Source organism: Netta rufina, assembly GCF_964035555.1.
Source record: "Netta rufina genome assembly, chromosome: 15".
NCBI lineage: Eukaryota > Metazoa > Chordata > Aves > Anseriformes > Anatidae > Netta > Netta rufina.
This window is the reverse complement of record NC_140138.1, coordinates 10,451,682-10,566,718: the sequence shown is the minus strand read 5'-3', so window position 1 is coordinate 10,566,718 and position 115,037 is coordinate 10,451,682. Positions and strand designations below refer to the sequence as shown.

Genomic DNA, 115,037 nt, shown 5'->3' with positions numbered 1-115,037 from the left:
GCCTACCTACCACAAGCTCCCAGTGCTTGAAGGAGACAGGTCAGGTAAAACCTTATATGGGTTTGTCTGTTGCTTCCAGTGGACCTATTCCATGCTGCCTACGGGGTGGATGTAACACTGCCAGAACATATCCTTCTGAAAACAGGGGCCCATGTTCTTGTTCTTCCTCTCCTTCTCCACTCCCTAATAAGTTCATAGGTTTTCAAATTCTGGAAAACAAAACATGAAGATGTTCTTTAAAACTGCTTTGAAATGTCAAGAATGGAAAGCAAAAGCTAAGCAATCGAGGAGAAAGAGGGCACCAGGAGAGGCGACATCCTTCTTATAAAGTGTCTCATAACTTAATTTGTTCAACTGTTCTTGGGAACCACCTACTTATTGCCTTGTCTGAGTTGCTGCAATACACCAAACAGTTGAAAGTGTGTTGACAATTTCTCAGCTCTAGTTCAGCTGCTATTACGTTTCTGTCTGCCTTATGTACCCTGTTAAGCTTGTGTATAGCTGTCCTTCAGTTGCAGTATTAAGACTTCATTCATATTGTGGGAATTTCTCAAAAACATGTTGCATTCTTTAAAATTATTTAAAAATGGGAATCTGAATGTTGTGAATATTTTTCTAAGCAAATAAATAAGCCAGTCAAGCTACGTGTGTAACTAGTAATTCTACCTATCTGTGCCAATCAGGAAACTGCAGATGGCACCTGCACTATCTAGTCTTGCAATCTTTCCATGATAGCTCAGACAGAGTTCCCATTACATTTGCACTAAAAAAAAAATAATAAAATGCACTTAAAGGAAAAGGATAGGTGTGTCTGGGATAGAAAACCAGAGGCAACTACGTGGTTTCTATTTCTTTCCTTGGGGTGATTTGTCAGGGTTCTAAAAAAGGTGTTTGAGGGATGAAAGACAGGAAAGCTTTTCTTCTGCCATTAGGTTAACTATATTGTTACTGTTTCCCTAATAGTTAGGTCCTCATCTAGAGACCTGCTGCTGGAAAGGAGTACCCTTAAAAGAGAAAGCTGTAATGCTGTTAGTCACAAGCCCTTTCCTGCTGACACTGCTCACCACTTCAGGGGAAGGGGATCCACGCCTGTGAGACCAGCAGTTATATAACAGCAACTTAGAATTTCTGGTTAAATAGATGACCCTTAGTAGTTTAATGGTGTTTTCTAACAGAACACATTCTATATACTTTTGCAGCCTTTAAAAATATTCAACATGTTCTTAAATTTCCAGGTAACTATTTGATTCTTCTGTAGTATAACTTGCCCTTGCCCACCTGTGCCACTGTTAAAGTGTATCACAGTACAGCCAGTGTTTAACACATTTATTCTGTAATAAACTCCAAGGTTGTCTTCTTTTGTAACTTCACTCATACTAGGGCTTCCCCAGGGAGAGGCTTTATATACACAACTGTAGGTTACTGCTACAGCAACAAGGTCATACTAGGTAAGTGTCAAGATGTGGATGCACACGGACAAAGGCTGCAAAAGCTGGCTGAACTTAAGTGCTGCCAAGTTGTATTTAAGTAGCTAATAAACTATGCTAGCATATGAACTCAGGTAGTTTTAGCAGTTTAAAAGTGTTTTCCACAGAAGTGTGAAATGCTGTAACTATGCCAAATGTTAAGCTTGGGCCAATCTTCTTTGGCTTAACTACCTTAATCTGTTTATTTTTGTCAACAACTGAGTCTTTTCTGAGCATAAGTAGATGAAGCTAATAGAATCTACCCGAACTTCTCATGTGATAGAAATTATGGTGAACAAAAATCAGTAAAAAGTAACACTGCTCTAAAACTCTTCCAGTAGGGTACTTTTTTTCATACTGCAGTTAGGCTTAAATGATAAACCTAGAACAGAAAAAAAACTCAGTTACTGTACCTTGTGCACCTGTGTACCTTGTGCAACAGGCTTTCATCTTGACAGCCACCTCTAAGTACCCCCTAAAGAACATGATGCAAGCAGAATAATGTAAAGCAAGTTAAGACATAGTTTACTATCTACCTGTAAGGTTTATTAAAACCATTCCTGACCTTTCTTTCCACTGTAAGCCTTTGGTCTCTAAAAGGAGCAGGGATAGTTTCCATTTCTTCCTGGACAAACAAGGCAGGGTACAGCAATATGCCACAGCTGACCTTCAAGATAAAATTTTATTTTTAAAAAAATTACACAAAATAGAGGTTTTACATTGTTGCCAAGTGTGATAACTACAGCTGGATGCCTTCTATGTGGTGCACTTACCTTGCTGTATTTGCACATAATGCAAAAAATCCCTCCAACAAAACCCCCATCAATACACAAAATCCAGTAGTTGTTCCACATCTGTTTCAAGTGTAAATTCTTTTGCCAGTTCATTTCACAGACAACAGGTGACAACAATTGCTATGTAGTACAGAGTTTAGAGACAGTGATTTTGTCACCCACCCCCCGGCCCTGACCTTTCCATGAACATCACTATCTCCTCTTCACAAAGAGAGCTGCAAGGGCTATGATAATGCTCAGACTAATGTCTGAGCATCTAGATATTTAACAAAAAATGGGATGTTTGTAAACAATTTTATTGGCATTACTTACAAAATAAAATATTAGACCATGATTTTTCCATCATGTCTGTGTCAGCATATGGTTTTATTTTATTATAATGAAAGAGAAGGAGAAGCAAAATACATTAGAAATTCCAGATTAATCAAACTGCAGACAGGGTCCCATGTTGTCTTTCTAGTTGCTCTCTGCGCCTAGGTGGCCATGCAAACATATGTGTGAGTATGTTGTGATGTCAGTGACTGTCTTTCTGCAATGCCCACGTGCCCCAAAGTAGGTCAGATCCTGCCCCACACTCCCAAGGCCATGGCATTACTGTCTGTGCCGCCCACCGCAGGTTTCCTCTTTCATCCTGGAGAACATCTGAAGTAACAGAACTGCTGACACCGCTGTCAAGACTGCACAGTCCCTTTAAGATACCACATTCCGCCGTAGCTCACACAGCAGTCCTGGGGAGGAAAGGGAAAGTCCATCAGCACCCACAGCACTAAGCTATGCTGCTCAGGGACTACCACAGTTAAGTTGTACCCTGCCTGTTTTGGGAACCATTACTGGCTTTGTGATGGTAAATGTGATCAGTAAGTCCTTTCAGAGCACAAATGAGACCATGAATGCAGAGCTGCAGGTTATCTCTGCCCTGAGGATCATATAACTTAAATTAAGATGACAGACACAGAGGGGGGAAGGCTGAAAGGGCACAGGCAGGATAAACAACGTGATGGCAGCAAGAAGCCATGCTTTTTGGGGGGAGGAAATGGAGGGAATCATGCAGAAGCCAGCTTAAGAAAGGCTGAGGAGAGAGGAACCGAGGGGTTGGCACAGACTGAAGCTCAGGTGAAGACACAGAAGCAGAGGGAAGGGCTGGAGTGCACAGGGAGCACCAAAGCTGGAGCCTTACAAGAAGCAATGTTCTATGATAATGAAGTGTCAAACCTCAGAACCGTACTTTGGTATTCTGACCACGTCTGCTATGCTTACAGCTGGTAAGCACCACAGCAAAGGAGCTCAGTAAGTGGGTTTTCTTGTGGTTCATTTTCTTATTTCTATTAAATGAACACCAAGTCTCCTGAGTTCTAAGCTAATAGCTTCTCTTTCTTCTGCTCCTGCCCTCCCATTTAGGTAATTCAACACAACTTAAGAACTGCTACAGAATGGATATTGTAGAACTTAAATGGAAAAAAAAAGTTCTTAATTCTTGGGATTTAAAGCCAAACACTCTACAAATAAGAAATTAAGTGCAGAGGCTAGAAAGAGTGTTTGCAGTCTTGATCTGCAGATGCAAAAATACAAACCCTGTCTGTCGCTTCTGCTGGGTATTAGAAAGAAAAAAAAAGAAGCACATGCAGCTAGGGAAATAGGAGTCAATGAAACCAATTTCATTCGAAGTGGAATCCAGTCTCTCATGGTTTAAAGAAGTCAAAAAAGTTTCCTGTTTCATTAAATCATACTTTCAACATTTATTTCAGAAACAAAGAAATTCAAATGCTTCTGTAACAAATGTACTGAAAACAAAGAAGTCTGACACAGCACAAGGCTGGTTGCATGACAACTTATGTTTATATAAATAGTACCCAGTTTGTTGAGGGAAAGCATTTTTTTCCCCAAAATAGATTATTTGTTAAATAGCAACATCATTGTGAAAACTAATGTCAGTACATTGTCTAGATGTTTTGGGAGAGCTGATAGTAGAGCTCATCTAGTTGCTTGACAAACCTTCCAGGAGAGGCAAGCCACACAAAATACTGTCTTGATTAGCAGGCAGAAATGTCTGAGCTTATTTTAATACTAAAACCAGGTTCTTTCAAGCAAGACCAGTTTGCTTACTATCACAGCAACAGATGTGTAATTTTTCATACATGCTATTATTCTGCTTACAGATCCCAACGTAATGAAGTACTTCAGCACTTGACTTATTGAAGTGGGTGATGGTGAGGAAAGGCCCAGCAACAGTGATTAAAGCGTTACACTAGTTGGCAGCCTTCTGCTTAGCCACCCTGCATCACTTTTAAGGTTTGTCAATCATGGCCTGTGCGGTCTGTATACCTTAAGCTTCTTTAGAAAGTAAATAACTCATCTTCAAAGACAGAGATGAAAGGTTTCAAATAAACATTCTCTATGAAATGTGTTACCTAGTACTCTGTATGCTTATTTTGGCTATGGTTTTGTTCTCTACACTACTGTAAGTCCTACTATAGAATGAAATGCATTTCCTTCTGAATAGATGGCACTTGTGTTCTTCAGCATTAACCAACAGCAGGCAGCTGGTATGCTTAGAACACTGCACTGAACACTCCCACCACCTTAATGTTTAACTCCACATTATTTAGCATTCCAGTGCATTTTTTAAAAAAATAACTCTGTTAAAAATATGTTAACTATGTTAAAAATAACTCTGATGTTTCTTAAAAAATAACTCAGAAATAAGGATTTGCTGCAATAATGCCAAACAACATGGAAGTCACAATCACTACTCTTCAAAGGGAAAGAAGGTAGAATGAGACAAGTGTTAGTTTTAAGAAAACAGGCTGAAAAACAGGCTCTGTCCACATTCCAACAGCAATTGTTATAGCATCACATTCACTTGTCAGCTCAAGGTAAAATATCCCTTGGTCAAACCAAAGCATTAAAAATTCATGCATTAATTGGATCAAAACCACAGGTGAATAGAAACTTACCTTTAACACTCTATCCACCTCCTGCTTGTTTACGTCTTCTCCACATTCTTGACTCAACTGATTCTGAATGACATTTCTGCGCACTCGATAATTTTTCGAAAAGATTTCAAGCAAAACTTGGCGATGCTTCAGAAGAAAAAATATAATTAATATAAAGGGAACAAACATTTTTAGCTTTCTCTACAACAAAACTGCACGTGCATTAGTCTGTACAAAGCATTCACTGAACTGCATTAGAGGATTCTTGCTTCATAATCTTGAAACTTTATTCCGTCCCATTTATATCTGCTGTCTATTAGGTCTGCTCCTATTTTCTTAGGGCACTACAGTGATCTCTCCAGACCCCATCTCTGCCCTGTCTGTCACAGGATCTGCACCTATCCTGTGACCTGTGGCACCTCCAAAGGCACAAAGCATGTTGAAGAAGGAGCTTTGACTTACTCCTCCCAAATGCTTCTCATGTAACTCGTAGTCAACTCCAGCCAGAAGGCTGGATACTGCTTTTTCTCTAGAACAATGCATAAGATTTCCCTATAAACACTTACTTAGGTCACGGACACAGCAATTATATTATCCATCTATACTTTGTTAGGCTGCCTTTCCTTCCACTTCATTTACTCTGGTATCAATTAAAACTCAAGAGATGCTCACACATGCTGTAATCATTTCCTATTCTAAATATAGACAGATACACCAGGTATCAGCATCGTATAATCACTGGTAAATGTATTACCATCAACAAAAAAATAAAAGAAAATTGGACTGGATCCCGGTGTAAGGCCCACATTCTAGAATCCTTTCTCTTCCCAGGTTCAGCATTATTTGCATTCCACTGAGTTAAGTTAGTTACTAACACAAATTACCAACATAAAATGGTTCTGTCCATACCACTTGGTCTTGACACAGTGACGATCAACCTGCGATCTGAGAGCTTCCTCTCAGCTGGAGAGTTTTCAGTGGTACTGAAAACTGGAGACTTCCTTAGGGAAAGGGTAAAAAAAACTACCTGCTGTACCACTTCAGGAAACACAAATTCAGTCGCTGCCAAATGCTCGCTAACCATGTATTTGGAAGGGTCACTGTTTTTTGCCTTTACCTGATCATAAGTGTCACCAGCTTCCCAAAGTGCATAAACCTTTAGTTCATCTGGTGAAGCAGCAGTCTGTGGAGGAAACTGAGAACAAGAGGCTGTTAAAAATAACTACCTATTTAATGAGTTTTGCTTAATGATTCTACGATACAGTATCCCTTGACACCTATCAGTGAGTCAAAAACGTTGTGGCCACGTAATGAGAATTGCTGAAACAACACAGGCTCCTCTCCCACCCCACACTCAAAGCTGTAACTTCCCTCCGGTAGCCCCCGTGCCTGCACAGGCACAGTCCATCCCGCAGCCAAGGAATACGAGCCATGTGTAATCCATCCTGCAGCACACAGACCCTGAACGAGGGGGTAATTATGGCCTAGAGAATAGGACGAGCACTCCGGCATCCTGATCTGTGCCTTAGTATGTCCAAGTGATGTCTGACTGGTGCTTCTGGTCACACTGGGGTAATCCTCAGCAGGGTGACAGGCACACCACCAAGCATTTCAGAGCTTTAAACTGGGGCTGCTGGGCACTCTGGACCCCCTGAATGGGGGGCATGGGCACAGTTTCCCGTTGGAGAGCGGACAACCACCAAGTGCCAGAAGAGCAGTGCTAGGGCTTGCACCTCAGCCAGTATTTCACTGCAAGACGTATAGGTTTTTCCTGTCAGACGCATTGTTTCCAGAACACCCAAAGCATTATTCAACTGAGCATCCAGTGCACTGCAGGGTCTTTCTGGAGACTTTTAAGTCTCCAGTGGCAAGTTTCAGACATTCAGACTCTAACCTGGATGTATCTGCTTCACTGCTCCCAGGCTGGCGTGACTGACAAGCACTGTGCTTCTGCTGCATTTGTGATCTCTGCTCTGAGACAGACTACAGGACTCCTGAAGACCGAACACCAATGGAGAGTGAACCAGACACCTGCTCATTTCAGGCTCCAAAAATGAAGTGTTATTTTTTTCCCCCCATGTGCCAAGCCAAGGAAACACCATTTGTTTTTTTCTGAAGCAGAGGCCTCATGCCCCTGCACACAGGAGGAATACAACTGCCTCTCCTCCATGCTCCAAACTCCTAAAAAAAAAACAAAAACAGAATACTGTCCATTTGCCTTATCATCTCCCCTTAGAACACTAACTAACAAGCAATGCTGGAATATGCCTTCACTCCTGACGTGTCTCTTCCTGTCTGTCACTAACAATTTATTCCTTGCTAACCGTCCAGATGACCTCAATCAATCATCTCGGAAAAGCTAACAAGCCCATCCTGATTGTTCCAGTATTCCTCAATCCTGGCTGCTGGTACAAAACACACCTTTCTTCCCAGCCTCTCCCACACCACACCAAGAGACTCGTGCATCACAGAACAAAAGATCAGCCTCTCCTTTCACACAATGCCTCTGATCTTACTGAAGAGGAGAAGCATTTTTTTCCAGCGGGTTTAGCAGCTTTAGCTCCCACATTGGCCCAAACAGCTGGAATATAACACAGTTTCCTCCTTGGTTCAGAGGCAGGACTCAGGTTTATTAGGCTCATAACACCTGACACACTTCTCTTCTCATATGGACATGCCATGTATTGAGGAGTACAACCTCTTGTATGCTTTCAGCACAGATAAAATCAAACCCTTCAGCCTCTCTCCTGATAGCTGCAGCAGGAGAAGCAAACTGCAGGGCAGCACGAGCACTGAGCTACGCGCTGCCTCGCTCTAGGAAAGCCACCAGTGCAAACTCCTGCCTCAGCCATGCTGGAACACGGCTGCACTTCTCTGGCCATTCAGCAAGGAAACTGCCTCCAAAGCAACACAATACTTATTTGGGAAAAAACACAGAACCTCCTCCCCTTGCCCAGCCTCACTCCGTAAAATGCTGCACAGACTGGTGCCAGCAGCTCCCTGCTTGCTTGCTGCTGTCACTTCTGGTCCTCAGGGGAGGGAAATGCCACCAAAGGCTCTTCAGAGAGACTCTGTCCAGCTGTCCTGCCCTCCCATACACGCTCTCTGCCACGTTCATTATCTTAGCCTCTCCAGTCTCACCTTGAAACAGCTCTCCACTGCCTTAAAGCCCTTCTTTATAACACTTGCCCCGTGCCCTTCCTGCTGTGAGCCCCCAGAGCCATCGCAGGGCTTTTGGACAACTTGCTGCCTGTGTCTCAGGGCTGCCACGTTACAAGGGAAGCTGCTGGGGAGGAGCCCTTGGCTTTGGGACGCAACTGGCTGGAGCACTGAGCACGTCCTAAAAATAGCCTCTGCCAGACAGCCCCGTGTTCCTGCTACACCAGTCTGCAGGGGGCTGACGCTGCCAGAAAAACTCATCTGCCGAAACAACCTTAGAGGCAAACTGCTGTGCTTTGCCCTCGGAGAGACGTGGCCCTGCTCCCTGTAAGAGCAGGACAGCACACACACACACAGGCACCCCTCCTGCTGCCCCAGCCAGGAGGAAGCCACGCTGACATCATTTCCCGACTGCTCCAAAATAGCCTCCAGGTCTGGGCAGAGCCTGGCCACGCCACGGAGCGGGGAAGGGAGCCAGCAGGAACCAGCCACCGCTGCGCACCCACTCCCCTTCAGCACTTGGGGAGCATCTGCCTGCCTGGGATTCACTTTCCAGACCTGCTCTTCCCTTCTGGCTGAGGATGCTACAAAGCACAGGTAAGCACAGCGCCCTGCAGGCACCCTCCCAGCCTCACTTACAGATGGCCTGGCACCTCTCCTGGCTCCCCACAAATACTATTTATCTTGTGCCCCAGGTGCAGCAGGTCAGCTTTGTAAATAAAGCCGGCATTCCACTGCCTAGGTTTCCATTGTTGTTTCCAGCAACACGTTTTCCATAATAGGGCAATGTGCAAGTCAAAAGTGTCTTCACCCCCCACAGAACATCACTTTAATTACCTCAGATCATTGATTTTTATCACCAAAGCCGTTTCAATTACAGAAAACTAATGAGCAACTAACTACAAAATCCCAGGCTAAACAACCCTCCGGGCTTCCACTGAGCTCAGGCAGCCTCGGTGGGTTCAAACAAAATTGTCCAGGGGAATGATCAAGAGATACTGAAACATATGAGCCCATGCAAAGGGTAAAACCAGCCCAGGCACCTCTGCCACCTCCCCGGAGCATGAGCTGGAGGCTTGGGGGCTAACAATTTACATGGCTGATAACAGTACAGGCTTGTGCAGGCTCCTGTAGAAGATCTCAAGTTTGGGTAAGCAGAAGTAAAACTTACAGCAGACCTCCAGCAAGAGACCTTCCAGTGCCATCGCCACACCTCTGCGGGGCTCCTGTGACAGGACTTCCCAGACAGAAAGTTGTTCCCAACCACCTGTGCTCAGGAGGATTTTATTTAGGTTGTCTTTTGAAAAGCAGAACCTATCCCACTTTCACTCCTCACAGCCTTTAAGCGAAGGCTGGATGAACTCATTCCCAAATTCCCAGTGTTTCCAAAGCAAAGCAGTCCCATTTCCAATTAAGACAGCAGCAATGACCTCAGCTATTTGCCACCAGCACAGCAAACGCACATCCTACACTGTGTACAAAGGAGAGTCTCTCCAGCAGCAGGAGGCAGCGTCAGCCCAGCATTACCCCAGGACTTGGAAGCTGTCAGGAGAGAAAGCAGAAAGTACCGAGCTCGGTGGCCTCCCTTGTGGCACCTCACGTCTGTTACGAGGTTCCCAGGTGCCACAACACGCACTCTGCACACGACTGAACATGTTATTTCTGCCTCCTTATTCCCGAGCTGGCTCCCAACTCCCATGCTCCAGGCTCTCTCATCAGGCTGCCTGCTCCCTGCTCTTTCTGCCTCGCCTGCTCTCTCAAGCAGTTCACACGTCTCTTCTCTCACCAAAGGCAGCCGACTCCCAAGCTCTTTCTGGTTGCAAAACAATCAGCACTGCCAGATGTCTCGTAAAATTATTTTCCTTTTAGGCTATTTCCCACGATGCCAAATTTCTTTTTCCTTCCTAAGCAATCTGCTGTCACACAACGGTTGCTGTGACTCACGCAATCACACATGTCATTTCTACACAGACAAACAAACAAAGACATCTCTGAACAATCCTGGAGGAAAAGGACTGGCCAGAGAAACCTGCTGGAGATAGGGTTTGGCGCTTCCCAGAGGGCTCTGCTGGCTGTGCCCCACTGGGCCAGGCAACAACCATCACCTCTCCTCCCCAGCAGCATCCCTGTCAGGAGCTTGTGCAACTCGCAGAAAGCTGGTGGGAAGAGCTCCGGGACTGCCCCACGTTGTGTTACTGAAACAGGAGCAATGAGACCCTGAGTCACTGCAGCCCCACACCTCAGAGGTGGGAAGAGCCCCAGAGCCAACTGCGCTGCGAGCATTATCCCAGAGCAGAGAAAGCAGAGCCTGCCAGAAGCAGGACCTCAGACAAACCTCCAGCAGTTTCAACAGATCCAGTATCGGATGCTTACTCAGAGGACATCCTTCTTCCAGTCCAGCCCAAGATAGAAACGTTTCACAGCTCAGACATTTAACTGGCCCCCATCCCTCCTCCCTAAACACCAGAGGAAAAACAAAATAATACTTACAGGCACCAAAATTTGTTTGCAGCCAGTGTCCAGCACCATGTCCTGTAACATTTTGTCCGAAATGCCACTGAACAACGTGTGTCCTGGAGGCAGACTGGCTAAGTGAAGGTTAAACAACCGTTTGAGCTCACTCAGGGTGAGTACAAATTGTTTCTTAAACGTTGAGGACACAAACGCCTTCAGTTCCTGGGCCACCCGGTCACCGCAGCCTCCAGGCAAGTGGCCGTTCAAGGCGTCCATGGAGTCCTCCTCAGCGTGGAGGCCGTTGACAACGCCGTTGTTCAAGCCCTCATAAGCTGAGGTGTCCATGGGCTCCTCATCGCTCACAGGCTCCTCTTTGATGCGGATATTGGAGATATCCATCTTGGCTGCAGCGTCATTTGATTTCAGCTCTGCCTTTTGCTTCTGGAACTCCTTCTCCAGCTGCCCGTAGTTCTGCTTGACTCTTGCTTTAGCCATGTTGACTCTTTGCTCCCCAGAAACCACCAATGGATGACCTAGCGAGGAACAAAAGGCACCATAAAATTCACCACAACCCAGACTCCAGATTGCAGGATGTTTCTCGAAGGGCTCGTAGTAAAATAAAGCCAGGAAACAATTTCTACTTGTAAAATCTAAGGCATAAGCATGGTTTGTGCATTAGAGTTTACTTTTTATCTTTTTAACCTTAAAAAAAACACAACGTTGGCCAACCACTTGTGAAAGGAACCTGCAGCAAGGAGAAAGTTTATTTGTTCAGCCACTAGGGCCTTTTGCACAAATCAGGAAACCAAGATACAGATTACTTACATATCTTTACTTGTGACCCAAGTACTTCTTTACCTGACAACTTTAAAAAAAGAAAAAAACGAGTATGCGGAGGCTGGTTGGGCTCACTGCAGCAACTGCCACAGCCAGCACAAGGATGTCCTATAGGTACAGCACGTATACTGCAGGGGTTAACAGTGAATCTGAACACTTTTTTAGCATGAGGTGCACAGTATGAAAGTCTGAGACCCTCTGCTAAGTATCAATACACAGTGATGAGGGGAAATGGACAGGAGGGTGTCCTTTCCCATGCAATCCTGGCACCTCTTCTGGTGTCCTTTCCACACCCAGCAATCCAAAACTCAAAGGGCATGTTGGGAAAAGAGGAATCCAGTCCCAATCCCACAGGCAGGAATGCTGTATTTAAGGCAAAAGCCCACACAGCACACATGCTGTTATCTTCTCTTCTGGTAGGCCCACTAATCCTCTCCGAATAACCCAACACCTAATCCTTCCAAGCAGATCAGATACAGGGTATTGAGATGGATTCCCGTGCACGTTTGTCAGTTCTGCTTACACTCTTCACTGGCTCCAGTGTCTGGCAGTGAGCCAAATGCCTAGTTAAAACTCTTTGCAATCTCAAGTTTTCACAGTCTTTTAGGACTATGGCACAGCTACCTTAATATTCTTACTGGCATCCAGGGGAGGGTGTCAAAAAAAAAAGAGAGCTTCACACTTCCTTACAGCCCCCTGACAAACACATTCTTTGTTAACTGCTCAGCCCTCAACAACACCACAGACAGCCCAGTGCAAATCAGGGGAAATAAATAAATAATAAAAAAAACCAAAGAGGTGAAAATTAATTGTGTACTGGCCCTGTCCTCTCTTCAGGAGCTGCTTATACTCCTAGAGCATACATACTGCCATAAGTGAGGAAGTGGTTAACAGAACCAGCTGACTTCAGCTGATTTTACACTATCACATACAGAGTCCCCGGTGTCAAGGAATCATCCCTGCTCTACTACAGCGTGTAAACCCCAGGATTAGTTAGTGAAGATACTAGTGAAGACCAAAATGTTTTTAACTAATACAGGGGAAATCATAAGAAAGAAAAAAAAAAGAAAAAAAGAAAAAAAAAAAAAAAGAAACAAAACACCACCAGTCCCCACCACATTCAAAAACAGACACTCCAAACCACCACACCCAGAAATACAGAGATATGCCCTTGCTTCAAGACAATCCAAACACAAATCCATTTACCTGATTGTGTCTCTTGTTTCTTTGGTGTCAAGTGTTCCTTTAAGAGATTATAGACTTTTTCTAATCTGAAAAACAAAGAAAAATACACCAATAGAGTTTCTATTGTTATGCTTGCATGCAGCCACATCAGCTCTAGCCATTAGCCAGAACACTTCATTTCTGAAAAGCTGATCTTCAGGGAGCCAACAGGAATGACTTGAATGATGTGGGGATGTCTTTCCCTCCCCACCCCTGGTGACTGTGAGGGGTATATCTCAGAGGCAATAGAGATCTCATTATTTATCAATGTCAACAGAAACTTTGTGCTAGAGAGTTCTCTATTTCTAGCTTATTCCCCAAAATAAAGCAAGTAATTTACTTGGCCTGAATGCCCATCCACAGCATATGTTGCCTCTGAACTATATCTGGATGCTTCTTAACAAAGTCTTCATCATAAGGGAGCATGAACTCCCAACCTTTGTTTATTCTTGCCACAGACATATGCTCTAGGAAGTCTTTCACATCTTCTGGGCAAAGCTATAAGAAAAAGAAAAAAAAAAGATGGAAGTAAATTTACATTGGACATCTGCAGCCGTGCAACACTGAGCATTGCTCCATGAGACAGGTGGAGTTGGACTGACTCTGTGTACGTGGGGCACCTTCACAAACACACGCCCAGGTAAGTGGGAGATAGTTATCCTCTGCAGCACCAGCACTTTCACACAACGTTAAAGGCACTGCACTTCAGAGAGCAGTGGTGATTAATCATCTGAGAGTCAAATAGCTCGTGGCATGTTTTGTAAAGAAAAGGGAGTTTCCCAACTGAGATGAAAAGATTCATCATTGTGAAGAGAAGCATATTCTACAATTCTAATCTTATTTTAGAGCTCCAGGTCAGACATGCTGCACCTATACATGCATAGCTTTTAAGAAGCACTGGATCTAACATTCCAAAAGTAGCCCATCTGTGCATAAACTGCCGCATGTTTTGTCATTTAATTGCACTTTAAGGAAATGCTTTTTTTCCCCCCTCTTTTCATTATGTTTCTCATTCATGTACCAGTTTTAGCAGAATATTCAGGGGCCCGAGTTGTTCTAGCAAGACAGTTGCATCCTGTGGAACTGTGTTAACCGTGGGAGCTGCTTGAAATGTTTCTATAAAGAGTATCTGTACCTATTCCAAAGTGAAGCCATGCCTTGGGTAGCAACACTGCAAGTCAGCAGTAATGCAGGCACAGCAAATCCAAAAGAAAAGTCTTGCAGCAGCACTTGCAGAGAATGCCCAACACTTACCACCCATCTCTGATTTAGAAAGAAAAAGTCACTCACTTTTGTAACTGCTGCCACTTCCTTTCGCACAACCCAGCGGCCCTGGGTGAACTTCCACATCTAAGAGGAAACAAAGGAGAAGCCCTAGTAGCTATATTAAGGAGTTTCCTTACTGAAGTCATAGTAACAACACTGTTGAATAATGTTACCAGAAAAACGGAAGCAGGCAATGCTCAATACAGGCAGTGGGAAAACACTTTATGACCTTATTCCTTCCTCAAATGGCCATGAAAACAATATTAAAAGCTTTGAGAGTCCATGGTTTGCCTTGGTGAATCTTTGACTACAAAAGCTGTGAAGAATCTTTTGAACTCGACTTCACTTTACTTCTAAAAAAAATCTACTGCAGTGATGCTGGGTCTCCAGAATCCACACCTCAGACTCAGCTTTAGCACAGGTACTCATCAACCTAAAGAAACCCTTCATCTACAACTGTGGATGCAGTGCCTGTCAAAGGCTACGGCACACAAACTCCTCAAAAGTGTCTGCTGCCTTCTTCAATGCACACCACAGTCACAGGCGTGCCAAGATGGCCTTTCACTCACATGTGTGTCTCTGGTTAAGGGAAAAGCCAGCTGCTCTGCTGAGCAGCTCCCAAGGTCTAACACACTGAGAGCAGGCTAGCAGGATACTTGAGGATTCGGGCAGAACTGCCACTGCCTGAAAATGACCTTTGATTTCTTCCTGTCTCCATTTAAATAGACTACAACCTTAGTATGTGTGTATTAATAATGTTGTGAAGGATTCAAAATCTCATTACTGCCAGCTTCTCCCTGCCTTTCCACGTCACACATGGATCCTTCTCTCTGATTCAGCTTCTCTCTGCCCACAAACACACAAAATCACCAGTCACTTTAGGGCACAGGGCACTTCTGTTTTGAAGCACAAGAAGCTGCTGTCCAAAGGAAACAGATCTGTCATCTCCCCCTGTACACAACTCTGAGGCAGCCAGTCCTCATGAGACACCTTACCCTCAACTGTTCTCATGTTCTCTGAAATTATGTGAGAAGCTGAGACAAAAAAAAAACCACAAAAGCTTTCAGGAAAGACACAAATTACCTTCTCTCCCTCAAAGTGTAGTCCGGAACAGTTTAACACTAAAGTAACTACTAGCCTTTTAAAATATTTAAAATAAGAGTAAAATATTTTTAAATCTTATAAATTACTCTAAACAAATATGTACAGGAAAATAAAGTTCACTTTTTAAGCTGGAAGACCTGTTTTCTCCACAGGTAACATTACATAGTATTCCTGAGCCTTATGAATAAAACATTTCATTTTGTCTGAAAGCCAGAAAAATTGATGTTATTTTCCAACATCTTAATCTTTTGCCTGTTGCAGAGCTATTCAGAAAATTACTTGCCTTTTAAGATCAACACAGATCAATTTCTCACACCAGGTATATTTGACATTTTAAATGAAAACAATTTACCTTTACATTTTAATTGCCAAATGCTACCACTTACTTAACCAAGAATAATAATGATTGCTGGTCCCTAGAACTTTACGCATGACGTGTCACCTAATCTGCTGTGCCCTAAAAAGTAATGTCACTGGGTCACACCTGATTCCAGGTCTCCATATGGCAGTGTCCTGGGCAGACATCAAGACACAATGAGAAGTCAGTTTCAATCACCATCAGTTTTATCTTACACTAGAACTGTAATATCCTTAAGGTCTCCTGCACAGCGTGCCCCTATCAGTTAAATCTTACAAACAAACTTTGCAAACAAAGGGAACAGTCAGGTCTACCTGAAAAAAATGAGAGCGGTGCACTCAGCTTTTTTTTTGATGGGGTGGAAGCCATAAACTGATTATGAACTTCGGAACCACTTAGGAACTTTCTTTTCACTAACTGCGGAAAGAATTAACACAATGCAGAGGTTGTTCCTCTTTGCTGTGGTTACGTGTTTACAAGACCTGTATTCATTTCAACTTCCATGTGCAGCCACTGCTCATAGAAGGTGCCTGGGAACAAAGTCCTTTCACTGATTAGCAACTCCAGGGAATAAAGTCCCTTTTAAAGGCCAACAGTGCCTGCTCAGGGAGCATAAGGCTTACCCACACTGCCCTCCTGAGACCTCATGGTCTGGAGCCCATGGAAATGTATCAGGGGAAACAAGCCCTTCATTATCCAGTCCTGGCTTCTCTGTAAGCCCCACATCGTGGGGCTTGGGTGACAGTGGCTCTATAACATTTATTAGAAAGTGATGCATATCACATACTGTTAGTGACTAGCAATCTGAACCTACCAGACAGCCACAATGTCAATCCACACCAACTCTCCCATGGCAGACTTGTAACACCACCATAAGGATTAAAGTACAAATAATTTCTGTGGAAGAAACATCTTGTTGCAGTAGAACAGCCAAGTTTTGCAATGCCATAGCTCTCAGGCAAACCTCACCTGTGTTCTCCTTTAGAAACAACAAGCTCTTTTGTACTTACAACAAAGTCTCTCCCTCTACAAAGCACTTCTGCAGGGACTCCACTATGTGGACTAGAAGTATCTTTTGGGTAGAGGACATCACTGTTAATTAAAAAAGAAGATAAATTAGTTACTGGGTAGTCCAAAAAATGGCATTGGTGAATATTAACATAACAAACATGCGCTCCCTGTTCTGCAGTTAAATTACGCCTTTATTCAAAGCATCGTTTTCATTAAAGGAATTAATATTGGCGTAATTACCCCACTGCAATTACATTAGTACAAAAAGGGCTTACACCAGCAAAGCCCAGCCTTGTGACTAGCAGATGCGTGCAACACAGGTACAAGCTCTGCTTTGTTCTTGCAAAGCCTATCCTCCCTTGGATTGGTGTAAACAAGACCAACGTGAGCCTAAGAAATGCTTAGGCTAACCTGGTATGCAGACATAAACGAAGCATTTAGCCAAAATGCTGATCTGTGAGAATGAAGTGTTTTTTTTTGTTTTGTTTTGTTTTAAATTTCCTTCCCCATAATCAAGGATTAAAGAGAACAGTGCTATGAGATCTCATGCTCAAACCAACCAGCCCCAGGACGAACACCACCCTTGTGTCCTTATCTGCTTGTAAAACCAACTGGATGACATTCATTTCCATGGTCTCTAAAGCCTCAAGGCATCCTAGGTTCATGATCCTGATCCTACTCAGGCTACAGAAATGGGCTGCCTTTCCACTCAAAGCTCTGGGGTGTGCGTGGGTGCTGCTGTGTGTGTAACCATCTCAAACAGGCTACATCTACTAGAGATACATGCAGGCTCCTCAGACAAATAGCAAAGAATCAGCTACAAAACAAAAACAATCAGAGTGCTAAAACCTTGTCTTAATTTGCACCCAGCTTCCTTCTGGAATGGCTGGAGGGACAGCAGGGACTGAAACCCTTCATACTGCTAATGCAGGCCCATATCACAATAGCTGAGACACCCTGCTAACAGACTGGGACTGGTAACTGGTGCCACTCAGCACAGAGAGCTATTCCACAGCCTGTAATTCTCTGCATGCAGTGCTCCACCCAGGTTAAAAAAAAAATAAAAAATAAATCACACTGCTCTTCAGACTTCAACTCCCAGTGGGACGCATTAACCTAATAAACAGGAGGATGATCCAGTATCTGTGTCAGGCAGTACAGACAGCACCCCACATGACTTATGGCAGGTAATGCCATTTTACCACAGGTAAAACTACCCTCTGGAAGGCAGGTAGTGCTTTCAGCTGACAAGATCAGCACCCACTGATGAACAGCAAGGTGACTGCACAAAGATCTCTGACTGAATTCAGCTAAGAAATATTATAGTTGAAATTGTTTTAGTTTTCTGTGTTTATATTTGACATTAATCTCTGGAAAGATTCAGGACTGTTTTCTCACAAAAGAATATGAGCAAAGACAACACCGAAAACCTGACATAACTCAAATCCAAATACAGATTACATCAGGTCTCACCCATTATTTTATGGGGTAGGGACTGCAGTACTGTTATCTAGCATGAGCCATTGAATTTTTAATATCTAACCACAGAACAAAGCACAACATAATAAATCAAGATTTTACAGCACTGTAAGTTTAGAACATGGCTACTTTGGGACACAGTGAAGATGCCTATACAAAATCCATTGTTCTGTTTCTCTCCTTACAGCACAAAGACACATCCCAGTAACAAAGACAAGCCATACCTCTTCACCACCCAGTTTCCCTGGACCAGCATTGCCACCTGCTGTATACAGCGGAGAACTGCCGTAGAGTCAGTCCCAGAGCCTAGCAAACTCATCAGATTTGCAAATGGCATGACCTTCACTGAAAGGCAAATCACACATCAGATTAAGGGCTTCCTCAATACACACAATGCAGACAGATTTATAATTCTAGGATATTATGATTTATGCTTATGCTGAAATTCTAGGTCACAGCTGTATCTTATGAAAAATATCAAAAACTAAATTCTAGAACACCCCCTTCATTGTAGTCAGCAAATGTTCCAAAAATATCTGTTCATGTTGCAACAAAGTTCATTAGCTTAATCGGTCCCAAACTAATGCATGAATAACAACCACCCCTCCCCACCCCCCCCTCCAGAAAAAATCCAACATCTATGTCTTTGGCAATATTTGGAAATGGAGACACCTGACAAGACAGGAAGCTCCTAAGCCAATGTCCTCAGGATTTGCTCTCATCAGATGGTAACTCTGAAGAGACAGAATAAAACCCTTAGAGGACAATCAAGAAATGTGTATTACTGGCAACTAAGGAAAGAAAATGCCAAAGTGCAGCTTGTTGCATTAACCTTCCTCTTGCAAATCATACTCAGACTCCATGTTCCAGGAGGTAACTGCAGAAATAAACGTACCCTGAAAGCTATCATCAAATTGAAAAATATTCTAAGAGACAGAGCAGCTACCAGTTCTGCTGTTACTGCTCTTCTGTTCCCCAAAAAACACGGTCAGTCTTCTCAAGCAACTATTCAGCTTTCAAATGCTTCACAGAATCAGAAAGCCAGACACTGCCTGGCAGGGAACCATCAGGTAAGGTATTTTATCTGAGGCAATTAGAAGTCACCAAGTAAAGTGCAAAATGGTTACAAAAGTGACAAACCATTCTTCATCAGGATCTTAATCTGATCAGCAAGGGGTAAAGTTCTCAGCTGGGCCATAGAAAGCACATTGCTTGGAGCCACTGGTTTGTCACTGCAAATAAACAAGCAGAGTTGTAGCTTACAAAAAAGCATTCAGACAATATCAATGTTGAACACTGAACAAACACTTACTTCTCTTCCTCTACACTTGGAGGCATCAGCATCATTAAATATTCACTGAAAGAAAAGAAAACACATCCTTAAAATGCTTGTCTTGACCTTCCGAGTTTAAGTACAATTACATTGCAGTAAATGGGAGTTAGAATCCTAGCTCTTCTGTACTCCTCATCTAAACAGAGGAACTGCAAGAGTAAATACATTAAACACAGGTGCTCTGACAGCAGTGAGCGGGGTCATGTGAAGCTGTGTAGGAAGTCAGATCAGCAACAACCGAAGTCATTTCTACCCATGTAATCACCAGTATCCACGCAGAATGAATAAAATCCAAAAGATTTCTCAAAACATCTAGCACTGCTCCACTGAGATGTTAAATGTTAAGAAAAACACACCGACGCTATTAAACAGAGAGGCAGTCTGCAACTTTCCTGTTACTTGGGCCGTGGTTGTATCAGTTTACACAGAAGTATTTTTACTGACTGCACCACGGGAAGATTCCTACATACCTGCAGTCAGTAAGAAACAACAGTGAACAAGTTTCAAGTAGTTTCAGGTGTCTCTTATAAATTGCAAAAGTAAGTTTTATAAGAGTTGCTAACAGTGGGAGCTGTTGGCTTCAGGGTTTTCATTTACTTTAATCAGAAGGAGTTCTTGTTTTGCTCTTTCTTTACAGTACTTGCAGTCACAATAATGCCAGGTGATGATAACACATACAAGGCTACAATCCCAAGTGAAAACAACTTGTTTTAATCTCAGGGTACATGGAAACACAGAAAGCAACCTAAGTTGAAGGTTAGTTTGCTTCTATGTTTTTTAAACAATTCAACTTCTAGCATGGATAGCCAATTAATACTAAAGATTTTTGAAGAATATGCCTGCTTACTACCCTGAACATAACCCAAACAGATTACTGTAACTTTTGTAGAAAAACATCAGATCGTTACCTGGGAGATTTAATTAATTCTGTATTCTCGGCGAGACCATGAGCTTGACTGAATAAATACTGGCGCTCATGTTCAGAACGGCTATCCTGGAGATATGGAGAAAAACAGGAGTCACTGCCACATTCTGAAAACGCAAAAAGCCAGAAGATGGTCACCCTGTCATTACTGCACCATTCAAGCGTTCCATCTCACTAACTGATGCTCTGTTGTCAACCGTTTTGAATGATGCTCCCATGATGTGGAAACATTTCAGGTGATGTGACCTCAAAATCTCCTGACAGACATGCATGTCAGGTCAGACAACGGGATTTATGTCACTTGGCACACTAGGTTCCCTGGCTGTTTTTACAAAGTCTGGTTCATAAGTCATAACCCAAATAATTCTTGGATTTAGGCCCCAACCCCCACCCCTCTATGTCTGTTCAACTCTCAATTTTAAACCTTCTTCAGTATGGAGACCCCAAAACATTATCCAGCAGAGGAGGTACAGAGCATTTCAGGGGAAGTTCAAGCCTACAGACCAAACTTTCTCATCTTTTCTTGATTTCCTGATCCTATGGACCCAGATTTAACTTGGCTGAGCTTTCAGGCCCACCAAGTCTCCTCAGCAACCAGCACACACCTACCTTCAAGCCATAATAATGTAGATGAACCCAATGCTCTTCTGCTTGTCTCTTCTGCAGGAATTCATAGGACTGAACACGTCGTTGACGAGCTTGTTCGGTTTCAGGGCGGGAGAATCGTACCTAGAAGATTTGGATATCGTTACATATAGCCCCAAATCCCTTGAAACAAAAGACCTGTGTTATCTATTTGGCACATAAATAACAAAAGCTAGGGGCCCTAGCTCAAATGAATCACCCCTTGCTGTCAGTGCCATCTTTATGCTTGTGCAACAGCTTCAAGTCCATCTTGCTTCCCCACCCAAGCCCACGGTCACCAGAACAGCTGAGGCTTTGTGCCCTTTTATCTGGGTATGAATTAGCATGCTTTCTTGTGAACTGTTCCCTGAGCTATTACAAAAAGGAAATTTGGACATACAGTAATTTGCTTAACATCATCTTCAGCTTCATCCTGAGACGAATCACCACCTGCCAAGAAAACACAGCAGGATAAAAACACCACTGCAATAAAACAACCAAAGCCAATTTGTAACTGTTTGGAGGACAACTCTGGCAGAAGGCAGAACTAGCAGCTACAGCTTTCTAAACTATGTAGTGTATAATAGCACCACACCACTCCTACGATAGGACAAACAGCTTCCATGAGTTTTGCAGTGCTACTTTTCACTGGCAGGGGTGACACATCATACTGCTGCCCTTTGAAACTACCCACTGCCTCCTATGCCTCTGCCAACCTGCTCCACCATGCCCAAAAAAGTGCTGATGCAGCTACACTGAAAATACTATCAGGAACACAATCCAGCAAAGAAATGGCTTTGTGATCACTATGCTGTTATTTTAAATACACCTTCGGAATACAATGACTCTTATGAATAAAATTATAGAGAGGACTTGTATTCTACCTTTCAAAAGGAAACACAATTCATGTAGCATTTACCTTCATTAGCAGCTTCTCTTTCTCGGTGTTTTGCATCAGCTTTGTCCAAGTAGGTGAAACTTGGCCTCAGCTGAAGAATTCCATGTAGTGGAGTCAGGTGAAGTTCACCTGAAAAAGAGAATTGACATAAGTTAAAATTATTGTTTTCCAGCGCACAAGGACAGCACTTTCATTATCTCACCACCTCTGTAATGGTAGAGCTTCCATCAAACATTAAGTGTTTAATACACTACAAAGGGGGTGATGTGAAAAATTCATCCAGTGCTCAGAATTTCAAAGGAGTATGAAAAATCAAGACCTATTTCTGTCACTTTCCTTTTTGTGTTGGAACCAGATCTTACAGAGTCTCATTCTGGCTCAGATCTGACCTATCCTTTAGAAGACTAGTAGTGAAATAGAAATCACTGAAGACAACCTACCTATTTTCACCTCAGATGATCCTCATATCAAAACTCTACAATGGCATTAGGAAACAAGGGAAGGGCAGAAAGCATTAAACAGGAAAATAAAACAGCCACAATCAGATGGAGATAATAATATAAATAAGAAAAATAAATTTAAACTACAAATGTGTATTTCAGCCTTCGGGAACTGTTAAGATCTTGGAGGCATTTACAAACCTACAGTGTTCTGCTATATTATTTACAGCCTTGCTGGACCTCCTCAAGGACTCTGAGGACATTGATAAGGTACACTTTTCTTTTATTCAAAGAAGCACCTGTTAAACATGATCCTATGCTACTGAAAACACAGAAAAAAACAGGTCTTATTTTAACCCAGGAATGAATGTTTCACTGATGTGAGAGGTTAGCAAAATGAAGTCACCTTTTCTATAAACAGCAGCTGCATAGCGGGAAACATTACTTGCAGCTTGCGAAGAGCAGAAAGTTTGCTTGTCCATCAGCTTCCTGCAAACAGATGAATACTGTAAGATTATATTGTACAGGCAAGGAGGCATTCAGATGTTAAAGGCCTGAAACCACTGATTCCCAAAGCGGCCTATCAACAAATGCAGCACATATTGGGGCCAGTTTTGTTTAACATTTTAATCAATGGTCTGGACGAGGGGATTGAGTGCACCCTTAATAAGCCTGCAGATGACACCAAGTGAGGCAGGACTATTGATCTGCTCTGGGGTAGGAAGGCTGTGCAGCCTAGGTAGGATCAATGCACTGAGTCCAACCATGTGACATTCAACAAGTGCCAGTGCCAGGTCCAGCACCTGGGTCACAACAACCCAGCAACCCCATGCAGTGGGCCAGGCTTGGAGAGGGGTGGCTGCAAAGCTGCTCAGCAGAGAAGGACCTGGGGGTGTGGGTCAACAACCTGATGAACATGAGGCAGCAGCATGCCCAGGTGGCCAAGGAGGCCAATGGCCTCCTGGCCTGCATCAGAAGTAAAAGTCAAGCTTGGAACTCGATAGGTCAGGCTGATGGTCAGACTTGGCAATCCTGAAGGTGTTTTCCAACATCAACGAATGAAGCACACCAACAAACAGGTTACTTCAGAGAATTCTTGCTTTATAACTTAGTGTTCAAGCTCTCCCTGAGATTGTACATCTGCTTGTTTTCACTTTTCCCCGAAGCCCTGGTGGACATGCATATATCTATACCCACCACAAGAAGGAAATGAAGGCAAAGAGGACACCTACGAGGAATAAGTATTCGTTTCATCTGTACACGTGCCATCTACATTGAGGGCAATCTGTTCTCCTTTGCTGCGACAGTAGTTCGGATTCAAAGTGTCAATGGCCATTTCAAGCTCAACCTAAATAATACGAAAGGACAAACAGATAATTGATTGATTCATTTGGGGTTCTGCCACAGTAAACTTCAGTCCAATGCTTTAGAACATTTCAATTGGTTTACAGCAAATTTAAATATGTAAGCAGCACCATTCAAAATCCACGAGGCAAATCTCATACATAAAGTTGAGCATACATATATACATACATATATGAAAATAAAAAACTTTCATAGAGTGGGAACACTTTAGCAACAGGCTAGAGATACATCATCTCCCATGTAAATAAATGGAAGCAGAGAAATGAGAGTTCTTAGGCAGCCCCGACAAATACTCTCACTTTTCTAGTTTATCTTCTACTGCATTATCAGTCTAGTTTACTTCCCAGTAGAAATCAAATACACAAATATTTTTCCAGCATCCCCGTCAGTGAGGATCCATTCACAGCCTCCTAAACTTTCCAGTTTCATACCACTTGGTATGAATTAACTATGTCCTCTTCAGAGGCAATGGGCTCGATTCTGCTCAGTTTAAGACTGCAGCACTGCGTGCTGACTTCATAGCTATTCTTAATTTACACTGGTCCAAGTACAGAAATGACCTCCCAACTTTTATTTACAAGCAGAACTATTTCCACCCTAAAACTTTAAAGTTCAGACAAATGTTCAAAAATAAGTGTTTTCCTGTATAGCACTTCTCTTCTTATACTGAAATTATATGATTATTTTCTCTCAGGGTGTGCCAAAGCTCTTATAAATTCATGTATTACAGCTGTTACTTCACTTTTTTCCCCCCTTTATGTTACTTGTAAACTGAACTATAGTTACAAGTCCCTGGCTGAGATGGAAGATTTATGAGTCTACATAGTGCTTACAGTGCAAATGTTTGCTAATTTTAATAGACTTCCTCAACACAACATGCACCCTAACTCCAAAGTTCACACACACACTCACTTTAGCCATCATCCCGGTATCAAACATATTTCTGCATTTTTACATGACACGGCATTTTTAAATCATAGCCACAGGTTCAGAACACATTTTTGTAGGCAAGTACAATAATTCTGGCTTTAGTTCTACTTTCATTACCAGTACAACCCCACTGACTTTAAAAACGACTTCTGATGATTCACAGGCAGGCAAGAGAGGAATCAAGACTCACAGTAACACTGAAAGACAAAGCTTGCTTCCAAACTTCAACCCTTTTCTAAATATCAAGAAGGCCTTTTACATGTATATCAAGCTCATACAGACTCAGTTAGCATTTGTAACTACGTTTCCCTGAATGGTTCTATTTTATAATCAAACGTGTTTTTTTCATCATGACGTTAACTCCTCTCTTTATAAACCTGTTTTTTTTTTTTTTTTCCTAAACTCTACTGTACACATACTATGAAAGGCACTCTCATACCTCCAAGCACAGAGGTCTGGTCCCACAAGTTGCACAATCATAACAGCTTAATAGCACAATGTGTACATTCTGGACAGTATAAAGCAACTTATATGGACTGGACTCAAATGATAACCAACCTTTTGTTGCTTTGGTTTTATCTTCGCTGATAAATGCGTAACATCGTCATATGTCATAGAAGCTGGACGAATTGGATACTGAAAAACACATTAAATGAAGGATTCTTACGAAATTAAAGATCAAAGAACTTCACAGAAAATAAATCAATCTTGTCTGCCTTCCCACATACAGAGCCTCTCACATATAGAGCCACCATGGTTATGAAACATCAAGAAATCCGATCCTGTGAGTCATCAGCAGATTTGGGAGCATGGTCTAGAAAGCCTGTTGCCTTCCCCTCAGTCCTCTACTCTCGTTACTCCAGCCACCTTTCCACCCCACCTGACCCCCATCACTACACACTATGAAATGGGAACACAGTACCACACGTTTGTCCAGCAAAAAAAGGGAAATTATAGAAGCCATTAAAAAAGCATCCCTCGATATTAATTCTCTGGATATTTATTTACCTAAAAATAAAACATTTGTGTATTTTTACTGGCAGTGTTAGTCTATAGAACACAGTCAACATGTAGCCAGGTTTAGCCACATGGTCCTCTTTCCTGAACTGTGTGGGACTGCTGAGATGACAGTGTGGTACCCAGATGAAATCTCTTAGCCACAGCTGCAGCCTGCTCAGAGCTGCCATTTCTCCAGAACACCCACACGAACCCCTCATGAGGCAATGCTCACACCTGAAATGGAGCAACTGTGGGTCTCCAAGAGGCAAGGCTACACAGCCTGTGTCAGCACGTGGCACATGCTGTGCAGAGGAGCTGGGCAGCAGGCAGTGCTTTGCCAGTGAGCATCACCAGCTTACAACGAACACTGCATCCATCAGCCTCAACAGACTTCCCATTTAGCAGATGGGAAAAGGGAATAACAAAGATAAGCTGACTAGAGAAATTCAGTAAACACAAAATAGACTTCCAAATTCCTAACATATCTCCACCTTTCATCACCTGTTCTATCTCTACATAAGGGGGCTCACACCAGTTTATGAATACTGGTGACACTGCCTTAAACAGGGCCAGTCCTAACGAAATCAGTAAAGGTGTCAGAAATCAGTGATGGCAGAGGATGGCCAAGACACTGCAGATCTATCCAAACTGCAATAAAACAATGTAGTCTACTAGAACTCCCTCAGGGTGGTTAAAGGGAATGATTTAACGAGAAGTCTGTGCCACAAACGATAAATCTTCTCTTACAAAAAAATTTAATATGAAATGTTTCAACTGACTGAGACCCACAAAGGTCTGCCTATACCCAAGATCTCGGCAGGCTGAACCAATAAGTGAAGTTATTGCTCGTTCAATTCATTTTAAACAAATTTTCACTACATAAAAGTTAGCTGGAATACCTGAAAAAGATACAGCTTCTCCAGTAGACTTCTGGCCAGGAACACATCAATCTGAAAAGCAAGAGAAGCAACCTTCATCAGGTAACAGCTATGACAGATGGAACTTCAGATACAAGTGCAATCCCTACAGCTCAAATGCTGTCAAGTTTAGCTTTTTGTTATGAACTGTAATATAAAGTGCATTCATGACCCTCTTGACAAAGGTCTCCTCCTTACCAATTTTGACACAAAATTCAGCAGTCTTTTAAATGAAAACAAAAAAACAAAAAAACAAAAACAACTATGATGAGGCAGGAGACAGTGGCTCTAGCTGCATTTTTTCTTTCTAAGGAAACTTGGCAAACATCTGATATGAAACAGGAAAATCTTTGACTGAGAAAGAAGAGGATGCTCCCTCTGGCAGCATGTCTGAAAGTTAACTTCCTTGCTAGAATTTTGTCATAAAACCTTTCAAGCTAGACAAGACACACCCACAAGCCAAATCTGATGTAATACTAGCATTTTGCCTCTGATACATAAAATTCACAGATGTTTCATGAGTATCACATATGGAAGCTTCCATTTTTGGTACCTTTGGCAACACTTCTGTCAATTCCCACTCCTCAGGGCTTATGACCTTTTTATGAGCTTGCCCTTGCTTGTACCTGTGGTGTGTTAATTCATACACAAAGTAAGCAGGACACTGTGGCTGCTGTTTGGTAACAGTCCTTTAAGGAAGTCTCGAATCAGAGCACAAGTGCTTCTTTTAGCAGAGGGCATGAAAACATTTTAGTTTCATATATAACAGATATTAATTCATCAAAATCATTCATTTTTTTTTTTTTTTGGACTCAGCTACCAGAGAGCTATGGGGCCAATAAAAATACATAGTGGTCCCAGCAAGTTCCCCACCTGTGTTCTTCTTCTGATGTGGAAAGATTACAAAGGGTAAAAAAGGTGAGCACATCTACCCACTGAGCCTGCCAACACAGATACCATTATTTTGGTCCAACAGATAGCACGAGCCATGTTCTTGGCCCATGTAACATATTCCCTTCTACAGAGCAAGTCACTGGTTATCAGACAACCACTGATGTTGATGACTTTTTTCAGCAATGTAAGAACAACAGGAACTAGAACAAAAAAACAAGAAAAGCCTCACGTACGATCACTGCTGCCACACTTTTACCTCTTGTATAATTGGATCATCTTCTTCATTTGCCATGCTAGGATACAAAAAGCTTTTTCTTGGCTTATTTCTTTGCACAATCTGAAAGAAAACAGATATGTCATATGAGTCACTACATCTGTGCCACGTACCACATGTAGCCTAGAGTATTTGTTCATGTTAACTTGTGTTTTTTTCAGCGGTAATCCGTTTAGTCTGTTTTTTTTAAGGAGCGTACGTGTTTGCATGACAAGGTCCTAATACTCCACAATCTTGACCAACTGGCACCAAATTTGAAAGACAAGCAAGTATCTCAAAGCTAATTAAGTTCCTGCAGTTTTATGAAAACCAGCAGTTACATCAGAAAGCAAGCACTCAATCAGTGCTCTGCAGATGGAAGGACAGGCCTTTTGTACTTGCATAAACTGCATCTTTTATACACTGCGTGACTGTTACACCCCGGTAGCAGCTGGTTTGCCAGCCAGCACATCCACAGGGCACTGGCGGGTCAGTCAGCACACGTGAACTCTGAAATAGCCACAGCACTTGTCACCGTCACTAAGGACGGTGCTGTGCACCTCACTACCCTCCATGCTCAGAAAACTTCCTTGAAAGCAGATAGTGAAGAGCAGCTGAAGAGATGGGAGAAGAAAAAGGGTTGTGTAAATCCTGTGCTCGGGACCAGTCAACCTGAGAACTTGCTGGTCTTGATTTCCTCTAAATGACACGTTGTAGCCCTGTCGCCCAGCTGAGCACAGACACTCTTCAGACTGTTTCTAAGTGACAGCCCCAAGACACGCTTCTTGCCCTCTCCTGGACCCCTTACAATCACCAGAACAACAGGTCTTACTTCATAACTCAACCAGCTCCAGAGAAAATAAGATGCTAATATTAACGGAGGAGCGGGCGCTCTGTAACAGTGAGTCACGGTCAGTCCCAGTGCTGGAGTCACTGCCATGCCTGGTTCAGGCCATCAAATAGAAAATGGTCCCTCAGCTAAGAGCAATAGTAATTTTTCCTGCTGAAATCAAATACAAGGATTTCTGAATTATTTGGGATGCCTCCATGACAACGTAATCAGTCCACATCATTTGAGACCATCGATCAGCCAGTACTGGTCAAGACAGGCATAAAAACTCAGACCTCTCACAAACTGACCAAGGAAGTTTTAACACCAAAGAGAATCAGGCAAAGAAATGAGATCTATGTCTTCTACTCCCAGATGCCAGCTCGCTTCTTTGCTGGAATTCGTACAGAGGAAGAGTAAGAAAATGAGGCAGAATCCAGCACCAGCTGGCAATACAGGGTTGCAAGAGACCAAAGCAAACATGTTACATCCAAGACAGCAGTGATTTTCTTCAAATACACTAGCAACCACTTCATTTAACCAGCTCAGTATATTTTGAAACATGTACAGGCTTCTCAAAACATCACGTCAATAACAAGCAGTTATCTAAGAAACCTTTCAGAGAGGCTGGATAGGCACCTGGATCTGAGTGCTAACATTACCACATAGGTAAATTTCCATCCAGGCAACAGCTCTGGTTTATACACACTGTTTCTGCCATTCTAGCTAGAAACACAATTCCAGATTTGTTATTTTCAGGTTCCCCACTATCAAAAAGCGCCCCCCCCAGCGCTTAACTGCAACTTTCTGTTCTTTTATATACCAGCATATCCCTAGCTCTTTCTACTCTAATACCATGTCAATAATATTTCAAAATCATATTTGAAATTATCCTGTAGAAATGCAAAACCTTCACAGCTCGGTCAGCATCCTCAGTTAACTACAGACTGAGGCTCATGCTGCAAAACCACAGCGGTGTGACACCAGAGGGAGCGACCACTGCTTTCTGCTGCCAAGCTCTCCGTTCGTCCCAGCAATACAAACATGAATGTGTTGTTTTAAAAATGAGACGTGTCACTTCCAGCTTTGCTTTCCCTGCTCACATCTCCCAAGTGGCTTGATACAGCAGGCTCACACAGTGCCAGCCTGACAGCTACAGGATGGGGCTGTGCATGAAATGGAGTGACTGCAGTTTTCATTCAGAAAAGAGATGACGCCAGGAGGCTTCCCACCACGTGTGAGCACACGCTGTAACACCCAGGAGGTGGAAGACATGGGTCTAAACCCTCCCTCCTTGCCTCAAAAGCACTGAGATTGACACTTCCCTCTCTGATGGACTGAGTGCCAGCTCTGTGCTTGCTCCTTCTCTCTTGAGGAAGTCATTTAAATTTTCTGAATATAAATTAAGATTCCCTGGGCTAAGGAGAGAAAGAGAAACCTAACCTGAAGGACCTGGTTTCTGGTCCCTCATCTAACACAGCTTATGTAATTTTACTTGACATCTCCTTGTGAATCCAGCTGTCGGTACTCATGGAAAATGCTGGATTACAAAGATCACAAATTTTCTTAATAATTTAAGCATAAAGAATGACTACAGTTGCTTTTACTGGAGTGTCAGAATAGCAGGTCTATAAATAGGAAGCAGTATGTCCCAGAACAATTTATAATGTTCATGCGACTTGAAGGAATCCTCTGCATCAGAACGAAGCTCTTGCTAAAGGCACGCAGACGCAGTTCTACATCTATATGCACATATGGCATCTGTAGAAACAAACGCCACACGAATAACAAAATGGAATTAAACACTAGGTGATATAAAGTGCGGTTACCTGTGTATTTACTTCAAGTTTTCATTGAACTGCCTTGAGCAGGCAGAACTGTTTTCTTTAAAAAGGAAATCCCCTGTGCAAAGCGATGTTAATGCACTTATTAGTATGAATCATTAAACTTCAGAACACCTTGCATGGAGGCAGGAGATATAAATCTTCTCATTTCTCTTGCAATGGACCAACACTAGGACTGATATAACCGCTCTTTAGCTGCCCATATTATCATCAATTTAGAACTAGTTTTACACCAAAGAGGCATAAAACACAGATAAAGCAACTGAATCCCACCTCTAAGTTTGAGCTTAGAACGACATTTGGGTACCAAAATTATCCTTTCTATTACTAAAGAATTTAAAGTAACTGTAAATAGGATAATTGCAAACCTGCATGACACCTGTCACACACAGACTTTTAGTAAGAAATGTTCTAGCATTTTACTGAGTCTATCAGTATCACAGACCCTAAAATACCAATACTGAAACTTGAAATATTTTTCACATAAAATTATGCAGTGCAGGAAAGGCCTAGAACTCCTGCCCTGTCAGTGCCTTAAAGGACAGATAATGCACCAGTGAGGTGGCAGAAATGCCATCTTCTGAATCACTACCATAATTTCCTCTGGCACCTGGACCTTTCTCTGCAGGGAGCCTCCTGGTCCAGCCCCAGCAGCGATCCTCCAGCTCAGGGTGGCCTATATCATACTGTAAAATGGAAGCTTCAAAAAAAGCTGAAGCATCTTCCAAGCATTTACAATAATGACAATTTTGACCCCATTACTTGCTCTGTTTCTCCTCGTTTTGCCTGTCTGCACGCAGCTTTGCACAGTCATCTTCTGGCAGCGAACCCAACGAGGGCCCCTCTGTGCACCGGGACCTCTGTGCGGAGGCAGCCTCCCTGCAGCATGTCCCCGGGCTTTCGGGGTAACACGCTAAGCACAAACCTTTCCGTACACCTCGACATGCAGGCAGCGAAGCGCTAGGCCCGTTCCGCCAGGCGCAGGCTCGGAGCTGCCCGGTGCTGCGTGCTCCCTCCTGCAGGACCGGGCGGGCAGCGCTCCCACCCCGCCGGGCTCCTCTTCGCGGCCGGCAGCTTCCTCCCGACACGGCGACCTGCCGGGGGGCGAGGAGCGGAGAAAAGGGGTCCGCGGGGAGGGGGGGAGCCCACTGCCCCCGGCCCAGCTCCGCCGTACGGCGCGGACGAGGGGAACCCATTGGAAGCAGGAAGGGCCGGGCAGGGCTCTGCCGAACGCAGAACGGCCCCAGCCCCGCGCTGAGGGGAGCCGAGGGGCCGCAGCCCGCGCCCGCCCGTTCCCGGCGCGACGCCGCCGCCCCCAGCCCTCACAGCGCCCGCAGGGGGCAGAGCCCCCTCAGCCCAGGCCGCGCTGCCCCCGCTCCCCTCCAGGAGCCGCACGGCCCCGGGGCAGGCCGAAGGGACGCGGCGGCGGCCGCTTTACCTGGCCGAGGGGCCGGCGCGGGCGGCGGGGCCGCCGGCTGCCCGGTGGCGGTGCCCGGTGGCGGTGCCCGGTGGCGAGGCGAGGCGGGCGGTCGGCGCTCAGGCGGCGGCCATATTGGGGCCGCTGCGGGCGGCACGTGGGGCCGCGGCCCTCCTCCTACCCACAATGCTGCTGCTGCGGGCGGCCGCGGCCGGGGAAAAAAAATAACGCCAAAAAGCTGCTGGCAGCGGTGGGATTCGAACCCACGCCCCCGAAGAGACTGGAGCCTTAATCCAGCGCCTTAGACCGCTCGGCCACGCTACCGGGATGTCGGAGATTGCTTCGGTGGCGCTTTTAGTGCGCACCCAGCATAGCAGGGCTTTTTTTTTTTCTTAAATAATTTTTTGCTTTTAGCAGCCCCCATATCTCCAAAAGGAGGAGCCCAACTGCTCCCTCTACGCACCATTTCCACGTTACAAATAAAAAACCTTATGTATTTTATTTATTTTTTTTTTTTACATCCCCACCTCAACATCCCATCCTGTCCCGACCCACCAGAGCTGTGAGGGCCCGGCTGCCACCCCCCACCGCTGCCACCTTGGCACTGCCGGAGGCTGAAAGTCAAAAAAAAAAACAAACAAACAACATAAGAGCCACGTGTCAGGATGTGCTGCTGCAAAGCTCAAACCCCACTTCGGTTGAAGAGTCAGCAGGATGTTTCCCCCCAGCTTTGCCACAGCCCGCACAATGCTCCGGCAGCAGGCCGAGCAGGCCCCGGGCCCCAGCAAGGTGCCTGGGGCAGGTTCTTGGGCATTCACACAGGTCTGACCCTTCACTAGACCCAAGGGGTTGCAGTTGGGAAAAGATACCAGCTTGTCTAGGGTAAGATGGCATCTGCTAACGCAGCCCAATTTAATTCTGTAGTTACAGCAGTCCACTTAAACAGGAGAGCAGGAATAACCCTGCCCCAGAGCTCCTGGCCACCTCAGCTCATTGCCTCCCAGCAGGCCCAGCTGCTCCCAGAGCCCCTGTGTCCCTGTAACGCCCCTCAAGGTGGCTGCCAGGCCTGACCCTGCCTGGCCAAAACCTTCCTGCGCTGCTACAGGTACTGTGGAACGAGGGTATGGACACACAGGTGTGAAGGGGATCCTCACCCCTGCTACGGTTTTGCACATTCAGACAGGTTTAGGGAGCCTGAGTGAGCTGTCCTCCAGCACATCCCTATGCAGCAGGGGGCACAGCACCCAGAGATGCAGCTTTTTTTTTTTTTTTTTTTTGGGGGGGAGGGGCAAGAGGCTGTAGGCAGGAGCACAGCTCCTGGGTGTTCTTGGAAGGGCTGCTTGGTGCCCCAGAAACTTTTGTGAGGTACCAACACCAGCCCAGAGAGGTGCTGGCTCCTCTGCTGCAGGCAAGCTCAGCCTCTGCCCTAAAACATCTGCCTTGGCTGCAGAGAAGCTTCCCTCAAACACTGAAGAAATATGTATACCCGAAACTTACCAGGGCACAGGTCCCCCCCGAAGCTGGATCACTAACTTTGTCATTTTACTTTTATCAGTTAAGATGACGATCATGGGACTTTTTGCAAATTAAAAGTGAACTTACTGGAAAACTCAAAGCTACCTGCCACATTATATTGCTTTCCTGACACAGGAGTTAGAGAAGAACAAGGACTCACCCCTTTTATTATGCCCAGACTCTGGACCAGACCTCATAGCGAGCTCTCCATGAAGTGTTCAGATCCCCCAGAGTGGGAGGCACATGAGCCCCCCCTCCCTTCCCCCAACTTAAACCTGAAAACAACCTGACTCACCACCAGAAGCACTGGCCTAGAATCCAACTGGAGGCTCAAGCAAAATCCTCCCTTTTAAAATGCAGGTGAGAGGTCCTGATTTGGCTCACCTAAACTACACCTTCATCTGTTAGCAGCCACTCTACTCTCAGAAGTGAAATTACACCTGTGAGGAAAATAGCGAGATTCAAGTCAGTCCTACAGACCAGTAATTAGGAAACAGACATTTCTTATTTATATTCTTCAGCTGGAAGCGTTGTCTCCATGATTTCTGACTGATGCAATCCCTGCTTCCTTTGTTCCACCTGCCAAACACTCCAGCTCTCAGAGACAGCAGCTGAGGCATAAGACTTGCAATGCCAAGTATCACTATTTTTCTACCTTACTGACACTAAGAGTGGAGTGAAGAGGCCCCACTAGGGCTTTTTTTGTTTTAAGAATCTACTATTTCATATTGTTTAAACTATACAGTTACAATGAATTACACCTGTCCAATTAAAACAAAAAAGCAACAGTAAGTTTTAACAGTTTAAAAGGGCTAGTATCAGTTTATTCTAGAACATAAAGGGGAATAAATCAGACTGAAATGACAGTGTCATTAGATATTATACCCATTACAAAGAATTCCCACCTTGTATCCCCCAGACCAAATATTTCCATTTTTTTCTCAGGACCAAGCAATGACTGGAAGCATACAGATGTGTCTGAAACAGTCCTGACAGTGAGTGCTACAGTCATTATTTTATTCCATATTAGTTACAGACATTGCAGGAGTAATCAAATGTAAAGAAATCAACACATCGACCTTTTAGTTTTCTTGATAAAATCACTGATTTTCTCATTACACATCTGGTGATTTCCTCTGAGTTATTCCTCCAAGTGTTGAAAGTGAATGAGAACAGGGATTGAAAAGAACAAAATAAAAAAGGATTTCTGGAGGCTTGCAATAGTAGGATTGAACTTTGGCAAATTAAAACAAACAAAAACACCTCATGTGCAATGACTAAAACTCTACTGAGAAAAGTGACAAAAGAGAACTTTATTGACCAGCCAGAATAAAAACAGTGTGATGCAGGCAATTAGTATTTGCATATGCAAAATGACCATGCAGTCTGGTATACAAACAGAGGCTTCCATCTTGCTGTCCTTGCCCAAGCAACACTCCCAATGACATTCAGAAATACTACACCCAGGTAAATTATACCAAGCCTCAGATTTATTTTCACATTTAAAAAAATACAGATTTATTCATTGTGAATAGATTAAAAATACAGCATATAGCAGTATCATTCAAGAAGTCTATCAAATAGTTTCTCTTCAAAAGAATGTCATAGAACAACTTGTGCATCTTTCTGTAAACTATTTTAATTTTCGAATTATTGACAGTCCTACTTATTGTATAGCTAAATAATATATCGCCTTAGGACTCTGTAAACAAAGTATTAATCACGTGTATACATTTGCATGTCAGATCTACAGAGAACTGTCAGCAAATTTAGCAACTACTGAACTGAACAAATGAAACTATGTCAAGAAGTGTCAATAATTATACTCTAGAGTCTTTTACTTACATATTTCGGATGGTCACATTCAATCTCCTCTCCTCCCTACATAGCTGGTGGGGTTGCACATGCTTCCTTCTCTAGGAAAACCTCAAACACTTGGCATTAACACCTTACATGGAAAACAAAAGGTTTTGTCTGCATTAGTTATAATGCCTACACTGTATCAGTTCTGCACAAAACACTAACTGTTCTTCAGAGATGAGTGGCACATTCACTTTTCACTGACAAGTGATGATTTAATGCTATGCACTGAAAGAGCAAAAAGGCCACATCCAAAACAGACTTTAGGTACCTAAAGCAGAACTTTGGATAGGCACTTAAAGCATCCAACCAACTTGTGATCCTACTAACTCCAGCCCAACTTCAGCATATTATGTCCAAAGAATTTGGTTATTTTAGTACCTACCAATACCTACCTAAACTCAACTTAGGACAATCTGTCATTTAGTAGGTGAAGAGCTTCACCTGGTACCCTCACAGAATCAGGCACTCTCCCTAAAACAAATAAAAACAAAAAAAAACCTCTAAGCACTTATTTCCCGCACTCCCTACATTTTATGGCAAGAAGATGTGGCTGCTCCAAGGCCACTCTAATGGCTGCAACTGCTTCGTGGTTGCTCAGGAGTACAAAATCCAAGGATCCTTCTCTCCTGCAAGAGATTCAAGTCTTTCCATCTCAATTCCTTTACCACCAGCATCTCTCTTTCAGACAGCGACAGTTGTTACTAATATCATGCTTAGATATGGTTTAAACAATAATTTAAGATCCACTTGTCAGAAAGAGTAAATGGGGAGTGCAACTTTGGGCCCAGTGGCAGGGACAGTCACAAAGGAAAGGAAGAAACAATTTCTGTTTCTTGAACAGTTTCGACATTTTACAAGAAATAGTCCTTGTATGTGAATGCAAGGAACCACACTGAAATCAACTACAACATCTAGCAGCTTGTTTATTTTTACACATACTCTTAAAAGCTGTGCTAAAATGAGACTGGCTAAGTATTGCAGATACTCAGCACTTCATAAGAGCTTCCCTTTATTCATCCCAGTCAACATCCTCAGGAGACCGTAGGGCCAAGGCAGCATGAAGCCTCCATCATAATCTCCTGCAACAACTAAAACAACTTAACCAAGATGAAGAAATAGGAAGAGCTGCTATGTCTTCTGTACAGATGGCACTGTGGCTTTGGAATAAAATACTGGAGCTGGAAGAGATTTATATCTGTGCCATGATAAGTCAACCACCACCATGTATTTGTCCTTACATTACTCTTTTCAGATTATGCAAACAGGATACAAAATTTCAAGTGTTTGGGGATAATGTTTTCTCCTTAAAATCAGTAATTTTCTGTAACTGACATTTAAAACCATTAAACCATCCTCAGTCTCTTCTGAAGAACAGAACTGTCTTTTAGGACGCTTAGTTGTAAACTGTAGAAGATGCTAAAATTCAGATGAAAACTCCCAAACACTAATTCCACAGAGAATAAGCTTTGTAATGTATGGTAGTATTTAATAAATTACCCAGCGTAATCTGGACATTTGTAAAGCTATGTGTATATCCTTCATCAATCAGCTCAAATCTATCATGAAGTATCATGTGAAGTTACTTCATGAATCATAAGACAGCAGATAAAACACACAAAGCCATTTAAACCAGATAAATTATCTTCTATAATAATGGCTGAATCAACATCCCCTAAGTTTTTCAAATGTCCTTCTGAAAATGAGAACACACTTCCCAGCATTTCAAGTGAAACTTCTTAGCTTTGCTGAAAATTGAGATGTCACTGTAAAAATAACTACACATTACTAATATATTATAGATCTTGCTATTGTACATCACTGGGCAAATACCGTATGAGATCAGTAGAATTCTACACAATAAGGTTATTATATGGTACAAAATGTAAAAATGAGAGAGGTAGCTGGATTCCTCACCTCATCAGAAACATTAGTGATTTTCTGAAAATACGCAATGCTGGTAATCACACATATTGTACCCAGAAGAGCCTCACTGCTAATCTGAAGCTTTTTTTTTTTTCCCCCTCCTCCTCTCCAAAGCATATGGATTCTATCTGGAATTACTTTGAGAAGGAAACAGTGCCTATTGATAAAGTGGGACTACTTATTAAGAGTAGCTGCATGCTTGGCATGCTTACATTGAAAATCTATATCCACATGCAAATTTGGTGAGATACACCAAAAATGAAGAAATGCTGTGAATCTAGGAAAAAATGAAATATTCTGTGTGTGGCAAGAAGAAAAATGCAAACATACTGATCATTTACTATGTGAAAAGCAGGACATGTGAAACCCAAGTAGACATCAGCTTCACTTCTCCCAAAGCAAACAAGAAATGACATAATTCAGGCCACTCAGTTCTAACAGTTCATATATATATATATATAATATATATATATATATATATATATATATATATATATATGTAAAGGTCAAGTGTGTCTGCATTACAGCTTTAAAACACTGACAGAAGTGCACTATGGTACCCTACATACTGCCTACATTTGGATTTCCACCCTCAAAAAATTAGAAAACTAAAATACAAAAAATAAACTGGTAACGCCACATAAAAATATATCTTTTTAGCTGCAAACACAGTATATAAAAAAATTTATATACAAGAACTGCTAATTGCAGTGTCATTCTTCCATCATCGCCCAAGCCTCTTCTGCTTTTTGGTAGTACTGATTTGCCAGTCTGCCTTTCATAGCTTCCATTGCTGCTTCTGCTGCTTCTGTGTAGAGCTCACCTAGAAGAGGAAACAGCATCAAGTCATGTTGACATGTGTCCTGGTTTCAGTTAGCACAGAATTAATTTTCTTCCTAGTAGCTGGTGGAATGCTGTGTTTTGGCTTAGAATGAGAAGAGTGCTGATAACACCCCGATGCTTTAATTGTTGCAGAGCAGTGCTTATACTAAGCCAAGGACATCTCAGCCTTTGCTCTGTCCTGCCAACGGGCAGGCTGGGGGGTGCAGTAAGAGCTGGGAGGGGACAGACCCAGGACAGGTGACCCAAACTAGCCAAAGGGGTATTCCATACCATCTGACGTCATGCTAAACAATATATAGGGGTGGCTAGCCGGGGGGAGGGGTCCGGACTGCTCGGGGTTAGGCTGGGCATCGGTCAGCGGGTGGTGAGCAATTGCATTGTGCATCACTTGTTTGTACATACTATTATTACTTTCGTATTATCCCCATTGTATCATCATTATTATTATTGTTATTATTATTTTTGTTATTTTTTTTTCCTGTCTTATTAAACTGTCTTTATCTCAACTCACGGGCTTCACTTTCCATTTCTCTCCCCCGTCCCAGAGAGGGAGGGGGGAGGGTGAGCGAACGGCTGCGTGGTGTTTAGCTGCCGGTCGGGTTAAACCACGACAGTCTTTTTGGCGCCCAACGTGGGGCCCGAAAGGTTGAGATAACGGCAGATCTGATCAGAGTGTGTTAAACTAAAATTGGTGTAAGGATTAGACCTGCTTAATAGTCACTTGTCATGATGCTGATTGCTTTAATCACAACTCTGCTGCGCCTGTTTTCCAAATTGAGTATTATAGTACATTATTTTCCGTATTTGCTCTCTGTAGTGTTGTTTCTCCTCTCCGGGCCCTGGTTTCAGACCATTATGGTACTAAGTGTTATAGCAATGGCTTATGAGACGATAAGATATCTGGTCATGACTCTAACTTGGTATTTATACTCAGTAACATCGTGGACTCTGTACTTTGGAAACAGCATCTTGGGAACTATTAGCAATTATACCTATTGTTTTTCTCCATTAGAGAGTCAATCTGTGGAGGGGAAAGGGGAGGATATTTTTCCTTACTTGCTTACTCTCCCTTTCTCCTTCACCACCCCTGTATCCTCCTGGGTCACTCTGCCTTCCTCCTTCACCACCCTCTTATCCCCTGAGCTTGTTACAATAGCTCTCCAAGATATTGAATATTTCTGGAATACTCAGAATACCATAGTCTTGTTGTTCTGCCTCATGAATGCACTTCAGATTCTGCTTAAAGTTAAACAACTACTTATGAAGCTCATCCGGAGATCTGCCCGGAGGCAGTATAGTTGTGGGTGGCAGGGAGTATGGGTGGATATGGGCAGGCATCTAGAGCAGTTGGCACCCCCAGTGTGTTGGAAATTCACCCCTGAACAATGGCAAAATCCTCAAAAACTGGCAGAATGCTTGAAAAAAAGGTGTAATGATTCTGGCAGTTCCAAAGTAACACAAATCATTGTAACGTGCTGGGGCCTGGCTCATGCCTATCGAGCTGCCATTGATACTGCTGTCAACTTAGTGACAGACCCTGCGGCCACTCCAAACCCTGTGACAGATCCAACGGCCACTGTGACCCCTACGGTGGATTCTGCAGCTACTCCAGTCCCAGTTCCTGCAACTGCTCCAGTCCCAGCTCCTGCAGCCGCTCCAGTCCCAGCTCCTGCAGCCGCTCCAGTCCCAGCTCCTGCAGCCGCTCCAGTCCCAGCTCCTGCAGCCGCTCCAGTCCCAGCTCCTGCAGCCGCTCCAGTCCCAGCTCCTGCAGCCGCTCCAGCTCCAGCTCCTGCAGCCGCTCCAGTCCCAGCTCCTGCAGCCGCTCCAGTCCCAGCTCCTGCAGTCGCTCCAGTTCCAGCTCCGGCCGCTACTCCAGTCCCAGTTCCTGCAACTGCTCCAGCTCCAGCTCCTGAAGCCGCTCCAGCTCCAGCTCCTGCAGCTGCTCCAGTCCCAGTTCCTGCAGTCGCTCCAGTTCCAGCTCCGGCCGCTACTCCAGTCCCAGTTCCTGCAACTGCTCCAGTCCCAGCTCCTGAAGCCGCTCCAGCTCCAGCTCCTGAAGCCGCTCCAGCTCCAGCTCCTACTGCTGCTCCAGTCCCAGCTCCTGCAACTGCTCCAGCTCCAGCTCCAGCTCCTGTAGCCGCTACAGCTCCGGTTCCTGCAACTGCTCCAGCTCCTGTAGCCGCTCCAGCTCCTGTGGCCGTGTCAGAGAAACGAGCTGTAGCAGTGCAAGTTGACCCTGCAGAGGGCATTCCAACCCCTGTGGCAGACCCTGTAACAAAGTCAGAGAAACGAGCAGTAGCAGTGCAAGCTGCCCCTGTAGAGAAGGTGAAAATATGGTACAGAAATTCAAGTCGTTTAGAACGCAGAGAGTCTTCTGCCAATCCAGGTAAGGCTTCTGCCAAAACTAAGTATAGAGATGACGAAGATGATGACGACGCTGGGCCGTCAAGGATTCAGGAGGAGGAAGATGAGGATGCCGAAAGAGCAACAGTAACTACCCGAAGCCTAAACGAGCGCGAGCTACGAGATGTGCGAAAAGATTTTGGTCGCTGTATAGGTGAGCAGCTTGTCACCTGGCTGCTCCGGTGCTGGGACTCTGGAGCCAATTGTGTGGAATTAGACGGCAGGGAAGCCAAGCGGCTGGGATCCCTTGCTCGAGACGCCGGCATTGACAAAGCAATTGCAGATGGAGCACGACCCACCAGCCTCTGGAGGCGTCTCCTCTCAGCTGTGAGGGAAAGGTATCCCTTCAAGGAAGATATTTTATGTCTACCAGGCAAGTGGACCACTATGGAGAAGGGAATCCAGTACCTGAGGGAATTAGCCGTACGGGAAGTGATTTATGAGGATCCAGACCTCAATCAAACATCCACAGATCCAGATGAAGTCAAGTGTACACGACCCATGTGGCGGAAGTTTGTACGGAGTGCACCATCATCATATGCCAGCTCATTGGCAATAATGGCCTGGAAAGAGGATGAGGAACCCACAGTGGGTGAAGCGGCTAAACAACTCCGGCAGTACGAAGAAAGTCTCTCCTCTTCCTTACAGGCCTGCGTCTCAGCTGTGGAGAAACTTTCTGAAAAGGTTCACCAACTTGAAGAGAATCTATTGTCCTCCCCACCTGAACCAACCAGTGCCCACCGACCAAAGGAGAACACTTGGGAGAAACTTTCTGAAAAGGTTCACCAACTTGAAGAGAGATTATTCTCCTTCGCACCTGTACAAAGCAGTGTCTCAGCTGTCAGGGGTAGGCGTTCACCCACACAAGGAAGACGATATGGTGGGTACTCACCCCGTGCCACCCTGTGGTTTTACTTACGAGACCATGGAGAAGACATGAGAAAGTGGGATGGAAAATCTACCGCGACCCTAGAGGCACGGGTACGTGAGTTGCAAAAGAAAACAATCAGGAAAAAGGGATTCTCCGAAAAGTTTGCTGCTCCAACTTCCAGCAGACAGTCCTTCAAACACAGAAACGAGGAAGATTCTGACCAGGATTAGGGGGGCCCTGCCTCCAGCCAGGGGGAGGAAAGGGACAATCGAGTTTATTGGACTGTGTGGATTCGATGGCCTGGCACATCACGCGCACAGAAGTATAAGGCTTTAGTAGACACCGGTGCACAATGTACTATAATGCCATCGAGCTATAAAGGACCAGAGCCCATCTATATTTGTGGAGTGACAGGGGGATCTCAGCAGTTGACTGTATTGGAGGCTGAAGTGAGTCTGACTGGGAATGAGTGGGAAAAGCACCGCATTGTGACTGGTCCGGATGCTCCATGTATCCTTGGCATAGACTATCTTAAAAGAGGATACTGCAAGGACCCAAAAGGGTTCCGGTGGGCTTTTGGTATTGCTGCCTTAGAGACAGAGGGCATGAAACAATTATCTACCTTGCCTGGTCTCTCAGAGGACCCCTCTGTTGTGGGGTTGCTGAGGGTCGAAGAACAGCAAGTGCCAATTGCTACCACAACTGTGCACCGGCGGCAATATCGCACCAACCGAGACTCCCTGATTCCCATCCATAAGCTAATTCGTCAATTGGAGAGCCAAGGAGTGATCAGCAAGACTCATTCACCTTTCAATAGTCCCATATGGCCAGTGCGAAAGTCTAATGGCGAGTGGAGACTAACAGTGGACTATCGCGGCTTGAACGAAGTCACGCCACCACTGAGTGCTGCAGTGCCGGACATGCTGGAACTTCAGTATGAACTTGAATCGAAGGCAGCCAAGTGGTACGCCACAATTGATATCGCTAATGCATTTTTCTCCATCCCTCTAGCAGCAGAGTGCAGGCCACAATTTGCCTTCACTTGGAGGGGAGTCCAATATACTTGGAATAGGCTGCCCCAGGGGTGGAAACACAGCCCTACCATTTGCCATGGGCTGATCCAGTCTGCACTAGAGCAGGGGGAAGCTCCTGAACACCTGCAGTACATCGATGACATTATTGTGTGGGGTGACACAGCAGAGGAAGTTTTCGAGAAAGGGAAGAAAATAGTCCAAATCCTTCTGAAAGCCGGTTTTGCCATAAAACAAAATAAAGTCAAAGGACCTGCACGGGAGATCCAGTTTTTAGGAATAAAATGGCAAGATGGACGTCGTCAAATCCCAATGGATGTGATCAACAAAATAACAGCTATGTCTCCACCAACTAACAAAAAAGAAACACAGACTTTCCTAGGTGTTGTGGGGTTTTGGAGAATGCACATCCCAAATTACAGTCTGATTGTAAACCCACTCTACCAAGTAACTCGCAAGAAGAATGAGTTTGAATGGGGCCCTGAACAACGACAAGCCTTTGAACAAATCAAGCAGGAAATAGTCCATGCAGTAGCCCTTGGGCCAGTTCGAACAGGACCAGATGTAAAGAATGTGCTCTACACTGCAGCCGGGGAGAACGGCCCCACCTGGAGCCTCTGGCAGAAAGAACCTGGGGAAACTCGAGGTCGGCCTCTGGGGTTTTGGAGTCGGGGATACAGAGGATCTGAGGCCCGCTATACTCCAACTGAAAAGGAGATATTGGCAGCATATGAAGGAGTTCGATCTGCTTCGGAGGTGGTCGGTACTGAAGCGCAGCTCCTCCTAGCACCCCGATTACCGGTACTAGGCTGGATGTTCAAGGGAAGGGTCCCCTCTACGCATCATGCAACTGATGCTACATGGAGCAAGTGGGTTGCACTGATTACTCAGCGGGCTCGAATAGGAAACCCCAGTCGCCCAGGAATATTGGAAGTGATCATGGACTGGCCAGAAGGCAAATACTTTGGGATATCATCAGAGGAGGAGGTGGGTCGTGCTGAAGAAGCCCCACTATACAACCAGTTGCCAGAGAATGAAAAGAAATATGCCCTGTTCACTGATGGGTCCTGTCGTATTGTGGGGAAGCATCGGAGATGGAAGGCTGCTGTATGGAGTCCTACGCGACGAGTTGCAGAAGCTGCTGAGGGAGAAGGTGAATCGAGTCAGTTTGCAGAAGTGAAAGCCATTCAGCTGGCTTTAGACATTGCTGAACGAGAAAAATGGCCAGTTCTCTATCTCTACACCGATTCATGGATGGTAGCAAATGCCCTGTGGGGATGGTTACAGCAATGGAAGCAAAACAACTGGCAGCGTAGGGGCAAACCTATCTGGGCTGCTGCATTGTGGCAAGATATTGCTGCTCGGGTAGAGAACCTGGCTGTGAAAGTACGCCACGTAGATGCTCATGTGCCCAAGAATCGGGCTACTGAAGAACATCAAAACAACCAGCAGGTGGATCAGGCTGCTAAGATTGAAGTAGCTCAGGTGGACCTGGATTGGCAGCATAAAGGTGAATTATTTATAGCCCGATGGGCCCATGACACCTCAGGCCATCAAGGTAGAGATGCAACATACAGATGGGCTCGTGATCGAGGGGTGGACTTGACCATGGACGCTATAGCACAGGTTATTCATGACTGTGAAACATGTGCTGCAATCAAGCAAGCCAAACGGTCAAAGCCTCTTTGGTATGGAGGACGATGGCTGAAATATAAATATGGAGAGGCCTGGCAGATTGATTACATCACACTCCCTCAAACTCGCAATGGCAAGCGCCACGTACTTACAATGGTGGAAGCAACCACCGGATGGCTGGAAACATATCCTGTGCCTCATGCTACCGCCCGGAACACCATCCTGGGCCTTGAAAAGCAAGTCCTATGGCGACATGGCACCCCAGAAAGAATAGAATCAGATAATGGGACTCACTTCCGAAACAACCTTATAGACACTTGGGCCAAAGAACATGGTATTGAATGGGTGTATCACATCCCCTATCATGCACCAGCCTCCGGGAAAGTTGAACGATACAATGGCCTGTTAAAGACTACCTTGAAAGCAATGGGCGCTGGGACGTTCAAAAACTGGGATACGCATTTGGCAAAGGCCACCTGGTTAGTCAATACTAGGGGATCTACCAACCGAGCTGGACCTGCCCAATCAAACCTGTTACGTACTGTAGATGGGGATAAAGTTCCTGTAGTGCATGTAAAAAATATGCTGGGTAAAACAGTCTGGGCTACTCCTGCCTCAGGAAAAGGCAAACCTATTCGTGGAATTGTTTTCGCTCAGGGACCTGGATATACTTGGTGGGTGATGCAAAAGAACGGAGAGGTCCGGTGTGTACCTCAAGGAGATTTAATACTGGGTGAGAATAGCCCATGAACTGAATTGCACCATGTTAAATAGTATATTATACTGTATGTTATCACTACCATGATTACTATAGGTGACTAATTAGAATGTATGGAAAAGAGTGTAACCTGAGCATGACATAAATGGTATGGAATAAGGGGTGGATAGATGTCCTGGTTTCAGTTAGCACAGAATTAATTTTCTTCCTAGTAGCTGGTGGAATGCTGTGTTTTGGCTTAGAATGAGAAGAGTGCTGATAACACCCCGATGCTTTAATTGTTGCAGAGCAGTGCTTATACTAAGCCAAGGACATCTCAGCCTTTGCTCTGTCCTGCCAACGGGCAGGCTGGGGGGTGCAGTAAGAGCTGGGAGGGGACAGACCCAGGACAGGTGACCCAAACTAGCCAAAGGGGTATTCCATACCATCTGACGTCATGCTAAACAATATATAGGGGTGGCTAGCCGGGGGGAGGGGTCCGGACTGCTCGGGGTTAGGCTGGGCATCGGTCAGCGGGTGGTGAGCAATTGCATTGTGCATCACTTGTTTGTACATACTATTATTACTTTCGTATTATCCCCATTGTATCATCATTATTATTATTGTTATTATTATTTTTGTTATTTTTTTTTTCCTGTCTTATTAAACTGTCTTTATCTCAACTCACGGGCTTCACTTTCCATTTCTCTCCCCCGTCCCAGAGAGGGAGGGGGGAGGGTGAGCGAACGGCTGCGTGGTGTTTAGCTGCCGGTCGGGTTAAACCACGACAACATGGTAAAGTAAAACCATCTGTTTATCCTGAAGCAATTAAAGGACAAAAAGAGAAACTGAGGTCAAACTACACAGCCAGATCTGAGTGCCGCTGTGTATTCTACTGCCAGCAGAGTTACACCAGCTGGGAGTCTGTCTTTCCCTCTACGTTCAGAGTTACATGCCTGGCTGCTGATGGCTCTTCAATATATTTACGAGGATCATAAACATGCCTGGCCCATGGGAGCCCCCAACAAGATCATAAAAACTTAGATGCCTGACATATAGATTTATACAATAAGACAATGCTATGTAAGACCTGGAAGTTATGGGTGCAACTCAAAATACAAGCAGCAACCTGCAGTTCTGTGGCTTCACAGGCAGTGAAAGTGCTTGCTAGCCACTCAGCATGTCACACGATTAGACCAGGCACCACCCACTACCCTGTCATCAGCAAAATCTTTTTTCACCATTTTCAGCCTTATATCAACCCAGTGTCGTTGCAGCTCCACCTACAAATCCGAGGGTACTGACCCTCTCTACATTTTGTAACAGCTGAATTAGGAAATTTATTTTTGGGGTACCTCCTGGGGGAGAAGGAAAAGCAGGATTACTAATTACAGAAAAAAATGCAGACTTGCCTGATCTCTGTGGATCCTTATCCAAGTGGAACCCTCCTGTCATCAACATCTCTGCTTCCCTGGCCAGGAGCAGATACCGGGGCTCATCTTGAGTGCCATCATATTCACCTCCCTCGTCATAGTCAGTCATGTTCAGGGCAGCATTGTACCAGTACAGCGCCTCCTTCCAATCCTGTGCTCTGAAGTTAAAAATTATATAGAAGACAATTACCTTAAGAAACAAATGCACTTTGCACTGGAGATTAAGAATTCCATTTTTCACTAGATTCTCAGAGTCTTTAGCGGTCACTATGGTCACTATGCCAAGTGAGGATGGGGTCACTTTGTGCAGTAATAACAGATGAGAAATTATATGAAGTTTCTCGAACTCCTACGCGAACTTTCATTATTAATTACATGCTTTAGGTCTGGCATTTCTGTTTGTAAAGATAACTGATTCAGAAATAAACTGAAGTCACAGAATTTGTTTCATACTTTAAAAATAGCTACTTTTACATTGAAAATACTCAGTGCACTTCAATGAGAAACGTCACATTATTTTGAATCTCACTATTGCCAAGAGGTTCACTGTTGTGCAAAACAGAAAACAAGTAAATAACAAACACATGCTACAATACAAAAGCAAAAAAATAGCTATCCTAACTTGTTATATTTGTACTTAAGGCAATTAATATTTATCCATTTTTTAAAGACTCATCTAAAAGGCTAAAAAAATCAAACTCATATATTGTGTAGCCTTTTGGCAAACTATGATCTACTTGTTAGTCAAAGTGCTGCTCCTAACCCTCCTATCAAGATAGGAGTGCTGGCTAAACTAAGAGAGACTTACTGATGTAAGTGCATTTTTAGACTTCATAAAACTTAAAATCATACTTAGTTGAAAGTAATATCCTTTGTTTTAAGACAATGCTCCTGTCAAATTTCCATTTCTACTTTTATTATGCGAAGGAATGGAAGACTAACAGTGACAAATACTTCATTTATGTGACTGCATCTTGACTATGGTCAGTTTATGACTTATTTTTCCTGTTCTATGGGTTCTTTCACAATTTAATTAGGAAAAAAAAAACAGACCACTTTTTAAAAACAGCTTTTAAAAAAATCACTAAGGAGGAGACATGGCAGTTGTAAATATTTTTTACTTATTTTTAAGGTACTATTTCTCCAGGAGAACCTTGTGTTCATTTCCCCCCTGACTCTAAGGTCTTCAGTTACGCAACTCCCACTGAAATCAAGAGAGTTTTAGCACCAACTTTAGAGCAAAGAAAACCGTTCATCATAGGGAACTTTTGGTATGAGGGCTGAAATCAAGCACGTAGGTGGACAAAATATGGATGCCCCGTAGCAGAAATAGGTCTCTGATTTTCTTTCTGTGTTGATGTATCATAGCCTAAACCCTTTTTTTTTTTTTATTCATACCTGGGTTAAGTTTGAAGTTACTCCAAAATACTGTTCCACAGCATTATGACATAACAGCTCTTCATGTGAAAGGAAGGTATGTAGCAATTATATAAGTTAAGTTACTCAGTTGCGCACAGTACCTGTCTGAACCAAGATTTACACCCGTATCATATGCTCTTGCTACCAGGATCATGGAAGGGCGGTCTCCAGCTTCTGCTGCTCTCAGCAAGTAGTCAAATCCTTTTTTTCTATTCTCTTTTGTGTCCTAGTAAAAGAGACAAAACCTCTAGAATACATGCTGAGTAAAGTCATCCCTTCCTCTAACACTAAACGCTGTTTCTCCATATCTATAATGTTTGCAAGTGTTTAATGTCTGAGAAACAGGCCCAGCCATGAACTGCTGAGGAGCTGATTAGTAAAGATCACTTCAAAATGTTTCCTAAAGGTATGTAGTGACTTGCTCACAAAATTATGAACAAGCAGCATTTTTAGTTCTTTATCTAAGTCCTTAACTACAAAGTCACCTATTTTCTCTGAAGAGACTACAGAACACCTAACCGTGGTTTTTATTTTATCTCAATTTCCTCCTATTTTTATATTCATTTTCCAGGGGAACACAATTCTGGATTGTTTTTGGTTTTTTCTTTCATCTTTATTGCTTACCTCCAGAGTAACTTCAGAAAGAATGTGATGTGGCAGCTGAGAGCACATGAGTCCTAACCCAACAATGGCTTCCAGCTCCCCACAGTCTGCAGCATGCTCCAGGTGAAACAGAGCTGACTCCTGATCCCATTCTTTGTCTTTCTCACAGAAACGTCCAGCCTCATGGTAGCGAACCATAGCCAGGTGAACCTAGAATGCAATAGTACAGGAAAGATACACAAATATTAAGTACAGATCTGATTCTTCAAAAGCCCTGTGCCTATACTTCACTTAGGCACAAAGTACTTCTCTGAGGTGACTACTTAAATCTAGTTGTGTGTGTCACTGCAGAATCAACAGCAGGATCCTTGCCAAAGGAGCCCAGATATTGCAAGTCCAAAAGCAGATGGAACACATGGGTTCCTGAGCTTAGAACTGCTTTATAAAATATGATTAGGTGACAGAAAGCTATACACTTGTTATTTATTTTCACCTGCACAATTAATACATGCAGTGAAGCACCTGTAATAAGTAATAAATACAAGATCTCTTTTTTCCATCTGGAAAGAACAGAATTACTAGACCCATCCTACCTTCCCAAGGATTGACTTCCCAATTTTCTTTTCAAGTTCTAGAGCATTAAGCCTCTGAATTTCTTGAGCGACACAGGATGGTCTGTGGATGTGGACTCGGGAAGAATTGTAGAGATTCCATTTCTCCACACTGATCTGAAACATGCAATATACTATTATTTCTATTCCAAAATTTAAAATTTTCTATTATTCAAAAGGATTACCATCCAGAAATCAAAGCCCACATTAATACTGTCATTTATTAGTAAATACTGTCATTTAAGATATGGCTTTCAGAAGTCATGTTAGCAGCTGAATAAGCGTTTGTGTTTCTTCAAAGAAAAAACACAGTGAGGCACACTACAACAAGTATCTTCCTTAAATGACAGCAGCTAAGCAAAGTAGCACCTTTAAATTATGAATCAGGAAATAGGTACTTACAAAAATAAGTACCTGGATAATCAAACTGCAAACACTAAGGTTTCCCATGAACAAAATATTAAACCCATACTTTTCTGGTCAGAATTTCAGTTAAAAATACTTTAAATGCTGCTTGCATTCAACAATTCTAGAAGAATGAAAAGTAACAATACACAAGATGATAGGCAGATACATGTACATGTATTGATGTTTCTCAGAATGACCAACACAAACAAGATCAAACAACTTTTCAACCTCATGGGTGGATGAGAAGTACTAGCCAAGAAGAAAAAAAAATCCTATCAGAAAGCAAGCCATTGGATGTACACATGAAAACACAATAGGGAAAACTACTGACACAGAAATTCAGCCTGTTAAAGCTGTTTCCGTTTCCTGAAATCACAATACATAAACCACTACAAGGAAATTCGTAAAATAATATCTAATTAAATGATCCATTGCTGTCAAAACTTCCCCCCCCCCCCCTTTCCTTGCAAAACAGAATTGCTCAAGTTTATAGCCACAGAAACTAATTATCACAGAAGCTGTATTTTGCAAAATCATAGATGTCTGTTTTTCTAACTTGGTTAGATATACAGTGGAGAGAGCCATTGTCACATATTTCAAATACTGCAGGTTTTGAAAGTCTTATCCAACCATGTATAAGACAAGCTGAAAAAATAAAGTGCAGAAATTAAATATCTAGTTAGGCAGAAAAAAATCCATAGAACTACAATTTCAAGTGGGAAACCCAGGCAGAATTCCTAATTTATGTTAGGGACCAATTACAGAGGTGACAATTTATTCATAGTTTTCCTTTAATGGAAAAATAAAGGCAAAAACAAACAAGGAAAGAATGTAGAGTGGTTAGTTGTTATAAACAGACATTCTGCAACTGAAAAGGAAGGAAAATTGACATCTGATTTAGTGATGTAATATTAGACAGCAGATGAGTGGAACAAAGGACAATCTGAGTGGTAAACTCATTGTCTATGAACATTTCTGCTTTATTTACCCTTGCAGAGCTTCCCAAACTGTCTTCATCAGATTCATGTCTTCGGTTGTTGTTTGAATGGCCCTATGTTAATGTAAAGATTTGCATCATTTAATTTACAGCAACTGATGCGTGCCAGTTACCCTTCTAGACTACTCCCATCCAGCAAAAATAATGGAGACAATGATCAAAATAGTTTCCAATGGATTTTCTTCTCTCGGTGGTATTATAATATAAAAAGGAACATGCTGAAACAGTACAGAATATGGCATACCCAGGCTTTAATCCTGTAAACTATATATTCCATGACAAATACCTTGCCAACTCAAATGTGACAAAAGGTGTTATCCTTGGAAGCAATACTCTCTTTCCTATCTACAAATTAAACATCTAGTTAAGGTCTTCAGGTAAAGAAACATATCTTGAAGTTTTTACTTTAAATGAGTAACCAACTAAGCCCCAGGAATTCTGAAGGTGAATGTTATTAACTGAGAACAACATTAAGTTCTGTTCATTAACCTCAAATCATGTAACGTCATAGAAAGTAGAGAGGTTAAGCGTGTCTGAAAACAGGTCATATTCACGGATTCAATATGACAAGAAGCTGGCTATTAATCAATGTTGCTCAAATGCAATACAGAACACTTCAAAAAAACCATAAACATACAACATGCAATCAAATGTAATGTTTGAAATTAAACTCCCCATTACAAACAGTGTTTTTCCTATAAAAGTGTCATTAACATTCCCAAGAAAAATAAGTAATTTTGCAATGTGTGGGAGTTTCTTTCCAACTGTTTTTTCCATTTACAAAGTCTAGATCAAAAGGGATAAAAATGAGATTCTTCTGTGGAATCACTTCAAGTACAAACAGAAGGCCAATTCTGTTAAACCCACAGTCAGATTCTTACCCTATCTCTATGATCCAGATCTTCTAACTCACTTCTTTTTTCACTGGGATATCCACTGTCTCCACCATTTTCAAAATCCTACAGAAGATGAAAAGAAAGCATCGCAGAATTAGGACTGCCCTTTGCAAAGATCTCAGCTTGACACTTCCCAGAGAGCAAAACTTCTGCTAGGTTCAATGAGGTATGTTGGGATACTGGATGAAAAGGATTTTATGTTGTGCTGACAGGCAGAATGGTACGTAATGATCCAGAAGGCACTGTCCAAGTTCATGTTCCTTCTTAGATACATAAAAAAAATAATCAAAGACTTGCATACTTGATCAAACCCAGAGTCCATTTAATGTTGTTTTCAGTCCTAGGCAATTAAAAAATAAAACAATTAATGGACAGCCCCTGGTATTGGTGCCCTGCAGTAGGGAAAAATCTCTTTGTAAAGGGATTATCGCAGACATATTGTGGTCTCCTCAGTTGAGGTTCTCTAACATCCCACAGTACAAATATTTGCAGAGACCTAATCAATGGGGATTCTGTTTAGCCTTCATATTATATCAGCTGGCAAAAGTGCCCAAGACACAACATGCAGTCAGGGGAATAGGTACACACTTTAATTATCTGTGAAAATAAACCAGATGCAAGTAAATTTCTGGAGAAAAAAACAGATAGACAATTATTTTAAAATAAAGTGTTCTTTCATTATTAAAAAACAGCAAATCCATGCAAGTAATGTGACCTGCAGCACTGAAAGCAGGGTGAGAGCCTTCACATGCTCTTTCTGAACAAAGCCTTCCAGCCATCCTTCAAAGAGACATTCATTAAGGAACTGCAATCTCATTTTCTGCTGGAAAGACACTTACCCTTTGGTTATCAAGCTGATCGTAGTCTTTGTGAACCAAGTTATCTACTTCATTAAACACCGGCCAATCTAGGAACAAAAATACATATATCTTATTTTAAGGATAACATGCTTGATGAGAAAGCTCTAGATACCATCATCTTACTTTTATTAGTTATTTTACAAAAGCATCCCAAAGAAACAAAAACATTAGTTAGCTACACGGAAGTACCTGATTAAATACAACATGCTGAGTATTTAAAACCTGTGTAATTAAACAAGTCACCGCCAAACATTCTGGAACTCCCAAGTTACATATGAGGCTCACTCACGAAGCATGTCCATCTTTTGGCTGTGAGGTGTTGCTGAAGAAGGAGAGCAGGGTAGAGAGTCAAATGCTACATCGCTCATGCTCTCATCTCCAGAGTTTTCAGACAAGCGGGACAGCAGAGGAGGCCGACTACCAGAAATTGTCCTCACCCGGCTGCTGCCACATTTTTCCTCTGTGCCACGTAGAATTGTCTGAGCAGATTCCTTGGCAAATTAACAAGAAAATCCTGTGAATAATGCTTCACTGTATTCTGAGTACGCTACACAAGCCAACATGACTGCATATCAGGGGCCCTCTACAAGAGTGTGGGGTAAATACACACACGTATATATAACTATTTGCTTTGAGAAGTTCTAGACGCCAACAAAATATCAAGTCCTAGCATTACTGCAGTCGTAGGGAGCTCTGTTTAGGACTGAATTTCATTCAAAACTTTTCACCAGATCCCAGTCTCACAAACATCAACTAAAGCTGAGGTCAGTTAAAGACAAACAGCTCTATTCTTTATTCTCCCTGAATTAGTGTTGTGACCCACAAAACCTACTAATGATTTCGGCATTCAAAGATGAACTTGGTCCTAAATGTGTTTGTCTTGCAAGATTCCCTATTAATTAAAGTTACAGCATGAATTCAGAGCCAAGTGTGGATAAGTCAACTTTAAACTACTTTATTAGTGATTAATCTGCTTTTATCTGCCATATAAATAGAACACTAGAGTTTTATTTACAGGGCTTTTAAAGTTAAAATAATTCATCTATACTGCTTAGCTACACTTTTTTCCATCAAGCACTTACAAGCAATTTGTTATTATAATCCAAGGCATCCTTCTCTCTGGATGAAAGATCGAATGGTGCAAGGCCCATGCTTTTGCAAATCTTGTTGCAGGAATGAGAATGAAAGAATAAGGCCATACCTCGAACACCTGGGGCATTGAAAAAAAATATTGAATAAGCTTTTTACTTAATGTTTATACGATGGCATACTTATTAAAAGATAGAAGTCCCAAATAATTTTCTAAGAAGCTAAAGGCAAAACTAAAAGGAAAAAAAACCTGTTTCATACTACAGTGCTCAACCTACTTTCATTTTCTGCTTTAAATCCTTTAAGTGCTTTTTAGCCTCTCTGAAAGACAAAGTGAAAGTAGCCTGCAAATTCTTCAGAAACTATGTATGCACAGAACATAATAAACCAATGAAACTGGATGCATTGTTAAGAAAGAAACACGTGCCTAAAACTGATCCTGCTTACAAGACTTGCCGTGTCCTATGGATTATTTAATGTATGAACACATGGAGCTTTAAAAATAAGCAAAACTTACCTCTCTATATTCAGCAGTATCCATTCCTGCAACACGGCAAGGAAATTAAAAGTAACGATCATTCTCACATCACAGGGAGCTACTTAATTTCATTACTTGTCTGGTCTAATAGTAGGCCAGCAGACTTGAGCCAAGATCAGCTCCCATTTTAAATCTGCCTGTGTGTGACAGAAGTTCAAGGACTGCTTACAGTATAAGTTCTGCAACTGTTTCCAAGGCCCTCAGAAAAGTCCCTGCTTGCTCAGCCAATAGCTGCTAATCAGCATGCAGCAGGAAGAGAAAATAAGCATCCACTAGCTTGTCAAACAGGATAAGCGATTTTACCTAGGTTGCCATCTCCAAAATCGGCACCACTCTCCGTATGTATCTGAGGGTCTGTGTAAAGATCTCCGACTCCCTGGATATCAACAATAATGAGCTGGTGTCCTGAGCGCTCAAAGGTGAAGTGACTGAAGGCCTGCAAGGAAGCATAGGAAATGTCTGAGAAAACTCACCCTTGAACTACTGAGAACAGCAACAATTACTGTGACCACTTACAAATGGCCACTAAAATCACATAATGATACTAGGGAAACATAACTGGTATGAACATCATGATGAAAACAGTAAGAGACTAAGAGGATGTAAGGGATTTTTATCCCTACATATACACAGTGTTTTTTATCCCTACGTAGTCACAGTGAGATTATGCTTTCGTATAAGTCCCGGTTGACTGGCTCAAGTGAAATCATGCAAATCAAGCAAACAGAATTTGGCCGCCAATTTTAAGCAAGGGCCAAACAGAAGCACTAACAGTCCATGGTAAATTGTTTTTACTAAATACTGCCCTTCAGACTTTATCAGAATATCTAATATCCTATGCAATGGCTAAATTCAATATTAAGAATTTGCTGGGGAAGGAGTAATTGCTCCCCAGGGTCCAAACAGGGAAGGAAATTTCAGATGCATCTACTAAACACAAAGGATTATCTGTTGCCTCCGTGGCATTGCTTCTCCAACCTGGTCCTGCCCAGAGAAAGGTTGAAAGAAGTAGGGTGAAGGGCAGGAATGGGAACATGCAGGGGGGACTGCTCTATTGCTCCTTGCAGTACTGGACATCCCATTTTCCACTACAGTCTTCACCTTTAGAAGTAGGGAGCATGAGGTGGAGGGAATAACAATGGGCTCTGGAGCCAGTGCAGAATCACTTCTGCATAAAAATCCTGGCTGTGCCTATGAATCAACAAGCTCTGCAGCCCTCGGACACTGCCTCCTGCTGCCAACAGGCAAAGCTCTGGCCCACTTTGCAGAAGGAAAACACGAGCATCCCCTGAATTCTTCTTCCACTATCTGCCTTTACATTTGTGTATCAGATGGTGAAATGTATGTTCGTACTCTTTAAATGCTGAGTTCCAAGTATCAAGTATAAAAAGCCCTTTTCTTTGGCATAAAGCTGAGACATTAGGATCTTCTGGGAAGGCCTCCAAAACACTGCTGCCAGGCCTGGGGGAGGTGAGTGGTGGTGATAGACAAACACTTTAAGTGTAGCAAGTCTCACAGAACACTTTGTTCCCAACTTGTAAAAGCACAGCACTGAACATAAATGTTCTGCTTACGTTAAGTATCATACAAATACCTTAAAAATAGGGGGGGGAGGAAGTTAAAATAATATAACCCTCAACTCCCAGTTCAAAAAAAAAAAAAAAAAAAAAACAACAAAAACCACACTTTTGCTATGCTGATCACTTTGCATTCTTGGCCTGTATTTTAAAAAGCTCTGTGAAACACAAGAATTCCCAATCACTTTAAAACTGTAGCTGTATTTCTATAAGCAATCTCAGATTCACTTACTCAGAGGCTGTGTCTGAAAAACACAAATTGTTATATGTAAATGTGCTAGATGTTTGTTTACATCAGTTAGGTATCTGCCACTTCCTTTTGTGTATTCCTCTGAGGTAACAGCAGCCTACTTAGTACATAATACATGAGATGTCTCCCCTCTGCTTGAACTTGAAGCGAGTTTTAAGAATGTTAACGCCTGTAATTGTAACTAGAGGAACAGGGCTTACAATTTCTGAAGAGTATTAACCGTGTTCAACGAAATTAAAAATCAACTGACATTGAAATGTGATAAAAAAACGCTCAGCACTTGAAAAAGCACACCCCAAGTAAGGGGAAGACATACTGCAAAAAGAGAAAATAATTTGGCATTGTTCTGGAAAGGCTGCAATTTCCTCTGTTGGCAGTAATGCAAAATCTCTGCACAGAGCCAACAAATTGCTTGCAGCAGGCTCTATGGAAAGCATTAAACTCACTTGCGGAGTAAGACGAATGTTGTCGTCTCGCACAAATCCAGAATTTGAGTTGTATTTGATGTATTTGCCCTCAATGTAATGTTCCAGATGAAAAAGAGGCTTTCCAGGTCTGTTCTTCATTTCAATAATACAGGTCTGTACTATATCCACCTGGGAAGGGAAGAAAAATAAACAATGACTAACAGAATACTGCCTTCAGATTAATGTGTGTGAATGCTCCAGCTGTGAAAACTTTGCCAGCAAAAAAAGCCAGACAGTTGCCAAGATCTGCCTGTTTAACAAGGGGGTGGAGGAAGAGTCATGTGCTTCTTAGGTAACTGGGGGAATTTCATAAATTAAAAGCAGTCACTTAAACACAGACCATTTCTGCAAATAATCACACTGAAAAAATTTTAGTGAAAGTTGCCTTTCTTTTTATTTCCTTGGGTACCTTAGGAGTGTGCTGCAAAGAGTGTGCTCCAAACAGCAAAACATACAGTAACTACTGCACAACTTGTAGAAATGCCTCTTCAAAGGAGGACTGAAGACCCTCTACCATTCACATATTTCTGTATCTTGCCCCACCTCCACACAGACTATCCCAGAGGCACTCCTAAAGGAGAAAGCATCACAACTTTCCTGTTGTTTGCATCTTTCTCAGGTGGCATTAAAAACTTATCTAGGTTCCTCTCTGAGCACTTCACCCTATGTCTCGTCTTGCTATTTTGTGACGGTTGTTATTTAACCCTTGTACAGAAGGCAATGCACATAGTCCACAAATTCAGAAGCACTTCCTATTTTTGACAATTAAGTTGTCAAAGCCCCCACGTCGAGGCATACATTTTGACCCAAGCATCCTGTCACATCTCACACGTCACTTACAGTCTGTGGCACAGTCAAGAGCAGGACCCAAGTTCCCACAGCAGAAGCACAGTTCCGTCCCAATGTTGGCTTCCACTCAACTGAAGCCACAGTCCAAGTCAGGTATTTGCTACCAGCAGCGGATTAAAGCAGCTTATGTATCACAGATTCACAGAATTTCTAGGTTGGAAGAGACCTCAAGATCATCGAGTCCAACCTCTGACCTAACGCTAACAGTCCCCACTAAACCATATCCCTAAGCTCTACATCTAAATGTCTTTTGAAGACTTCCAGGGATGGTGACTCCACCACTTCCCTGGGCAGCCTGTTCCAATGTCTAACAACCCTTTCGTATGTATGCTGATACATACCACAGACACACTGAACAAAGAGGAGAGACTGGCTGAGAATGCACGACAGTTGCAGTCCTTCATCCTTGCATTTTAATTCTTGTCTTTTAACAAGCTGATTGCTCTGGAGATGGTTTTGTCTGGGACTCAAAGATCAGCTTTGACCAGCTGCTATCCAGCTTACCACCATGGAAAAGTGCAGAGCTATACTGGCTACATTTATAAGACTGTATAAAATGCTTACCATGGACACCAGAAATATGATTCACAACACAGCAGAACCCCTCTTCCCAAATCTTATGTGTTTATGCACATCCCTTGCAAAGAGGATGGGAACTTCTCTTGATGCCCTAAGCCTGGTCTGACACACTAACCACCTGGCAGTTTCATGTGTCTTAATGCTTTGTAGTTAACACAGTGTGCTGACATTATCACTGAGTGACCTAAAGAAGACAAAGGTACAGCATCTTCGTTTTTTGGAGAGTTCTTGACTGTTCCTCAGAAATCTGTATCTGAACAGCTTCATAATGTTACCCAGGTTCTCAGCTCTTCTTAAAATCAATGCTAGGGAGGTGTCAAAATGGGCTTACAAGACTTAAGCACTTACCTCACTGGAGCACTAATAGTTAAATGCTTACTGAGACTGCTGCTGGCAATAAATAGTCACATCTCTGGTTATCTGAAAAGCAGCTGGGCAAATATCAAAAAGAGCAAGGCAAACACCATTTTATTTTGGTCTTCAGTCAACAGCTGAGAACAGTCAAATATTCACAAGCCCACGTGACTAATTTTGGATATGCAAAGCAATTTCTGCATTTACTTTGTTAAAAACAACTACCATTTAATGGAAAACACAGCAGGGCAGAAGACTCAGCAGTTACATTTAATAGAACATGATCAACTAATCCTCTCTAAATACATCTGAAACCTATCTAATAGAAGAGCAAGACCGATTTTTTGCATAGCATAAAGTTTTGCATAGAAAAGATTTTGCATAGCAAGAACTTTGAACGTACCTGTTTTGGTGGTTTGTGCCGATTGTACTCTTCTCCCCAGAGTTTTGCTTCCATCTGAAGTCGGACATCCTCAAAATATACCTCCCTGCCTACGCTCTCTATGTACTGCTTGGCAACATAGTTATAGGCACCTTTCCAGTTCTGCGTGTGTAAGAAGTTGGACAGCTTTTTCCTGAAAGACAAACCAGTTTCTGATAAAAAGAAAACCAATAATTTTAATTCAATTTTCCCCTTTTCTCTGTCTCTGCCGACAAAGCCAAGCCATGGGATCAGGATTACCCTCAGTCTGGACTGGATCTTATGTTATATACCAGATATTTTATATGAAAAGCAAAGCACAGGTAGGGAGCAGAAGAACAAGCAACATCCCGTACGAATGGCTGGGTCTTGCCAAAGTGCCTGTTTCATTTGACTGCTGCTTTTACTTTGAACTTCCTCCTTTTCTGATTTCTTTTTCCCTCCCCACATCCAGAAAAAACAGACTGAAGGGTTGCTGCCATCTTAACACCCTGTTCTACAGCCAGCAATTATTTTATGCAGAAATGAGCAGGGAGTGGCATTTCAAGTAAACTGAGGGAAGACAAATCTCTCCTATAAGAAGAGCAAACTGCTGCTTTCTCAACACACAGGTGACAACTATCCAGTATCCCCACTGTTCCCAGAAAGTGGAGTGCAGATGACAGTTCTTCCTCTGATTTTAACTTTTGTTCATGTGCAAATCTTTAATCCACAGATCCCTCAAGAGTGAAAAAAAAAAGACTGACAAGAGAGGATCTGCTGGCTGCCAAGAAGTAGACTAAGCAGTGGTTGTAGAAGATGCCAACATTCAAATCAAACAGGGAAAAAAACGTTACCAAGGATTTCAAAGCAGTCAGTCTTCTATCCCAGAGCAGCCAGATCAATTTATATAGGACACACAGGGAAAGGAGGAAAGCACTTCTCCCTTCCTTCCCCTCCCCCAAATGACTTAATTCAACAGAAAAGCTGGCAAAAAATGTATTAAAACCCATCTACTGTGGCAGCAGTCATACTGCTGGACACCCCAAGAAAGTCTGATGGGAGAGGAGTATGAAAGAGTACCTAGAGTAAGGCATGGCTGGCTACCAAGCAGTTCTACTCTGCTCAGTGACAATCAATGGTTCTGAGCCTTCCTCGGTGCTGTGGCAAATTGAACATTTTGAGAACTCAGTAGCAGCAAATGCTCATCCATCCCACTTCTTTCTTCCCTCTCTCACTCCCAAGACCTTGGTACAGAGCTAGAAGTGCACAGAGGATCTAAAGGAAAAGCAACTGCAGATAGTCTGTCATCCTGCAGGGATAGACAGTCACTGTAACAGAGGCCTTGGAAAGAAGGAACAGGTGAGGTAAGAATTACAGCTATGATTTGAAACTTCTCCAGTTCTTTGAAGAAATAAATTTATCTCCATAAAACAAGCCAGCTAATGTGCTCTTCTAAAGCCAACACTCTGCAGTTCACTGAGCCAAGAGCAGCTAATGCTGTCAGTGCAATGACTAAAGACTTGCAGAGTTGCAAAAATCTAGAAGAGAGCTCCAGATGGGAAATATCAGCACACACTGAGAGTTATGGAAGACCGAAGAGCAGGAAGCTGACACACAACTTACATACTTTCTTTGTACAATAGATTAAGCCACAAGAATAAACTGTCTGTGTCACTACTCAAGATATTCTCTAATGTGGAATTTGGTCATTCAGAAACAAGAACTAAAAGCAATGTCAGCAGACTAAGATTTGTTAATGTCCCAGGCTTTTATACTGCTGTTATCTATCTGGCTTTGCAAGAGCAGAGCCACCAGCATGAACAGATACCAAACCAATACAAAACTGAAGGACTGAAGGATTACTTTGCCCCCTTTTTCCTCAAAGTTCAAAGCATCATGTTACTGTCATTCAGGAATCTCTCTTCCCAGAAGTGAAACCAGACCTGAAATGCAATTCCTCCAGATTCTGCAGCTGCAAAGAAGAGGGGAGGAGGCAGCTTAAAACACACACATTTTCCAGGAAACATTCATCTTCAGAGCCTGCAGAGGGTGGAATGCTCTACTTGCACAAACCGATTCATAGCCAGATGCTGATGCCCACAGGCACATTTCCTAACACTCTCTGAGGAAAAAAAAATGTCCCTCCTCTGTCTTCTCCCACACTTCACCGTTCTGGAAAGAATAACTATTAGCGTTCAAGCCCTGCCTTACTCAGAACAGGATGACTGGAACACGTGACCCAAAGCAAACTGCGAGAATAGCCCTCTTTACTGAGGAAGGCCTTCTGAGTTGAGATCGCATGATCTCAACTGTTCTTCCCCTTTTTCTGTGCCTAAATATGGGCCTGAAGCTGGCCTTCAGGCTGCACACACAGTCTCATACCAAAGTCAAAGACATAGCACACTAGGAACCCAAGAAAAATGAAACAAAACTGCTGCTTCTGTACTTTTATGAGTATTTTGCCTCCAAGAGATGGTGAAGATAGCATTAATTTATGAATTGCTCGCTGAAAGGCTGATTATACTTGCTGGAACTGGGCATAATTACATGTTATCCATCCCATCGTGGTTCCAGTAAATGCTATGGATTGGCTTTTCAAAGCAAGCCCACTGGATGCCTGCATCACACTCACTCATGTTTCCCTTAAGACAATGCTCTGCTTTCTGAACCCTACTCCCTGTGCTGCAGATGGAGTCGCACAAACAGGAATAAATCCCTCAGCTGTGTCTTTCAGAAATGCACAGCAGGGAGCTAACGGGGAGCTGCACTTTACATAATTTCCACATCTATAAGAAATTCCAGTCACCACAAAAGAAAACAGTGCAACAAAGATAAAGTTAGCAGACACTTACGTTCTGAAACATTCTCGCATTGCTCCACGGCCAAAGGGCTAGGGAAAAGAAAAAACAAAAACCCATCATTGTCATGTCCACAAAGTTAATTTCTATCCAATAAGAGACGCAACCATGTCCTCCCTCTTTAGAAAGTAGTTCTCAAGCAGGAGCTATGCCATATCTCTACCCTTAAGGAAAACTGAAAGCCCACAGGCCATTTAAAACAGGAATTTGGGGAGAAAAGACATTGGGAATAAACCTTCTTCCTCAATATCCCATCAGCAGACATTCTATGGCTTTTAAAGATGCCATTTAAATTCTCTCTCCAGTTTGGAATCGGCTCTGTTGCAACTGCCTAGTGCAGCTGGCTTCAGACCTCAAGGCCTCCTCATTTTGGCTTCCACACAGGATATGCCACACAGAGCAGCACTGCCCGAGACATCAGATTCTACATCAGAAGCACAGAGCAAAGTGACTGCAACACACTACCAATCCTGTGATTTAACTGGAATATGCAACTAGCTTCTACCCTCGCATACCAAAACTTCAGTCTGTTTTCATCATAAGATCAGAAATTATTTGGAAGCACACAAAATAATAGGCCTATTGCCAGGCAGGGAGATGAGGCCAGCAGGAAATGGGAGGGTTGAGATGGGAAAAGACATTTCTGGGAAAGAAACAAATGCCTCTAACGCTGCTGATGGGGAAGGGCTGACTCCATGTTCTACTCTATTCAGTGGAGAAAAGGCTGCTGGGATACCAAAACATTATGGATGAACCAAAATATATATAAAAAAAATAGAGGATGTAGGAGAAGAGAAGAATCAATGCTTTTATATACAAGACAAACGTTTTGCTGTCACTAGCCAGTAATAAGAAGTGACAAATTTGACTGCTAATAAACATGAAGGACTGCGTGATCTTACTTGTGAAGCCATCTTGATGAGAACTTCATCTTCAACCCAGTTCCCAGTAACTGCATTGTACCTACAAGATCAGTAGTTACAATCAGAATCATTTAGGTTGGAAAATATCAAGTCCAAACATCAACCTAGCACTGCCAAGTCTACCACTACACCATGTCCCTAAGCACCACACCTACATGTCTTTTGAGTACCTCCAGGGATGGTGACTCAACTACTTTCCTAGGCAGCCTGTTCCAATACCTCACAACCTTTTCAGTGAAGAAAATTTTCCGAATATCCAACCCTGGCGCAACCTGAGGCCATTTCCCCGTCCTAAAGTTGTGCCTCTTAAAAAGAATGCAGAGGGAATGCAAATCCTCCCATCCCAGGCACCTATCCTTTCTCATCTCGAACTGATGGCTTAAGAGTCCTGCTGCCACTCTACACAACTTCTAATCTTCCCACTGTGCTTTTGGCCTCCTTTGGTGGTTAGTTCTTCAGGTGGGAAAAAATAAATACTTACAGTTCTTCAAAGGGACACACTGAATCCTATAGATGATGAACAGACTGCTGCTGAAGCTAAACTTTTGCAACACTACAAAACAGGCCTCATGTGCTTTGGCATTAAACCTTACACAGCCTTACCAAGCTTACATAAACCTGGGTCTGGCATGGAAGCTGGCAAGACTGTTGAGAATGCGAGCAGAATGCCGCACTAGCTACGACTGTGAAAAGCAGAGGGTCCAAAAACTTCACAGCACTGCACCATGAGAGGAGCATGCCTCTGCACAAACCCATGGTAATACGGAGTAGGACTCTGGTTTCTCCCCACCCCCTTAGCTCCCAATACAGTAAAAACCAAACTGAGAACCACAGTGGCTGAGTCACCAGCACATGACGTTCCAGCTAACTCCCCCACCCTGCACGGAGCACTTCATGCACAGACACCCCAGGTATACCCCATGAAGTCTGCAACACCCCAGTCTGCAGCAAGCAAAAGGGAGGTGGAAACAGAAATATTAAAGCCATCTCGTTTTAATGGGGTATTTGAGAAGTCCTAAACCAGTACTATCACTTGAAGTATTTTAAAATATGCAAACTATTTCAGGACTGTGTGGCTGACCAGGGCCAGATGCTGTCTACGGGAAAGAAGAGCACAGTGTGACAGTGTCATTAGATAGGCAGGGAGGCCTTCCCAAACACTGATGCTAAGGGGTAATTAACTGGCCTCTAACTCCTACCCGTTTCACCCAGAAACCTGTGTCAGTAGGGTAAAAGTTTTGGCAAAGCCTGTGCTAAAGCACTAAGAATAGTTCATGGGCCAGACTCTGTTTTAGCACGTACACCATGCTGAGCTATTCTGGGCTTTATAAGGATTTAAATTCCAGCCACATGCAGCAATACTGCATGGATAGGCAACAGTGAAACAGCTATTCTGGGAAAGGCACAGAGCGCTATGCTGCTTTTTTCCAAACTACTTAAATTTTAAGTACTCTGCCTCTTTATTGGAATTTATTTCCTTATTAGATTAAGTTTACAGGATTAATAAATCAATTGGAAGTACTTTTCAGCCTTGTTTCCTGTCTGTATGGCAAAACTCAGACACTGCTTGGGTGGGAGAGAAAGAAAGAACCTTATACTAGTTTGCTGAAAGGTTTATTTCTTGAAAGCATGCAGTATTTAATTAATGCAGTATTTCTGGGAGATTCAGTTAAGACACTCATTCTGGACATTATTGAAAGGTCTTCAGCCATCTAATTACACATATTCTGTAACACACAAACACAGCCCTTGCAGAAAACATCAGATTCTGTTTCAAGTCAGCACTGAGAGCACAGAGACATACAGACCTGTAGCGAGTGGCATGTTCTGTCTCAATGTCCTCAAGATGAAATTCTGCCCATGGATCAGGCATGTGCTTAGCCTTCTCAATAGCATGTTTCCAGGTTTCCTGAAGAAGATACAAACTGGCAGGTTATTTACAGAAGACCACCCTGATATTTTATGGTTTCAAGTGTAACGAAATAGATCAGAAACATCAGTATCAGGTTTCAGTTCAATTTGCATCATCATAAAGTTATTGAGAACAGAATCTGGTCTAGTATATACCAAATGTAATTTACAAAAACTGTAACTTTCAAACATCTCTAACATATGCCATACATAACAAACAATAAGCCACATGTAAATGACATTAATTCACTTTTGTTGATTTGACGTTTAACTTTCTGTAGCTAACAACATATGCGGGCAGCATAAGCAAAGACTATCAGCAGTAGAGCAGTATGAAGGAGGAAAAAATGTTCTGAGGGCCTTAGGTATTACACACTGTGCTCAGCGTAAGATACAAGAAATTAGCATGTTGTAATCTTGATGACTTATGGGCTGAGGCAAACAGTTCTTTCAGATAAAATAACGTACAAAAAAGGGCCATAAAAAGGAAAACAGAAAAAAACTTAATGCATCTACTATATATGGCGTTTGCATTTTGTTTTAACCTACCCGACTACGGTCAACCACAGAGCCGTGCTTAGAGCGATGCTGTGTGTCATTCTATAGGACGCATGAGAAACATAAAAGTAGGAAAACACATGTGATAAGACAATTTATTGACAAGTAGTCTCCCCTCTCTTTCTTAAATAAAAAAATAACTTTTTTCCACTTAAAAACCACTTTTTGCTTTAATTCCTAATTTAAGTTAATTCTTAGAACATTTGTGAACAAATCTTTTTGGGTAAGCTGATAATTTCTTATTGGCAAATAAAAGCGTCTTGCTTAATAACTAGCTAATTAAACAGAGGCCTGTTTAAAGGCACAGAGCTGGCAGCAACCCATCTGCATTTCATCAGCAGTGGCCCACACTGTCATCAGCTTTGGGGTCTGATAGGTGGATTCTCACCAGACCAGGCTGCAGTGGTTTAAGATGCTGTCAGTCCTGGCTGGCTGTGTCACTCTGCATTGGAAGCCACTGTTTCTGTGACTTGAGCAATGCACGGGGCCTTGCCTGCTGCACATCTGAACCTCATGCACCTTATCTGTGATACAAAGAAAGATACCAGAGCAGGTCTCGCAAAGCCCAAAGCAGAGGCATGCACTATGTTCTGCTACCCCTGCTGCAGGACTTGAGCTTCCAGAAGAAGCAGCACGATAGCTTAGAAAGGAGGAAACAATTGCAGTTTTAGTCCTTATCAGTTTTTTCTCTGACCATGTGACTCAGAACTCCGATATACTCTGCAAGCCTAGAGGCAGGTATTGAATATTAAAGACTAAGCTCCCTGCAGGTCTTAACTTGCTTTAAGCTTTTAACTTGCATAGCATAGCATACATTAAAATCTGACCCCGTGTCTATACTGAACTTCTACTCCTCACTTTCCTTGGGGATATGTACATTTTAATGCTTTTATTAACTAGCTTTGGTAAAAGTCTTACTGCAGACAAAAGTTCCACTTTTATTGGGTTATTTAATATGTTAGCTGACTGAAATAAACCCTCTGGCATCTCTCCAGAAATAAAGCATGCATTAGGCATAGCCAAGATTATAGTCTATCTATTACATAAACAATGTTAATACTTAGAATAATAAATGTATTAATAAAACACAATAAATCTCAGTCTGGAGAAAAACTGAGGGACATGCCAGTTGAGCATGAACAGTGCATACTTCGGATATCTAACCCATACAGTGACCATCAGTTCTGTTTATGAGGCTTCACCTTCTGCAGGTTCTCCTCCCTTTGCATGGCCCTGTCTGTGCAAAGGGAGCAGGGGGGGGACAGGACACACTGCCAACAAAGCGCTAACTATGGCCCTGCGACCTCTCTGCAGTACTGTGCCACTCACTTTAAAAAGGTCAGATGCTGCTCGAGGGCACCATCAGGAGCTACTGCCAGTGTGACACTTCGTGCCCAGGCACATGAGCCAACAAGTTAAAAGTTCCCAAACAAGCAACTATAGCCCAAGGACTTGTCATTACAATTTTATCATTCACAATTTTATTTGTCCAAATTAAAATACTTGGGGTTTTTAACTTACTTGATTTTGGATTTTGCCAAGTATCCTCCAGCAGGCCTCAATTTAGCTTACAATAAATATAATTTTTTAAATCTCCTAATCAATGTGTTGCTTTTTTAGTAGTTTGATCATAATGGCAGTGAATTTGTCTGGATTCTGCTGCCTTTGCAGGTAAAGATCTCTCACTGAATTAAAAGGGACAGTAAGCAATTCAATGGCAGTGTCAGACTACTGGCTCAATGGAATTAACTGCAGGCGTGGGGAAAAAAGAACATTTTTTTTTTTAAATTGAAAAGCATTAGTTAAAAGAAGAGAAGGAGTTAGGGAGCATTTCCCTCTCATGCTGACTAAATGAAAACAAAATGTTACTGAAGGCTGGAGTCAGCACTTACCTTAAAGCTAAACGAGTTTCTAGGAGAAGAGCTGGAACTGTACTGTTCAGTTTTTGCTAAGTTGCTATAGTAATTGTCAACTTTGACACTGGCAGACTTGTTAGAAACTGGATCATCAGTTATTGGACAGATATAGTAGTTGTCTTCATCATCACTATCAGCATCAAGATAGTTTCCAGAGTTCACTTTAGTCGATCTACCATTATCAATCCCTTCCATACGAAAAATAAGGTCCTCGTCTGCCATGTTTGCAGGAGGTTGCTTTAAGTCCTGCAATGATTAAAGCAGCCACTATTCCAATGCACATGCAAATGGAGGGAAGAAGCTGGGTAGGAGAGAAAAAAAAAAAAAAGAATGAGCTATTATTAAAAGAACAAACCATGCATGAAATTGATGTCAGCACGCTGGCAAAAAAAATCAAAATGAAAACACAAACAAATCTCCATATGGCTGTATAAAAATAATCCCTGAGTACCTACACGTGGTTTTGATCTCCTCACTGCTAGATCTGGGTTTCCAGAAGGCACTCAGTTTATAAATTGCTCCAGGATTGAGAAAGTAAGATAACCAAACACAGAATAATACTACAAAGTCTGAGAGACTGCAAACACCACCTGCTGCCTATGGGTGATGTGTGGTAATCTCATCCTCTGTATGTTTTTATTCGTTGTCTCTCAAATGCTGAGTTCCACAACACCAGCCTTAGTAACTTGAGGAAGTTCTGCCTTCAGTACATGGTTTCCCCCAGAGGCAGGACTTCGCACTTCCCTTTACTAAACTTCATGAGATTCCTGCCTGCCCATTTTTCCTGCCCGCTGAATTTAATGAAGATTTGCCAGTCTTTTAAGTGCTCCCATCACAGCAATCCTTACATGCACTTCTCCATTCACCTGCAACAATCGTTACCAAAATAAGGGCTTCCAAATGATGGTATGGGTAGAAAAGGATAAAAGGAAAGCAGTAATTTATTTAGGGAAGTTGACAAGAACAGATCCCGCTATATTTTCTTTATTTAAAAGGTTCAGCTAAATCCAGATGCTTCTATAATCAATAGCAATTGGTATATGGCAAAAAAAACCAACAACAACAAACACCACTACATTTTGAAGGCTTAAGATGTCCTCCCACCAACTTAAATTTGCCCTAACTATGTGATAGCTTCCCCCTGCTCCAAATGCTTCTACAGTTCCCCACTGCAATATAAGCTCATTTCTCTCCAAGGAGGCTATAACCCACATGGGTTATTTTCTTCTAATGATTTGCATTATTTCAACAACCCAGGTAACTGCAGCCAATGGAACAGAAGACAATTTGAAGCATGCTGGATTTCAGACTTTTAAAGACTCTGCAGGGAGAACACAATCCATCATTGCTGGGGCTGGGAACCAGCCCACAGTCAATTCCCATAATCCAACTCAGCATCTGCTTCACACAGGTCAGGCACCAGCTAAAATTACAACTGCTCTATTTCTATCACATGGAGCTGAAATGAAAAAATATTCTTCAGTTAGTGGTTCTCATGATTAACAAAAGAGGTTAGAAGCTCAGCTATTTCAACTTTTTAGTAGCTTCCTCAATTGCAAGAGAACAGAATAGGTAAGGTTTACCTTCTTCTGGCTCTTAGGTCCAAAATTAACTAAGCAAAATAACAGTTTAAAAAAAAAATATTAGCCATATAATGCAGGCAGGTCCTGAGTTTTTATTAAAACCTGCTCAACTATTTCTAAACCCAGAAGGTGATGTTTTAGGTATGTATTTCACTGAGGCTTTTTGACACATCAGAGTAAATGATGTTGGGTTAAAAAAAAAACATGGGGAGTTCCAGGTTGGTGCCAGAACAGCAGCTCTGCAGAAGTGCCCATCTCACCACAGCTTGTCCAATCACCAACACCACTTCCAGCGAGACAGAACACCAGCGCTGTACAGCCCACGGGTGACAGACGTATTATAAAAAACAGGCGAGTCAAGGGAGTGTTTTTCCTGGAGCTCAGGTTCCACCAGCAGCCATCTCATCACGGGAATGTTCCCAGCAGCCTCCGCCCAAGAAGTGGTGATGATTCAGCAGAAGTCAAACAGAAATAAACTCCAGCAGCCCCGCTCCTTCACACGTTACCAGCTATGTCAACGCAAAGAGGCTTCCATCCTTTGCCACTCGCAGCCCTGGGGCTGCAGGGGTGCCCCCGCTTCCCTGCTGGAAGTCTGGAGGAGATGGGAAGGCACTGCTGGGGAGGCGCAAGAGGGTATTCAAGCACCCCTTTTTCCTTCAAACTCTTGTGCTTTTCATGCCAAGCCTGCTCATGCTCAAGCCCCCACCTACAGAGGTGTCTAGCTATCGAGGAAAGCACGAACAGCCGGATTGCAGCAAGGCCACAGTTCATCTAACAACAGCTGCTGCAAAGTAAAGAGCAAAGAGGCCCGCACAGAACATCAATCTGCCCCTACTTGCATGTTTTTCTAATTGCTGGTAGGGAAGACTTTACACCCATAATTTTTTCATATTTTCTCAAACACTGTTCTCTCCCTCCAGGTTTCAGAGGCACTTCCTGATGTCCCCCAGGGATAACACCTACTTTTGCCAAAGCTGGTGGCTGTCTGTAACAACGACCCAGACACATCAGCAGCTCAGGCCACACGAAAGAGAATGAACAGACTGAAGTGGAAGTACCTCTGTGCCATGCACTTCTGCCAGTTGTTTCTTTTAGCAAGAACACAACATACAGCTGATTCCCTCAGCCATACCCTACGTGGAGCTTCCCAGGTCACTCCACAGTTTCCTGGTACGTTATCAGCCAGCCACTGCCGAGCTCTACCAGCAAACGCGACCACGATGGAACTGGCAGCAAGCAGAGTCCGACCCCAGCTCCCTCAAACTCACCAGAATGCAATGCCCGGGCAGGAGGCCTGAGAGCACCACCCCAGCACAGCCCCTTCCACACGTCCTGTGGCGAGCTGCAGGCAACACCCTCCCAGGAGGGCTGGGCTACTGCTTGATTTTACCAGGCATCCTGCTCCAGAAAAATAACAAAGCAGATTTACAAACCATATCATGGTCCTTAAACTACTATCAGGACTTAAGGGCATCATTCTCTGTGAAGGAATCAAAAACTGGCAGCACAGGTGCAAGGTTCTACAGCTACTCAGATTAAAGGGAATATTTCCTCTGCCTCCTATATAGCAAGGATTTTCTCCTCCTTTTAGCTATAATTACTCACATCGCTGTGCTGCTTGAAAAGCAGGACAGGATTAGATGAATGCAGTAATCACACAGATCTTCACACAGATTTAGCTGCGCTTAAACAAATATTTGCTGGTGCTTCAGATGGATGCTGGGAGCATATTACTGTCAGGTCTGCCTGTTTTGTTCTTCATTAGAGGGCAAAAATAAACTACACAAAGCAGCATATCTTGGGTCGTTTCACACAATATATAAACTAAAAACCTTTGTCCCTGGATCTCTGACAACTACAGGGACCTGAGCTTCCCACACATTGATCAGCTCCCAGTACTAAGGAAGTCTCAGCCTTCCTGCAGACACTGGCCTAACAAGTATGTGTGTGTTACAAGCCAGAGAAATGAGACAGGAATAATCACAGTCCTTGGAAGAGATGGAAGTCTACCTGGATGCTCTGAAAATGCATGCACTCACCAAGTAAAGGGTTAGTTAGTGTTTTGAAAATTTAGCCCTGGAAGTCTAAGGCCAGGCTGGATGGGGCTTTGAGCAACCTGGTCCAGTGGGAGGTGTCCCTGCCTGTGGCAGGGGTTGGAACCAGACAGTCTTTAAGGTCCCTGCCAACCCACACTTTTCTGTGACTCTACCTTGGCTATGCAATAGCATACAACTCAAAGCAGACACTTCTAAGTGTCTGATCAGCCACTTCATTCCAGGGTAACCTAACCCAACCAGCTCCATCAGGGATTTCCACACAGCTAGCCTAGGAAGGACAACAGCAGAACAAGGTTTTCAGCTTAGTTTCACTGCTGTTCCTCAGCTCTCTGCTCCTCCATCTCGAGGAAACTGTACCAGATAAGTACAACTCCCCAGCAGCGTACATAGCTGCAGGCCTTACAGCACAGCTACCGACAGATGGTCACGGCAGAAGCAATGACTGAGCGTACGGAGCCTCCTCCAGCACCATGCAGGGCTGGTTACTGCTGTTCTGATGGAGGCAGTGCTCCTGCAGCTTAGCACTCCATCTGCCTCGGGCAGCACCAGCTACAGCAAGCCACTGCTGAAGGTCTGAACTCAGCTGGCTTTGCACTGAAGCAGCTCTGGAGCACTTGTATAATCTTTCTTGCAAAGACCATGTGAGAGCAGTCATTTATGGAATGAGGCGGTAGCCCATTACAGAAGGGGAAGGCATCCTCAGTTGCCCCTGCCATTTTCATTGTGACTGTCTTACCAGAGGCTACCAGGTACTGGAGAGCAAGGCGTGTGGTTGCCAGCATGCACAAACTGATGTAAAACCATGCTTCAGGCACCAGACTGACTCCAGGCTGTACTGCTGTCCTAGACGAGCATAGTGCCTCTCAGCTGCTGTCCTGCACTCGTTTCTACTACTGCAGTCAAACACACAGCAGCAGAACCACCAGACAGACCCTCAGTGTGTGAGGGGCAGCAGCAATAGGAATGCTGTTTCACACAGCAGAGGTTGCAAGCATTCACGATTTTAGTGACTTGCTGCATAAGTGGAACATCATTGCAGAAATCATTGTGTATTTAAAACTAACAGCGTTGATAAAAACCTCTCAGTTTTCCTTGGAACCATGTTTCTTTTAAAGGACTCATGTTTACTTTGGAAGTGTGTTTACTAAAAATTGTCCTCGTGTAACATGCTCTTTAAAACAGAATTCCATAACCAAACCTTAACTACACAAGCACTGCTCTACATCTCGCAGTTTATTTGTTCAGAAGTCCTACAAAAATGCCTGCGCTTCATTCCAAGGCTCATATTCTGTGTTGCTGCCTTACGGCATAAAGCCATGCTATCTAGGAACTCCCGTTGCTATTGCTGCTATGCTTTGATCATTTAGTCCCTAATATCCGTGACAGAAGCTTTCCTTGGGCTAAGCAATAATCACACCACACTGAAACTAGCCCACAAACCTGCATTAGCACACCTAACCTGTAATTTAAACCACCAACTCCACTCTATTTCAAAAACATGTCCCATTTTTTAAAATCAACCTTGTCCTATGCGATTAAAAACGCAGAAAATTTAAATATAGTCATTTATTAGATCAGTTCATGTCTGTATTAATTTTGGGCTTTTCCAGTGCATGTCTGAAGTGTTTTTCTCTTGACATTTATATTCAAGAGCCACACTACTAGCAGGGGAAGGTGAGTTGCAAGGACAATATATTATGTTGTCAAACATAGTGCATATGCAAACATAACCAGAGGGGAGATTTCACATCACAGTGCTGGTAATACGCTGCTTATTTTTGTACGGTGTCTGTTGTTATGAAATGCTGCTGGTTTGGCAGGGCCCTTGAGCAAGACACCACAGCAGCCTCAGCATAGAAACGTGCTTTAATTCATCCTAAAGAGGTGAGGGATGGGAAGGCTCTAGTCACAAAATAAGGGAGGACTGGAGCATCCCCAACTATTTCTTAGGGGCTGTCCCGGCTCAGACACAGTCCTCTGCACTGCTTTAGCACAAGGCAGGGGAACAGAGGCTGCTTGTAGACAGAGGGACTCCAAACTTCTTTTGTAGGGTCAGCATTAAAGCAAGAATATCCATCTCCTCTCCCAGGTATAATACCAAGTTCTTTTGGTTTAACACCACATCAGCTACAGCCACCAAGCAGGATACCTGTAACAGCAACAGGCAGGCTTTTTGGAAATAGAATTTGCTATTTTTAGATTAACATTATTTTAAATTACCAATTTGAAATATAACCTAAGCAACTCTAAAAGCTGCACACCTTACACAGAATGGTTGTTGTTGATCATTAGGAACCACAGACAAAGCCATGCAACGCGTTCCAGAACAACCCCACTGGTACGTTGGTGTCCTGCAGCACAGCACAGAACTGCTGCACTTCCAAAGCATGTCCCTGATCCCTGCGAACCGAACGCCTACTGCCACCTGCACTGTGCACCAACAAGAAAACAGGTTCAGCGAGTCAAGGTAAGAGCTCCAATAAAAAAAACAAGATTAATTTCTTTTTAAAAGATGGCTCAACTCACCAGGTACCTTTGACAAACCTGGTGTCACCAATCACAGACCTCCTAACGAGGAGCCCCTGCTCCAGGGCCTTCCAGTGTGTGACCGCTGCACAGGCAGTGCTACAGCCTGCATCCAGCTGCGAGCCCAGCTGGGACAAGGCACTGCATCAAAGTCTTGGACAGCAATGGTGCAAAATTCACCAAGCGAGCGGGCGAGTCCATGTGCGACAGTTCAGAGTGCAAAGCCCCTGAGACTCAGGCCCCTGAGGCACACCACAGCTCCCAGCACCCAAGGGGTTGTTGGCACTGAGGTGACTCCTGACTGCAGCCCAGGCTCCTGCCAAGCACACAAGCCAACACTACTGTGAGGCCAGCCAAAACACTGGAACACAAAAGGACAGGAAGGGAACTTGAAAGTTACCATCAACATTTCCATCAACAGCTTTGTTATTTCACTTGGCATTCAGTTCTCCGCTTCAAACACACCGAGCAACCACCTATTAACGCTGTTTCCCGTGAGCAGCGCTCAGCGCCCCAAGCCGTTTGCCAGCCGCACGCTGAGGCGGCCGGACCCCCAGAGTCCACCCCGCAGATCTCCCTGGGGGCGTATCGCGACAAAACTGCTGTCCCCAGGAGAAAAGGAAGGGGCGAAGACACGAAGATACCGGACTACCGCTTCCAGGCCACCGCGACGCGAGCACTCACCTTGTAACGACTCCACCCGGCCACGAAGCTGCTCCTTTTCTAACGCCGGCTGCTCTCGCTCCCTCAAACCGCCCGCTTCGCCTCACCCGGCCCCCAAAAGCACCCACCGGGACCCGCAGCCCCGCTCGGCTCGGAGCGCTCCCGCTGCCACCCCGCCGCCGCCCGGCCCCGCGCAGCCGCCCTGTGAGGGCAGGCGGGAGGCGGGAAGCGGGGCCGCCCCTCGCTGACAGGAGCCTCCCGCCCGCCCCGCCTCAGCGCCCCGGGCGGGCACACGGTGCCCGCCCGCCTCTGCCTTGAAGGACCCGCAGCCAAACTGACGGGAGAAGTCTACCAGATGGCTTTTTTGTTTGTTTGTTTTTGTGAGAAAAATGATGAAAAACTGAGGAGAAATTATGAGAAAATGATGAGAAATAGATGAGAAATCCCAGATTGGCACCGTTAGGTGGTAGAGGCAGGGGGATCCTGAGCCTGAAGGGAGCTGGAGGGAAGGCAGCTGTGCTGGGAACCAGCGCTTGACCAGGAACCGCCACAGCTGATGACAGGAGTGGCTTCCCATCCCCTTCATTTCAGTTTCCTCAGAGTTTTGGAGCCAAAAGGTGGATTCCACGGAACAGAGCCCCTGGGCTGGCCCCCCCAACACCAAGTCCCTCAGGGGAGCTGCTGTGGGGGCTCCACACACATAGGGTCAAGTCAAATAGCACAGCATGCAATTTCCCTATAAGAAATAACACAATTACACTCCAGATTTCAAAATCCAAAGACCTCAAACCTCCTCAAAGTTTCTTTCCTAAAGCATTCACTTTCTGGGTTGAAAACGTCCATGGCTAAACTTTTCCTCAAGCCAGAATTTGGGGAGATTTTAAACAAGACTCTTCCTTTCATGGGTTATACAGAAATTAACATAAATAGGTTCTGGCTCAATTGTATTCCTTGGCAACATGCTGAGAGACTTTCACTCTTGTTGAATCTTGTATTCATGTAAATAATCCTCATTAGTGCTATTTAGCAAATAGCTAAAACACTTGCTATTTAGCAAATAACACTGCAAAAACAAGGGGAGGCTACAAAACCAAGACCAGCCGATGTCAGCATGCTCATTGCAACAGACCAAGAGCCTGTGGTGGCATCCCAGGCAGGAGGAATGCGCAGCCACTGCTGCTTGGTGGGCCTGGCAGTCAAGATCACCTTCAGGGGAAAAACTGCTGTTATTTCATCAGCAACACACACAGCAGATTCCCTGACTCTCTGCCACGCACTACCGACCACCCACATTACTTACATCAATTAAACAGCAGCTTAATGCAGGGACTGGAAGAAGCAGCAAGTGTCTGCAGCAACACTGTCAGCTGTTTGGGAGCACCTGCAGTTCTGGCAATGGTCTCCAGCGCTGTGCTGTGGGTGCAGGTTTGTGCAAGGACATAAAGCAGAGAGTAGCCTGAGCTGTTTTATGCCACATCCTGTGAGCACTGCACTGGTCCAGGAAGAGGGTGGGCTCACCAGATTAATTGTGAAGGCCTGGTTGAGGCCAGATGCTGCATTCCCACTACATGAAAATGTGTGGTAATGGTTTAAAAAAGGTCACCAGCTGCTGCCGTAGGGCACTGATAACAGCCAAGTACTGCTTACTGATGTGATGTATGAGCACAACTAAACAAGTCACAGCAATAACTGTCTCTCAACACTAAATTTTAAATACAGAACATCATTTTGGGACCCAGTGGCGTATGGCTGTACTATGCTGTACAGCTGCATGAAGAGTGTTCTGCTAGGCTAGGAAGATAGTTGGGTTCCATTAGCTCAAGCTACAGGTTTTTCATAATTTTAAATAAGCCGTCTCTGATACCCTGGGGCCAGGCTGCACTGCTTTCCAGGTTTAAGTCTAGGGCTCCTCTTTTCTATAGCAAACAATCAGTGATGACAAAAAAAAAAAAAAAAAAAAAAAAAAAAAAAAAAAAGATGAAACACGAAAGCAAAGCCTACATTAAAATTAGCCCACAAACGCTACATCCCCTGGGCTTAGTTTTCTGTTGGGATGTTTCATAATACACCCTTAACACGGTTCTGTTCAGAGACTGCCATTTCAGTGAACAGCAGCTCCCAAACACTTCCAGAGCAATGTTGTTCTGTGCCCACCTGACGATCCAGGTGAAACACCGCCCGTACCTCCCTCCCCTGCTGCCTCAGAGGCCGCGCTGCCCCCAGTCACGAAGCCGCTGCCCGGGGGCGCAGCACCAGGCCCGCTGCTCCCAGCTGTGCCCCGGGGCTCCCACACCGCCGCAGCCCGCCCGCCTCCCGCCCTCCTCCGCCAGCTCAGGGCTCGGGGCGGGCGGCTCCGGGGCCACGTCTGCAGCCGCCGGGTGCCGGCGGGGAAGCGGCGCCACCTGCCGGGTGCGGGCCGGGCCGCCCCCTCCAGCCGCCGGGCCTGCAGCGGGGACAGGGGGCGGGTGGCGGCGCCGCCCCCCGCGGCCCCGAGCCGGCGATGGCAGCGCCGGAGCGCCTGGGGGCGGTACCCGTGGAGATCCCCGGGGAGGGGAAGAGTGGAGAGGGGAGCGGGCACCGGGCGGGGGCTCCGGGGGTCGCCGCGGTAGCTCGGGGCTGAGGCGGGCGGAATGAGGGGCTGTGGGGGGGAAAATGGCGGCGTCGCCCCGCTGAAAGAGGCCCGGCGGGCGGCTGAGCACGCAGGCGGTAGCGTGGCCGAGTGGTCTAAGGCGCTGGATTTAGGCTCCAGTCATTTCGATGGCGTGGGTTCGAATCCCACCGCTGCCAAGAAGTTTTGGCCCCGCCGCGGCGGTGGCTCCTTTTCGCGGCCTGGCGGCGCCTGAGGCAGGCGGGCAGCCCCTGCTGTCAGGGGGCAGAAAGCCGCGGGGACAGCGACCGCCCCCCGTGCGGCCCCCGGCCTCTCAAGAGAGTGGGAAATGGTGAGGTGCTGCCTGCTCCTGCCTCCCGCCCGGCCGTGCCCCGCAGCCTGCGCTCCTCAGGTCTCCTTACCCCTCCTGCCTCTGCTTTTGCCTCCTTCCCCCAGCGCTACAGGTGGGAAGGTGCAGGGAAGGCGATTCCTGGGACAAAGCGGGCAGCAGGAGAGGCAGGTGGCAGCAGAGCCCTCCCCAGCCCTGCTGTGGTGAAGGCACACTTCAGCTGCGTGGTAGCTCGAGAAGCACGTTGTTAATTTTCACAGCTACAGGGATTTGATCGGTACGACTGCTGCCCATTACAAATTACCTGCAAAACCGTAGTTGTGCCTAAAGTTTAGCTGCTAAGTGACTAAACTTTGTTGTATAGCTATCGCGGTAAAGGAAGCAGTACAAAGATTAGTGCAACCCTTAGTGGCAGATTCCTTTACAGCAACATAAATTAATGTAGAATAATTAATAACTTTTAACTAAAATATGCACGGTTTTGACTCATGAAAACTCATACCTGCAAGTATCTGATAGGCTTTTGCCCTCTCAGCAGGTCCTGCTGCTGGTCCCTGCACCCCACAGCAGGATGGCAAGGTCTGCAGCAGCGTTCACAGAGGCACAGCACCAAGTTCAGCAGAGTTTCAATGCACTTTTATTTTCCTTCATGTACAGTGATACAGCTAATTCACAAAATAAATTCACACAGTGTGAACTTCCCCTGTTCAGCTGGCTTGTGTTATTTACAGTAATATGTTCTCATTGTTGGTCCCTTTGTGTGTTCCTCAGTTCCCTAAGGTAATGAGCGTGGCAGCAGCTGTAGTCAGCCTTCCTCTATATTTTAGCCATTTTTCTTCATTGGTGAAGCACTGAAGACTGGTTGAAGTTTCTGTTCCTTTTGCAGGTCCTCATGCACTTCAGCATTCAAATTGAAAATATTTTTGGTGTGAAATACATAGATTCAACAGTCTTGACTCCAGTGTGTTTCAGTGATGATCTTTGGCCATAATTGTTTACAGTATTTTAATTTCTTAAGTACAGCTACTTACAGGCTACAATTATTATTTTTGTAGGATCTAAAATAACTGCCTGCTTATTGCATTGGGGGCAGTACGTATTGTGGAGATCGAGATGATCCACGGGTAGCAGTACTGTGACCGAGTACGTGCAGTTTATGCATGTCAGTGTTTTGTTTCCTTAAAAAAATGCAAAACTGAAAGGTCATCAAATCTCAGAGAAAGAAAGATCAAACTTAAACTAACAATTAACAAAAGCAAGACTTTGAGGAAGATGTGATCATTCTGGGCCTCTGGTCTTGTTTTAATGTAACGGTCCACAGAATCAGCAAACACAAACTTCTCTGGGCTGTACCCTAGCTGATTCCGTGCCTTGTCTATTCGAAATGTATGAGTTATGGAAATATTCTGCACCTGTAGGGCAAAAGAGTCAACATACAAAGGTATGAATACACAGGAAGTTCAAACAAAGTCTGTAAATGGTAACAAAGACCCAGTTAGAGAAAATGTAAAATTCAAAAAATACATACATTTTATATATATATATATACATATACATATATATATATATATATATATATATACATATCAAAATCCGATTGAAATGTCACATTGTCTTTACTATTGTTCACTCAAGAGAAGTTTGAAAGCCCTAAGAGGCAGGGAAGGCTGCAAAGCACAATATTCTACTCTTGAAAACATCCACAAAAACTGTTCTGCACACTTGTTTATCTATCTAAGGATGCAGGTAAAAGCCATCTCTTAGGAGCCTAAAGATCTTCAAAGATCAGGTCCCGACTGACCAGCCAAAGCCATACAGGATGTTGGGCCTTGGAAGGAAGGAACTGATGAAGCAGCCTCTCCCAAATTGCAAGCCTATGCTCTTATCTTCTCAAAAAATACGGTGATGAGTATAAAATAATTGCCTAAAATGTACCTGATGCATACATTTGCCCTGGAATCTGGAAGCAGAAGATGTACTGGGTGGATTTTACTTCCTGCTGACTTAATCTCAAATTGTGCCTCAGTATTCACATGGTGTGTATGCATCCTGTGGGAATAAGGGGAGCTTACAAACAACAACTTTACCTCATTTCTGGTCAGCAGGGGGGACAGTTCAACAAATGGTTTCAGCATCAGATGAAGATACTCCATTATCATGGCTGCATAACAAAAGATTTCTACTTGAGGTAAGAATAATAAGTTGCTGTGCCATTATGATTTTGGTCTATCTCAACAGCAAAAGGAAATCACATGTCTAACAGCTCAAGGCACCATTACTATCATCAACAGGACTACTTGCTTACAAGGAGTTGGATCTTTAATCAGCCTGTCTTAGGGTGATTGCGTAAAAAGGGTTTGGAGGGTTGGTGACAGAGCTAGTATAAAGATCTTCAGACTTCATAAAAACATGAGAAAAACAAACTATTCTGGATTGGATTCTTTTTTTCTTCCATTTGGGTTTTGATTTTGGGGGAGCATGGGGTACAGGAGTACAATAAATTAACCCCTGCAGGCAGAGCAGATACTCTTTAACATATTTCATGAAGTCATTGATTATTACATTCAATGTTTTACATTTATACCATTTAATCCAAAAACTTATACATTTAGTAAGTCTTACAAAACAAAAACCCTGCTATGTTAATAGCACTTAAATAACAGATCATTCTCGTTTTAACACACTGCATAGAGCTGAACTTCACTGATGCACGCTAGATGAGGTCGCAGCATATTTTATACATGAAAATTAAAATTGTAGTCACATTAAGAAAAAAAACAAACAACATTGTAATTTGGAGCAGTGGTGCTCTGGGCAGGACAGAGAAATGTTGGTAAAGTATTTTTACCTGATATATAAACCAAGGAAGTAGGAATACGTATCCAGGGCTTACTACAACCTAAACGTTCAAACTGAAAGAGATTTAAAAAAAAAAGTGAAAAAAAAAATAAAAACAGAAACCTCAAACAAATTTTAAAGTTTCAGTCCAAAAGATATTTATGGAAGCATTTACTAATAAAACAGAAAAGTTAATAATTGCTATTAGTATTTGTTTTCATTTTCTAGGGTATTCTAGTTAAACGTCACTTGAAGACTCTGTAATTTTCAAGTGTCAGTCTTAAAAAAGTATAAAAATGGATTATAATAATTGACCTAAATGTCATAGCATGCTGACACCTTATATAACCTTGAGACATATTTATAGTTTTGAGCCCATCATTAACAGCAAAATGATCTTTTGAAAATATTTTATCTTACAGATTAATAATAATTTTTTTTTTTTTTGTCCATGTTAAAACAGCCACTGTTAACATCTGAATGCCCAAGAAATTAGGATAATGGCTGTTATAATGAGGATGCTGGCTTAGATGGTCCTTTCATCTCAGTAAAGACAGTTGCTTTTATGTAATATTTTAGGTAGGCTTTGTTAGAGCATTAATCAAACTGAACTTCAAGCAGGAACTAAACACACATTCATAGCAGAACTCTGACACCGAAAGGAAACATACCAAATACATCATATGCACACAAAAGCCAGAGTTTTATATAGTCAAATAAGTTAATATATTTGGAGATAAATCATATATTGTACGTACGAGTGGAGTTAACCATTCAAAAAGGTTGAATTTTTCACCGTCATTAATGAAATACACCTGACCACTCTGTTAAAGAGGTAAAGAAGAGACAGGTTAGTAAAAATAATACCTCATATGTGTTGACTTCACTCCTTATAAATAGCTTAAAAATTATGCAAAATCTTTTCTAATCTTTCCAATGTGCTTTTAAGGGTAGTGCTTCTAGGTCAGATAAAAAATGTGTTTACAACGAGGAAAATGGTTGCAACTGCTTCTAAAATCAATGTACGTAAATGAAATGTGCTGACAGCTTTTATTTATGTATGGTATAGGAAGAATTGATTATTGCAGCTTACAATATTAAGCCTGGACCTATATGTGGAAACAGGGATAAATTTGCCTGAATATCCAATTTCATTTCCAATATCAAATATTCTTTGCCCATCTTCCACAAATGGCAAATACGAAAATGCAAAGGTGGAGATGTTCTTGAGGAACTGAGTATTCCATCTCCTAACAAACTGCAAAGCCAGTGCTGCCACAGCCCAAATTATTCATGGCACGTTTGTCAATAAAAATAAAGACAGCACAAGCTAAAGGACACCACCACAAACATGAAGTACTATTACTACAGTAGCCACTGTAGTACAGGATAGAGCAGTAGGATCCTCTGTCAAATGAAAACTGTGGTGTTTTTATTTACTTACAGCTATGTAGTTCTTTTCAGGGGTGAGAGCTTCAGCAGCTAGAATTTGAGCTTGTACAAGATTCTCTGCATGCACCCAGTTCATTTTAGCAGAAGGATCCCCAAACTTGAAGCTAAGTAGCCCTCTCTCAATGTTCTTCTGTAGACATAAAACAAACGTGAAACCAAAGAAAGATGAGTTTTAAAATGTAAAGTGTCTTGTCCAGGTAAACATACTGTTTGTCTATACTTTGAAAAAATACATGAGTCAATTAAAAAAAATCAAAAGAAGTACAGTTTAAGAAGCAATGGAAGCAAATTGCTCTAAGAGATAGTTAGGTTGTCTAGTAGGGAAATGCTTCTGATAGCTAAGAACTAATCTATATTGCCTACAGGGGATCAGATTCTCCATCAACGAATGTGTAAGAACAGATTAGACAAATATTTGTTAGAAGCAGTCAAGGTATATTTGGTTTTGCATGTGAGAGAAGGACTAGATAACCTCTCAGGGCCCCCCTTAGTCCTCACTTTCCTATAATTCTGTTTCTTTTATCTGAGAAGCACATAAATGATTTCATAAAAAATCACTTATATGTGTAAAATTGATTTTGTTCCAAAAATCCCTCAGTAGTGTGATATGCCCCATTGGATAACAGAAAATTATTCTGGGTAGGTAGAAGCCATTCTGCCTGAATGTACTAGTGTGTGCCTTTCCTCCAAAAACCAATTACATGGTCTCAGGTGTCCAGAAATAAATTAATGTCTATCTCAAGTAGATAATGCTTCCATAGCAGGGCTGAATTGGATATAAGAGCAGCACTGCAAATTTTCTATTTCCTATATTCAGTCCATAGAGAAACACAATGTCTTTTTCCAGACTTACTTATCTATCATTTTGCCTGAACCCTATCTTTTGAATACAATACATCTCGAATTTAGAAAAAATAAGTCTGTTCTAAGGATAATATTTTATTGAAAGGTAAAATGTAGTTCTGAATGGCTCAAAAGTATTCACAAAATTGGATCAAATCTAACAAATAGCTTTGCCTGGGAAAAAAATGGAAGGTAATACGAGGTGTCACATTTTTTATTTAGTGGATGTTGTAGAAGCTACAAAATGTGACAGTTAAATACAATACCTTACACTGGGCTCACAATAAATAAGCTTAGAATTTTAAATGAAATTAACAAAAGACAGTATTTATTTGAGGGGCTAAAGAAAGCATCTTAGGTTTACCTTAAATGGCACATGACATTTTAAAATATGGTTTTATTTAGAAGATGATAAAGTATATTTCAGTTAATTTTAACACAATTCCCCACCTCAGACACAAAAGAAAAAATATTTTTTATGTGGTAAGCTTGAACTATTCTCAAAGCTGTGCATAACTTTATATTTTGCTGATCCTTTAAAATAACTGACTCATATAACTCTACAGAGATCATATTCTAAACACTGTACTATTCCTACAATTTAAAAAACAGCAAGTGAAAAACAGCAAAACATGAGCTCCTCAGCTGTTTGCCCTTTAGTAACATATTGTACTGGAGGGTGCATCTGACACCTTAACTTGTTTCTTTGGACAGTGAAAGCTGTTAATAACTGAGACAAGAAAAATAAGATATTTGTTGTATCTCTTTTCATAAGTATTTTAAACCACTTGGTATAAGTTGCATGCAAATACACATTCGGAATATCATAGATTGGTCTGAATTTTATAATTATAGTAAGCATTACATTGTAAAGCTGGATTTACATGTATTTATATTAAAAGTATGTTTTTAAATGTACAATGCATTCTTTACAGATGAAAGAGATTGTCTGATAAAAAAGTTATTTTCAACAGACAATCAAACTGTTAAATAAGCAGGTCAGTAAATCTGTAACACATGTAAGTGATGTTGGTCTATATTATAGAAATTTCTGCTGACTAAAAATTAAAATACATACTGCTAGCCTTGGCAGGTGTCTTTGCTCTTCTGGTCCATAGATGCCTGGTGGGCGAAGAACACAAGTATAGAGTATTCCACCTCCTAGAAGAATTGATAAAACTATCCTTAAGTGACTTTCAAATGATTACAATATCAATTGCATGAACTAAAGAATGCTGTAGCAGAACTTACTCTGAAATAAATTAACCTCACCAGCTTAAAAAATACTACATACCAAAAGGTACTGAATTAGTAGTAGAATATTAACTTGGCAGAATCAGAACATGCAAAATATCAAGATGGGATTCAGAAAAATCCTGCCAGCTAGACTCCATGACAGGGGGCTGGAGTAGATGAACTTTAAAGATCCCTTCCAACCCAAACCATTCTATGAATATTCAAAGCACTGGCATAGTCAAATTCCTAAAAATTACTAGGTATTTCCAAACCTTTTACTAACCAGTCCTTTGTCTCTGTGCCAAAGCAGCCAATGAGTGTGCCAACTGTGCTGATGAGTTTGCTGATGTAAGCATGTCATTGGTAAAAAAGTGAAATGAAACCAATCCCATACAAAATTATTGAAGAGAAACAGTGTCTCACTAGCTGTGCAAGATAGAGCTCAATGGCTCTCAACAGTAGGCACATCCTGCTCCCACTAGAACTAGAACTTAGTAACTTCGGTAAGAGAAAGTAAGGACCATCGTGAAAATCCAGTCACTTCCGAAGTGCATCTGTTGACTGGTTCATCATCTGCTAATAACTGTTCTCAATAGTAGAAAACAAGCAAAATACTCAATCCTGCTGATGGCACAGGATCAAAACGGGATGTTTGGAACAGTGACTGATTAAAAACTCACTGAATCATTTTAATCCTTCGCACAGGTAAACTAGTGTAAGCTTCTAATTTAATTGAGAAATGCAGAACAGAATATTCCTTCTAAAATTAAGAGTGACTTTGATGTGTTGAGCTGCTGGGAAAAGAGGAAATAAGGAAAAAGAACTTTATTCGTTGAACAGAATAATTCCATTGGTGTGAAACGCTCATCAATGACTTAAAAACTCTTTATAGCTCTGTGAGTATCAAGTGAAGAAAGGCTTTTCTGTAAGTTGTCTACAGCTAAATTTAGCTCAGTATCACTTGGTCACATGGAATCATGTTGCACTTTACATTAATTTGTTTTGCAATGACAGTTACAGTATCTCATAGGTGAGTTTAAGTATTCAAGTGTATTGAGGCTTCCTCAACATGGAAAACTTTGGAAAGCACTAATAAATAATTCCAGGCTGTAGTATCAGGTGCCTTATTCAGATTTTAATATATAACTATACGGAAGGAGGGGAACAATTTAATCAGCATTCATGTTTTACTTAAGTTGGATAATACTATGACATTAAACACTTGTAATAGTTTAATTTGTACCTATCTTTTTCTTTTTGATTAAGATGCTGAATTTATTGCTGCCATGTCAAAGTCTTAAGTTGACACTGTGGGGGTTACAATTAAAAGTTATTTTTAAGAAATAATCGTTCAGTTTGGGAGACGGGTAGGTAATTTGATTTCATAACTGCTGGACAATCTTGTTCACTGAAGGACCGATACTGGATACAGGATGTTAGAAAAGGACAAGAAAAAAAGGTGTAAATTCCAGTATGAGTTTATGCTAACACAAAAGTACCTGCTAGTGGAGTTCCATTAGCTGCTAGTACCATTTGTTCTGCAATTGATTTGGTTCTGGAATAATGATCAACATGCTACAGAGAAAAAGCAAATATGTTTGTATGTATTCTTAAAATGACAGAGAGAGGCATTGCTTCTCCACTCACTTAGCAGATGGTAACAAACACCACAAAAATACAGAAATTTTTAGGTATTGGCTTAGGATAAAATACAAGCATATTGCAAAGGCAAGCAAGTAGTTTTGCTTATGCAAATCCAGTTAATTAATTTCAGTCCATTTGAGAAGTAATGAATATATGTATGCTTTGAATGCTGCCAAGAAGGTAATTGATCACTACTTCGTAATCTGGATTTGTTTTTCAAAGACATCATGATTAGTCTGAATTCTCCAGTTCACTTTCTTGTGGCACTCCCAGAGAAAATATTATTCAACATATTATTCAAAATATTTTTCAGTATTTTCTTTACCCATCTCTGCTTCTCAAAAGACTGTAAACTAGCAGATGGAGAGAGGAGGGACATAAAAATCAACCATATACACAAAGCAACCAGAAGTACTACTTTTTAATTAAATGCAATAAAATCGTATAAAAACAGGCTGCTTTTCTATATCTGTACTATGTTGAATATAAATTATCTTCAGTAAGGGAGAAACAGACAAATCATATAAATAATAAATGGCCAAAGAGGCACCAAGTGATATAACACAATCCCTATGTCCAGGTGGAATTTCACTAATGTGAATGGGACACTGTATGAGTTATTTTCCAAAATAAAGAGCCTGATAGAAAAAAATAAATACGTACTGCAATATATATAAAACTGTGATGTGTTAAGGTTGTGAAGAGCATTTACAGAGTATAAAGTGCTTTGCTTTTTCTTTTTTCTTTCTTGGCATTGGATTATGGCATCAGGCAAAACATGGTCATGAAAATTCCAGGCTTTTTCAGAAAGAAAGTAAACAAAAAGGAAACTTGAGAAAATAATACAACCAAAATACCTTTTCTATGGGAAAATATGGCACAGTTTCCTCATCACCATCTTCAATAGGAAGCCCTCCAAACACGACATTTACTGTACTGGTGTATATCAATCTGCTGATGTTCCTTTGTTTGCAGGCTGTGGCAATATATAAAGTAAATTAGTTTAGTGGAAACTTTAACAGTATGGAAAAAAAAACAAAACTGTATGCACTGGCAATGCACCTTTTCTGAGAAACTGTCAAATCTTAGAAGAGCAAATCCATCCATTTCATGATTGGGTAATTTAAAATGCAAAGCATATGGAAGATATCAATTAAATAGAAAATATCAGTTCAGAACCAAGTGCTTTATAATCATTTGCTGTATCCTAATTTGGATACCGTAAACTAACATTGTGCCTTGGGGATGGCTGCTACCAGTCTAGTGAGATGGGCTGTCAGCCCTATCAGGTAGGTGGCTAGAAGACTTTCTGTTTAAAGATCTGCCCACTACCTGTGTACAAGCTATTGGACAACAGTGAGGTTTAATGCTATAAAGTTTAATGCTACATGTGGAAGTTGTTAATGTTTGACATGCGTACAGATTCTGCCATCAGGTTAAACATGATTGTGAGCAGCTGAAGTAGTTGGACTACAGTGCTGGCCCTCATGTCATACCCCATAGCAGAATCAGGTATTAAAGAAAAAAAAAAAACACAAAACAACAAATCATTGCCCTGTTTTCTCAGTTTCTGCCAAAACTGTGAAGCATTTGGTAAAAAATAGTGTCTGCCAACTAGTTTTTTTCTAAGTGGTATGATATTTTGATAAGTTATACCAACACCCAATGGCAAGGTTAGATACCTACCATCAATGATGAACCTTGTTCCATTAATGTTTACAGTTTCAATCTCTTCTCTGTGCAACTAGGAAAATGAAGAAATTGTGCATCTTTGAATAACACATTTTAAATTCAATAGGTTAATGTTGCAAGTGTCCACAGTATCCACAGATAAAGGTAATGAGTGCTTTGGTTTTTAAACAAAAAAAATTTAGATGACTGTCTTAGACTTCCAGAAATCAAATCATCATTTCTAAGCTACACTTGTATTTTTCTTGTATTTTTACAGACTAGCTTGCTTGAAGCAAAGAGAATCATGGTGCTTCTGAACTCATATTTCCAATGATTATACAACAGGAACAATATGTTAATTATCCATGTTTCAGCAGCACTTCACTGACCTATCCAAAGCAATTCCAAGTACACACTGCCCAGTTGCAAACATCTTTTAATAAGCTATTCTATCCAGCAAAGGCAGTTACTGAAGTTAATTTTATTAAATAAGGTAAGAAGGGGTGTATGAATTGTAACTTCAATCATAAAAAATTGTCGTTCAGAGTCTGACATCAAGTGTATTTTTTTACTTACCAATGGTAAAAAATTAAGACTTCAAATACAACACTTATTACAATTGAGTTATATAAATAAACAGTTACAATCAAAAGTTATATATAAAGTATAGGTTTCATTCTTCGGTGACTTTACACTTACGAGTTCCATTGCAAAGGTTTAGGAAAGGTTGGAGGGAGCCTGTCTCCCTTGTCTGTCCTTTTGTCCTCCCAATATTTCAGCAATTCTCATGGCCATTTCCAACTCAAACGCCCTCCCTGGCTACTGTTAGTGCCTCTAGTAGTAAGGAAATAATTTCACAACTAAGAAAAGAGTACTGTAAGGAGACTATTTGTAGCTAGCACATCAGCTTGCACCGAGCAATTCACTGAAACAGCATGGGAATGGATTCAGGTTCTCAGGATAATCCAAAGAGAAAAAGTCTAACATGCAGTGTTACAGCATCAAACCTCTCATCCTCAGTGTGAGCAGTCACACAGAAAGGTACAAAACTATTTGAACTCACTTGCTCTCTTCCTGACATTCCATATGAAGCTACATGAAACACGCAGTCAGCCCCTTCACAGGCTGCAAATAAGGCATCATAATCCCTGACATCTGCCTGTAATACATAGGAAAAGATACTTGGAATTGAAATCAAAACTGTAGGTTAGCATTTGTCATATAGTAGTTTAGTATAGAAAGAATCTATATATATAACTGTACCTACTGTATATTCTGGGACTGAAAATTAGATCCATTTCAGTACTTGCTGATAATTATATATTTCTTATGTAGAACTCACAGGACTTTAAAAGCCTTCATTAAGCCTCATAATATCCCTATGAATTACGGAAGTGTTCTATTAATTTTACAGGTGAATAAACTAAGGTCCAGGTGAGGGAAGTGACTTGATCCTTCAGAGACAGGAGATGAAGCAGGTACTCTGCTACACATTACAGATTTCATTGCTTTCCTTATTTCAGATGCATATTAAAATCCAGCTCACAAAGAGTCATATGGGATATTCAGTTTTAAAAGTTCTTGAAATTTGCAATGATTTGCAATTTGCTATTTGGATTCTGTGAAAACTAGTAAGACATTATGGAAAAGGCATATGGAACTAACTGTTATGAAAATGTGTTTTATCATACCTGGATACACACTACTCCATCAGGAATTTCCCAGATAGGCTTGTTTATGTCATACAGAACAACAGAAGCTCCTGAGCTGGCAAGAGCACATCCCAGCTTGTATCCAAAATAGCCTCCGCCTCCTGTCACCACCGCTCTCATATTTTTTTCATTCTGTGCTCCAGCATTTCCTTTCACTTTAGCATTAGGAGGTTGGTGCCAGGGTTTTGTTCTCCCAATCAGGATAAATTTTCTGTCAGTGAAATAATGTCTTCTATTACCAGACACATGTACCAATTTCTTCTCCATTGTAAAAATTGCTCCATAGTGCTCCTGGATGCAGACAATTCCAGGGAGTTTCATGTTAACAAGCTCTACTCAACAGCAGCAGTGTCTTACTTTAATGCAACCTGTTCAAAAGAGATAAAGACAAAGCAAAACACTAGCTACAAAATTTCCAGACTCCAAAGATTTCTCTTGCAGGACCAATTTATATTTCCCGTTCTGGTGTTGTAGCTTAAAGCTGGCCTTTAGGGGTCGCATGTGATGCAGAGTTGTACCTGGACTTGAAATCTTGAGTGTCAGGAAAACACTAAACAAATTGCATTGAAGTTTCTATACTCGAAAAACAAGCAAACAAGACCAAGTGAAACAGCAGAACAAAACTTCCTCTGGGGCAAAATAAAACTTTAATGCTTCTTTTACTTGTCCCTGGTTTATTACAAAGACATCTGGGAAAAGTGATGTTTTCAACCCCATTCTAAGCAGCAGCTGAATGTCAATTAAAAATATACTACGTTTTTATTACTGGTGGTGGTTGGAATTGAGTATTTCAGATGGAAAGAAGAATGCCTAGCACTCATTTTCCGTCTTTAGGAGGTGTATTGGAGAACAAGTCTATCAAATCCCTTGCTTTTTATCGGAACTGAAGTGCAATAATTGCTACGAGACAGAAAAGAAAAAAAAGAAGAAGAAAAAAAAAAAAGGTCTATGAGTGTATTAGTCAAAAAGTAGTAGCTAATCATTTATTTTTAAAAAACGAGTGTTCTTTCCCATTCATAAAGCAACAGCCAGGGGTTCATCACTGACAGACACCACATTTCAGAGGCTGCAAGTCCTGATTACCGGCGTTACCCCATCCCCGCGCTGTGCCTCGATAAAACATTAAAAGCCATCGGAGCTCCCGGCGGCATTCTCCGCATCTCACTTGCAAATTCGCCAGGGCAGGCAGGCGGCGAGGGCAAGGCTGTGCCACGGAAACTCCTGCTCCCCTGGGTGACCCGGAGGGGCCGGCGGCCCCGCCACGGCCCGGCCCCGGGGGGCGCCGCTCGGTTGGGCCCCGTTGGGGCCGTTGGGCGCTGCCCCACCGCGCTGGAGGCTCGGCGGGGAGGGGGCTGCGGGTCGGTCCCCGGGGAGGCCCCCAGAGCCACCGAGGAGCCGTGCCCTGGGATGTGGTGCTCACCTCTGCAGCCCCCCACGGGCTCCCGGGGTCCCTGGGGTCCCGCAGCATCGCTGGGCTCCCGCAGTATCCCTGGGGGCCCGGGCATCCCATAGCACCACTGCATCCCACCACGCTCACCTCGCAGCACCTTTGGGACCCCACAGCCTCCCTGGGGTACTGATGATCTCTCAGCATCCTGCAGATCCCGCAGCTTCCCACAGCATTCTGAAAACCTCTCGGCATCCCCAGGTCCCCACAGCATCCCTGAGACCCCACAGCATCCCCAGGCGGTTCTTACCTCCACGTGTCTTTTGTGACCACTCCAGGAAAACATACCACTGGGAGCTGGGGCTCTGTTTGCGCTGAGACACCTGTTGAGAGGGTTGTTCAGGAAAAAAACCAGCATCTCTCAGTTACCGTTTGGATAGTCATTGCTGGGGCATGGCTCAGAGAGATGCAGAGCATCAGAATCACCTGCAAAAGAGCAGAAAATCCCAGAGAATAAACAGTCATAAGCAAACAGGCACTAAGGTCCCTGCCCTTCTGAACTGGCAGCAGGTTTCTGGTCCAGGGTCCCTTGTGCCTAGCAGGATGTGAAAAGGGTCAGGAGCTGCAGAATTTTAGAGTTACCGGTTCCAATGAAAACTAAACCAAACCAAAAAGAACAACAAACCAAGAACGCTGAACACACTAACCTTTTCCATCATAGCTGTGCCATGTCTGAGTGTTCATATTAAATTTTAATCATTTAAAGACATACTTGCGATTATGTTAGGGCATAAGTAACATTAATAGCCAGCCTAGACAGGCTCTGTAAAGGCTGGCAGAAATGTGACAGCTGGCTATTCCAACTGAAACTAAAAATTGTCTTACAACTTCAAATACTGGAGTTTTTATGATGGGAAATAAATTAAATGTAGCCAGTTAGTATTAATCAGTACTGCTGTAATAGAGATGTAGAAAGTGTCTTACCTGAAATAACACATCAGAGAAGGTTTGACATTCCAAGACTAGAGCAGCAGGACTCCACAGGGACTTGCAACCACAAAGCCAGTGAGTTCTTGGGTTACTCCTTGCTGAGGAAGATCAAAAAAAAAAAAAAAAAGATCCTATGGAACGCTGGAATGCACTTCTCACTGGGCTTCAGTCAACTGGCTGACTTCTCTTCTGAAAAGTGGTGGTGTAGTATGGGATGCAGACCTAAGCTATTAGTCTAATAAAAGCAATATATGAAAGATTCATAAATAATGAGTTTAAAGGCAAATTAAATATGTTTGCATATAGTTAAAATGCTCATGCTGTAAAGTAACTTTATACGTGCGGGTTTTATTCTGCATTTCTAAGCAATGAAGGTTGATGCAGCACCTTCTGCAGCGCTTGCTTGTCTGACAGTCAGCTGCACCCCAGTATTGATAAATTGTGAACATAACTGGTTTTATCCACTTAGCCAAGTTTGATTAAAGTCTCATATATATGGAGTTTCTTTAAGTTTCCTCAGAATAGGTAGTCAGGTACAGGGGAGAGGGCTGATGAGTGCCCCTGCTAAGGGAAGATGCACAGTTTGAGCTCAGTTTGTATCTTTAAATGCAAACCCGTAAGAGCCCAGGCTTTACTACTTTCACTGCACAGAAAACTACTGTTTAAAACAAATAAACAAAAAGGTAAACCAAGTCTTTGCTCACATGTGCTGCAGTGGTAATTGTGGTTGCTCACATTTTCCTTTCACTGTGTTTTATCTTGAGATAGTAACATTTTATTGTAGTGATGCTGCTAGCACTCCTGTGTACCCTGTGGATTTAAAGATACAATGAGAACATTTCCATGAATTTGTTGGTCTTAAAAATCCTGTAAAATATTAATACAAAGGCACGATAAATACAGAGCGGAGATAATCAGACAGCACAGCTTTTCGATCACTCTCTTCCGTGACTCACCCCAGGAAGTCCAGCTCTCCTCATCCATGTTGGGTGCAAGAGAGGGAGCAGCCACTCCCTGGTCAGAGCAGAGTTGGTCCCTGAGAAAAATGTTTGTGATGGGTACCTCATGAATATTCATCTGGCATACACATTGTATATGTACACATAGTACACATGCAATACACGTAGCTCATGTAGTATAATCCAGCCAAGAAGCAACTAATGTAAATCTTAAGGAAGGAGAAGAGGGAGGTTGGATCCTCTCTCAGGGCCGACTGCTTGGTTTGCCTGCTGACACTGCAGTGGCAAGTCACTGAGCGAGCAGCATACCAGCGCTGGTACAGGGTTACGGATAGCATGACTTGGCTTCATTTACAAGGAGAGGCAGCAGTAACTCCTTGCTGAACTCCAGCAGTCTTACGTGTCATCCCTCTCTCTTTGCACAGACTTCTTAAAAACAGTAGCTGGTTCAGTTATGATTTATTACTGCATCAAAAAAATATTTCATTTACAAACACGTGTAATGATACTTTATTACATCTTTTACACAGATTTTGAACAACAAACTATTTCACATAAATATGACATTCAGTCCTCTCCCACCTGATACATATAGATATTATATAAATATTTACTTTTATTTTTTTTTATATATATTTCCCAGGTCTTCATAATTCCTCACACAGCTGTAGCAGCGGCTTCATCAGAGCAGTTTCTTCATTAGGGCCACTACCTTGCTACAACACTGCAGTGCTACAATGGTTCCTCTTCCAATTTCTTATGCTCCTGGATTATCGTTTTTAGAAAGATATTCTCAGTATGAAGTAATCATTTATGAAGATTCATTAAAACTCTTCCTGCACCCGTTGGTGGTGAACTCCTTTGATTTTGTGACACTCCTTTGCTTTTGTCCTATGAGAACATTTCTTGATATGTTCTTGATATGTTGATATGTTCTCGCATTTTCAGTTTTGTTTGTTTGTTTTTAAGATCAGAGAGAAGTCATCACAGTGATAAGAATAAGGAATAAGAACAATAAATTCCATAGTGACTGAGGAATGTACTATGACCAGATCATTAATACTCAGAAACAAAATTAGTTTTTCTGGAACAGGTGGGTAGCTATTTGGTTTTAGAAGAAATAAAGAATCATCAAACTTAATAAAAGGCCAAAAGCAAACAACATTTTAAGGAATGTGTGATCTTCTTGGCAAATAGGTCTTGTTTTAAGATAATGATCCACAGAATCAGCTAATGAGAATTTCTTTGGTTTGTAACCAAGTTGATTTCGTGCTTTATCTATTCGGAAAGTGTGAGTTACAGTAACGTTCCATACCTAGAATCCAAAAGGACAGTTATGGAAGTAACTTTAATATCTGGTTTTTTAGAACTTGGATGAAAATACATTATCAATGATATTACAATGGAATTAAAAACATGAATAAAGATAGACACTCAAAAATGTACATATTTTGGAGTCAGATTCTGTTCAGAGCTAATAGAATGAGTTTATGTAGCTGACAGATAAAAAGCCGAAGTTGTGTTACAACATTCTTTGTGGACTGGGTGGAAAAGCAGTTTATCACACTTATTTCTCACTTGTGAATTTATGATCTACAAGTAAGAAAGTAAGACAGAATTAAGGAAATCCTATGCAACAAAACAATGCACTTCACTCAAACTGGCTCATCTGTACACAGAAATATGTTATGGAATTGGATGACTATTGAGGGAGAATGGTGTGGCTTCTCAGCTGTGCAGAAATGCACATATAAGGAATGGAAAACATGCCCTATTGGATGATTATATCCTCCATGTCTAAAAGCAGGGTACCTGTAAAAGTGCTCAAGTTGCACAGCCTCAATGATTTCTGCTTCAGATGGAGAACTAATGTAGAAATAAAAACAGATAGATAAACTGTGGAATAACTGAAAAGCTATAGTGTAAGTTAATAAGGTCCATTCAGTTCCTTCAGTGTCCTGTTATGTTGCTGGTACAATACAGTAAGAAACTAGATGACAGATTAAAGTGTTTTGATTTGTTTTATATTAATTTACTTTTTTATATTTTACTTTTTTTTTTTTTTATACTTTTTTATATTACTTTAATGGACTTTTTAGTTATTGGCTAGCCCTATATTATTACTGCTACCACACTGAACCAAAATCCTTGCTCTGAATTCTTGGACCACCTTCCTTTAACAATCAGTTCCACAGTATACAACTGCTCTCTGGAAACAATGAAGTGCCTGTTATCCTCGTGCCAGCTCCATGTCAGTTGCTCTGTCTTGCACCCCTACATTGCCCCCTGGATCACCTAGTCTTCAAGTACAGATTAATTTCTTATGATTTTATAAGAGGTAGTCAGGATGGCATGGAAAATGAGGCTACAAAAAGACTGCCTATGCCCAGAATAAGCTAAGCCCTGAGCAGAAAAAGAGAGCTCTAATATCTGTACAGAGGGCGTATCACATATTTCATGAGAATTTTCATCAAAAATATATAAACATTCCCTGTCTTTAAATATTTACCTCATTCCTTGTCAAGAAAGGTGTAAAGATAAAAACTGGCTTTAGTGCCAGGTGCAGATACTCCATCACAGTGGCTGTAAAAAAGAAAATTAATTAATGAGACAGCTGGATAACAATAAACTAAGATAATGCTGACATTGCACATCCTATAATTCATAGTGATATCAGAGGATGCAATGAAGATACTGCAAGGCAGTATTTAATTTATAAAGTAAATGATGAACTCAGTTTATTAATAGCCTTTAAACCTTATCTGCTACTATTAATGCCAAATGGCATAAGTGATTATTGTATTAATTATAATGCTAAGTTAGATAAGTTCTACAGTTTGGGCCCTGAATCTTATAAAACCATTAAACAGCTTTACAGACATAAGGAAAAAATTAAAATAGCATAATAATCAAGTATGTAGTTCATTATTTTACCTGCTATGTGAACCAGGAGAACAGGAATATGTATCCAGGGTTTCCTATAGCCTAATTTTTCAAACTAGAAAGGGTGTAAGAGAAAAGAATAACAGAGAATTTGTATTGATTTGAGGGTGTCTATGAAGCATGAAAATGGACAAATGAATATTGATAAAATATATCTAAACTTTTCCAGTTAATCTTCCTATCAATACTGGTAGTAAGAAATACAATTGAAACCCACAACTACTTTGGTGTCCACCTCACACCCTTCAAATTGAATTGGATGGTGAATAGGAAACAATGCTATTTCCAAGGAGCCAGTAATTGAGATGGGAATACTTAAATATAATTAGATACAGGCCCATAGTTCTCCTGAAGTCAGCTTTCTGGAAGTCTTTTCTGTGTTGGCATTGCAAGATCAAAACTTAAGCAAGTTCCTAAAATCCCAGCCTGCTGGTTATAATGTTGCCTCATTTTATCTTTTAAGATGTGACTCTAAATGGCCTTCTCTTTTGTGCTGCAGCAGATAGCATAACAGAGAATTAACCAATGGCTATAAACCATCTCCCAGATACTAATAGTAGAAGTTTTCATGCACTATGAGATACCTCTTAGCTAAATTCTCTTAAAATAATAAGGGCCAAACTCCATAGATATGCACATGCAAAACTTCCTTAAAACCAGTGGAATTTTGGAATATGCTAGGAGAAAAGGACAGATTTTAAGTTCAATGTTAGATAATTCAGTAATTAATGTGCATTAGACTTCAATTAGTTACTACAGTCTTTTAGTTAACTAATTGAATAGGGCATGTATGTTCAATTAAAGCTAAATGTGTGTTCAATACATACTAAAGGGACTATCCATTCGGAAAATACGACATTTTCACCATCGTGTATGTAATATGCCTGTCCACTCTGTTAAAGAAACAGAAAAAGCAATTAGAAAACCACTATACATAGGATGGCATTTTGTTTCTTTTTCATACCCACCTATCTTTGTTGATTTTGTGAATAGCATACCAGCATACATTCAGTGAATATACACAAAGCAGCTCAACAAACTACCTTCATTGAACTTCATTGTGATTTCAAACAAGTCTCATACTTTTTTGTAACCCCATGGTGATAGTAGAGATACCAAGGATTAATGATGTTGTAATGTAGATCAGAGCTTGGTTTCACTTTGTAGCAATGCAATTGTTAGATCATTTAGTCTCTCACGATATGTAGAGGACAGAATTATCTTCATGAATTTAACAGAGGTAGCTACACTGACAGAATATTAATAAACAGCCTTTTAAGGTGTGAAGCTGCACACCAGTTTTGAGAATTTGGTACGGTAGGCATTGGAACAGGTTGCCCAGGGAAGTGGTGGAGTCACCATCCCTGGGGGTGTTCAAGGAAAGGTTGGACGTGGTGCTTAGGGACATGGTTTAGGGGATGACATTGGTGGTAGGGTGATGGTTGGACCAGATGATCTTGGAGGGCTTTTCCAACACTAATGATTCTATAACCTTTTGGAGAACTTTTGATCTCAAAGCACAGAAAAGAAACTTATTGGAGAGCCAAAGATACTGGGATAGGGTACTTATACTATTTACTTACTGCTACATAATCCTTCTCAGAGGTGAGAGCCTCAGCAGCTAATAAGTGAGCTTGTACTAGGTTTCCTATGTGAACCCAGTTCATCTGAACTTTATGATTCCCAAACTTGAAGTTAAATAGTCTCCGCTGGATATTTATCTGTATAAACAGAAAAGGAAAAAAAAAAAAAAAGAAAAAAGAAAAAACTATGTGAAGTGTTTCTCTTTATTATGCAGAATAACTTATTCATTTTGTCTCATCCTGAATGCTTAGAATTTTCTATACTTGTGCACAATTACAGCACAAGAAAAAAACAACGAGCTGATGGTTTTATAAATCAAGGACGGTTGCACTGATATGTAGTGGTAAAATAGAATGACATAACAGTATTTGAGACTGTACTGTTCTGAAGCTAGGAAATATATTTTAAAATACTACTTTCATTAAATGATCGGGGATTCAATCCTAGATATTCTAACATTGCATTCCACCTATACATTTTTTTTTCTTTTAATTTAAAAGCAGAGCTTGGTCCTTTCCATTGCTACACTGCCCATATCGTGCTAGTTGTTATCATGCATCACATGACCCGTCACCAAGCTTTCATTACACTTTTTCTGGAAGAATTGTTAAGACCTGTAGTCAAGGTACTTCCTCTCATGTTATGCCCTTACAACTAGTTGTAGTGTCCTCCAGAGCTGACTATATAACACATACAGCTACTCGTGGCAGGTGGCGCTGCTCTTCTGGTCCATATATGCCTGGTGGACGAAGCACACAAGTATGGAGCTTATCACCTCCTTGGGGAGAGAACAAAATGTGATTTTCATATAGCTTTGATATCAACATATGGCAGGCAAACCACATATATTGTCTGAATTTTACATTGTGAAAGTAAAGGATCAGTCTGGCCATTCTACATGATACTGCCTCTTAGTAACTTGTTTTCATCTCTGTATAAAATTGAATTCAATAGTAGTGAAAGATCCAATTTTAGCAGCCTTGAAAACTGAATCCCTCTGACCACAGAATAGTTTGACTAGGAACAGGACAAATCAAATTATCCTATGTCTATGCCTTGTGCTTGAATGACTTTTTGTTTTTGTTATAGGTAAAAGTTTATAAAATACTTCATAATTCTAAACACAGGCAGTGTTGGAATATCATTCAGTTCACTATATTTAGACACCTTGCTTGCTTGCAGCTTGATGGCATCACAAAGGAATGGAAGAGGTCTCTTAAACAGAGGCTTTCAAATTAGTTACAATATTCTAAATTCAAATTAATACTTTAAACTCTACCTGTCAATCATTAAGTACAGTGGGAATAGGCACAAATCCAACTTTCGTGTGGGCAAGTTTAACATGTGGCAGGCATTTGCTCAGTAGTTAAACAAGGATGCTAAAATTGCATCCACATGTAATGTTTATTTGTCAAATTTCAGTTCAAAGAAGTTGGTAACAGTAACAAAATATGTACATAAAAGCAAGGATAAATATTTCCCTTGCCATATACAGACAGATTTTAGTGACAGCTATTCATGAACACAGGACTTTAGAAGTCAACATGGCCCTGATATTGCCAATCTGTTTAAGAAGCAGCAATTATTCTTGCAAGATACCAGCAAGCTCTTTGGAATTATAAGAATGACCTTACCGGACAGTGCTTAGCGCTTAGAAGCTCAAAGTGATAGACAGAATGGGTAATAAAAGCACAAGTCCTATATTTGCTGTAAAGTTGGTAAACTTTTTAAATGTTTTGAACAATTAAGGTTAAATTTGCTGAATTTTCCCATCAGTTGTTTGTATACAATCTCATATGTGTCTGAGTATGCACACACAAAAATCTTTGTCCACTAAAGGTAGGATTATTTCAGTTAATTTTAAATATACTATATATTGATAAATCAGTAAACAGAGAAAGCAATAGCACTACTGATGATAGGAAAAACCCAAATGTTTTAGATGTACCTTTGAGTAAGGTTCCATTAGCAGCAAGAACCATTTGGTCTGCAATTGCCTTCGTTCTAGAATAATGATTAAAATGCTATAAAGAAAGGCAGAATATGATCAACATTCTAATCAACGTTATTGTATTTGTGAAGGCAAATTTACTGTTTATACCTGACAACCTCTAAATCTAGCCAGCTTGTAGACATCAGCTGAGTAAAATCAGACTAGAAATAACAACAAGATACGGCACAGATATATATTTGGAGAGACAGATTCTTGTGACAAAAAGAATTATGTAACTTTTTGTGCTAGATGTACTGAAAAAAAATTAATATCAAGTCAAATATTCTCTTTGGTAATATAATTTTGTTTTGAAATTGGAATTTTTAAAACAATAACTTAAATAAGAAATGAATGGTTTAGCCGTTCCAAAAAATGTTTCAATTTCCTATTGAAACTATTCATATAATTACAAATAATTATATTTTATACAATTATAATTATTTATAATTATACAGTTATAAATAATTATCTCCCAATTGTATCCTCTACTATTAACGTTAAAAAAAAGTACCCAAATGTATTAAATAGGATTCTGGACACAGAAGGTTATTTATAAGACTCTTGAATTTTGTATTGTCATGCTTTATATTGAAAACTATAGCTAAAAATTACACCATGGAAAGTCTTTATACTCTCAGGTGGCTTAATCCATCTGCTCCACCTTCCTTCCAGCCCCATCTGCCTCTGCTGGTTGCTATTTCATGGTCACCATCAGAGAAAACATATGATTAGGGCTCAGACACACAAAACTAATTGCAAATTCCTGAAATGTTTTCTTCGAAGTCTGAAGTGCCATGCAGGCTTTGCATAAACTGACATTTCCAACTAAATATTTTGGGAGGCACTAATTGAGTAGTAGTCAATCCTATTTAAGATTCCTGGACACTGGATGTATAGACTAAAATTATAGCTCTTAACTGCAGGCAGTGTGCTGGGAGAAGGAAAGAACAAACAAATGATGAGAGTGGCCAGAATGCACTGAGCTCCAGATTTCAGCTAGAAAGCATTCCCTAAATGATCATAGTAAAGAAGGAACTAGCATTTCAGAGTGTGAGGTGATGTAAGAAGGCAGCAAGAAAGCAAGGTTTAGGAACTTCAAAGAAGCAAAAATGAGTGTGCATAAAGTTGTGGAATTCAATATTTTGTAATATTCTTCAGTGCAAATGCTCATAGGGGCCATAACATTCAATATTTACATAACAGATGGTTCCCTGAAAGCCCTTCCTGTAAAAATTTTCTTGTTAAATGTCAGATTCCACTTTTCTTAATCATTTCAGGTATTTTAACATCCCCTGGTTACAGCACGTTAAAGTAACTATGATTCAAGTATCTCTTCATTGACCACAGGTCAATTTTTCTTAATGAAAAATAATTTCATAGAATTTAAACTGAGCTATAGTAAAACAGCTTCTGCTTCCAGACCAGCCTTCACCTAATCTACCCTTCAGAGTACAGCAAATGCCATGACATCACACAAACAAAATACCTTTTCCAGTGGAAAATATGGCACAGTTTCTTCATCTCCTTCTTCAATAGTATTCCCTCCAAATACCACATTCACTGTACTGGTATATATCAGTCTAGGGATATTTCTTTGTTTGCAGACTACAATGGCATACAAAATATATTGTTTGTAACAAAAATAAAGAGTGAGAAACAACATATGAACTGGAAAACTCTTTTTGCAAACAAGCATTACATTTACAGAAAACATAATATTTTATTTTTAACATTAATTTATCATTTAATATAATAGAATCTTTCATTCAGGTGGAATTTTTCATCCCAAATATTTGCTGTTTTAATATTATGTATCGTGGTCACCAAACGTTTTATATACTTGCAGCTATCATATCTCCACGGGATTTTAGTCATCAGTTGGGTAGAGGAAATCTCTTGGCAGGGAAAAAAATCCTCCTTTCCTTTGAAACATTTCTTAAAACATACTCATTTTATGAGATGAATAAAAAGGAGATGAGTACGATCTTGTGATCAAACAGCATTGAAAACCCTTTGCTTCTTTGTAGGGGTAGTACTGTGGACAGCAGCCTGTCTGCAGACCATTATTTTTGCCCTTATTTCAGCAGTGAGCAGGAAGCAGTTCTGTTTCTGGTCCCACTGTTTCATGGATATCCCTGCAGGCAAGTAGCCATACAATAAAGTGTGCTAGCTGTCTCCAGTGTGTGTGTGACAAAACTCTATTTGTGTCAAATCATTCATAAGTGACAAATAGCTAACAAATGTTAGCAGGAAACTTACACTGTCAGTGTATAATCAGTAATATGTTAAATACAAATGAAATTAGTATTATTTCCAAAACAGTCTTAATTATGGATTCCAGTCAAGAGTAAGATGTCTAAATTCTGCTGCATATGTCATTGCAAACTCAATAACAGTAATTTTCTTTTGATTTAGCAATGTTTCTAAAGTTTTAGTGAGTTAATATTTACAAAGTTAGGAGATATTTTTTAGAATCTACACAGCAGTCAGACCAATTGGCTTCCTGGCTCATTTTGAAAAGAATGAAAATACCGTTGTAAATATTTAGAAGAAAAAACAATAATAAAATGTGTTATTAAAATGTAGGTTAAATGGTAACTCCAATGGTTCACAATCCACCCAGATTCTTACTTCATTGGGAGCCTATGGGAAATATGGCAGGGCATGTTTCTGTAGGTTCAGAGGTTTGAGCAAGAATACAGGAATATGTAGCAAATTTTTCTCTTTAGCTTGTTTAGACCCTTACTTGCCTAACACTTCACTTTAATTGTTCTGGCTTTTTTTTCAGTAATAACCACAGTAAACTACAGGCAGCATGAAAATGGGTCTAAAATAAAACTGCTTTTACCATTTTGCTTTTTGCCATTTTGCCTTTTAGGTTTTGAGGGAAAAGCAAAGAGAAAGTAGCTTTGGCATTTACAATACACTTTGAAACGTTCTTTCTGGAGTTTAATATACAAAAGGAAATCTGTTGACATTTTTCTGAGACATTAGTTAAAAAACAGTATATACTAGAAAGGAGTCATATTTAGATAGGGGTAAACAATGATATATTAATTTGGTAACATAATAGCTAAATATACTTAGGATTTCTATAGCACCTAAATGTTTACAATACAACAAACAGTACAATATCTCTCATGATATTTCTGTGAGGAAAGAAGATAAATTCTCCTCCATGTACTGATTATCTTGTCCCTTCACTATTCAGTGGAGAAAAATTAAGTTGGTCTGCCATGGAATTAAGTCGTGGTTGAAAACCAATCCTCAATCCAAAGCAGTGGCAAATATACCAGTTTTAATGGGACTTGAGTTTCATTCCATCTAAAGAGTTAACTTGCTTCATTAGAAGGATGAAATATTTTAAGTCTGTTGTATGTATCAGAGTTCTGCACACCTAACTTTACATCGTACTCTGAGACTAAAGAGGCAAGAGCCTCTTTTAACTGCCAAGTGATCACTGGAAAAATCCAATTAGAAGTTTTTTGAATTCAGTTGATTCAGTTGCAAAGAAAATTACAAAATTCAGATGCAAAGAAAGAAAGTCTAGGTACATACCATCAATTATTATTTTTGTGCCACCGACATTTATGGATTCAATCTGTTCTTTCTTTTGAAGCTAGAAATAAAGTTTGCACAAAATCTAATTAATTTATCAAGTCACATTCACAATACAATTGTTACAATTGCTAGATCTAGAATAGCTCTAGCATTTTTTCTGTATGTGTGTTACAGTTCTCTGTCTTTCTGACATACAGTGATTTCTAGCAGTTTTCATTTTTATCGTCATGTTCTTGTCTGAGTAGTACATTAGTTTCATGCTTTGACATTTATTACTTAAGGAACACCTCCCTCGTTCCCTGCATGGATGACTTGACCTTTCTAACCAACTTCTGTCTCACATAAAAATCCTTTAACCACACTCTTGAGTCCTGTATGGAGACAGATCTCTCCTCTCACAAGAATAAAAAGAGAAAATGTTAGGAAAATTGTACTTGCTTGTTCTAATCCTGACATTCCACAAGCAGCCACATGAAAAACACAGTCAGCCCCTTCACATGCTTTGAACACTGCATCATAATCCCTCACATCACCCTGTAAAATGAGAAAAAAATGGGTTTTGACTGGTAAAGCTCATTACATTCTCCATACAATCAATATTAACTGTGGACATTAACAAAAATCTCAAGTCATTCTAATCTATTTTTCACAATCCCCAATTAACATTAATTAAAACATCATTAACAAGGAGGAAAATCCATGACTAAGAATTTTGTTAGTATTTTGTTGCAAAACAAAGATGACTCTTGTTGGACCCAATTAAGACGGGTATATTCACGCTTAGTCCTGCAAGGTGGCAAAACTTGTTGAACTTGAATGGGAGCAGCATATGCTTGAGGGCTAGAGAATCAAGCCCAAATGACAATAAATCATAACAGGGAGGGTTCAGATGTTTACCAAGGAATCACCAAATAAGAGAACCCCTTTTCTGTTAGCAAGCACACCTTCAGATCCGGCTTGTGCAATCTGGACAAATGTCTCGTTGCCCATATATGCTTTATTTTAAGTGCTTGGAATGACAACTTTAATTACAGTTTTGTACAGGATTAAAACTGAAGAGTACACACTATATGCATTTAATACTGTGTAAGTTAGTGTGGTATTATGATCGCATTATGACATGAATGCTGGACTGTTTAAATACACACACAGTATCTAGTAACAAATGCTATTCAGTGTATAGAACATTACACTGCATTTTTGCATACCAGGTAGTACTATATGAATAATACTCCACATACATACAGGTTTCATTAAAAATTGCACTTCTTTAATGAATTATGAGATTTTAAAATATTAGATATTATTTAATTTACTGTGATGAAATTGATAGAATGATCACAAAATACACAGCTAGAGGTAAGATTAAGAGATCATCCAATCGGTTTTTAACTCAACTTTTCATTTGAGGTTGTGGAAGTATTTCACAATTACGGTGACTTACACTTCCTACCTTCAATCAAATGCTGAAATAGCTAAACAGTATAAATAATATTAGCAATCTCCAAATCACTGATCAAGGCTCAGATCTCTGAGGTGACCTATTTCTTTGTTTACTCTGTAGTTCTATTTTCTAGGTAATTCACCCATACTTTATACTATTTATTTTTTTACATTAAATTCTAAAACAACTGTTCTCAGAAGACTATTTGAGTCTGATCTCTTCATTAACTTTAAAAAGTTGTAAATTGGCACTAATGCACCAACTCAAATCAAATTATTTGGGTTTACATCATTAACAAATCAAACCCATAGTTTTTGAATGGTTCCTTGTCAATATTCTATCCACATTCTGTAAAAGCTGTTTATGAAAATGAACATAAGAACAGCGTTGTGAACCATAAAATATTTGATTCTTTTGTTCTCTCCATTTTCCAGACATAATAAATATGTTTATTGAATGGTTAGGAATCAAAAAGCATTAGTGCTCATAAGCGGATGCCCTGGCAAGAGCAGAAACAGGGCGAGCACGTGACATTTTACTCTAGGATATTCTTCCAGTCTCCAAGTATTTTAATTCAGAAGATTTCTTGAGTCTAACTTAACTTACCTATTTAATAATCTCCAACAGAAGTAAACTTTTGGCAAGACTTTGTACAAGCATTTTTCCCATTGCATGAATGAGAAAACAACCTCTTTTTGTTTATATTGAACCGATTCCTCATTCCATCTAATGGCCCTTCCTTCTTGTACTGGAAAGAACAGTGAATAGTCAGTCCCTAAGCCTCTCCATGCCTCTCAGAGTTTGAAGATCTCTCCCACTCCCAAGTCATCTCTTTCCCAGTCTGCAAAGTGCTACTTTCCTTAATCATTCTTTGCATGGAATTCATTCTCTGTATGTGATCATTATTTCACCATCCTTCTCTCACCTTTTTACTCCAAACAGCTTGCTTGAGCAATAAACTTTGTCACTCCTTCATCTAGGTCAATATGAATGTGTTAACTACCAAATCCCAATACAGGACTCTTCAGAACTTCACTGGTGAAACTGAGAGAAGTGACCACTTGGACTCCTCATGCTTACTGTCTCTTAATCAGTTATTTATACATGCAAGAACCTCTTACCATGTTCATTAAAAGCATTTACTGAAAAACCTTTATAAAAAATTCCTAAGAATTCTCTCTATTCTTGCCTTCTATACTAATATGCCTAGAAGCAGTATGATTTTATTTCAATGCTGTTAAATATGTAATTTCAACATACCTTGAAAAAATCTGCTCCATTTGGAATTTCCCACTTAGGCTTCCGTACATCAAACAGAACAACAGCAACGCCTGACTTGAGAAGAGCACATCCCAGATTGTATCCCAGGTAGCCTCCACCTCCTGTCACCACTGTCTTTTTACTTTTAACCAGTGGTTCAGTGTGCTCAGTTAGTTTGCTCCCACACGGGTGGCCCCTGTGGAGCTCCTCTGTATATCGTTCTTGCATCACAACTGCAAGATAAAAGGTCTTGTGAAAATTCCTGCATAGTACTCTGGGATCTAGACAATTTCAGTAAGTTTCACATTACAATGACTGTACTATTTTTATTTATATATATTTTATTACCTTAACATGCTTAAAGTGTATAATGTTTTGGTGACAATATTTCTACGTACAATAAGTAATGTGTCTGACTACTTTTACATTAAGATACAGTCTTTTCCTCTTCCCCACAAGTTTCATGTTATGTAGAGATATAAAGAAAAATTATAGAATTTTAGAGACATTATGGTTACCTGACCTTAACAGGTATGATTATATTTTTGAATGCTTGGTACATCAAACATTTTATCTTTGAAGACTCCCTTACTTCTGATATATTAATGTCAAATAGATGTTAGCCTACTAGTCAGGAAAAAACAAATTAGAAAAGGAATAAAAGAAAGGACTTGATTCTGCTTTTTAAATCCACTTTATTTCATGTTTAGGTCACAGTTATTCAGTAAAGACAATAACTCATTACCATTTAAAACTTTTTTGTTGTTGTTACATAGATGACACATTTAATTTTCTGTTCAGTTCTTTACAACTTTTTTTTTTTTCTTTTTTCTTTTTTTTTTTTTTTTACCAGGGCATTCATATACAGCTAGAGTGACACGTAACAGAACGGGTAAGCCATTTGCTCTGTGGGTTCATCTACTTGGGAAGACTGATTAGAATATCATCTAGGATAAGCAACTCCAGAAGAGTTACCTGTCTGCATGCTTTCTTCTGTATGAAAAGTGAGTTTATTCTACAATAATTGCTTCCCTTTAAAAATGTACTCAAATTCTACAATTGAAATGACTGGTATTCCAAATCACAATATACTTACAAGAAATCACTGCAGTTAATTATCCTACCTAGACAGCCCCTACTGTCTTGATTCCTTTTGTGGTCTTTACACGTTAGGATGTATGCTCTTACATCTCCAAACAGAAATCCAGAGTACATACACCTAAAATCAATCAAACTAAGTTGCTGCAAACTGGGTGCCTGCCACTCTGATTTAGGATTATGAACCCAATTCAGATTATTATATAGTTGGATTAGGTCCTGATAGCAACATCCCCGTGCACAAAAGTATTTAAACTATTTGCAGAAATCTTACAGCAGCTGGGCATAAGTTTGCTCTCAGTCATTTACACCAGGGTTCAGCAGAGAATGCAGAATTGGCCATGATTGGCAACTGCCAGCTGCATCACTTCCAGCATGACAAAGAAATACTAGAAAAACAACAAAAAATGCATTCCACAGAATGCAGTTACAGATCATTCTGCCATTGCCTAGTTAATTTTTTATAATTTTGGTTTTATCATTTTTCTTGTTTTCTGCTTCACTTTTTGGATTTCAGACACAGGGAACGAAGTAGCAAATTCTCCATTCTGTTATGGTTTCAACACAATGTCAGCTCATTAAATTCAATGAAATGAATAGCAGAACACAGTGAAACTTATGAGCTCCTTATGTTGAAAAATATCCTGACATTTAAAAAATGAAAAATAATTCATATTTCCAAACTAAATTTAAATTGGAAATAAAAGTAAAACAGGTACACTTCTCCTGCTAAGGAAAATTAAGTTTGCAACTCTAAATCATGCTATACGGTGGCTTTAATCCATATAAAATTATTTCACCTTTTCTTCCACAAAAAAGCACCTTTTTGTACACTGTAAGGACAACTAAAGTAAAACTTGTGATGTATACCCTTAAAACATATTTTAAATTGGAATATAATTAAAAACTGATAGCTGTCATTAATATCTCCTTATATTTTGTTTTAAGTTAGATGGAGGTTGTATCAAAAAGCATCTCACAAGTTTGAAGATCTTGCCAGAAATATTTCTTAAAAAGCACTAATAGAATTAGTACATTTGTCAGCTTCATAGAACTAGGAAATTGTTATATAGAAAATTTTCAATGTATACAGTTGCATATAAGAAAAACATATATATTTCCAGAATCAGTAGCTTCCTTGTTTCTCTAGATTTTGGAGGAGCTATTCTGACTTACTTACACATTGTTACATCCTTGCATTCATGAGAATAGTTACGTCCTAAGCAGTTCACTTAGTGTGAGTTCTTCTTAGCTCCCCGACTTGCATTTCAAATATTAGAAATGCAGAAATGACTTCCCCAAAGAAAGTTAGTCAAACATTTCAGATTTTTAAAAATAGCTAAAGAAGTAGTAAGTACCCTTCGTAGAATCCTGGATGTCAGTGTTATCCCCGTGCTTCCTGTCCAAGTAAGATGGTGAGACTTCTCTTTGCTGGACAATTAGTAACACAAGGGCATCAGGTACTCTAGACAAACATTGAGATGTTCATGTGTGCTCAGTTCCTTTTGTTGTTCCTGCTCCTTTGTAGCTGGTGGCTGGGCTGGGAGCCAAAAAAGGGCAGGGCTTAATTTGTACATAATTTACGTTCCTTTTCAGGAAATAAATAAATAATTAAATGAAGATCTCCACATCAGATCCTTCTAAATATCCTACTGTTACCTGGTAAAAGCATTGATAAAACACTAGACAACACAAATACACTACTGTAACAGCATTCTGTAGATAAGTTGTACTAGATCACTAAAATGTCTCAGCCAGGGTTCTTGAAAAGTACAAAGTTGTTAAGAAAAACTGGAGAGAAAGTCTTAGCACTATCATTTCAAAACAGTTCTCTCACAGTGTGAAACTTTGGTTGGATACATCTCATCTAACAGCAGGCTGAATGGAAATATGATTCCCTTCCACCTATGGTTTTCAATCTAAATTTGGATACAGAGAAGAAAGAAAAATCTCGTTTGACAAAGGTACTTCGCACTTTCATCCTGATTCTTCTATCTTCATCCCCTATCCAATTTTGTATTTACAATGTAGGCACAAGGTTTTGTTCTCTCACTTCCAGGATGAGTGAAGCACAGGCAGCAAACTAACTGGTACACAATAGAACAGGAAAAGACTTATTCTTAAATAGTGCATTAAAAATTTATTAATCAGTTAATTTATTATTATTATAGAAGTTCTCTGATCCTAAGATTTTAAAGCACTTTTAAAACACATCCTTTTGCAAATTAAACAACAAGAAATCAAAGCCAACATTTTTAGATGGGTGTGTCTAAAATTAGGCCTCAAAGCAGTAGTTAAGATGCTAAAGAAACACTCCCAAATCTAAATATAAATGACTACAATTTTAAGTGTTGGCATGTTAGAAATATCTCAAGTTCATACGTGACTTTGCAATTTAAATGCAATTCAATGGTCACGTGTTGACAAGGACTCAGACTGACACCTAGGCAAATATATTTTAGCATAATATATATGCACTTAACTCCTTGTAGTCTGCATTAGAACCTTTGAATCTGTCAAGCTAATTTGCACTTCTCAGGTTGCAAAATGAGTAACAAACCCAGCTCAGAGTAAAAGCCCCAGGCATACAGAGTTCTTTCGGTTGAGATGGTCACAACACTCATTTTTTTATAATTTTGCCTGAGAAAGAGAGTGGCTATTCCATCCATTCCTAGACTACTAAGGAACTCCTCCACAAGTCAAAGCAGCTGGTCAGCATATTCGTAGCATGTCAATCCCTCATTGCTCAGTGAAAATAAACCAAAACTATTTTAACGTGACTTTGGATTCCACCTTAACCAGAAGAGCTTTTCAGAATGGGTACTGTGTACCTCACCTGTTACTCTTATTCTCATAACACAGAAAAGAGGTGGCCATAATTTATTCACTGCATCCTGCTAAGTCTTTCTGAAAGAAACAGACGCTAAAGTTACAATGACAAGTGCTGCGGCGTTTAGACTTAAGTTTGTTTTTGGTCTTGAATCATAACTTATAGAATTGCTCTTTTCTACTTTTTCTCCTATAACCACTCACAGTTCACCTAGGCAGACAGAAATAAATAAGATACTTCTGCTGATACTTCCAGCAGATGACTGTGTAAAATGCAACAGGAAGGACTACAACAGGAAGATTGCCAGTTTACACAGAGAAGGTCCACATTTCTGAAGTATCACGTTGGCTTATCAAAACGTTACTCACATCCAGACCGTAAAGCAATGTTGAAATGTAATTGCCCTGTTTCATAGAGGACTCTAGTAAGCTTACACAAGCTGATTTTACTCACATGCTACTCACATAGATTCACTGATAAATCTGAACTGAATAAGGGTGAGTAGGGTTCAGGACGTGAGTAAGACAAGACACTGCATGTCTCCAGGATACAAATAAATACCCTTGTCCCCATGCCTGTTCCATGGGTGCGAGAGCTGAGTGTTGGATCACAGGCAAGACAGGTACAGACAGGTATTAGTTCAGGAGACAGACATGTGGAGACTGGAGCTTGGTCCCTTTCATTCAGCAGCTCCCACTGCTGTCAGAGGTGTGCCAGTTCTGGATGCAGCTGGGAAGCAGCCTGTTGGGGAACTGGTGTTGTGCTCCCTCCAGCAGTGTTGACAAGGCCTCTAGACTCTCTCTACTGCAACAGACTTAACAGGTTCAGGTGCCAGTATAACACATAGATTAAATATAAGTTTATCCATATGTTTAAGAAATCTGTACAGGAACCTCAGTTTAAATCCTGATTAGGCTGATTTTGATGAAACACCAACTAGAAATGAGCACACATTTTTCCTATCTGCTTATGACAATAATTTTACTTGCAAATTTAGATATACACAGGTGATGCAATTCTCTAGTAAAAGAAGTTGTTATATACTTTGAAGTCATTATTAATCACATTAAATATAAGTAGGGCTGATTTAACCAAGAAGTAATCTCTCCAAACTCTTGCAAAATGCAACCTCAATTATCTTACCAATTCTGTATTCTGAAATATTTCTGAAATAAAATCAGTTTTAAATGTTTTATTTCTCTACTTTACTGAAACCCTTTTTGTTCCTTCATTGTTAAAAGGGTACATTGTTTATTTTCTTTGTATTGTTCCTTATTTTTCAGCCTATTCCTGGACTTTTTATCGTCAACAGTAAAGGGAAAATTATGCAATAGATCACTTTAAAAACATATTAGAAACAGAAGGCCAATCTAGGAAGAATGAGCAAATAATTGTATTTTACCTTAAGGCCTAGGCATTTTGTTTTTTGAGTCTACCGATTAGTAGTCTCCCAAACTCAGTTTTCCTTCAGAGGAGTCATCTCTCAGGCTATTATGTTTCATAGCACAGTTTGGAGAAGGTGACATAAATCTACTTGCAAAGTTACATATCCACTACAGTCTTCAGTTCATCATTGAGGTGCAGGAAAAGACAGTCCAAAAAACTATAAAAAAAATTAAAAAGGACTAAAAATATTTGAACGCTAAAAAAAAAGTGAACCCCACAGCTATCAGGTTGAAAATATTGATTATTTTTAATGTAACTGAAAATGAGAAATCACTGGAAGGTTTTATAGAGAATGACAGGATAGGAAGATCATTTTTGTAGGAACATGCTGGTTCAACCTGAGCAAGGCAGGACTGCCTTTCCAGGCTGCAGAACGGGAGCAGTGCTCCAACTGTGAGGTAACAGGAACTTGCATGAGGGTTTATAATTGTGTGGAAGTTATTATACAGAAGGCAGCCTTTAACAGAGACGTAGCCTTAGCATGAAGAACTAGAAAGAAGTCTGAGTTAACATGATCAGCCGGATGTTTGACCTGAGTCATAGGTAGGACGGTATGCTCTGGAGTGCCCAAGGGCAGAAGAATAGCAGAAAATCTTAAGAGACTAAGCTCTCTCTTGAAGCTATGTTGAGCTGGAAATGTCCAAGCTAAGGCAAGAACACAGGAGTGAGATATGAAAGGCTGAACTAGGCATGTGAATTGCTCACAAAATGGTTACAGTGATTATCCAGAGAAAGAAGAGATAGGCTGATATAATTATAAAGTTAAGGGTGGTGGATCTTCCTTAGACCATATTCTGAAAGCAATTCAAGAGCCAGAGGGGAGAAAAAGGAGATGATGTAAGTGAGTCAAGGGAGAATAAGAAGGTGAGCAGGGGGCACTATATTGAAACCAGACACAATCCTGATCTTTGCTGTCCATACCCTGTTATGTATGAGAATGATGAATTGGGGAAATTATCTTCTCACCAGGAGATAGCCTCAGAAGTCCAGATAGTTAAAAGTACTGTCAGAAAACCTCACCGTAGTTTCTTTTCATCTTATTCCCTCTTACTGTAATCAGATCAAAAACTGTTATGAGCAAAGAGGATAGTTGGCCAAATGAGGGTGTACAGTAGGGGAAAGGCTGATGGCGAGTGTCAGGAGTGATCAAAGAAGCTGCATGTTTGTGGCTATCTCCAGTGCCCTAAATTGCTGTCCTGTTGAAACGCTGCACTGCTGACTTTGGTTGCGTTCCTGTGCCTAAAGTTCTTTGTGGGAAGCAGGGTATGTGGATGTTACTCCATCCGTCTGGATCTTCTTGCACCATGAAATCAAAATTAAGTGATAGTATACACCCAGGCCAAGGAGCTAGGAAAAGTACGTAGCCTCCCTCTGTGACTTTACAGAGCAACCAGGGCCTGAAAGAGAGAAGGACTGAGAGACTGATATTAAAGGACTGGAGTCCTTGACACATGCTGCTTTTTGCTAAGTTCTCTGGAGATTCTTTTATAATCTTGATTTTCTAGAACTTGTCTTGCTTTCATACCACAATTTCCCCAGCTTTCACATCACTTCTTTTAGTTTCAACTAACAGTCATGGCAGCTGAAACATCAACAAACGATGTGATGTTTCATGATACGAAACATCACCAAATTTAGTATAAACAAAGTATATTATAATCAATTGCTGTTTGAGTTTTTTAGTTTTAAATGACCACATAAAAATCTTTACCATTTGATCTCAAATTACTTCTACAGAATAAAGAATAAAAAGTCCTTATGGAGAGTCTGAAGATCTGAAAGCCTGAGAGATTCTGGTAACTTGAAGGTATGGCTACTCCTCTCTATTTTTATGTACAAGAACCAGGAGTACAACACTTAGAAGTTTTTTGGCCTCTTACTAAAACTGTCAGGAAAGCTGTCATTTTCAATAGGAAGAAATTACATTTGGCAAAAAAATGTTGTATGCACTATTTCTAATGCACTAGTACTTCTTGACACGTAACAAAGAGAAAACAATTCCACGAGAAAGAAACAAAACCCTACAGTGCTCAAATGATCATTGTGAGCTGCAGGTTTTCATGGAACAACCAGTATAGTATGAAAATCTAAACTTATTTTTGTGTTATGCCCATTGTTCGTATGTTATATCTAGTCAAAAGGTACGAGTAACAGCAATCTTCAGTACCTCCAAGATAAGCAAAGAAATACATACATATAAATTTAAGCTAATTGAAGTCTTAGGCTTTCACAGGCGTAGACACAAGAAATATACAAGGGATGGCAAAATCCAAAAGGAAGTATTACTTAGAATCATCCTGTACTCTCCCACTCAGATCCCTGTAGCAATTGGATAGTGTGCTTACTGACCACTGCAACAGCATCCTATTGTGTCCCCCAGTCCTTTGGTTTATCGAGTTGTGCCTCTGCATTACTGCTACTTAGCAATTTATGTTTTCTTTATAATATACTGTAACAATTTAGCTGAAATGAGTACAGCATAAGAATACCCTCTAATCATTTGATTCTGTATCTAAAACCTAAATTAGTAGAGTTGTTCAGGCTCATAAGTGATTCTGAACACCTTGTGCACTTGTTCGCATCCAGCTGCCCAGCCATACTCACTACTGACACAAACATATGATTTCAGAGTGGCAAGACTGGTTTGGACAGCGTACCAAATCTCTGATCCTCATCGCAACCCCAAAAATGTCTGGAAATACCTGTTATAGGCTGTAAGTAGTTTTGTAGTCACTCTCTGTGACTACAAAAATCAATCATCCTTATAAAAAACATTGACTCTAAATCAACAGAGAGCTGAGAGAAGTGAAGTGATAGTGGTGAGATATTCAGGTTTTAAGTGAGATGACAGAAAAATTTAAAAAGCATTTAAATCAGAATATAAATCTGCAGGTCTTGCAATGTTAATAGAAAAGAGGAAAAAATTGAACTCTCCTCTAAACATCACATCTTGCTGTGCATAGAATTTTTGCTTTAAAATGAGAAATCACAGGATGTGAATTTGGGAGAGGACACTGAGAATGTTAATTTTTAATATAAATTTAATCAAATGCTAAACATTGCTACAGAACAAATAGTTCTAAGGAATTAAGTAGTTCTTAAACCTGTGTCACAAAATTAATGCAAAACCAAATGTAAACTACTACCCAAAGTACGCATCATTCAAATGAAACATTAAGTACTTTATGATAGTACAACATTCCTCACATTCCTTGCTCATTTAGAAAAGGAAGATACAGAGGCTGAACAACTTACCTATGGTCAGGTTGCAGTTTCATGCCAGGAGAGAGAAGATGCAGATTCTTATTCCCATTATTACACAAAAGGCGTGTTTTCTATACCTAACACAGCAAAAGAACAATGGTATGCTAGACTAAGTTAAGATCCTTCAGGCAGTTAAGTTCCTTCTTATTTTTTGATAGGCAAAAAGACATTAAGCATTCTTCACGTTACTTTTCAATTGTTTGCCTTTCATAAAGACTTTTTTTTTCTCTGTATAAAAACAATGCAATTACATATTTCTGAATAACAGAATAGCTATGGACATATATTGTTTAAAATGATACTATGCTGTTTTTTTTTAATGTTCTGCCATCTCTTAATGGGTTTTTCTTTTTAATATCATCAGATACAGTATTTCTAGAAACAAGCATATCAAATACTTTAAACAGCTTTCTCAAAGTCTAAAAAATCAGGGTTTTCTATTATATTAATCAGACAGCAAGCTGCAAAGCTGAGAACTCAGATTGTTTTAAAATCCCTTAGATCTTCATTGGAAAAAATAAATATTCTCACTCCATCCCTTCCTTTTTCCTAATCTTTATGTATTTATTTGTTTTACAATTCTACGTATTTCATCATTTCCACTTGAAAGGAATAAAGCACACATGAATACTACAAAGCACAGCCTTGGAATGTGCCATATAAAATACTCGTCAAGCCAGACTCTCATTTACTCTGCATTTGTGGTTGCTTTGCATGCTGCAGAGTGATTTATAGGCCAAATGAAATGGTAACTGAGAGGCTGCATTGCCAAGGTAGGGTGTATTACAGGAAGAAACAAAGCAACTTGTAATAGTAATGGGCATGCCCTTTATCAGCTCTTAGGTTTGTTAGACATAAGGACAGTTTGTACATTTAAAGGGAAGGAATAAAAAATAAATGCATCATAAATAAAACCACTGCATTGTACTGAATAAAGGCATGTTTCTTTGTAGAGAGCAGGGACGAGAGTTTGCTTTCTTACATATAGGAGTCACAATGAAAACTAAAAAATGCAGGAGCTATATATATATATATATATATATATATATATACACATGCAGATTTTAAAAAGATTATGGAAGACAAACCCTAGCAGGTTTCCTTTTAATTCAAAGTTCTTCTGTTATTGCACTGGAAAAGAGAAGCACAGATCATTATTACTCTTACATATGTTTTCATACTCATAAAAACACTGCAGGAGTTACGAGGGCACAGGAGGTGGCTTAGGATAGATGGAAGAGAAGGATTTATTTTGCATAACAACAGTCAGATATCTTTTTAAATCTTGTCATAATTTCTACTAAGTTTCATTTACAATTTTATAGTTACCTCTATTGTTATTATTAACCCAGAAATTGTAACATAATACGCAGAATTGTCCAAGTAGGAAAGGAAAAAGGAAACATCCTCTAAAAGACACCAGGTTCTTAATCAATAAAGAAAGAACTACAAATTAAAAAGCCTCGGTGCCATGTTAACTGTGACAATGACAGACTAACAATGACAGAGGAAGCCCCTACCACTGAAAGCATGTAAACTTTTAGTCTACAAGGTCTGTCTATTTTACCTATCACACTCTGGGTAGAATTCAAGATTCTAAAAGATGAAGCCTCATATGATAAGACAGAGATCATCAATTTCTTTGTGCTGTAGTTCCATCAGTGCATTCAGTATAGATACCTAAACCCTAGATTCTATCTGTTATAAAAGATACAGGTGAAAAAATAGGATATTTTCTGATGCTTGCAGGTTTCTGAAACTGGATTTTCCATTCTCTCTCTCAAAACTATTCAGAAACCAAATATCTAATAAACGTCTGCTTGAGGTTGTTTCACAGAGGAATGAAGTGTGACAGAATGAAATGTATCATACATATATCTAACTGCTCAAGATGCATTAAAATGCTTGAATGAAAATTTTTATTACTAAATTGTACTAACACTTTTGTGTGCCTAAAATCTTGGAACTTTGTGGTTTCAAATCTAGAGAAACACTAATAAGAGATATATAATAAGAGATGCTTACAAAACATGGAGAAATTCTTACTGGACAGATTTCCATAGGGCAGAGCACAACACACACTTATTGCTGATTTCTTCCATAGAAGCCACATAAACTTGCTGGGGTTGTCTCAATTTCAGGCATAGTTAGATGGATGAACTTGTTACTGTCCCAAGCCATCTCCCCCTCTTCTGTCAGCTGTTTTCCCCTGAAGCAGGTATGGGTGAAGTACACACAAAGGAGTTCCTGAACTGCCAGTTCATACTAACATCATACAGAACATCTGCACTCACACAGAGGTTATCAATTCTTGCTACAAAGCCAAAAATCTTCTGATAAGAAGTTGAACACATCCTTCAGGGTAACAACTGGTTTAGCTGTTTGCCTTTAATTCATTACATGCAAATCAACATATTCAGTGAGTCACAGCAAAGACATTTCTTACAAACAAGCTGGCAGAAAAATACACAGCTTTGTCAATTATAAAATTCGTCTTTTATTACAGCTCGAACACAGTGAATTGCATTCCAGGAAGCATGAACCAGGAAAGCAAATGACATCTACATGACAGACCAACATAGAAAAGCCATTAACAGAGCTTGATTAATGTGGTCGTCACTGCTGACCCACCTCCTTAAAATGTTTTCCTGACTAAGTAGTCCTCAGATTGATGCGAGCAGGTAGGACTAGAGTTTCCAGGTAGGTAATAGGAAGGTGACAGAAACTGTATTTTAAAGGAAGAAGCTGCTCTGCAGGCAGCAGGACTGACCGACCTGCAAGACAACAAGGCTTCAGAAGCATGGAAATAGAGGCTACACAGCCTGAAAACACTTCTAAAAGAAGTGAAGTTGGATGGGATGCAATGGCTAAATACTGCAACTTCCAACAGTTTTAGACCTTCTGTGGTTACAACAATTATAATGTAAGAATTTGTTCCTTACTTTTATGTTGCATTTTCCTTGAACGGAAGGCTTAGGAACCCTTAGCTCACTCCACCAGCAAGAAGACAACTCACAAATTCCTAACATGTATTTAAGTCTACTGTCTGAACATGGGAGTATGCTCAAGAGACCAGAGCTATGA

The 115,037-nt window shown here is 41.2% G+C and overlaps 4 protein-coding genes across 7 annotated transcripts; all 4 read right to left on the bottom strand.

Annotated features, from left to right (window-relative positions):
* Window positions 1-2,193: 2,193 nt before the first annotated feature.
* Window positions 2,194-31,906, bottom strand: POLR3E (RNA polymerase III subunit E). 2 transcript variants are annotated; one of them, XM_084295829.1, is made up of 21 exons: window positions 31,775-31,906; window positions 27,667-27,747; window positions 26,499-26,549; window positions 25,159-25,236; window positions 23,538-23,653; window positions 22,712-22,794; window positions 21,887-21,994; window positions 21,368-21,417; window positions 20,953-21,072; window positions 20,327-20,412; window positions 19,398-19,442; window positions 19,226-19,317; window positions 18,310-18,430; window positions 16,606-16,687; window positions 14,158-14,217; window positions 13,208-13,365; window positions 12,850-12,914; window positions 10,843-11,339; window positions 6,311-6,388; window positions 5,215-5,340; window positions 2,194-2,988 (listed from the first exon to the last, which is right to left on the bottom strand). In XM_084295829.1, exons 2-21 carry the CDS (start codon window positions 27,700-27,702, stop codon window positions 2,932-2,934), a joined length of 2,109 nt encoding a protein of 702 aa, XP_084151955.1. In that variant the 5' UTR covers window positions 27,703-27,747; window positions 31,775-31,906; the 3' UTR covers window positions 2,194-2,931. The 2 variants fall into 2 exon arrangements, with proteins under 2 accessions (XP_084151955.1, XP_084151954.1); XM_084295828.1 differs by lacking the exons at window positions 2,194-2,988; window positions 5,215-5,340 and having other exon boundaries at window positions 6,003-6,388.
* Window positions 31,907-37,515: 5,609 nt separating this feature from the next.
* On the bottom strand, window positions 37,516-73,034 carry EEF2K (eukaryotic elongation factor 2 kinase). 3 transcript variants are annotated; one of them, XM_084295794.1, is made up of 19 exons: window positions 72,884-73,034; window positions 66,010-66,334; window positions 64,109-64,159; window positions 63,457-63,557; window positions 61,628-61,688; window positions 60,720-60,757; window positions 57,868-58,039; window positions 55,662-55,811; window positions 53,692-53,824; window positions 52,844-52,971; window positions 52,051-52,252; window positions 51,741-51,808; window positions 50,887-50,964; window positions 49,997-50,059; window positions 48,583-48,717; window positions 48,011-48,199; window positions 47,488-47,612; window positions 45,947-46,125; window positions 37,516-37,877 (listed from the first exon to the last, which is right to left on the bottom strand). In XM_084295794.1, exons 2-19 carry the CDS (start codon window positions 66,253-66,255, stop codon window positions 37,768-37,770), a joined length of 2,229 nt encoding a protein of 742 aa, XP_084151920.1. In that variant the 5' UTR covers window positions 66,256-66,334; window positions 72,884-73,034; the 3' UTR covers window positions 37,516-37,767. The 3 variants fall into 3 exon arrangements, with proteins under 3 accessions (XP_084151920.1, XP_084151922.1, XP_084151921.1); XM_084295796.1 differs by lacking the exon at window positions 49,997-50,059; XM_084295795.1 differs by lacking the exon at window positions 64,109-64,159.
* A 3,927-nt stretch (window positions 73,035-76,961) lies between these two features.
* On the bottom strand, window positions 76,962-87,515 carry LOC311214862 (putative short-chain dehydrogenase/reductase family 42E member 2; the record flags this gene model as incomplete). The annotated part of the gene is made up of 11 exons (XM_084295709.1): window positions 76,962-77,210; window positions 77,886-77,959; window positions 78,647-78,710; window positions 79,395-79,460; window positions 80,081-80,218; window positions 82,010-82,092; window positions 83,667-83,742; window positions 84,669-84,787; window positions 85,498-85,555; window positions 86,546-86,641; window positions 87,174-87,515. The coding sequence occupies 11 exons, from the start codon at window positions 87,513-87,515 to the stop codon at window positions 76,962-76,964; spliced, it is 1,365 nt and encodes a 454-aa protein (XP_084151835.1).
* Window positions 87,516-91,641: 4,126 nt separating this feature from the next.
* LOC311214863 (putative short-chain dehydrogenase/reductase family 42E member 2) lies at window positions 91,642-103,543 on the bottom strand (the record flags this gene model as incomplete). Its single annotated transcript, XM_084295710.1, has 11 exons — window positions 91,642-91,845; window positions 93,040-93,113; window positions 93,465-93,528; window positions 94,301-94,366; window positions 95,057-95,194; window positions 95,753-95,835; window positions 97,006-97,081; window positions 98,537-98,655; window positions 100,609-100,669; window positions 101,050-101,145; window positions 103,316-103,543. 11 exons carry the CDS (start codon window positions 103,541-103,543, stop codon window positions 91,642-91,644), a joined length of 1,209 nt encoding a protein of 402 aa, XP_084151836.1.
* Window positions 103,544-115,037: the final 11,494 nt, after the last annotated feature.

What these genes read in the sequence shown, in the direction of transcription:
- POLR3E (XM_084295828.1), bottom strand. Translation starts at nt 27,702, where the DNA reads ATGGCAAATGAAGAAGATGATCCAATTATACAAGAG. An exon ending in GAATTAATTAAATCTCCCAG is followed by an intron (nt 19,443 to 20,326) that starts GTAACGATCTGA and finishes CTTTTCTTTCAG; the next exon opens with TGAATATTTAATGATGCTGA. An exon ending in CCAAGTGTAGAGGAAGAGAA is followed by an intron (nt 19,318 to 19,397) that starts GTAAGTGTTTGT and finishes GTTTATTTGCAG; the next exon opens with TGACAAACCAGTGGCTCCAA.
- EEF2K (XM_084295794.1), bottom strand. Translation starts at nt 66,255, where the DNA reads ATGGCAGACGAGGACCTTATTTTTCGTATGGAAGGGATTGATAATGGT. An exon ending in GAACATGCCACTCGCTACAG is followed by an intron (nt 61,689 to 63,456) that starts GTCTGTATGTCT and finishes CTGATCTTGTAG; the next exon opens with GTACAATGCAGTTACTGGGA. An exon ending in TCATCAAGATGGCTTCACAA is followed by an intron (nt 60,758 to 61,627) that starts GTAAGATCACGC and finishes TCTTTTCCCTAG; the next exon opens with CCCTTTGGCCGTGGAGCAAT.